The sequence below is a fragment of the Camelus bactrianus genome, chromosome 19 (genome assembly GCF_048773025.1).
Source record: "Camelus bactrianus isolate YW-2024 breed Bactrian camel chromosome 19, ASM4877302v1, whole genome shotgun sequence".
NCBI classification, from domain to species: Eukaryota; Metazoa; Chordata; class Mammalia; order Artiodactyla; family Camelidae; genus Camelus; species Camelus bactrianus.
Window position 1 is genome coordinate 37,576,070 of NC_133557.1, and position 142,617 is coordinate 37,718,686.

General features: G+C 45.3%; 4 protein-coding genes and 1 non-coding gene across 10 annotated transcripts; 2 read left to right on the forward strand and 3 right to left on the reverse strand.

Moving 5' to 3' along the window:
* The first annotated feature begins 233 nt into the window (after window positions 1-233).
* On the forward strand, window positions 234-6,388 carry RBBP9 (RB binding protein 9, serine hydrolase). The gene is made up of 5 exons (XM_010972915.3): window positions 234-381; window positions 1,631-1,673; window positions 2,587-2,692; window positions 5,513-5,598; window positions 5,978-6,388. Exons 1-5 carry the CDS (start codon window positions 283-285, stop codon window positions 6,202-6,204), a joined length of 561 nt encoding a protein of 186 aa, XP_010971217.1. The 5' UTR covers window positions 234-282; the 3' UTR covers window positions 6,205-6,388.
* On the reverse strand, window positions 5,256-22,388 carry POLR3F (RNA polymerase III subunit F). Of its 2 annotated transcripts, XM_045508644.2 has the most exons (10): window positions 22,008-22,388; window positions 20,841-20,958; window positions 17,189-17,256; window positions 16,809-16,829; window positions 16,617-16,684; window positions 15,168-15,280; window positions 12,651-12,794; window positions 12,327-12,434; window positions 11,263-11,454; window positions 5,256-10,208 (listed from the first exon to the last, which is right to left on the reverse strand). In XM_045508644.2, exons 1-10 carry the CDS (start codon window positions 22,067-22,069, stop codon window positions 10,131-10,133), a joined length of 972 nt encoding a protein of 323 aa, XP_045364600.1. In that variant the 5' UTR covers window positions 22,070-22,388; the 3' UTR covers window positions 5,256-10,130. The 2 variants fall into 2 exon arrangements, with proteins under 2 accessions (XP_045364600.1, XP_010971216.1); XM_010972914.3 differs by lacking the exon at window positions 16,809-16,829.
* Window positions 22,389-22,547: 159 nt separating this feature from the next.
* On the forward strand, window positions 22,548-92,221 carry DZANK1 (double zinc ribbon and ankyrin repeat domains 1). 2 transcript variants are annotated; one of them, XM_074347826.1, is made up of 20 exons: window positions 22,548-22,758; window positions 24,461-24,640; window positions 27,923-28,076; window positions 33,967-34,081; window positions 35,436-35,532; window positions 36,506-36,624; window positions 43,144-43,229; window positions 48,092-48,209; window positions 54,123-54,236; window positions 59,303-59,395; window positions 64,652-64,816; window positions 66,311-66,518; window positions 73,228-73,331; window positions 75,381-75,455; window positions 77,193-77,289; window positions 77,972-78,069; window positions 80,623-80,703; window positions 81,146-81,273; window positions 90,912-90,986; window positions 91,375-92,221. In XM_074347826.1, the coding sequence occupies exons 2-20, from the start codon at window positions 24,532-24,534 to the stop codon at window positions 91,499-91,501; spliced, it is 2,163 nt and encodes a 720-aa protein (XP_074203927.1). In that variant the 5' UTR covers window positions 22,548-22,758; window positions 24,461-24,531; the 3' UTR covers window positions 91,502-92,221. The 2 variants fall into 2 exon arrangements, with proteins under 2 accessions (XP_074203927.1, XP_074203928.1); XM_074347827.1 differs by having other exon boundaries at window positions 24,520-24,640.
* On the reverse strand, window positions 46,163-46,292 carry LOC123613668 (small nucleolar RNA SNORA11). Its single transcript, XR_006721056.1, has one exon. It is a non-coding gene; the product is annotated as a small nucleolar RNA SNORA11 (small nucleolar RNA).
* Window positions 92,222-108,680: 16,459 nt separating the features above from the next.
* ZNF133 (zinc finger protein 133) lies at window positions 108,681-123,090 on the reverse strand. 4 transcript variants are annotated; one of them, XM_010972910.3, is made up of 6 exons: window positions 122,933-123,090; window positions 121,630-121,746; window positions 114,346-114,420; window positions 111,740-111,866; window positions 111,162-111,257; window positions 108,681-110,601 (listed from the first exon to the last, which is right to left on the reverse strand). In XM_010972910.3, the coding sequence occupies exons 3-6, from the start codon at window positions 114,346-114,348 to the stop codon at window positions 108,854-108,856; spliced, it is 1,974 nt and encodes a 657-aa protein (XP_010971212.1). In that variant the 5' UTR covers window positions 114,349-114,420; window positions 121,630-121,746; window positions 122,933-123,090; the 3' UTR covers window positions 108,681-108,853. The 4 variants fall into 4 exon arrangements, with proteins under 4 accessions (XP_010971212.1, XP_045364615.1, XP_010971213.1 ...); XM_045508659.2 differs by having other exon boundaries at window positions 108,681-110,604; XM_010972911.3 differs by lacking the exon at window positions 114,346-114,420 and having other exon boundaries at window positions 108,681-110,604.
* Between the last annotated feature and the right edge of the window lie 19,527 nt (window positions 123,091-142,617).

A 142,617-nucleotide genomic window follows, 5' to 3' on the forward strand; every position in this document is an offset into this window, starting at 1 on the left:
TTTCTATAGATGTATCAGTAACTCCAGTAAAGAGATAACACATTCTGGACAAGTCGCTGCCCATCCTAAATCAGGGAGGAAAAGAGAGCGCTGGGAAGAGGCAGGTGGAAGCTGATTCACACGTGATAGCATCTCCCCTGGCTTGTTTTCTGCGGTCCTGTGCGGTACAGAGTCCCGCGGGGGACGCATGCGCGCTGGGCGCCCCGGAACTACAATTCCCAGAATGCCGCGGGGCACCCCCTCCTGGCGGGGATAGGGCCCCGGGCGCCTTGGGTCAGGCTCATGGCTTCTCCTAGCAAGGCTGTCATTGTCCCAGGCAACGGCGGCGGGGATGTGGCCACGCAAGGCTGGTACGGCTGGGTGAAGAAGGGGCTGGAGCAGGTAAGAGGCGCGCCTCGCGCGCTGGGAGGTCGGCCTGGAGCTGGGGCGGGGCGGGGGCCCGGGGACTGAAGTTTGAACGCGCGACCCCTCCCCGCACCCTCCGCTTGCACGGAGCCCTGTGTATTTTCCTTCCTCCCCTGGTGCCCTGGCTTAAACTCCACGACTAGTGGTCAGAATTGGGTTGGTGAAACTGCCTGGTGGATTTGTCTGAGGGCTCCGAGTACAAGGCGCCTCATCTTAGAGCTAGAGGCGAGCCCCCTCCCCGTATGTCCTGCGGAGTCAGATTTGGGACTTCTAGGTAATTCAACATGTTTTTTCTGCTCCCTGCTTCAGATTTTTAAAATTTCAGTATGTAATATTATTATATACAAATAACATAAGTAACATTTATGTACATTCTGGAGCATAATGTAATGAATCCCAGAGAATCCATCACCAAACTGAAATCTAGAAAGAACATTATTACCAGTACCTTCGAAGCCACCTATGTGTCTGCCCATCCCATTTCCCTGCCATCTGAAATGTGTTTTTTCATTTGCTCCGGTTTTAAAAATTAATGTACTTTTGCAACCTGTGTGTGTATCCTTTAAACAATGCGTTGTTAAATTTGGCTTCTTTGTGAGCGTTGTAAGAATGACATCTTACTCAGGGTTGTCTTGTGCATGTTGATTTTTTTTTTAATACCGCTTCCTTAACCAGGCAATACAACTGCTTCCTGAGTTGCCAACCTTTAGAACTCTAGAGCTGATCTCCAGAATGAAATTGCAGGCTTGTGACTAAAAGCCATGGCCAAAGCTACAAACCAAAAGCTCAGGGCTGGAGCTGTCCGAGTGGATGGGGTTTCCACTTTCTGTAGCACGTTTCTGTAGCTCATTACCTACTCCCTGGAGCAGTCTGATTGGCTCCAGGTCAGTTTGTCTAGACCCTCTTCACTCATGCCCTCCCTAAACGTATATGCCACTGGCGATAAGAGTAGGTGTGCAAGTGTACGTACACACACACACACACACACACACACACATCCATCTACAGAGCTGGCTAGATAGAGAACTCCAGACAGATGGAGGTTGTGAGGAGGGATTGTATACTCATGTGTAATCCTGTTGCCCCTTAACCCACTTCATTTCATTATATAAGCAAATACTTACTGGATTCATAAAGATCATATCAGATGTCTCACTTCTTATTAGCAAAGTATTAGTTGTAATTAAGCTCTTTATTATAGCTTTTTTTCCCCCTCATGTCATAGATACCTGGTTTCCAGTGTTTGGCTAAAAACATGCCTGACCCAAGTAAGTTTTTTAAACGTGTTTTTGAAAAGCCTCCTCTTGTCGGGTTTTGATTTTGCCGTTTTACAGGTAGAGAACAGGGATAGCCCAGTAGAGAAGCCAGAGGGAACACGTACCTCAGTGAAGGATGGCACGGATTTGGGGGAGGAGGGTGCAAACCAAGACACATTACAGAGGTTCTAGTAAGGATCAAGAAGAGGACCTGGGCTCGGTAAAACTTAATTTTCGACTCTGTAAGCAACTTGATTTTCCATTCCATAAGTCAGATATTTTCAGGCAAATTTGATGGGTAGCGGGAGGGTGCAGCTCAGTGGTAGAGCGCATGCTTAGCATGCATCAGGTCCTGGGTTCAGTCTCTAGTACCGCCATTAAAATATAAATACGTAAACAAACAAACAAACAAACAAATAACACCTAATTACCCCCCCCCCAAATTTATGGGTTTTTCATTTGAAGCAGGATAGGATAAAACATTGCCTTATCTCTATGAGATCCTCATTTTAAAATGTAACACTGCTCCTTTTGTTCTAAGTATGTCTGTGACTTGTCTCAGGAATTTACTTTTCTGGGAAGAAAGAATATATATGGCCGTGAACTTGAGTGATAGTATTGTTAAGAGTTTTTTTAAAAAAATTTTTTTTAAGTTGGAAAGTTTACATTAAAGCTTCAGATAAATACTTTATTATTTCCTTGGTTTTTTCTTATAAGAGCATAGTTTAAAAAAAAATTAAAAACTATATACCAGAACTACAGATCTGAGTCTTTTGAACAGCAACACACGGCTTCGGCTCTGTTAAAGCAGCCCCGTGTCTCACTGTGGTCCTGCGCCGGCTGAGTGTCCTGTTAGGAAGGAGGGGCAGCCTTAGACTAAGACCGTCCCTATCAAGTGACAGACTTTCTTCCCCCTGAACCTCAGTCACAGCTCGGGAGAGCATCTGGCTGCCCTTCATGGAGGCGGAGCTGCACTGTGACGAAAACACCATCATCATAGGCCACAGTTCCGGGGCCGTGGCGGCCATGAGGTGCGGTCCCTGTTGAATTGTCATCTGCTCTGTGGGCTCCGGCCGAGCTCGCCTGGGAAATTTGGGCACATCTTAAGTTTCCACTGCAGAGGAAACAGTGCTGACCTCAAAAGTGGTAACGTAATCTGTCCTAATTCCTTCCTGGTTCAGTTAATGGATTAAAAAATACCTTTGCTCAGACTGGGTTACAGTGATCCTTCTGAAACAGAAGAGCCTCCCATCCCCAGCGGCTTCCCGTCACCCTCAGAAGAAGTTCTCAGCCTTCAGGGCCCCCTGCTTACCCTGATGTCATCTCTACTGTTCCCCCTCCACCGCCCCCAGCCTGGCCTACACAGCACAGCACAGGTCCTCGGACGTGCCGTGCGTGCACCAACCTTAGGCCTGTGCTTGCCCTGTTCTCCCTGGGGCTCTCTGTCCCTAGATACCTGCACGGCTCTCTCCTTTTTGTCTCTCCTCAAATGTCCTCTTTCAGTGAGGCCTTCTGCAATCACTCAGTGTGAACCAGCAGCCTCACCCCGTTGAGTCTCATCCCCTGTATAGCTTATAATGCCCCTTATTATCCATAACACTTCTCCCAATCTGCTATGCTGTTGATTTCTCATCTGTCTCCTGCCAATAGGATGCAAGCCCCTTGAAGACGGGACTTTGTTCACTCTGACCCTGAAACCCTGGTGCCTACAAGAGTGTCTGGCACATGGTGGGTGCTTGATAAGTATCTGTTGGAGGGTGGACGCTGTTACCCCACCCCCAGCCCTCAGTCTCAGAATTCACAGCACATCCCTGGTGCTCTCCACTGGAACATCACCTCTCTCCCTTTAGGCTTATGAGGCCTAGAGGGTAAGGACTTAGCTGGCTGAATAAGCCTCTTAGGGTTGGGTTTCTTCCATATTTGCTAGGCTGGATGACAAAGGATTATAGTTTTTGTCTAGCCTGTTGTCCCAAGCAGTCCCTCAGGATGTCACATGAACTGCTTATCAGAGAAATCTTGCCAAATTCCATAACCTTTCAGCCACACCAGTCAAAGCTATGAGCATAATGCTTTGCAATGTGCACCTACAGAATTAGGGTACAGTCACAGTGTTTATAAGCTGCCAAGGGTTATCTGGGAAATGAAGAAATCCTTTTATGCGGAAATCTGTACCAACTCAAGGCCAGATGAATTTTTCTCAAGCCACTGACTATTTACGATGTGCCTTCTTTTAAAGACCCATGGAATGCGGGGAGGGGATAGCTCAGTGGTAGAGTGCTTGCCTGGATACATGGGGTCCTGGGTTCAATCCCCGGTACCTCCATTAAAATAAAATAAATAAACCTAATTACCTGCCCCTCAAAAAACAAACAAGACCCCTGAAACTTATTGCAGGATTGCATCTTCTAAAAATTAACTTCTAAAGTTAAGGTAGGCAAGGAGAAACCAGATGCCAAAACCATGGGGTGTAAGATCACAGGGCAACAGGATATTGACACAACCACAGAGGACCACCCCACAGATGACTTATTTATCACAAAGGGGAAATCATGCCTTTGCAGTGGAGAGATCTGAGGGGTATCACTTTAAGAAATCAGACAATCTCACCAGTGATGTGACAGCCTAGCTCCCTGGGCCCTGATGTGAGGGAGTGGGAAGGACCCAGCATTGCCTGTGTAATGGTCCTGCCCAAAATGTTTAACCGCGGCCTGAGCCTGAGGAAACAGACAAATTCAATTTAGGGGTAACGTGCAAGATAACTGGTCTTAAACTCTTCAAAAAGTCATTGTCATTTAAACACAAAATTTAAAAGTAACGGAAGAGTCCTGAAACCAAATGTATGATCTTTGACTGGATCTAGGGTTGAAAAGCAGTTTTAAAGAACATTTTTGGTACAGGTGGCAAAAAACAAATCCAGGTAATCTCACTGTCTCAGTGTTTCATGTACCAGGTGTGGCTTTATAGGAGAATGGCCATGTTCTTGGCATACGTGCTCAAGTATTTAGGGGTGAAATGTAGCAAAAATGAATGAATCTAGGCGCCTGTTGTCCTTCTTTTTGGTACATTTGAAATTTTTCAAAACAAAAGGTTGGGGGAAAAATTTAGGTCCAGGAACAAAACATCAACTGTAAATCTTGCCTGGCACGAAGGCCTCCTGAAAGTGTTAGCGTTCTCTGTCCTTCCGTAGCCTGTCTTTGCCGAGTGAGGGAGCTGTCTACACGTGGTTAGCTGAGTGTCTACTTGCCAGGCACTGTACTTAGCATCAGGGTCACCAAAATCAAGAAGACTGAGACCTGCCCTTAAGGGATGCCCTTGGGGGAAACAGATACAATAGGACACAAACAAGTAACACAGTGCAAAGCGGACTGTGCGGAAAAGAGGCACAACTCTGGGATGATACAGTCACAGACCACTCGCATCCATCACCTGGATTGGGGGAGGGGTCCTGCCTTAAAGTGCAGGTTCCTGGGCCTCACTCCCTCCCAGTCATCTGGATCAGATGCTCTGGGGCAGAGCCTGGGAATCTGTACGGTAACCAACCAAGTAGTGTCAGTGCACACTAAAGGTAGATTAATGCACACATGGAAGAATGACTACACTTTGTGTGTTTATTCAGAAAGGATTACATTAGAGGTTTGAAAAATGAGAAGAAACTCAGGTAGCCCAGGCGAGGTGAGTAAGTGCTGGGCTTGCGGTTCTCCGGCTTCCTAGCTCTTTCTTGTTCTAGCCTCAGCAGCACACGGCACACGCTCCCTGTGAGCAGAATCGAGTGGGTTCTCGGGAGGCTTGCTGACTTTCTGATGATCAGATTCAACATTAAACACCAGCTGCCACCGTTCCTCTCCCTCCAGGTACGCAGAAACCCATCAGGTGTACGCCATCGTGTTAGTGTCTGCGTACACGTCTGACCTGGGGGATGAGAACGAGCGTGCAAGCGGTGAGTCCAAAGGCTGAACCCCCGGGAGAGCCCCTCGAGTCACGGGGCTGTGGGTTCAGGTCACTAGACGCAGGCTCAAAAAAATCTAACAGCGTCTGAGCAATGTTTACCACCCAGCTTTAGATAAGTTAGGTGCTTGCCAGTGGTGGGCCACTTCCTAATCCACAGTCTAGACCTGAACCCCAGAGGCCTGGCTTTACTTGAGCCACGTACTCCCCCTTCACGGGGAGCTATGGTATCAAGCCCCACGGATTCGAAAACTAGAGAAAGGCCTCCAGCTGCACTGAGGCTCGGGTTCTTTGTGTCTCGGCAGCATCTGCACCGGCGCGGCTGGGGTGGAAGTGGCCGGGGCACTGACAGCTTCTATGTTTTCTCACAGGGTACTTCAGCCGCCCCTGGCAGTGGGAGAAGATCAAAGCCAACTGCCCTCATATTGTGCAGTTTGGCTCCACCGATGACCCCTTCCTTCCTTGGAAGGAGCAACAAGAAGTGGCTGACAGGTTGGAAGCCAAATTGTACAGGTTCACCGACCGCGGCCACTTTCAGAACACGGAGTTTCATGAGCTGGTCAGCGTGGTCAGGTCCATGCTGAGCGCGCAGGCGTAGACGGCGTGGCACCTGCTGCCGGGCACGTGGGCGTGGGAGTGGGGCAGCGATCAGACTAGTTACAGACCGCAGTTCTCAGGTGACTGCTGGACACACAAAGCGGGTCAAATTGAGTTCCAAAGAAGCCTAAAAAACACACAAGTTTCCACGTTCAAACTAAATTAAAAACAGCATTTTCATTTTCTATAGACTCTGCATCGCCTCAAATTGCTATGACCTAAAGCAGTATTTTTCCCATTTGATAAGGGACATGGGACAGCTTAACCACCCTTATCTGTCCAAAGTGATTAAGACAGAAATGAAACCCAGGTTTCCTGACTCCCAGTGCAGACTAGGTCACAGCCGACCTGGTCAGTGTAAGACCAGACTGGTGAGGATTAGGGCGACGTGGAGAGCTCCTGCCGTGCTGTCTGGATTGTTGCCATGTGGGAATTCAGCAGCGTATTGCCAATTTCCTGATTTTTCAAGGAAAAAAAATTCATATGGTGGTTTTTGTATTTAGGGCCTATGAGTGTATGTATATATGTATAATCCATATGTACATGAATTATGTTCAGTCCATAAACATATGGGGTCTGTTAGTTGGCAACTACAGTGCAAGTACAAAGTTTGCAAACACCGCAAGGCACACAAAGTCCAAGCCGTCCTTTGTGACATCTGCTGCTTTGCTTAGACAGGAGCTTAAATGGTTCTCTGTAAAGCCGAGAAACGGACACAGTGTCAAAGGATGAAATCATGGGAACAATTTGGATTTTGTTACGAAGTCTTAAATATTGTTCAAACTCATCTTTCCATCCCTCAAATTTTGTTCTGTGAATGTTCTACCTCTGTAACTTCCAAGGCCTTTCGGAGCTCTTTCTGCATCATTCCATGATTTTTCCTCTAATCATACTCCCTCAGAAAAACCCTTCTTCATTTCCTAACATTTCTGGGCTGTTACGATCCCCAGTATTCTCTCTAACCATCCCCCGCGAATTTACACCTGACACTTGCTGTGACGACATGAATGCCCTGTTCACACCTGATTAAGATTCAGAGCCATCACTTTAACCTGAAAAGTCTTCTGATTTCTAAATGTGCTCAAAGCCAGGAGAGCTTCTCTAAACTTCTAGCAGCAGTCCTCTTAGGGGACGGGAATTTGGGAGGCACGGTGTGCTGGACATCTTTTTCACGTTATACACCTGAGGGTTATTTGAGTTTGTTGCACTCAATGTGTATTACTTTTATCATTAAAAATAAAGATAAACAGCTTATTTGACAAGTTAGTGAAACGCAAAGTAGATAAATCAGTTGAATAATGTTTTTAGAGAGGTTGTTTTTTAGCATTGATTTGACCATGCCTATAATCAAAGTTTGATTCTATTTGAATTATTTGGAAATAGTAATTGTTCTGCTTATTCTCTGCCTTTTTTTTTTTTTTTGGAGTCCCTTCTTAAAAAAATCACAAACTTATACCAATAACAGTTCATAATACTTTGTTGTTTTCTTCCTCCAAAAAAATAAATATATGTAATTGAGAAATAATTAATTTCGATATTCTTCATTCCTTTAAAAATAACTTGAGTACAGAGCTATATGATTGTTGAGTTGTGCCGCCTAGTTTGGTAGGCGGTAACCATAGGGAGCTATAAAACATTCTGTTCTTCATTCACAGAAGCCGCGTTTCAGGTGCTCACCAGCCAGGGGTGACTAGTGGCTACCTTACTGGGCAGCAGATTCACAGCATTCCCATCCTGATAGAACAGCACTGGTCACGTGTTTTATTCTCTCACCCACTATCAAAGTAAAATTAACTCAATGTGAAATCACTTTTGTTTCATGGAATAATCCCACATGAACTGTCCATTTAAACCATCACATCATGGCCTCTCATGATTCTGTGTTTGACTCTCTACAGATCATTATAAAGCAGAGAGGGGCCTTGATAGACGCCAGGGAGTATCTGTTTTCAGGAAAGCAAAGTACCTTACTCTAAATGGAAGTAAACTGTAAGGGTTAGGGTTTCACTTAACAATCTGATTTTTTGGTGGTGGTGTAAGTCTAGAGCCTGCAATTTGTTCTGGTCACGATCTTCTCCTGTAGGGGAAATATCCACGTGATTGTCATCAGAGGTGTTGTATTTTTAAATTATTGTCTCTTCATAATGTTGAGAATGAAAGACAAGCTAATGGAAAAAAATTTAAAGGGGCTCTTTATCCTGGGAGGCAAGGAATACTTTTGTTTTAGCCATTGATTGTAAGCTTTAAAAAATCTCTGGTTATTAACACATAATGCAAAGTCTGTATTTAAAACATAAACGAGCTCCTTCTTTCTGCTTCTAAATCTCCTTCAAACTCAGTTTCCTCCTTACATAAGGCTGCGCCACTGCGACAGGCCAGGTCCCAGGAAGGACAAGTGTTCCTCGCCCCAGCTGTCACGGAGGGTGGACAGGAAGCCCTCTGCAGCTTGAGGTTCCCAGACTCTTCTGTGTCTTACAAATATCCAGCACTTGAAATTCAGGGTCTTTGTTGCAAAGCACTAGTGTCACCAAATGCTAATTCTGTAGAGCTGGCCAGTTTATCTGGTTCTTAAAAACGGGTTATGGGCTGAATTTTATTTTACTTACCCCATTTATCTCAAAATAACCCTTAATGCTCGTTCTCCAAACTGGTGTTTGAACTCAGGCCCCAGGAGAAGCCTTGCTTTCCTTGGTTCCATGCTTTTGGCCTGGACGCAGAAACTTAAGTGGCGTTACAAAGTGGAAATACAACAGCAGAGATCCTAAAACGGCCTGTGGCTATGTTCTGTGCAACAACACATCAGGGAACCTGTTGTTTTCTATGCAGCTGAAGACGGACTGAAAGTGTTACTAGAAATGAGGACAATTATAATGGCTTTCTGCTTAGTTTAGACCTATTACACCATGATTTTTGAAACAGAATAAGGCAGGAAGGGTATAGCTCAGTGGTAGGGTGCATGCTTAGCATGCACGAGGTCCTAGGTTCAATCCCCAGCATCTCCATTTAAATAAATACATACACACATACCCTAGTCCCCGCCTCATGCCCCCCAAAAAGAAAAGAATAAGGAAAGGAAACAAATCTAAAACAGGATAAGAAAAGAAGAATTTCCCCCCAAATAGAGTGAGTGGAGAGCAATGGATTATGTTTAGTTTTAATTTTAATTAAATAAGAATCTGGGGGGAAATTCTAGCAAATAATACAGTTGAGTTACAGTGTGAAACCTGTAAGACTTGAACAAAGAAGGACAAGTCAAAGTATTCCCTTTAGGATGAGAAAGATTAATATTTATGCACCGAAAACATATCCTTTACAATGGTCGTCATTTGGGTGTGAGGTAAGTACAGAGGCATAATCTTCTAAAGGAATATTTCCGACAAAAAAGAATCCAGTGTGTGGAAAAGGGGTCTGCACTCTCCCTCCCACTCAGGCTCCAGGTGTGCGTGCTCCCCTGCTACTCCTGCTCTCGCCATTTTAAATTTCTTCTCAATGAAACCACTGAGAAAGCAGAAAACAGAAATGGTGAGAGTGAGCCATTATTCTTATTTATAAAGAATAAACAACTTTGAAACAGGTATTTAAAGCTCTAGCCGTTAGCGCGGTACTTGGCGAGCGTGGACTTGCTGGCTGCTTTTCCCGCGAATCATCAGAAGTCTTGACAGCTTCCGAAGGTGGTCTTCCAGACGTTACAAAGTATGTTATTCACTGAAGAATGGATTTCACTACTAACCTTACCTGCTTCACATTCTGTTCTCTACTCTACCAGTATAAATTTAGTCTTCATAGATAACAAAATATTTTTTCATAGCAGCAAGTCTGTATCTTGAAGTTTGCTTTCAAGGGAATTTGATGTCCCAACATGAGTTAAATTATGTGCTCCCAAAGGAACTTCATTTGCAAAATGTCATTAAAGTTTGTAGCTCTCTGTTAAAATTCGAGCCACTCTGTCATGTAGACACAGTTAGACGGTGAAATCTCACCCCCTTCATGGCAGTCGTCAAAAACCTTTAAAAAGGAAAGAAGTTTATATTCAAATTGGAGTTTTAAAATTAATCATAGGTAATGTCTTAAATATCAGCTACAACTAAAATTCCTAACAAAATATCCAAGACCCAACCGTTTATTTATAAGCAACATTAAAAACAAAGCTTTCTAACCGAAAGAGGTTAGGACTGTATATGAGAACGTACTGTGATGAGACCTGCGCTGGGATCACACAGTTAGTGAGGGACCTCCTACTACAGCATTAAGATGACCAGGTTCACCTGCCTCCTGGGCAAAAGGCCACCAGCAAGTAACGGGGACAGGAAGGGACATCTATACACACCAATGACTCAATCTAGACTAATAAACGTTTCATGTTTAGCTACCTTCCTTTTTGTGAAGGATGCTGAACAGAATTCCCAACAGGTTACCCTTTTTCCTAGGAGCTGAAACCAGGGCATAGAGCTCGTGCGTGCAGACAATAAAACGCAGACTAGCGGCCGGAGAATATAAACACCACGAAGGTTGGGGCAGCGCCCGCAGCGCCCAGGCAGCCGCGTAAACTACCTGGGGGTGACTGAGGGGAGGTGCCGGGGTACAGCCCGGGGGAAAGAGCATCATCTCGGTGTGAGGGTGGGAGTCCTGGTCCTATGGCTAGGCTATGCTCTGAGGTCTTCCATGGGCTAAGTTCCCGCAGGCTTAACGGGAAATTACACCACTAGTTCCAAAGAACATGAGGATTAAATGAGACGCATAAATCTTCAAGAACACGCCTGGCCCATTGTAGGTTCTCAACAAATCTCCTTTCCCTCCCTACTCAGGTTAAATGATTAGCCCGCACCAAAAATTGTCCATTTCAGGGCCAAGAGCAGAAAACAAATTTCCTTAACCTGGTTATTCTAAGAGTGCAAGGTGATGATTTGTTCTTTAAAGGTCTGCCATCAAGGTGACATGGGGCTTGGAGCAGCTCATGGTCAACCCTGAGTTTGAGCCAACCAGGGTGTGCTTGCTGGTACATCACGTGGCATCTGCCCTTGGTGCTAGGAAAGTGCAAAGTGAAGCCACTTTAACTCACAGGGCAGAGTCCGCAGGGGGCCCGGATCAACCCCGTGGGCGGGATGACTGGGTTGACTGCCCGGTACAGTTTCATGTGTCCATCCACGCTGCCGACGGTGCCTTCCTTCGCAGCGATGATAGTCATCTCCACTTTCCCATCGTAAATGAGTGTATTCAAGATGGTTTCAATGTCCTCCATGGACAACTCTACCTAAAAATGGATTATGTTAGAAAAGGCACAAAAAGGGCAAGGAGACATCCTTTTGGAGGGTGTTAAAAACAGTGAAAGGTCACAGTTCCTTGGCGAAATGGGAAGCATTATGCTGGAGAGCAACTGAAAGCAAAGTGGCTGAACGGCGGCCCAAGTTCGCACAGACCACTGAGATGCAGCGACAGGACTCGGAGCTCATGCCGAGCTGCACACCTGCTGATCCCCTCGTAAGTTAAAATCTAGACGGTTGTTGAGTAACATTTCTTTGGCAAGAATTGGATGGAGATTTATAAAATGCTTAGGCAGAAAGGTACTTTAGACATCAGATAGTCCAAATTCCTGGTTTTTCATAAAAGAGATCTGGAGGCCAGGAAATGAAGACGACGTGTCCCCACGGCTACTTCAGTTCTTATCTGATGGTGAAAAGCACCCAGCTCAGTGTCTGTACACATCTTCAAAAGAATGTGCTGACACACCACTTACATCTCATAAGGAGAAGAGTAGCCATAAATGACAACTGATACGGTGAATGATGTTTGGCACATATGTTGAAATGTCCCCAAGAGAGTCAACAACTTATCAAAACAGACTTGAGCCTTGGTTGTGCAGTGCACTGCCAGGCCTTCCCTTGGCTGCTCTGTGGCCCGGGCTCAAGTACGTCCAGTTCAGAAAGTGCAAACAGCAATGACAGCCTTTGCCTAACTGCCTTAGGACAGTACTTTCTCGAAGTGGTTTCTTCAAGGAGGTACACAGATATCACCTGAAAAAGGGTCTGGGACAGATGTGTTTGGAATACACTGAAATGATATCCCTGTGATGAAGAATAAGTTTTAAAAAAGTAAGATGCAAATTGGAAACTTTTGAGTTCCCACCTTGCTGATCCCCAATTCACAGATAAACTTCCACACTTCATGTGATGACGCAAATGAACTATTCCTTTGTATCATTGGATTCTGTTTGCTTTCTCGTGCTGTTTCTGCCTGTAAGGGTAGAAACATAAATTTCAGGAAGAATACTGGTATTTTCTGAATACAACCGATACAGAGTGAAATCAACAGCAGAACATATTTTGTCTAGTAAAAACAACCCATTTCAACATTTTCAATTCCTATAAAATACGATATTCAAGATTAATCAATCATTATGAAGAAACTTAAAAAAATATTTGGGGCTGTGTCTCCTCAGTGATGCCTCACCTTGGTTTGTAGGAATTTAAAACACTGTTGGTTAAGCACCTCTACAAATTCGGATTCAAAATCCTGGTCACTGTACCAGGCTCCCCCAGTCACAGACCGGTCTGGCTGCAGGTTATAGAGCATATATACCTTCTTTTTTGAGGCCTAGGAAAAAACGTGCACAGCAGACAGTTAAATCTCCCAGAACAAAGACTTAAAAAAACCCAAACATCGTATTTCAGAGCAGTTTTAGATTTACAGAATTACTGGGAAGACAGTACCGCGTGCACGTTCTCTTGTGCTCGGCTCCCCCGTTATTAACGTCTTATGTTCAGAGAGTACATTTGCTACAGTTAATGAACTGTATTGATGTCATTATTGACTACAGTATATATTTTATTTAGATTTCCTTACTTTTCCCTAATGTCCTTTTTATGGTCCGGGATTCTATCTGGAATACTGTATTACACTTAGTTGTCTTGTCTCTGGAGGCAAATTTTGCTTTTGACAGTTTCTCAGACTTTCCTTGTTATTGATGAACTTGCCAATTTTGAGAATTAACGATGAGGTATTCTGTAGGATGTTCCTTAATTGGGATTTGTCTGATAGGACTGGAAGAAAGACGTAAATGCCCTTCTCATCACTTCATCTCGAGGAACCTGATCATCACCAGGTGATGACTGTCATCAATATGACTTAGCAGCGTTGACATTACTTTTGATCACCTGGTTTGACGTAGCGTTTCTCACTTTTATTCATTGCAAAGTTGCTTTTCTTCCTGCCCTTTCCACATGTGGAAAGAAGCCACCACGAGCAGCCCACAAGTAAGGGCTGGGAGTTATGCTCAGCCTCCTTGAGGATGGAATATGTACATAAATGATTTGGAGTTGTTCTGCATGGGAGTTTTGTCTATTCTCCCGTGTCTACTTATTTATTCAAGCATTTATCTATATCAGTGTGGACTCATGAATATTTATTTTATACTTTGGGTTACAATCTAATACTACTTTAGTTTGAAACCTTGAAAACGTCATGCTAAGTGAAACAAGCCAGACACAAAAGGCCACACAGTGTATGATTCCAGGTACAGGAAATGTCCAGAACAGGCAAATCTACAGACACAGAAAGCGCATCAGTGCTTGTCAGGGCCTGGGGCTGGGCGGCTGGGGAGTGACTGCTGGTAGTCGCATTCTGGGTGATGAGAATGCTCTAAAATTAGAACAGTGTGATGGCTGCACAGCTCTGTGAATAAACTGAAAGCCACCGAATCAAATCTCAGGAAAGCTCTTCCTAAAAATAAAGACGCAGAAGCACGACTGTCACAGCGAGGCCAGGCACGGGTATGTGGGGACTCGCTATTTTCTCTATATTTTGTATTTGAAATTATCTTTGTAAAATATGGAAGAGAAATAATATCCTAAACGAGGGAGCGGTAGTGATACGGCATACATATCACTGGTAAGTAAAATCACCATGAGTATCAAATTCTCACATGTGAATTCTGTGCTCAAGCACATGTTAGTCTAGGGGAATCGCAGCTCCTCTGATGCCTGAATCAGTGAAGCCAGCAGCAGCGTCCCTGATGGAGCCACTCTGGAGCCCCTGCAGGATGCAGCCGGGGAGGGGCAGGAGGAGGAGGAGGAGGAGGAGGAGGAGGAGGAGGAGGAGGAACACCGTGCACTGGCACAGACACTCCCCCAGGCGGAGGCCTTCCTCTGACTTGTTCACTAATGTGTTCCAAGCACCCGGAACAGTGCCTGGCACATAACAAATGCACAACAGGTATTTGTTGAATGAGTATCTAAAATACCTGGTTGAAGTAAATTATCTTACATACCACAAAATCCAGGAAAAATGTTAATGATTCCAAACATTCTGGCTTTTTTTTCCTTCATAAATATGGGCAACATCTAACACTGTGCCATACAAAGCCACTTTTTAAAAAAAGAATTTCTTTTTATTTAAATTGGATTTTATTTTTATTTTATTTTTTTATGGTGGGGAAGTAATTAGGTTTATTCATTTACTTTAGTTTTGGAGGAGGTACTGGGGATTGAACCAGGACCTCGTGCGTGTCAAGCACGCACTCTACCACTTGAGCTGTACCCTCCACCCCAAACATTCTGCACTGAAGAGTAAAGCAGCCTGAGATTTTTTCGTGGGTAAGACAGTGAGAGTTAACTAGTAGTGACATGTCTAAGCAGCATCTCCAAACCATCCAACAGGAACTAAGTTTTTAAAAATCTTTGATCAGTTGTTTTAAATCATGACATAAAGTAGAGTAGAGCGCATGCTTAGCATGCACGACCTCCTGGGTTCAATCCCTGGTACCTCCTCTAAAAATAAATAAACCTAATAACCTCCCCCTCCTGCCAAAATAAAAAAGAATTAAGTAATGTAATAATAAATAAATATTAAAAAAAATTTTTTAAAGGAAGAAATCATGACATAGCTTACAGAACAATAGAACCCTGTAAGATACTTGGAGCCATATATGCACAGTGAACATTCAGGAGAAGAAAAGAGAAAACTACTCACTGCCACAGACTTAACAGCTTTGATAAGCTTTTTACTTTCCAAGTTCTTTAGAATTTTGTTAATTTCTGTTAATGGCAAGTTGCTTTTGTATCGAATATCTCTGCTCCATATTCCTATAAGAAAGTAAAGTAAAGTAACTTGAACACTGTAGGATTTGAGTTTCTTTTCCCATTGCATATATCTCACTACAAATCTAGCAAAATACATGTATATGAATATATCCTAGAGCGAGCATCGCTACAGGAATAATGACTTAGAGGCACAAATCTCCGATAAAGGAACAAGAACATGCAAATAATACAAAAGTTATATGTTCTGTTTTCTAACTGGAAATTTCTTGGACTGCTAGTGTGGCACCTTTTAAAAGTCACATGAAAAGGACATTTTTTGTAATGGAAGAAAAATCTTGAATGTAACTGAATTAACTTACATTGTCTTTTCCAACCCTCCTACATCCCAACCTTTTCTCTGTAAATTTCACTTTAGATTGCAGATGGGAAAAACATACTTAAGTTTGGGCTGGGGTCAGCTGCCATCCTCCATGCAGAGCAAGAAAACCCCTTTATGAGAGCATCTGTGTGCATGGATTTACAGAGGCATATTTGGAAAACAGATTACAGTTCTTGGAGACAAGAAGAGCCTGTGTGGAAAGCTATGACTTTTCTTTCAAAGAAGGAAATAAGTGTTATATGTAAAAGTATTTTGCTGTATTTTCTTCCCAACGTAGAGGCATAATGAGATAGGAAGGTTTTTTTTTTAAATAGAGAATGACTTCTTCATGTTTATTTTTAAAATGTTTATTTAACTTCCTAACATTAAAACAAGTATATGATTTCAGGTTACATCATAATTGTCTGAGCTAGTATCAGTGACTCAGATAGATCCTAAACTGTAATAAGACAGTTTAGCTTCAGTTCTTCAGGGGCGACAGGAGAGGAGCAAGCAGCTGCTCAGGGACCTCCATCAGACGTGGCCACGCGGCACAGGCAAACCTCAGGTTTTTGCAAAATCCAGAGAGATGTTACTACCCACAGTTTACAGATAAAAGCAAGGAGGCGTCCAGTAAGGCTTTTGAAACTTAGAAGGTGAGGATTAAAAAAACCCTTAAGTTTTAATTTATTCACTTTGAACAGATATTACATTCACATGGTTGAGAGTTCAGAAGTTTCTTTCCCTCCCGTCCTACAGCCATCTAGGTTCTGCCTCCCTGGAGGCAGCAGAGGCACCATTCCTGGGTGTCCTTCAAGCGTGTGTACATATTATGTGTGTGTGTGTGTACACACACACACACACACACAAAGGATATGTATGTTATCTGTTATATTTTCCTCTCCTTTTAACACAAATGGCAGCATCCACTACAGACTGATCTGTATCCTGGGAAGCCAGGAGCTCCTATATCTGGTCCCAGGGACAATGCTTTTTCTGCTTGTTCCTCCACATGCTTACCTTTATTTCCTGCATCCTCTATGATTTGATATACTAGTTTTTCTTGGTTATCTGATCCTTTCATTTTACTGCAGGGGAATAAAGTCAAATTAAAAAGGCAAAGAGGTACAGGATAATCTAATAATCTACATGACTACTTAAATGAATTCACAAAGTCATCACATTGACTTATTTACCAAAAGAAGGGCTTACCTTAAAAAGAATGAGACAGGGCTGTATGTACCAGAATGAAAAGATGTCCAAGATACAGTAAGTGAAAAAAACAAGTTGCAAAACAGTATGGATAGCATGATTCCATTTTTGTTAAAAAAAAAAAAAAAGAAAAGAGATTATATATAAATATATGGTATATAAATATATAATCACCTATCTGTATTTATACACACCTATAAGAGAGGAAAAGATCTATACCAAGGAAGAGCAGCTGCCTCCGGGAAATGGGACTCATGATGGGAGGTGAGATGAGGCAGGACAGGGTGATGTGACGCAGCTCTGTATTGGCTTTTTTCCCCAAATATACGTTACTTTTATAATATTAAATTTTTTCTTAAAATAAAAAATTAGGTGCTTACCCAGCATTCTGAGAATCCTTTATTCTATACAGAAGGCCTGTATTGCTCCTTAAGAGATCCAACTGACCCTAAAGTTTTTTTAAAAAAGAAAATAGCAGTGAATTATTTTGGAGATGTATCAAATCCAGTGACAAACATGAATGCATTCTTCAATATTCTACGCAAACTAAAAAGTCCTACCTCCATGGTTACTTACCAGTTCTTCACTGGAGACAATCATATCACGTGATGCTTTTTTTTTTAAACTTAGCTCTTTATCTCATCATTTCCCAAAATATTAATACCTAACAACTTTCTACATGCTAGACCTGGCTTGGTTATATGATCAATGCATAAAGAAGTTTAAACAAGCAACTTTAGAATAATAAATAAAAATCCATATTCAATTCAAGTAAATTCAATAAATATATATAATATAAACATAATAAAATATAATTTTTCTTAAAAAGTTCAAATAAAGGCTACACATGCAAAAATATTTTATAGCACAATGACTAAATAAAATTTACAACGTTAATAGTAACATTTACTGATACGTGTGATTTCTGTAGTGTTACAAGAAAATTAGGCAGAAAGGTCAATCTACAAATAAAAGGCCTGTGGTAGATCTGTTTTTACACAGATCAGAAGTAAAATAAAGCACATCTGCCATGCTCCTGCGTTTCCCTGGGTCTGAACTTAAGCGACCCCAGCTGGCTGTGCGGCGGGGCTACACGCAGCTCAGGAAGCATGGCTAAGAGAGGCCCCATTCCCGAGGGTTAAGGCTGGGCAGACCCGTGACTTGGAATCACGTTTACATGTGGACGAACAGCAATACTTTCTCTCCCTCCCCTGACCCCCTAAGTGGCAAATTTGAACCACAAAGCCCAATTTGGAGGCTCCATTCAGTTGTTCAATTCAGCTGATGAACATTCACTGAACACCTGTACTGTGATAGGTGTTTGGAGAGGACAAACAAGAATTCTAAAAGAGAATGATACAGCTAACTTCAATATCATCTGCTCGGCGTTAAGACAAAGGTAAAGGTAAGTAAAGGGCAGGATGGACTCTCCGAGAAGCTTTAGCCCAACCTGGGGGTTCAGGGAGGCTTCCTGGAGACGACAGCAGAGATGAGTCTTGAGGAAAGGGAAGAAGGGCCTTCTGAGCAGGGGAGACAGCAGGAGCAGAGGACCTGAGGCATGGAACAGCACGATGTGCCAGGGAACCGAAACCACTCTTCCTGCTGTTCTGATTGGGTGATTTCCATTATCCTTCGAGATCACGTATGTGTTCTTCTGTGCCCCTGGTCTTAGCTATTATTAGCTTCTAGTGTGTTTTCCATCTCAGTTATTGCATTCTTCAGCTCTGACGGGATCCTTTTATATTTTCTAGTTCCTTGTTAAAATTCTGTGTTCATCAATTCTTTGCCCAAGGTCAGTTAGCATTTTTATTATTAATTCTTTGAATTCTGTATCTGGTAAACTATTCATCTGTTTCATCAGATGTCTTTTCAGGTTTTTTTTTCTTGTCTTTTCACTTAAATTCCTGTCTTCTCATTTTGTTTAACTTTCTCTGTCTCTACGAAATTATGTGAACAGTTATCTATCCCAGTCTTGAAGGGCTGTCCTGGTGTGGGAGCGTTCCCGTGCAGTCTGTGTGTGCTCTGTGGCTTTGGTGGGAGAGCTGGATCTGAAGCTAGCTCAGGTCACCCCTTCCCACAGGTGTGCCGGCAGCCATCACCTCGGTGGGAGGCGGGGTTGGGGACGGAGGGGCTAGAGCCAGAGCCAGGTGTGAGCCAGGGCTTCTCCTATGCTCAGTGGCTGTCACTGCCCTATCGGGGATGGGATCACAAGTCCGCAGGGTCAGGTCTGAGCTGGTTCCATTCCTGTTAAGTGTGCACTCTTCCCACTCCTGGCTCTGGTCCCTTCGACCCAGAGCGGAGCAGTGCTGAAGCAAGAGGGGCCAGGGCATGCGCAGGGATGGTCCTGGCTTGCTAGTCAGAGCTCCAGACAGCTCCCGGTCTGCTGCCTCTTAGAGCACCAGCAATGGCTGTCCTTATCCCGTCCAGATGCAGTCCAGACTTCCCCTGGATTTCCCCTCCACGTGCGCCCTCTCCTGTGCAATGGCAACCTTGGCCCCAGTGAGGAGGTGTGCCGGAGCTGGAGGGGCCGGGGCCTGCCACTGTGCAGCAGTGGGACACCAGCGAGAGCCCTGGGCAGTTTCCATCTGCCTCCTCCACCGGATTCATGGAAGTAAGCAAGTATGTGCATGCTATTCATGTGACACGTCTTGGTTTCTTACAGCCCTCATGTAAGTCCCACTGGTTTTCAAAACAGCGAAGGGGACTTGTTTTCCCGGTGATGGATCCCAGGGCTGGGGTGCCCAACCAGTGGTTCAAACCAGTTCGTCTTCAGAGAGGATCTCTAAGCCCATGACATCCCCCTCCTCTTCTGTGTCCCCTCCTAGGCGCGCAGGTCCTGACCTGATCACTTCTCCTCCCTTCCTCCCTGACTTCTGTGGGTCTTTCTCTACAGCTTTGGTTGTAGCTGAGTCCTCCTGGCAGTCCCCAGTTTGTTTTCAGTGAGAGCAGCGCCACAAGCACGTGCATTTTTGATGTGTTTGTGGGGGAAGGTGAGCTCAATGTCCTCCCACTCCACCATCTCCATCTCCTCCCCAGCTGCTTGTTTTTATAAAGTTTTAATGGAACACAGCCACACCCATTTATTTCTGGTTGTCCATGGCTGCCTTCCTGTAGAGCTGAGTAGTGACAGAAACCATATGGCCTGAAAAGCCTAAAATATATCCTGTCTGGCACTTTGTACAAAAAGTTTGCCAACCCCCAAGCTAGAAGGTTGAAGAGAGTGGTTTAACAGAAGGTTCGCCTGTCCTCAAACCTCCATACCCAGAGCTCTTAGAAATCCAACAAAGCCGGTCAATTTAAAAAGCAAATTAGTCTTCAGATGAGTCCTTCTTGCTGCTAAGACCACACTGAACTGCTCTCAAGACACGGGAGTTTTGATGATGGGGGAAAGAAAGGAGAAACAGGTAGATTTAGAGTGTCAGGTACCACTAAGTGGGGTGTTTGGGGACAGCTGGAGAAGAATGATATTATGGCCTCAGGGTCTTAAGAATAGAAGAAGCAAGAGCAGGGAGAAGAGCTTCACTAAAAATCCTACCGCAGTGTCACTGCGGGCTGGGCCTGCACGTCCTCCCAGAGGCCCAGCGCCGCTGACTTTCATCTGGGCTCATTCCTGCCTCTAAAATGCTCAGAGTGAGGCTGTGGAGAGTCAGACCCTAACAAACTGGCTCTGTGATGAGTCACAGAAAAATCAAGGCAAGGGGATATTTTACAGGGAATGGCCAATACCAGCAGTAGGAAGCAAACAGAAGGTGAGGACAGATTATGCCTATATGTAGATGTGTGCCCTTGTGTATCTTAGTGACAATTAGGTTAATAAATATAACAGTTAATATACATTTATTTCATTTGTCTTGTAAAATGCATAATTATTTCTTCTTTCCTCAATTCAGGGAGTCCGGGCTGTTTCCTGGTTTGGAGTCTCATCAGTCACAACACAACACATGTTTGAGAATGGTTTCATGACTATATAGCAGGAAGTGATAACAGTCACGACATATAAGTAACTACATGAACTAGTTGGATTCACCTTACCATGGACAACAGTCTATTGATGGCCACTGCCCGTTGCTGGGCTTCAATATGAGGCATTTCATTCTGAATTACTTGGTCTGTGATTCCATGAGGAAACTGGTGACATAATTCTATAATCCTAGGAACAAAGGCATTAATGATATTCAAGTTTTTACCTATTTCAAGAGGCATTAGAGGAAAAAAACAAGCAGAACAGTTTGAAACTGTGTCTTTCACAACTGGCAAATAATCTGCGTTTCTATTTCTACAGTGGTTCTGAATGAATGCATGTTAAAATTGAGGAAGATGCTTCTGAAATACGTATTTTCATTATTACTGTATTTAAGAGAAGCACTTCTTTCCCTTACTAATATGAACTTTAAAACAGAACAAAAGTCAAATGAAAACACAGAAAAACATATTACAGCTGAGGCTTCAATTTTCTCAGATGGAACAGTATGACAAAGTTAAGATACAGAGCCTTAGGGAGCCGGAAGTCTGTAAGCAGGAGGCAAATCAAACACTTCGGGTGGGAAGTCAAAATTTGTTATGACAATTCATCACAACTGGGGCCTGCTTTTGGAATTTGCTCTACCAAACAAAAATAAACCCAGATCTTCAACTTGCCTTACGTGTTATTTATAACAGTTTGAGAAAGTTGGGGTGTTTTAAAACTATGTGGTAACCTAAAAATTGCAGTGCACAGGTAGAGAATATAAAATGGGGAAAGGCTTTGGGTGCTCTAAAATCTTCACTTAAACAGCTCACTGAAATCATCTGGCCTATGTTGCTTCACAATCGAAAACTGCACCCTAACTTCGGTCAAACGTTCTGTGGTGGGAGTTCCCTTGGGGACAAGGGCGATCCTGGATCCGAACGTGCATCCACAAGTACTACGGGGGAAAAGCCGAGCGTTCACTCTGAACGTCCATCGCCTTCATGTGGGAAGGAAGTGCATCAGCACCGCTTTGCGAACAGCACTAGGTTAAGGTCAGCTATACAAACTTGCACGCTGTCAAACTCGTTTTTAACTTACTGAGATTCCTGCATCCCAGGGATGGGAGGAGGGTTCCAACCCCCTGCGCGCTCACCGAATTTACGCAGGTGTCTACCGGTGGTCCCGGAGAAGGGGCCCAGCACCTTGCCCGGGTTCCAGAGCCGGGAACCGAACCTTACCCACTGAGTTACCTGTTTTCGATTTCTACCGGGTCCGCGTCGGGCGGCTGCACCTTGACCTTCACCTCAGCCATGGGGGCGCAGTTCCCGGCCCCTGGGGGAAGAGACGCCGGGAGCGGCAGGACAGCGAGCCGGGGGATCCGAGAACCAGCGAAGACAGCGCCTGGCTGGCGCAAGGGGCCTTCTTCTCCGTGTCGCAGCCGGTCCTTCCTTGCCTGTCGCGCTGAGGTGGCCAAGCCGCGCCTGCTCCGCCTCCATCACGCTCGCCCCTACGTTTTCTTATTCTGTTTTTTCCTGAATGTCACTGTCTGTCGAACGACGGGCCTGGTTCTCTCATTCTGAGTTGGGACGCCACCTTCTAGCACTTTCCAGCCTCTGTGAAAGCCCGTTCTCGGACGCCCTCGGTGAAGCCTGACGGAAAGAGACCGAGGCGGGTACCAGTCTCCGAGCCTAGCGCAGGGGCGGGGCTAGTTGCTAAGAAGCCGGCTCCCCGCCAATCACCTGCCCCGCTCTCAGGGGGCGGGGCGCGGCTCGCAGCGTCGGTGGTAACCCGGACTGCAGTGAAGGAGAAGGCCAAGGGCGGAGAGCGGTGGGCTCCCTGGCTGGCGGCGGCGGCGGTACCTCGAGGGTCCCAGTCGGGTCTTGGTGACCGGAGGAGGAGGAGGGGGAGGACATCCCTCACATCAGCTGAGAAGAAGCGGGCCGTCCTTGGCTGCATCTGAAGGGCGGGGACGGGCACCAGACGGGGTTCCGGATCCGGGCGGTGAGGGGGTAGTCTGGATGGAGGGATTGCGGGGTGGGGGATGCTGTTGACGCCACACTGCCATTTGGGCCTAGCGGATCGGTCTGCTTCTTGATCCTCTGCGCTTGGGGCCCACTGGCCTGCCCACTGTCAGCCTTCTAAGGGCAGCTTCTAGTGGTCGCGCGAATTATTCCCTTCTCAAAGGTTTTATTTTGAACCAATTTTCAAGTATTTTTATTTTAACTGCCTCTCACTTAAATGAAAATGTGAGGATGGGTAAGCTCCAGAGCCCAGCCACCCTTCGGTGGCGATATTGTTCTACTCTCCGTATCTGCAATTTAAATTCTTGGCCTCCGACCTGGAGCTCTCCAACCAGGCATTAAGAGCACTCTTTAAACATTTGGTTATCCTGCGTTTGGGAACACAGTGTGTGACAAAATGCAATCACAAAGATGTTCATAGCCGTTATTTAAAATAGCAACAACCGAAACTAAAAGGAAACTAGTAATAGCCTAAATGCCCAATCACAAATTGATAAATAAAATTATATAAATACTTGGCAAATTGTAAGTCATAGCCGAGGAGGCAAGAAGTACACTGTAAAAATTGAGTTTTAATATAGGTTTTCATTGAGTACAGTCTATGCATCCATTATCATTGAAATTTGAAAAGGTCATTGAGATGTAGATGGTTGCTGTATTAAGGTGCACAGGTTTTTTTTTTTTTCCTTTGGATCCTTTATGGATTAAAAATTATGACCCGCACCCACTCCCCTGCGAGGGAAAAAAGATCAGTAAGGCCTCTATACTCATACTTAATTACTTATAAATGCAGTAGATGGAGGGGAGACTTGTGTTTGCTGCTCACTGTTTATATCCATGCCAGCTTTCTTTTCGTTGAGGCATGATACTCTGCTGTCCATCTAAAGTTTCTCTGCAGCTTTCAAATGCAAGAGCCAATTGATGACCACTGTGGGGCTTTCAACCTGGAGCTGTCCCAGAGGGGTTGGCTCTAAATTAACATTTCATGCTACATGCAGAGTTACTTTTGTTCCTCTTGTGTGCTGACTTGCCCCGAAGCCAAGAGAGGTGGCGCGCTATTAGGAGGCGGGAAAGGGTGGTAATGAGGCAGGGGTTGCTCAGGTCAGATCATCAGTGATGGTCTCTGCTCTGAAGCATTCATTTAATTTGCTCACTTAAAATAATTATATTCCCCCATCCCATACATTCATGCTTTTCCCCCAGAAGTGAGGTAAATATTTAGATAATCAAAATCCCACACAAGACCTCAACAGCAAAAATACAGCTGAAAGAGGAGGGGGGTAATAGCTCAGTGTCAGAGTGCATGCTTAGCATGCACGAGGTCCTGGGTTCAATCCTTAGCACTGCCATTAAAAAAAATAGTAATAAATAAATTTTAAAAACGCAACTGAAACAATAGTTATTTCAATTAAAAATAACGTTTGTAGGGGGAGGGTAAAGCTCAAGTGGTAGAGCACATGGTTAGCAGGCATGAGGTCCTGGGTTCAATCCCCAGTACCTCCTTCAAGAATAAATAAACAAATAAACCTAATTACCTCCCCCTACCAAAAAAACTATAAAACAAAAAACAAAAACTAACCAAAAAAAAAAAAAAAAGAAAAAAGTTTGTAAATGATATATTAACAGTATTCTATTTAGTAGTTACTAGTGTTCCTGTATTTGAATGAAGTGCTTCTCTTCAGTTTTTGTGTTCAAATATAGGTGCCCGTTGGAATTTATTTTCATCCACTTTTGTTTAAAGTAAGGAAGAAAAATGACTGCTGGTTCAGTGTGTGTCCCTCAAATCATCCCTCTGCGGGTGCCTCAGCCCGGAAAAGCCAACCATGAAATTGATAACAATACACTTTTGGAAATGAAATCAGGTAAGAATCAAATGTACTTGAAATCGTTTAAAACAACACTGCTGTCCCCTTTATGTTCATCTGGTTGTTGATTTTCCCCTTTGCAGGCTTTCTATAATCAGGATCTTGGGAAGTTTGAAACAATGATAGCTTTTGGGTGGTATTTATATAGATTAAAACAGTTGTCTCTGACCAACCTTCCATTCCCGGAGCTTCCCCAGACTTTCCCAGAATTTGCATTATTTTTCCAGGATAGTAAGTTTGACTTACCAACACAGGCTTTCCAGTCACACAGGCTGGAGAGTGAATCCTGGCTTTGACAGCTTCTCGTGACCTTCAGTACATCCCTCAGTCTTTCTGAGTCTCAGCTTCCTCACTGTAAGATAGTGATAACATTGTCTTCCATTTAGAGCCATTGTGAGGATTACATGAATTGATATGTGATAAGCAAAATAAATCTTAGTTATTTTTGCAGAAATAAAGCAGGGAATATATTTCCTACTAATGCCAGGAGTACACACACACACACACACACACACACACACACACACACACAGACATGTATGTGTATATATAGTTAACATAAGGTGAAGAAAAAGTTTTTACAGATAGAATATATGAGCAAATACTTGTTTAAAACAGACTTCCAGCCTCTAGTTATGTATTTTAATAACTGATATGAACAAAAACTATTTCTCTGTATTTATGGTAGGACACATGTGCTTCCTAGACTGAGAGTTCCAACTAAGAATATATTACATTACACTGTGCCTCCATTTATCTTCAAAGCTAATATTATTAAAAAAAATCCTCAGACCAAAATACAAATTTTAATATATGTGCTCATAACCCTGAGAATGACAGGATATCCAAATTCTCTACTATTTAAAATGTCTAATAAATAGTAAGTTCTATAATTCAATGACAAAATAATAATAACCCAATAGAAAAATGGACAGAGGGTGTGAAAGGACATTTTATAGGAAAGGAAATATGAATGTCTCAGAAATGTATGAGAAGATGCTTCTGTTCACCTTTCGTCTGCTTGCTAAGCAGAACTTAACTCCTGTTTTATTTCCTCCGTTGCAATTAATCACCACTCAATAGATTGTATATAATTATTTGTTTACTGTTTGTGTTTTTCCTAATATGGAAGCTCTATGAGTACAGAGACTTTGGTCACTGGTGTATCCTCAGTGTCTAGAAGAGTGTCTGGCACATAATAAGGTATTTGGTAAATATTTGTTGGATGAATGAGTGATTTGTACTCAAAATGTAAGAAATGTGGGTTAAAAGGTGTGGGGAAAAGGGAACTCTCCTACACTGTTGGTGGGAATGTAATTTGGTGCAACCACTGTGGAAAAAGTATGGAGATTTCTTAAAAAGCTAAAAATAGACTTCATGATCCAGCAATCCTACTGCTGGGCATATGTCAGGAGGAAGCTAATTTGAAAAGATATGGGCACCCCAATGTTCATAGCAGCCCTGTTTACAATAGCCAAGACACAGAAGCAACCTAAATGTCCATCGATAGATGATTGGATAAAGAAGATGTGGTATATATGCACGATGGAATAATACTCAGCCATAAAAAAGAATAAAATAATGCTGTTTGCAGCAACAAAGACGGACCTAGAGATTATCACACTAAGTGAAGGAAGTCAGACAGACAAAGACAAATATCATATAACATCACTTATATGTAGAATCTAAAAAACTGGTACAAGTGAACTTATTTAGAAAACAGAAACAAACTCACAGACGTAGAAAATAAGTGTATGGTTACCAAAGGGGAAAGAGGAAGGGAGGGATAAATTAGGAGTCTGGGATTTGCAGATATAAACTACTATATATGAAATAGATAAACAACAACAAGGTCCTACTGTACAGCACAGGGAACTAGATTCAATATCTTGTAATAGCCTATAATGATAAAGAATATGGAAAAAGTATATATATGTGTAACTGAATCACTATGCTGTACACCAGAAACTACCACAATATTGTAAGTCAACTATACTTCAATTAAAAGAGAAAAGCAAACAACAAGAAGAAAGAAATGTGAGTTAAAACTACACAATACTTTTTTTAAACCTAGGAAAATGTGAAAGAAATACTGGAAAAAAATAAAAGAAAAAATGATCACACATTATGTGGGTGAGTCTGTGGGTGAACAGGCACTTCCAAGCATTGCTGGTAGCAATGTGAATTGTTTCAACGTCCATGGAGGGAAGTTTGGCAACATTAACCAAAATTACAAATGCACATAGTTTTTGACTCAACAGTACTGGTTCTACATATTTTTCCGATATACTTATAGAAATAACTCTTTACAGGTTTATTCATTACAATGCCTAATAGCAAAGGAAAAAAAAAAAAAGAAGACAAAGGCAAAGGCAAAGAGAACAGTTTAGGTGTTCATCTGTAGGCAGTGGCTATTTGCCAGTAATTCATCTCTCTAAAGAAAGAGTATGATGCAGCCATAACAAAGAATGGGGATGCTTTTAATGTACCAATCTAGGACAATATCCAAGACAGATTGCTAAATGAAGAGAGAAATATGCAGAGCAGGGTGTGGTGTACCACCATCTGTATAGAGGGAGGGGGAAATAGGAATGTGTACATACATGCGTGTATGGATGACGTAAATATGGATATAAAATGCTTTTGGAAGGATGGTCGATATTATTGGTAGCCTTTGGGCAGCTGACGTCAGGGGTGGGAGGGAGAATTTTAACTGTTATATCCTTTTTTGACCTTTTGAATCTTGGCTCACTTGAAGCTTATTCCCTTTACAGATTTTCCAAGTGCAGGAATCATTTACCACATCCAAATAAAATATGACAAGAACATTTCTTACATAGTGCTCAAAAAATGAAAAGTTAGCTTCTGCTTTCTGACTCGACATTGTAGTTTCGAAATTCACCTCTGCTTGATTTGTATCAACGCTCTGTTGGAGGAGTGAAATAGCATAGTGGTTCAAGTTTACAGGCTATGGCTCCAAATTCCCATAAGTCAGACCACAGCTCTGCTGTTACTTAACAAGTGTCTTAACTTCTCTGGGACTCAGTTTCCTCATCAATGAAGTGGGTATAAAATAGGACCTATCTCATAGGGTTGTACAGGTAAAATGAGCTAATTCATGAAAGGCACAGTGCCTGGCACAGAGAAAGAACTCAATTATTGTCATTGTTATTCATTTCTACCGTGTGTAAAAACTCCCATTCAATAACTGACCCACAGGCATTATTCAGGGACTTGCTACTTTGGTGCTAATTCAGTTTTCCTGTTTGGGTTTTTCAGACACCCCAGATGTCAACATATACTATACCCTGGATGGCAGCAAACCTGAATTCCTAAAGAAAATTGGTTATGGTGAAAATAATACATTTAAGTATACAAAGCCTATTACTCTGCCTGATGGGAAAATACAAGTCAAAGCTATTGCAGTCTCTAAGTAAGTTCAGAGCACAGTGATTAAAATCATTTAGATTTATTATGTTTTAATTTTATTTATTTCAGTGAGAATCGGTGCTGCATTAAAAGGGCACTAAAGAAAAGGTTATCTTAATTTAAGCATGTATCTGTAACTTTTGTGTTTTGTTTGTCTGCTATTGAGTTATTCTGTAAAGCGTACAAATGAAGAGGGTACAGCTCAGTGAAGTGCTATGTACGTTAATACTGTTTTTAGTTTGAATCCCACACTGGGATTTTGGGAAGGAAGAGCCTTTTCAGGGTTTGGGGCCTCTGAAGAGATTAATATGACTCTGAAGAAAACACTGTTTTTAGTTTATGGTCTTTTATCTCCCAAGATGTGGCCTGTAACCACCACGGTTCCCTATCTGATTTTCCATTGACTTTATTGGACTTCAAAGCTGCGGTCAATCCAGTGTGCTGGACATTAACTACTTCATTCTTTTCTTTGTCCTCTCTTTCCTAGTCAGTAACTTTTTTCCATTTTCAGATATAAAAACACCACTTAATTTGGTACCTTCACCCTGTGTTGTAGATTTAAAAAAAAAAACAACTCAAAATGCTTTGCAAGTCTGTATCTGTGATAGAGAAATTATTTTGTGCAGCAAGAGAGGTTTGGCCACATTTCTAAAACACCTTTAAGCCCCATACCAACACCTGGCCCGCCCAGGTAATTTACAAAAGACTCTCCGGGCGCCCCCTGCTGGCCAAACTACCGCATGGCTTTTCGAAGGAGCTACGAATTCTACACCATAGGTTTAAATGCCAAATATTTAAAAAATTTTTTAAAGAATAAAATAAAACAAAACAAAATAACCCACTTACACATTAAATATTGGAATCTCTGGCTTTTTTCCATTTTCCAAACCATTTCTATCGAAACAATTCATTTCAATTATTAAAAATTAAGAAACTAATATTGGCACATATCGACTTGGCCCTGACCCCATCCAGGTGAGCTCTGCTCACCTATGAGCTCTCTTGAACTCACTCCACAAGTGAAAACCACTTTCCTGGACCTACAGCCACATTCGTGGGAGCAGCCTGCTTCAAGTCTACCCACTAGGAACCACAGCAAGAGCTCAATGATACAGCAACCAGAGCATATATTCAACAAGACATTCTCGCTTATTTTTGACTTAGAAAAGTTTAGTAATTAGTCTCACTTTTAGTAAAGGCCTATTAATAGAAGACATTGTATCCAGAAGACCAAATTATTCCAGAAATCTGGAAGTATTTTTCCTTGTGTTTATGGTTAAATTTCTAGATATATTTTTCTAGCTCCCTAGTTTCCTTAAAATAAAATCGGTGCACTCAAAGAAAAAATTTACAAGCTAAATACTCTGGTGCCTAACATTGTAAGGCAGGCTCCTTTATCAGCTGCAGGTGGTGGTAAAATGAAGTGGTAATTAATGACTGTGCAGTTCGAAGGAGTTAATAAAGCTTCCACAGGAGTGTAAAACTAAGGATATTGTTTATACCTCTCACCATCTTGCTCTGTGCCCACTAAGTGTCTGCTCTGAAAAGCACTATTAGTATTTCAGATGTGCTCAGCTTAGGGAAATTATCTATACAAATTTTTTTTTGAGTTTTCAAGACAGAAGAATTAGTGCTTATATCCATTTGTGATAAAATAGTTCTTTGGGGAAATTATACTGCTTCATTCAAGTCTCCGTCTCTGGGTTTTTAAGGTCATTAGTTTCTTTACAAGAGGAAAAAAGACTTTAAATAAGACTGTTAACAATTAAAATTCATTGCGGGGAGGGTATAGCTCATTGCTAGAGTGCGTGCTAAGCATGCACAAGGTCCTTGGTTCCACCCTTAGTACCTCTATTTAAATAAATAAACCTAATTACCTCCCTCCCCACCATCAAACAAAAAAATTAAAGGTCATTAACATATTAAGAAGAAAAACTATGTTCATGAAGCTTTGAATGTATAGGAAAATGTAATCTAGAAAGTGAAAAAAATTAGCATCTAAGATGACTCTACACTATTTGACACTGTAAAAATGCAGAGACAGGACTAGGGAAGGGCGATGACCAGAGCCAACAAGGTGGGGCTGACACTGGCCAGGAGCGAGTGGTGGGCAAGGCGACCTCAGGCACAGAGCCAGCAGTCTCCCTCTCCCCGGAGCCATGCCGGGGACGCTCTGAATGTCTTTGGCCAGGATCAGGTTGAGGGGCAGCCCCAGTCCCTTTCGGTCCCAGCTCAGTGTGGAAAAGGCCCTGACATCCTTCAGTGTGCTTTCTCTTTTGTAGATTCCCCATTTAGTTTGCTTCTGATGGCTAAGTCATTTGTAAACAAAACAAACAAGCAAACAGCAACAACAACAAAATTCCAAACTTGAGCACCATGGCCTCTGGTGATATGATGCTTTTCTTTCCCCTTCTTGATAATTCTCGTAACTTCCAAAATTTAACAGTGGACATGACTTTTGTCATAAATAAACATAATAAATGAATCTCCAAAGTTATCATGTCATCAGTGCTTCTCAGCCTTGGCTGCTGAATCAGTGAGCTGTTGCTTCATAACAAACTACTCGGAAACTTAGCATCTTAAAAGGACAGTCATTTTATTTACTCATCGTTCTGAGGAGCAGCATTTTGATGTGCTTTCACGGGGGTAGTTCTGCTGCTGGTCTTGCCTGAGGTCAGGTTTGGGGGTGGCTGCGGTCATTTTTTGGCTCCCCTTGAGCTGGAATGTCTAAGAAACCCTGACTCATGTTCCCGGTGGTCGGTGCCGGCTGTTGGCTGAGCCTGTTAGCTTCAGCAGGCTAGCCTGAGTTTTTTTGTTTATTGGTTTTTTTTTACATGGTTTGTCAGTTCCAAAAGCACTAAGGTCAAACCCTGACACTCAGATGCTTTTCTAGTCTCTGCTTGTTGCATTTGTTTAATTGGCTGAAGCAAGCCATATGGCAACACCCAAGGTCAGCGTAGGAGGGGGTTCCACACGGGCACAGGGGCGTGGATGCAGGGAGACCTGACGCGTCTGGGACCGCTCTTGTAACAGGCTACCGCAGATGCACGTTGGAATCACCCAGGGAGCTGTGCACACTCCCTGTGCCCGAGCCACACCCCAGACCAACTAAATAACCATCTCATGGCGTGGGTCCCAGGGATCAGTATGTTTAAAGCCTCCAGGTGATTCCAATATCCAGCCGAGGATAAGGCAGTTGACATAAATGAATGGGGGAAAAAAAGTTTCCATTTAGAGAAACTTGACCACAACATTTTGGAAATATATTTTTATTAAAGTGTGATATTCTTGAATGAAAGGAAATGAGCGTTGTCATATATGTGCTTTCGTGTGCCAATGTGCACGTCTGTGACTTTCACATCAGGGAATGTCTGTAAAGCACACAGGTGGACAGGAGGGGCTGGGGACTCGGGAACACCTCAGCAAAGGGAGGCTGCTGCTGAGTTTTGATGGTCTAGTCCAGGGTCTGCAGACTTTCTGACATCTGCCTTGATTCTTTTTTAATTGTTTTGTTTTGGGGGGGAGGTAATTAGGTTCATTTATTTATTTCTTTTTAGAGGAGATTCTGGGGATCGAACCCAGGACCTTGTGCATGCTAGACATGTACTCTACCACTTGAGCCATACCCTCCCCTCCAATTGCCTTGATTCTTTAAAGTCATCCCTTGTGGTCAAGGACTACCTGTCTCCAGTATCACCATCCTGTAGTGTTTTGGCAGTGAACTTGCCTTGTTCTCCCTTCTTTGTCAGTGTCCTTACATGGTGACAAGATGAGTCAAACTGGCCTGAGGTAAAAGCTGCCTTCAACTGAAGGTGGGTGGCTGGGGGAGTCAGAGTCCCCTGAGAACAATCATTTTTCTTCAGTAGAACTAAGAAGGGCTTCCCGCTTTCACAGCAACAATGAATAAAGTACACTTACGGCCAGGTTTCCAGGGCTTCTCTTGGGCACCCACCTGTAGCCCATCGGTGTGTATAATGTGCCCTAGACCCCCGTGTTCGTGTGGAGGGCAGATCCAGATGCCGTCTGCACAGGCAGCGCGGCTCGGAGACCGGTGGCTTGGAGTGGGGTTGAGAGGACAGAAGTCACTGACCTGCAGATGTAGATTTAGTCCCAGTTCTGTTGCTTCCCCTCTGGGTGACCTTGAATGAGTTGTGTGGCCTTTGGATTCTCAGTTTTTTCATTTGTTAAATGAGGTTAGTGGAACGTGCTTGACAGCCGTCGTGAAGGTGAGACGTCATACGCTTGGCATCGCACACGTGGTAGCTGCCATTGTTGTTGCTTGCTCTTTTTCAAATTCTTAGTGAAGGGCTAACAGATTGCTGTGTGTGACCCAACTCAAAAGGCCTCTGTTGCGTTTAAAAAGTGTATGCTCGGGTGATAAGTACCTTCCACGCAACCCTTTCATGTTCCTAAACCAGAGGTTCTCAATTGAGCGTAATTTTGCCCCAAAAGGGACACTGGGTAATGTCTGGAAACACTTTTGGTTGTCACCCTGAAAACGAGATTGTGCTAGTGGCATTTGGTGGGTGCCAGCCAAAGATGCTGCCAAACAGCCTACAAGGCGCAGGACAGCCCACAGCAGGGATTATCTAGCCTTAGATGTCAATAGTCTCCAGCTGGCTGAGAAAACCTGGCCCGGACAAGGTGCAGAATTCTTGCAGATCCAGCTTCTCCACTCCCTCGCCTTCAAGTACTTGTGGCGTATTATTGACAGCACAGTAATCTTTGTAAGGATAGAGCTGTAAGAAATTTTTTATGTCCAGTATGCCTTATATTGGTATTCCTAAAGATGCATGTTTATGGCCTCTGATTCCAGTCCTAGCAAAAATGTGTGTGTGTTCCAACGAGGTTTGGGCTTTGAGTAGAATCTAGCTCCAACCCCAAACCCCAGCCTTTTTTGGATTGCAGTCGGAAAATCCTTCCACCCCACAGGCAGTCTGAGCTAGCATCTGGGCTCCTCTGGGGGCGGGGACAAAGTCCATGGGTGACAGCCCTTGTTGAGTCCCCAAGGAAAGGGCCAGCTATGGTGGGGAGACAGCCTGGACCTTAAACGGGATAGAGCAAGTGGGTGGGAAGGAGGCTTCTGCCCGGCATAACGGGGCCTGGACACGCACATTCTGGAGGCATGGCCACCAGTCAGGATCTGAATGATGCCTGGATGGAGATATTTGTGACGTCCAGGAGAAAAAAACATTCTGAGAAATACACAACTGATGTAAATGGCCACCACCTATCAGTGAGCGGCAGTATTTAAGAAATAGCGTGTTCAGTGGACACCTGCGTGTTCACTAGTCAAACTCTGGGGAAGTCGGTGCTAAGTCGAGGTCACCAGAAGTGTGGCAGCTTCTGCTCTGGTCTCTTGGAACGTACACACTGTGGGAAGCCAGCCGCTGTGTAGGAAGTCTGCCCTCCCCACGACGTCCATACTGGGAGGAAGCCCAAGTTCACCACGTGGAGAGGGAGACAGACAGACAGACTGAGAGACAGACTGAGAGATGCCTGCAGCTATTCATGTTACCCCAGCGCAGGCTCGGCACAGGTGGAAAGAAACCACTTAGGCCATCGGCTCAGCTGATCTCTTAGTTGACTCCAGCCTCAGCCGACATCTGACTGCAAACACGCGAGGGGCCGACGGGAGCACAGATGGCAGAGCCACAGACTTGGGTTTAGAGAGACAGCACGCTTTGGAGTGTCGGTGTCGTAGCAGTAGAAAGCCGGAATGAGAATAAGGCCAGGAGGGGCTGCGGAAGTTGTGTTTTGGTTTCTCCGACTTAAAACACAGTAGGTTTAGCAGTCAGACTAAGAGTTTTAGCAGAGTTGTCTTAATTGCTAGGCACCTTTTCTTTGAATCCTTGTGTCTCATACAGACTTTTTCTGTTTTGAACGATTTTCAGAGACTGCAGACAGAGCGCTGTGGTCACAAAGGTCTTTCAAGTGGACTATGTACCACCAGACGCAGTCGCTTCAGAAGACAGCGTTGAAAATGCTCTCAAAGAGGCTTCGAAGCAGGCGAGTAATGAGACTGTAACTCACCCGGATCGTCGCCACATTCTTGGTCCCTCTTCTCAGTGGTCACATCTTCCCCTTCGTTTACACCATAATCATTCTGTGCATAGTCGGGTCCTTGTAGTTTCAGTCAGTATCAACCACTGCCAAGTCTCTTCGCTGATTCCCACGCTTTGGTCAGTGCCCCCTCGCCCTGCCCATTAGACGTTCCCAGCAAGCGTCCGTGTCCACACTCCTGTGTCCTCAGTGACTCCCCTCGGCCACCAAAGAGCCTGGCATCCCAAGTGGTCAGTTCTGGCCTCAGGCATCCCCTCCTGCTTTGTGACTCCCCTGTTTGTATTCTGTGCGCACTGTGTGCTCTCACTGCTCCCCCGGGCCCAGGCCTTCTCCTCTTACAAAAGGCTTTGGTTATGTGAACGCTTTCTCCATGTGTTAGCTCCAAGGTGGCAGAGAGTGTGTCTGGCTCACTCAGTGTCTTGCACGGGGGCAGGTAGCAGAGGGCGGTGGGTGTATGTTTGTTGAATAGAAACATCAGACCAGTGGAAGCTCTCAGTGGCATAGCCTTCATCCCCAAATAGCTGCAGAGCCTCACCTCTTTGGAGAATGAACTAGACCTATCTAGAAAGGACGCTAGAAACTCTAGTCCTTGGGTTCTGGGCATCAGTGAGACAGGTCTCAGGGCCAGAGGGCAGGCCAGCCCATGGTAAGTCAGCCAACCAAAATGTCTCAGTCTGGAGGTCTTGTAGGGGGTGACAGGAAATTTTGGGGGGAGTCCCTTCAGCCCAGTGGTGGACTGGAGGCCAGAGAGGAGGCTGTGGGAGCAAAGCAGTGGGTGCAGGAGTCGTGTGGGCCACGTGTGATCAGGGCAGTGACAGCCAGCAGGGGCTGAGCCCGCATGCATCAGCAGGTGCTCAGGCTTGAATCAAGCATAAGGGCCTGAGTCCAAGGAGAAGAAAGTCCAGAGTTTATGTTTCAGGACCATGGGTGGGCAGGTAGTGGACACGGGTCCCATCTTGGCCTGACCCTGCCCTGTCTTTGCCCCCTGGGTTGGGTGGCCCCCGCCATGACTGACTCCCATGATCGCCACATCCTGCCTGCATGGGCTGCTCCTGCCTCTGGCCTTGGCCACTTGACCTGGTGGGGCCTCCCAGGCACACATGCTGCCAACCAGGCGGCCCAGGTTCAAAGCTGTGTGCTTCCAGAGAAAGGTGAGAACAGAGGTCACTTTGTGAAAATGACTGTAAACACTTTCAAGTCGGAAGCACAGGCTACGTCACTGTCTCTACCAAGTAACTTTTATGTTTCGTATCTAAATGGACAGAATCAAGTGGTGGATGTGTAACCTCTTCATTCGCAGGAACTGAAGAATGGATTTGTTGAACCAAAACTGAGGAAGAAATATAAGAATGCCGAAAACAAACTGGATTGGAATGTTAACCTTAGAAAGTTTCCAGGTACGACACGACTGGGCTGAGATAAGGTTTCATATTCTAAGCCCCCAACCAGGTCACTTTTTACCTGCGGAAGGGTTGGGTTAGAAACACTGGAACTGGAAAGTAAGCTGTAATTGGCGTTTCAGTGCTGTCCTAGATAACAGCTGAAGACCGTGGGGGATATTCAAGCATCTAGCCAAGTCAGAGTTATCGACTCACTGCAGTGCAGGAGACCGCACAGCACAGGAGCCAGGGGGCATCTCATTAAACAGAGGCACAGAAAACAGTTACACACAGGGTTTGGGGAAAGGTGGTGTTTAGGTGAAACTGAAATGAAAGCAGAGTTTTGACAGGCTCAAGCGAAGCAGGGCTCGGTGGGACGTGGTCACCATGAGGTGTGGACTGTGAAGGGGACCTGGGCTCTGTTACCTTGGAAATGACAGAGATGGGTGTGGAGCGCTGTGCTCAGACCCCGTTCTCGGAAGCTCTGCACCACCATTGGAAGTTGAAGCTCTTTTCCATGTCAGGGCGACTCGGGTCCTCTAGGCAAGAGTTAGAAGCTTCATTCTGACGTGATTTCAGACAGCAAAGTTTCTGATAATCTGATTTTAGAGAACAAGGTTTCTTGGCAAGTAAAAAACAGCAGTCACTCAGAGTGGGGGCTATTCTGAGGCGTTACAGCTGCAGGGTGACCGTGGGAGAACGCACATTTCCCGCTAACCTTGCAGCGGGATTTATCTATCTCCCCAGCCTGGTTTGGGATGTTGTGGACTGTTGCAGGGCAGTTTTTTAATTTTCTCAGTGTGGGAAAATTCTTTTCTATCTCAACGTTAATTCAGCTGAGTGGGAGCTTCTTTAGATAATTACTACTTTAGGGAAAGCATGTGACGACAGTGGTCCCTTATTAAAAGGTTTCCGGCTATGAAGACATATTTGCATGAAGACGCATATAATTACGGATATTCACGGAACAATGTTTTTGATGTAATTTTAGACGTGGGTGAAAGATCTGACCCCAAAACTTTGAGAGATCTTCGCTTCTCAGAGAGCCCACGGGAAACCCCAGCCTTCCGCGAAGAATCAGCCTCTAGACCGCCCACCCACCAGGCCCAGGTAACTTCTAAGGAAAATCTTTAGGGCACTGAACACCTGCTGTGTTGGTAATGCTTCCCATGAAATGCTTACTTCAGGGCACTGTCCCCTGCCTTTTCACCACACGCCAGCACTGTTGCAGAGCTGGAATTACCTGCTTGGACAAGAAAGGGTCCTGTACTGATGGAGCTAAAATTTATTGGGGGTGGGGGCAGGCAGATAGTAAACATGTGAATAATCAAATAAAAAATTAACAGTAGCAATGAATTCTGAACGTGATAGAACTGGGTAATGGGAGAGAACGGTGATTCTCAAAGCCGGGCCCCCGGACCGCTAGCCTCAGCACCACGAAGGGGCTCATTAGAAGTGCAGATCCTCAGACCCCACCCCCGGCCTCCCGAATCGGGGACTCTGGGGTGGGCCCCGTAATCTGTTTTAATTAGCCCCGCTTCTGATGTGCACTCACGTTTGAGAACCCCTGGGACAGAGAATGACCACAGAAGGACAGGATTCTGATTCAGGGGGTAAAAGAGGGCTCCCTCGAAGAGGTGATGTTCTAACAGAACCTTCAAGGTGAACAGGAGCCCCCCCCCCCCCCCCCGCGGTCTCGGCAGCAGTAACAGCAAGTACAGTGAAGCGAGGGGTCGCACGGAGGCTGGTGTGATGGAGCCTGGTGAGCGAGGTGGGAGGTGAGGTGGGCGAGGCAGCCGGGGCCGGGGCTCCGAGAGCTGGGGTTCTCCAGCATGACTGCACACGAGAACCACCCGACAGCCTTCCAGCCAACACTGTGAACCCAGCCTCAGAAATTCTGATTGAGGTGGTCTGGTGTCAGGTTTGGGCATGCTTGTATTTTAATTAATTGATTAATTAAATCAAAGTATAGTCAGTTACAGTGTGTCAGTTTCTGGTGTACAGCACAGTGTCCCAGTCCTGCATATATGTATACATACATTCGTTTTCATATTCTTTTTCATTAAAGGTTTTTACAGGATATTGAATATAGTTCCCTGTGCTATACAGAAGAAATTTGGTTTTTCATCTATTTTTATATATACTGGTTAACCTTTGCAAATCTCAAGCTCACAAATGTATCCCTTCCCACCCCCTTTCCCCCGGTATTTTATCTTTTAATTCACCGAATAAATGATGCTAACTGGCAGGTGTGGTTGGGAATCACAGACACTGGGGTGAGTCTCAGTGTAAGGAGGTGAATTTTCTTCTGATTGTAAAGGAAGCCCATGTGGAGGGTAAGGCGTGATCTTATTTACGCTTGAAAGTTTTGTCTTTGGCCACAGTACAGAGATTCGGCTGTAGAGGAGTAAGAGGAGTATCACTGATGAGGCTTTTGCTCCAGGTGAGAGATGAGGGTAGCTTGTATCAAGGTTGTAGACGTGGTGAGGATAGGAGGCGGTGGGAATCCAGATATGTTTTGGAGGTAGGGCTGACAGATTCGGCTGAGGGGGCAGATGGATGGGATGTAGGAAAGGAAGGGGCCAAGGATGACTCTCAGGGTTCTGGCCTGAGCATCTGGAGATGATGGTACCATTTATTGGGGTGAGGAAAACCAGGGCCGAGCAGGAGCTCAGGGCCTCATTAGACATCCAGGTAGAGGTGCAGACGACTGGACATGCAAGTTCCAACTCAGGGGAGAGGTCAGGGCTGGAGATACATATTTAGAAATATTTAATATATAGATGGTATTTAAAGCTTGGATCTAAATATGGCTTTCCAAGTGTGTGCAGAAAATGAAGAAAAGGAGGCACAAGACAAAATTCTTGACTTAGAGGTTGAGCAGAGGAGGAAGAACTTAAGAAGTAAGAAGAAAGCTAAAAAAAAAAAGTGGTGCCATCGAAGCCAAGAGAAGACAGGGTTTCAAGGAGAAGGCAGTGGGTATCTATGCACATGTGGCTGAGAATTCAAACTGGACAAAAATGGGGACTAGCCCATTGGATCTGACAAGATGGAGGTGACTTACGACCTCAGTGAAAGCCACATCAATCCATTCTTACTGTATGACACAAGAAAGATGCCCTTACGCCAGGTGTCTGCTACAACTATGATAGCACTTGGGTCTTCCAGTGTTTATAGAATCCCATTCAGACTTTTGGCATCGAAGGGCCCTTGTTCTCTTCCTCCAGTTCTGAGCCCCAAGTAGACAGTTCCTGGAGTCACACTTTCTATCCAGCCACAACTGCTTCTTGTGTACCCGTCACTCCAAGGCTGTTCACACTTAGCACCAAGTATAAGGGAGGTCAGAAGCAGTGTTCTCAAATCTGGCTGCACGTCGCAGTCATCTGGGGGGAACTTTAAATATATATATGGAGAGAGAGAGAGAGAGACGGAGAGGGAGAGGGAGAGGGAGAGAGACTACCTGCTACCCGCTCTTGCAGTCCTAGGTGGTCTGCTTCTGTAAGCCTGAGATGGGGTCCTTGGATGACCGATGGTCAGTCCAGTCTGAGAATCACTGGCCTCGAAGACCAGCTCTCCTTATCCCAAGGTCAGATCCTCTCCTTTATTTCCAGTCTCCCACGCTGTGGTATGATTCAGCCTGCTCTCCTGGGTTCTCCATCTGCCCGCCCACTGTGTTTTCTGGAGGACCACAAAGTCCAGGCCCGAGGCCCACAGACCTAGTAAAGCCTGCTTGCAAACCCCGGTAAACAGAAGGACAACCTCCCCTACAACAGAAGCCTGTCCTTCCCAGTCTTCCGGAGGGAATGACTGCCTGGCTTCCGAATGGGCTAGCGAGCGAGCACGACTCCTGTGAGCAGCGCTTGCCAGGGCAGCCCCACATGAGATTAAAAACATCATTTTGAAGAATGGATGGTGTATTCCTTTGTGCACGAGTACTTAGATTTCCTCGCCCACCTAGTAATTTAAGAGTTGTTTCTAAGGAAAAAGTAGAGAGGGAGGGTATAACTCAGAGTAGAATGTGTGCTTAGCGTGCACAGAGTCCTGGGTTTTATCCCCAGTACCTTTGTTAAAATAAATAAATAAACCTAATTACCCCCACCAAAACAAAAACAAAAACAAATTTAAAGAAAAGGTAGAGTAAAACAATACGTAAAGATTCCAGGACTCAAAACAACAAGTTTCTTCTATAGAGCACAGGCAACTATATTCAATATCTTGTAGTAACCTGGAATGAGAAAGAATATGAAAACGAATATATGTGTGTACATGTGTGACTGAAGCATTGTGCTGTACACCAGAAATTGACACGACGTTGTAAACTGACTATACTGCAATTTAAAAAAATTCTAGATCTAATAAGTGAGTTTACTAAGTTGTAGAGTAGAAAATTAACATAAAACCTAATGTATGTCTGTAGACTAGAAATTAGCAAATGGAAATTTAAATAAATAAAATAGCACATATATAGGATGAATGTATAAAATACTAAGCAATAATTTTGAAATATGAAAGGTCTGAATACTGGATGCTACAAAATCTGTCTGAGAGAAATTTTTAAAAGATATACATAAAATATCCCACATCTGTGGTTTGGAAGACTCAAAAAACAATTCCAAGATTCAGAGTCCCCCAAAACTAGGACCATGGGGGCAAATTTGGGGAATTTATTTAGAGTTCAGAGGACCAAGGAGGCCAGAAAAGGGCCACAGAACTTTTATCTTCCGCTCTTTTTCTCCATATCGGGGAGAGATTCTTCTCAGCATTCCAGCTCAGTCCTACCTGAAACGTACTGTTTCGGCAAACCTCAGCGTTAACGATGCTGGTGGTTCTTACAGCGGGTCAACAACCACCTGGGAAACAAGGTCCCTGAGCTGAGCCTCTGTCCTGGGGGCCCCATCAGGGGCGAGGCAGCAGAGTGAAGGCATGATACAGCCTGGTGGGGAGATAACTGACAGCTGACACCTAGCTGCAGTGTCAGGGCAGAGTTGTGGGTTCTCTAGGCCACGCGGGCATGAATGCCCAGCCAGTGAAACCGGCCCTCTCTGCTCAGCTCCAGCCAGCCGTTGATGAGAAGGTCTGCAGGGTCAGCGTTGCCACCTCTGATGAATTCGCAGGAGAAGCCACACACCTGCACACCTTTGTGTGTTATATCTGAATTAACATTTTTAACAATCAGATTAAATGTTGATGCACTGGGGGGACCAATACGCATGGGCCAAATGAAACTCAGGTAACAGCAGGCCAGGTTTGGCCAACAGACCACCATCTTGTGACTTTGTCTGGTCTTGGCCATGACGAGTCTGACCCAGAAGCAACTTCAGCCCCCTGACTGCTCCCCACCGGCTGCAGCGTAAAGTCTGGAGACCAAAGCTCAGCCCACGCAGGTGGGTGGACACAGAGTCTGCGATGGCCAGAGAGGTCTGAGGACGGAGATGGTACACGCGCTGTGGACGTGACCCCACACGAGGGACTCAGGCTTTCTGAGACTCAGCTCAAAAATGGGGATTATATATGCCTCCTGGTGTGACGCAGTGAAAAGGACATGGTGTTTCTCTGGTGTTTGTGCCAGAACGCGTGGCTGAACGCAACCATGGGGAAACGTCAGACAAAACCAGATTGAGGGAGATGCTGTAGATTGACCTGTTACTCTTCAAAAATGTTACGATCATGAAAGATAAAGGCAGACTGAGGAACAGGGTCCTACTGTACAGCACAGGGAAATATATTCAGTATCTCGTAATAACCTAGAATGGAAAAGAATCTGAAACAATACACGTATAATGTATATGTACTACTGAAACATCATGGTATACACCAGAAACTGATACAACATTGTAAACTATCATTCAATATAAAAAAATCAGAGGGTGGAAAAAAAACAATTGAATGATTTACTAGCAAAAAATATATATATATAACTAAATCACTTTGCTGTAGCCCTGAAACATTGTAAATCCAATATACTTCAGTTAAAAGAAAAAAAAAAAGAAAAAAGGCAGACTGAGGATCTATTCCAAATTATAGGAGACAGAAGAGACGGGACCACTAAATGCAAAGTGTGAGTCTGGGCTGGATCCCGGCCCGGGAGGAAAACACAGCTGTGAAAGGACGTCGTGGGCACGGCTGCCAGAATTAGAACGGAGACCTGTGGATGAGGTGGCCGTGTTGCCTCACTGCTGACTTTCCTGGCTGTGATATTTGCACTGCTGTGTAGGAGGACGTCCCTGGTCTCGGGAGACACGCTTAGAAGCAGAGGGACGTCACAACTGCAGCTGGTTCTCGGGCCTCAGAGAGGGAATGAAAGCACTTGGGCGGGGAGGTGGGGGTGTAGCTCAGTGGCACAGCGTGTGCTTAGCATGCACAAGGTCCTGGGTTCAATCCCCAGCACCTCCATTGAAAAAAAACTTAAATTACTGTTCATTGTCAGATATATCTATTTCATTAAAAATAAGAATTTACAAGAAAAGAGACCTGGAAGTACCATCAGACAGACCACGTTTTAGAATTTAGAAACCTAGGTGAGCATCCATTTTCCTCAAAGATTAAATCCCCAGAAAATGGGCTCACTCAGAACAATCGTCTGCTGTTGTCCAGAAACACTGAACTCACTTTGATGGATTTTTATCTGAGGCGCTGTGTGCCAGGCACTGTGCTGGGTACAGGGAGGGGGACAAAGATAAATGTTATGTGGTCCCTGGCCTCAAGGAGCTGGGCCAAGGTCCCTACAGAGTACTGAGACAAGTGGCCTCTGGGTCCCAGCACAGCTGCGTTGAGTCCCACGGGAACCGGGGGGAGGTTACAGTCACATTCACTTGCCCCGGGGAGAAGGGCTTCCCAGGGCAGTGTCACCTGAGCTGGTCCTGGGAGAGTCAGGGTCAGGAAAAGTCTGTCAAGTGGATAGAGGACAAAGGGGACTCCTAGCGGGGGAAACCCATTTGGGAAGACACAGTGCAGGGCAGTGACGGCCCGCCCTGGCCCGCAGGTGGGTGGATGTGGTCTAGAGGTCGAAGCGGCAGGAGAACAGAACAGAAAGGAAGGTTGGAGAAGGAACACGCAGGGGAGAAGCCGACACTTAGGGAGGGTCTGACAGTGGTGAAACGTAGCCGTTGTCTCCTTGACATTTCCAAGTGACCTTACGACGTAGGCAATATTATCCCCATGTTATTTTATTTTTGCAACGTCTCTTTTTGATTATAATTTCAAACTTAGGGAAAAGTTGCAGGGTCAGTACGACTAACTCCTGTATGTCCAGCCTGACCAACTGTTCATGTTAACAGCCTCCAACTGTTTTTTTTTTTTTAATATTTACTTCAGCTTTATAAAAATTTATTTTATTTTATGTGTAGGGGGAGGTAATTAGGTTTGTTTATTTTTAGAGGAGGGGCTGGGGATTGAACCAGGACCTTGTGCATGCTAAGCACACGCTCTACCACCGAGGTACTTCCCTCCCCTCGGCACTTTAATGTTGTTAATGTTGGGTACTGGGGTCATCACTACTTAAGACTTTCCTCGTCATGGTTTTTAAAAGATGGATGCTGGATACAGCAGCAAAACATTAAAATGAACTTTTAATGTAATTTTACCCTACCATAGCTTTTACTGTGATTTTGTATATATTCTTAATTTTAGTTCCCTGGTTTTGCACACATAACTGGCCACAAGAGTTTGACAAGCACAGAGATCATGAGAATCCAGAGGCAGACAGACTTTCTCAAGTGAGTATGGCATCTCTTCACCATTTCTTAAGTCCTGCTGAGACACGTTGTGGTCAAAAAGAATTTGTTTGGGACATAACAATGGTGCTTGCCCATCCTCAACTGTTTTTATAAATGACACACAGTAAACGACCCTTCCTTAAAGAGTACAGTTGACTTATACATACAGTCTGGAAACCATCATCACAATCAAGAGAATGTTGCATGTATCAAACGTTTATTTCTTTTCAGTGCTGAGTAGGATTCCATTGTGTGGATACATCCCAGGGTGTTTATCGTGTCTCCTGTTGATGGACATCTGGGTAGTTTTCAGCTTTCAGGCGTTACAGATAAAGCAGCTGTGAATGCTTGTGTACAAGTGGTCCTGGGCACGTGTACTTGGATTTCCCTTAGGTAAAAGCTGGGAGGGCAAGGGCTAGTCATATGATAGGTGTGCATTTAACTCTTTAAGAAGATCATCAAACTGTTTTCCTAAGAGGTTGCACCATTTTACATTCTCATCGGCCATGTATGAGAGTTTCATCTTGACTAACACCTTTACTTTTAATTTTGGGCTTTTTAGTGAGGTGCTGGTTGTGGTTTTAATTCACATCTCCCTGGGGGCTGGGGGTGGGGTGGGGTGAAATGGGTGAGGGTGGTCAGAAGGTGCCAACTTCCAGTTGTAGAATAAACAGTCCTGGGGATGTAACGCGCAGCATGGTGACTAGGGGTGATGCTACTGTGTTGTGTATTTGAAAGTTGCTAAGAGAGTAAATCTAAGAAGTTTTCATCACAAGAAAAAAATTCACTATATTTGGTGATGGACGTTAACTAGACTTAAACTGCAGTGATCATTTTGCAGTATATACAATTATTGAGTCATTTTGTTGTACACCTGCAGTTAACACAATGTTGTATTGCTTAAGTCTTCTCTGTCCTGACTGATTTTGTCTGTTGTTTTATCAGTTATTGAGGAAGTTATACTGAAATCTGTGACTATAATTATGAAGTTGATTCTTTATCCTTGCATTTCTGCCAGTTCTTGCTCGATGTGCCTGAGGCTCTATTATTAAACGTGTAAACCTTTTGGATTCTTACGTCCTGTTGCTGAATCGACCCCTTTATCGTTACGAAATAACCTTTTTTAACCTTGATAATATTCTTTGCTCAGAAATCAAATTTGTCTTACATTAACAGCCATTCCTGCTTTCTTTTGATTAGTATTTGCCTGATGTGTTTTTTTCATCCTTTTATTTTTAGCCTATTTGTATTTTTCTGTTTAAAGCTGGTTTCTTTTAAGCAGCGTGTAGTTAGGTCTTGCTTTTTTAAAAAATCAAAAGTCTCTGCCTTTTAATTGGGGTGTTGAGAGTATTTATTTTTATTCTGCTTGTTGTATGTTTGAATTTAAGCCAGCCATCATGCTGTTGTTTTCTGTTTGTCTTATCTATACTTTGTTGCCCTTTTCTTTTTTTCCTGCTTTCTTTTGGATTAATTGGGTACGTTTTATGGTTCCATTTTATTTTGTGTCCTTTGTTGGCTTATTAGCTGTGCGTTCTGTTTTAGTAGTTGCCGTAGGGTTTGTAATACACATTTTTACCTTATCACTGTCTGTCTGCCAGTGACCTCATGCCGCTTCCTACAGAGCGTGTGCGCTTTATGACAGCGGCTTTCCAGGAACTGCGTAACACAGCCTTTGTGCTTTTGTGGTCATTTATCTGACTTCTACAAATATTGTGAACCCCACAATACTGTATTACTTTTATTTGGTATAATCAATTTTCTACCATACTATATACTTTTATTGTGCTAAAATTTATGTGAATAAAAGTTACCATTTTGACAATTTTTAAGTATACAGTTTAGTGACGTTAAGTACATTCACAATGTTGGGCAACCATCCCCATGATCCATTTCCAGAACTTTTTCATCATCCTAAACAGAATTCAGTTCCCATTAAACAGTAACTCCTGGTGACCCACTCCCTCCAGCCCTGGTGACCTCTGTTCTGTTTTCTGTTCCCATGAATTTGCCCGTTCTAGTTACCGCGTGTAAGTGGAGCCAGACAGCATTTGTCCCTGTGTGTCTGACTTATTTCACTAGCTTAATATTTTCAAGGTTCATCCATGCTGTAGCATGGATCAGAATTTTATTCCATATTAAAGATAAAAAATATTTCACTGTACGTACACGCCACATTCATTTCGTTTCTCCATTCACCTGTTGATGGACGTTTGGGTTGTTTCCACCTTCTGACTATTTTGAATAATGCTGCTCTGAATATTGGTGTCCAAGTATCTCTTTTTGTTTTTTGAAGTTAATTTTGTCTTTTATTTGCCAGTGTAACTTAACTGCAGTGGCTTGCAAACTTTTTTGACCTAAAGAATACATTTTACATTACAATCCAACACACACATACACATATATAACATATGTACATAACTGAAACCAAAGCTTTGCCCAAAATGTTTACCCTGGGTTTTCTTGTTTTTAAGACTTTTTTTTTTAATAGCAGTTTTAGGTTTACAACAAAATTGACAGGATGGTACAGAAATTTCCCGGACTCCCTCCCCACACATGCGCATAGGCATTATTTTTATTGACCAGAGTGGTACTTTTTTTTTTAAACTAAGGATGAACGTACTTTGACACATCATAATCACCAAAGTCCACAGTCCACCTTAGTTTGGACAAAAGTATAATAACATAGGTCTCCATCGTTGTAGTGTCATACAGAATATTTTCATTGCTCTCCAGAATGGCATGTGGAATCTCTTTTTTCCCTTGAAAAGAGGTTCAAAGCCTTCATGTCTACAAGACCACTCATGGCCCACCCGCACGTGGACCCGACAGGCTATAGGTGGCAGACTCCCCCGCTCAGTACCGTGGCTTTTCTTCCAATACTGAGCTCTGTCCCCCGGGTCCTGCCCAGCAGCCACATGGAGGTGCAGGGGGATGCGTGGAGGGTATGTGTTCATAGGAAGGCCCGACAGTTTGTGCCCCTCATCATAATGAACCCAAATTCCTATTGGGTGTGTTGTAAACAGAAAAGCCATTTCTTCAGGCCCCGTGCTCTGAGCACACCCCAACAAGTACCTCTTTTAGTTTCTATTTGCAGTTCTTTTGGGTTTTTACCTAGGACTGGAATTTCTGGATTATGTGGTAATTTTTTGTCTAACTTTTTGAGGAACTGCTGAATTTTTTCATAGCAGCTGCCCTTTCCTTTCCCACCAGAAGTACACAAGGGTTCAGTTTCTCCACATCCTCGCCAGCACTCACTTTCTATTTTTCTAACAGTCATCCTAATGGATGGAAAGTGCATTTCATGTGGGTCTGATTTGCGTCTCCCTAATGGCAAGCGACTAGCATTGTCTCTGGAGTAACATCCAGTGACTTGACTTGGGTTGTTTGTTTTTTATTGTTAGTTGCAGGAGTTTTTAATATATTCTGGATGTGGATCCCCTAACAGATTCACGATTTGCAGAAATTTCCTCCCATCTCTAGGTTGTCTTTTAAATCTCTTGATTGTATTTTTTTGATGAACAGATTTTTATGATGTTCAATTTATCCATTTCTTTTGTTGCCTGTGCTTTTGGGATCACATCCAAGAAATCATTGCCAAATCCAGCGTCATGAAGCTTTCCCCTTAGGTGTCCTTTTGCGAGATTTATAGATTTACCTCTCACATTTAGGTCTTTGATCCATTTTGAGTTTTGGTTTTTTTTTTTTTTTTTTGCTGTTTTTTATTGAAGTATAGTCAGAAGTATAGTTAGTTACGGTGTGTCAGTCTCTGGTGTATATGTCCCAGTCATGCATATACATACATAATCATTTTCATATTCCTTTTCATTAAAGATTATTACAAGATATTGAATATAGTTCCCTGTGCTATACAGAACATTCAAAAAATATTTTGGGGGGTAATTTATGTTTTTATTTATTTGTTTAGTTTAATGGAGGTGCTGGGGATTGAACCCCGGACCTTGTACATGCTAGGCACGTACTCTACCACTGAGCTATAGCCTCCCCCAAGTTAGTTGTTGTATATGGTGTAAGGTAAGGTTCCATCTTCATTCTTTGCATGTAGATAGCCAGTATTCCCAGCACACTGTTGAAGACTGTCCTTTCACCAAGTGGACTCCAGCACAAAGGCTGGTGACTGTTGAGAGGCCATGGTGGAGACTGGTGTAGGCAACCGAGCTGTCCAGTGTCCTAACATCAGAGCTGCTGAGCAGCAGTCCGGGTGTGTCGGAGGAGCAGGGCCCCCGCCTGCCTGAAGAGGCATGGCAGCAGCAGTGGCAGCCACAGGGAAGTCCAGTCCCAGGGGCCCTGTCGCTTTGGCTGATGTCCAGAACCAAGTAGGCGGGCGAAGGCTAAAGGATCAAGTGCCCAGGAAATGGGGCCAGATGTCGCTGGGGCGGGGCCTCGGGCTCTGCCCAGGTGAGTGAAGACAGAGGCAGGGACCCTGCAGAGCGCCAGGTGAGAGCACCGCCACTCAGCCTGGCCTCAGGGCTCAGGTCGGAAGTCAGAGAAGTTCAGCGGGGCCATGACGAGTTCCCAGGGCCGGCCTCACACACGCTCAGTCCGACATGGGGGGACAAGCCAGCCGCGCTGGGAAGCGGGGCCAGGGCTGCTGGCGGCCGCCTGCTGCGGGCAGGAAGTGAGACGCGCCTGGCCTCCAGGTGGCGGGCACCGTGCTTCCAGCTGGGAGGCCACTTTGTGATAAAGTGACTAGAGACGCATCTCCCGTCTTGAGTTTGTTCTATAGCCTTTGAGAGTGTTCTGCTTTCGTTTTATCTTGTGTAGAAAATGTTTGAATGCTCTTAGGTTTTCGCTTGCCTTCTCAACGTGCCCTCACGGCCAGTCGGGAACCTCTTTTGTCGTAGGTGTGCCAACTGCCTCGTGCCCCGCCCATCCGACCCCTTCGCTCGCTTCTGTCTGGAGTGTGGCTCTCCTGTCCCGCCCATATTTGGCTGTCGTCTCCCGCCCCCGGAAGGAGCACAGGTGAGCAGCAGAATCCTTACATTAAAATCCTTTGGTTTCTCTGGTCTTTGTAGCAGCAGCACCGCGCCTGGCACTCGGGAACCACAAACACAAAGACTTGTTGAAAAGGTTACTGGCAAATGAATCTCTTACAATCCAGACTCCCACTTAGGAATGAAAAGGCTTGTTTCCAGTGTGGCCTTCCCTCTTCCCTTCGTGTGGCCTTGAAGAAGCGTAGGCTCAGAAAAAGACTGAAATCTTTTTATTTCAGTGACGCACGCTCAGATAAATTCATGTGTCCTACTCATAGGATTCTGTTCGTAACTTGGGGACAATAAGGGAATATATTCTAGAAATAAATGATAAAAAGTCCTAATCACAAGTCTGTGTACCCATGAGATACATCATTCCGTCCAAAAAAGCTGTTTATATAGGCTGTAGATTGATCAGTGTGTCTAAATGGAAAAGTTTTAGCCGAGTGTAGGTCATGATCAATACTATTTAGTCTGTAGTTAGTGAGAAAACGTACTTGGCTTACTAAAAATCAAAACCTTCACCAAAATGTGTTCACCTTTTACGCACTTGATGCTCTGGGGCTTTTTGCACTAAGGTTTACAAAATGAAATGAAAGGACCTGTGGGGCTGACTGGAAAATGACCATTTCAAAAAGACAGTCACCAAGAAAAAGTCACTTATTCAGCAAGTTCAAAGTCTAGAGTTTAAGAATTGAGTTTCCGCTTCAAGCAGGGGGTTAGATGGTAAATGGATATGCTGTAGAAATTCGTGTATTTCTGTGATAGATTTTGAACTCCTTGAAGAAGATAACACAGCAAATCAAATGTGAGCAGGTCTCACTGGTTTGAGTTTTCCCTGCTTCTATTCGTTGGTATGACGTCAAAGTTAATTTTCACTGGCCTGAGAACAGATTTTTCAGACCTTTCTTTGCTGTTACTGGGAGAAAAGCTTATCAGAGATGATAAATATTTAAAATGATGACCTTTGAAACATGTATGCTGCTTGTAACTTTATTAATGCGCCCTAATGTGTAACAGCTTGTCACTTAAACTGCTACGTCCTTAACTGTGCCCTGCTCCCCTCTGGGTTTCTGGGATTCAAAGTGGGTGACTCCTGCTTCTGGGATCTCAGACGCAGGACACTCAGTAGAGATGCAGAGGTGTGCCTGTCAGCTCCAGATCCTCTCTCCATCATCCTGCCTTGTGGTGCTGGAACTGGACCTGCAAGCGTTTCTCCCTTACCAGCTGGCCCGAGGTTCATTTCTGTCAGGAGAGGCACATCGCTGTGGAGGGCACGGCAGGAGCATGGGCTTGGCTCCTCCTGTTTCTGGCATGCTTCCCCTTCTCTTTGCTCTGAGGGTGCTCGGCTAACCTGCTGGTCACCTAATTGTGCTGGACCCCGTGAACAGCTTCTTGGGATGCTGTGGGGTCCACGGGTACCCCGCCAGCTTCCAGACAGTCTCCCGGTGGGCGGTTTCCTGGCAAGTTTCATCAGCAGCCCTGCCAGCCCCCTAGAGGGAGATTCCTGATGAGTTTCATAGGACCCCCGGGTCGCTTTCTGCCCGCAGCTCTGGTCTGTGTCACCGCAGTGAATTCTCTGCCAACCAGTGGGTGACAGAAACACCCAGTTCAGTAAGATTCCATCCTCTTCGGGCTCTCTGCCTCAGCCATGGGCGTCACGGCTCCTCTCTGTCTCGGGTAGTCCTGTGTTCTTCAGAGTTTGCTTTACGCATTGGTGGCTTATCCTCTGTTATTAGCTAATAGCTATTTATGTTACACTTGCCCTGTTCAGACTATCCTGGGGGAAATCCGTAGTGTGAAGCGGCATCACAACAAGTCAGGCTGCCATGTGGGGCTGGCAGGGACGCAGTGTCAGCTGAAACAAGCCTCTTGAGTGGCCAGGTGGCTGCGGCATGTGACTCTCGTGGCGGCGGTGATGACCGCGAGCACCGGGGTGTGGATGGAGTCCCCTGAGCACCTGCGAGCATCGTGGAGACTGACAAGCACAGGACCTTTAACTCACAGTCTGAGACCCAGAGGGCTCCCATGGCAGCCCTAAAGGAACCCATTTCTTGTAACTCCAGGGCCATACTGAGGAGATCAAACACGAAATATAATTGTATATGTTGGTGAGTTGCAGCATCAGCTGAATTCACGTCATCACCACATTTCTTTTGTGAAAGTTAGAGTATACACTGGGACAGAGTGGGATCCTGAAACTTCACAATCGTGATTCCCTGAATTGCTCTGCGCTTCAGGCAGGTGGATGAGCTTGCCCTCCTGGCTGAAGTCGCTGGCCTTCCTTTCCTTGAAATCTCGGTGCTAACCTCACCTGGGGCAGTGGCCTTGAAAGGGGATGCGGATTCTCCTAAGACTCCCCACAGCCCTGAGGCACCCACGGCCCAGTCCCATCCCAGCGAGCTGCAGAGGGACAGGTGCACACTGTGATCCAGGGGAAAAGCTCACACACGAACAGAAGAGCACAATTTTGCTCATATATATTGGCAGAATCTTGGGGAACAAGTGTGGGAGTAGGTTTTAAATGAGTCAGAACATAGCACTAAATTGGGCCAAATTCACTGATATGCATGCACCTTCTGTGGTTGCTGGGCTGACTGTATGTGCTGGCTGCTGGCGCTGGGGGCGGCTCCAGGCTTTTTTGGTTGGCTGGCTAATGCTTGGACTCAACAGGAGCCTATGTTTAGTGAGACAGGGACACCAGGACACCCCTGATGTCATGTTGGAGTCGGTTTATCACGTGTGCCCTCTATCCCCGCCAACTCTCACCTGCATTTCACAAGAAGGCCCAGAAGACACTTCCTTCACTCGGGCGTCAAGGAATACGTTCACGAAAGGAGCGCCTGCACCCTGGAGAAGTTCCCTGGCTGCTTTCCTTCGGTGGTCAGACGTGATCACTGAGGGGTGCTGCCACTGAGACGGGCTCCCCGATTTCGGGTGGCTAGTGGGATTCCAGGGCATCAGAGGTCAAGGGCAGCGCTTACCTGCCAAAGACCAGGTGGGCACACGTATTGTTAGAGGCAGTGGTGACGTATCGGCAGTCAGAGTCTGACCACGGCATTCCCAAGAATGAGCTAGATGGGCAGTCTACTAGCGTATTGCTTGTTTTATATAATAGGGAAGGAAAAAAAGGCACGATTTATAGCCAAAAACATGACTGGAGTCTCCACAATGGAACATCCAAGTCTGTCATCCAGTTTCAAGACTTAAGTCAACTCACAAACCCACAGCTCCCTGATCGAAGGGAGGCTGGGTCTCCTTGAGGACAGACCCTCCGTCACTGCGAGTACGTGTCATAAATCATCCTTGAAGCCTTTTCCACATGGACCTGTTGCCTGCACTAGGGTGACTATGCCTTGGAGAAGAGGAAATGCCCAAGCCTTTGGGGAATTACTAGATATCAGCTCTGAACTGATGCTAATTCTCAGAGATCCAGAACACTCCTGTGGTCCACCGGTAGACGGTGGGTGCAGACTGGTCAGATGATAAATGGAGTCTGAAGCTCAAGGCTGACTCATAGTTTTTGCTTGGTGTACTCTGGGGACTTAGGTTCGTGTACTTTTACAATTGCTGTGTCTTCCTGATTTATTGACCCTTGTGTCATCACAAAATGTCTTTGTGTCTAGCAATATTTCTTGTTTTTAAAGTCCCTTTTCCCCTTGAGATTTATGTAGCTACCCTGGCTCTCTTATGGTTACTATTTGCATTATGTGTCTTTTTCTATACTTTTACTTTCAACCTACGTGTATCTTAGAATCTAGGGCATGTCTCCAGTAGACAGCATATAGTTGGGTCTTGCAATTTTATCCAGTCTGACAGTCTCTGCCTTTTAAGTGTGGTGTTTAGTCCACTCACATTTAATGCCTTTATTGATGTGGTTGGGTTTACATATGCTATTTTGCTGTCTGTTTTCTATTTGTTTCACGTTGTTTTGTTCTTTTGTTCTCCTTTGCTTCCTTCTTTTGTGTTAAATAATTTTTAGTGTGCCATTTTAATTTGTATTTTGATTTTTAAAAATATTTTCTAAAGTGATTTTCTAATAGTGCTTCAGGATTACAACATACACCTTAATTTCTCAGCCTATTTCAGAATAATTTAACTGAAATCCAGTAAAACGCAGACATTTTGCTTTACTATATCTCCTTTTCCTCCCCACTTCTTTATCTTTTGTATATTGTCATCTATATTACATCTATTATAAGCTGAAAATGCAGTGTTAAACACTCTTACATCATTTAAAGATGAGAAAAGGTGTTCATGGAGTCAGTTATATTTACCAACATATTCATTATGTCTGGCCTCTCATTTCGCCACTTCTTTCCTGGGAACTCAGGTTATCTTCCAGCGTGACTGACTTTCAGCCTGAAGGACTTCCTTTACTCCAGGCACAGCTGTGTTTATCTGAGAATGTTTATTTTTACCTTCACTTGTGAAAGATAGTTTTACTGGATGTGAAATCCTTTGTTGGCCAGTTATTTTTCCTTTCAGCCGTTTGACTGTGTCATTCTACTGCTTTCTGGCTGCCATAGTTTTTGAGGTATAAGTAGTTTCTTCTCTTGCTGCTTTAAGCATTTTCTCTTTGTCTTTGGTGCCCACCAGTTTGACCGCCGTGTGCCTCGGTGTGGCTCCCTTTGTGTTTATCTTTCTTGGGATTGATTGAGTTCATTGGTCTGTGGATTAATGTTTTTCTTCAAATATGGGAAGTTTTTGGCCATTGTTTTTTCGAATTCATTTCTGCCCTTTTTTCTCCCCTCCGCTTCTGGGACTCCCATCACACGTATGCTGGCATTCTTGATGTTGCCCCAGAGGTCTTTGATGATCTGTTTATTGTCTTCAATCTTTTTCCTCTGTTCTTCAGATTTGAAAATTTCTGTTGAACTGTATTCAAGTTCGCTGGTTCTTCTGTCACTTTTTTTTTTTTTTTTTTTTTGATGGAGTTACTGGGGATTGAACCCAGGACCTCGTGCATGCTAAGCATGCATTCTACCACTAAAATATACCCCCACCCCCACTTCTGTCATTTCTGATCTTCTATTGAGTCCCTCTGGCAGTTTTTTTTTTTTTTTTTTTTTTTACTTTGGTTATTTTCCTTTTCAGCTCTAGGTTTTGATTTGTTTTTTTAAAAATAATTTCTTTTTATTGAGAGTCACTATTTTTCAGATCACTGTTATCAAACCCTCCCCCTTTCCCTTGTTTTATTTTTAAGCCTGGGATGACCCCTGGGTGTGCATAGCTTGGTGTTCAACTTGGTCAAAAGATTGTGCCAGAAGTTGTGCTCAAACACCTTGGTCCTTAGGGAGGTGGGTAAAGCTCAGTGGTAAAGTGCATGCTTGGCATACACAAGGTCCTGGGTTCAACCCCCAGTAACTCCATTAAAAAGAAATCTTAAAAAAAACCACCCCCAAATCCAAACACCTTGGTCCTTTAAGGTTTCCACTCTCTGCTGCTGGATCTGTAATGGGCTGGCTGGAACATTCAAACTTCATGCTGTTTTCAAGTCTGCCCCAGCTCTGACTTTGTGCTGAGCTGTGTTGCATCTCCAGGTGCAGCTGCGGATGTGTGGGTGGCTTGGACCCACTCGGGGTGTTGCTGCACAGGTGAGCGTCCCCCAGTCAACCAGGGGCATGTGGGGAGATAATCAACCCCCCTATAGATTTGTCGACTTCCTCACTCCATCAGGCTGTGAGCTATTCTTTCTTTATTTTTCCTTTCCTTTTCTTTCTCTTTACTCCGATCTTTTCTACAATAAACATGTTTTTACCTTAATAGGAAAAAAAAATTTTTAAGATGGTAATTATAAAAAATTTTTTTTACAAGAGCAGATTAAACCTTACATTTTAAGATCTACTTACACCTTCAGTTTTTGCATCCCAACACGAACCTGACCTCTTTCTCTGTGCAGATGGGCCTGTGTGTGGAGTGTGGAAGCCTGGTGCCCATGAACACTCCCATCTGTGTGGTGTGTGAGGCCCCGCTTGCTCAGCAGCTGCAGCCGCAGGCCAGCCTCCGCTTGAAGGTAATGAAACGCGATTCCGTAAAAGCACGAGGAAGATAGATAGAAATTAACGTTTGAACAGTTAAATGTCTGTCTTCAGCTGTTGGAATCAGCTCACCGTTGATAAGCTAAAAACCGTTGGACAGAATCCACTCTCATTTTTGGAAAGGCACACTGTCCAAGAGTTTAACTTGCCGACAAGATCTAAATGTTAAGGGAGATACATAGAATGTGTTCCCTGAACATAGATTTGGAGAATAAATTGGGCCACAGCTACCGTAGATAATTTCTTACTTTGTCTATTTAAACTTGAGCATTGTAATGAATATTGACCTTTAATCTTGTCCTTAAATTCACTTCATGCTTTTGTTTGCTTTGTTTGATTATGGGTCTCTATTACGTAGAAAAGAAGGAATGCAACTAGTCACATGGATAAAAAGTATCATCGTGAACATTCAAAAAATCTTCTTAAGCAAATGACATCATGCGTTAACTTTTTTTTTGTATGTTTGTTACAGAACATACAAATGTATCTTTTCTTCATTTTTCAATTTCCAGTCCATTTGCTCCTTTTATTTTTAATTTTTTTCCAAGACAGTCAAGTTTTTTTTGTATATATATATTTTTATTAAAGTATAGTCAGTTTCCAATGTTGTGTCAATTTCTGGTGCACAGCACAATGCTTCAGTCATACATGAACATACATATATTTGTTTTCATATTCTTTTTCACCATAAGTTACTACAAGATATCGAATATAGTTTCCTGCACTACACAGCATGAACTTGTTTATCTATTATATATATATCAGCTAGTATTTGCAAATCTCTGGCTCCCACCTTTTCCCCTCCTACCCCTTCTCCCTGCTGCCCGGTAACCACAAGTTTCTTCTCTATGTCTGAGAGTCTGTTTTTGTTTTGCAAATAAGTTTGTTTGTCTTTTTTTTTTCTTTTAGATTCCACATATAAGTGATATATGGTGTTCTTTCTCTTTCTGGCTTATTTCACTTAGAATGACAATCTCCAGGTCCATCTATATTGCTGCAAATGATATTATTTTATTCTTTTTCATGGCTGAGTAGTATCCCATCATGTAAATATACCACAACTTCTTTAGCCAGTCGTCTGTTGATGAACATTTAGGTTGTGTCCATGTCTTGGCTATTGTAAATAGTGCTACTGTGAACACTGGGGTGCATGTATCTTTTTGAATTAAGGTTCCCTCTGGATATGTGCCCAGGAGTGGAATTGCTGGATCAAGACAGTCATGTTTTATTAAGTCAGAGGGTTTAAAAGGTGTGTCATAGGGGTGGAGCAAAAGGAGGAGGGATTAAAATTAATATAAACAAGTAACTCTTGATGTCGCTGGGACCAAGATCACTACTTGAAAGTCCCCCTCCATGCAGAGGGAGAAACGAACACCTACTGAATACAATTAATACAAACAGAGGCAGGAGAGAGGAGATGCTCACACAGGAAAGTATAAATGGGCTGGGGGTGGGGTGGGGGTAACCACCTATCCAGGACCCAAAATCCAGCTGGTGGTGCGATGAGGAAATCATCTCCAAACCTCACAGTTCAGACCCCACGATTCAGCATAAATGCGGGAAGACGTCACTCCCAAGCTCCGCAAGCCAACCGCCAGCCGCGGATGGGCGGCTCGGTGCAGGGAAGTCGGGGCCCGGAGGCGGGTTCCCATCTTCCCGGGCTGGCGCGTGTGAGCGGTGCGCTGTCCTGACAGCCTTCTCCCCCTCTACCTCCTTTTAACTTGACCTCAGGTAAAGGTCACCAGAGGATGGAATAGATCTAATAAAGACAACTTTGGGGGTAAAAAAAAAGCAAGAGTTTTTAGCAATAAGGGAAGTGTGTGGACTTCGCATACATTGGAACTGCAACACCCCTAAACTGGCCTGGTGGATTCCCTGTGGGCAAAATGTATTGAAGTTTATGAGGGAAAAGGCAAGTCCGCTTTTTCTTGCACGTCCCAGCTATGCCTTCACTGTGAAAAGTCCTAAAGTGTCCCAGGTGGTGCAAACCTTCCAAAGTGAGATTTTGAAGAACTGGCTGGGCCAGAGTCAGGTGGATGAAACTTTACTCATCTTTTTGTTGGATGACTATTTTCAATCATAAGAAACTTTCAAAATCGCTGCAGGAAGCCACCAGGCAGGCCTGGAGCCCTGTCTCCAGACTTCTTACATGTGAGGGAGAGAAATCAGCTTCTCTCTTTAAGATTTCCCTTCTTTGAAACTAAATCCCTGTTTTATGTTGATTTGCGTATTTCTATTTGTCATGATAGTGCTTGCATTCTATTTGACGTACGAAGCAAATAAACCTTTCATTTTAAACAAACAAGCAAGCAAACAAACAAAAAAAACAGAAGAAAGAAGAAAAGCCCTGAGTACCCAGGGCTCACCGTTGGAGGGACAAGGCAGAACCTGGGGAAACTGGGTGAACTTGAAGGCTGCCCCACGCGAGGGAGGACTTGTTTAAATATTTAGCATCCTCACTAAGGCAGTCTGATGGTGGTCTTAGTCCCAGATCGTCCCTAGGAACACATACGAATCTGTGACTGTAGCGTTTCTGTGGGTCATGGCCACTGCTCTTTAAGCAAGGGAGCCGTGATGGCATGTGCCAGAAAGCCGCCGCTGGAAGCGCCAGGAAAGCCTGTTGAGCAAGGAGGCTGTGCTTACTGGGCCTGACGCAGTGAGAAAACGGCCACTCTGACCCCTGGTATCTCAGAAGGGAGAAGATAGGGAAGGCTTTCAGTACTGCAGTTGGGTGATTTTAAAGAGAATTGGACAAGAGTGAACCCTGAGGTCAATTATGGACTTTGGGTGATGATGTGTCAGTGTAGGTTCATTGGTTGTAACAAATGTACCATCTGGTGCGGGATGTCGATAGTGGGGCGGGGGGTGTGTGTGTGTAAAGGGAATGTATGGGGACTCCCATACATTTTGCTCAGTTTTGATGTAGACCTAAAACTGCTCTAAAAAATAGTTTATTAATTAAAAAAATTTAAGAGAGTTTTGCAAGGCAGGATTGAAATTGGGCAGAGTTAGTTTAGATTGGGCAAAGTTATGATATGCTAGTTTTAAATTTTTATTTACTTCAATACAGATTTTACATCTTTAAGGTGGTGAGTTTTTGATAGATATATACATGCTGAAATGACTCCTACAGTCAAGCTCATTGACATACCCATCTTTGTATCCTGGAAATGTGCTTAGAGAGTAGACTTCAAGTCTGCCACCACACACACACACACACACACACAGACACAGACACACATGAGCACACAGATGGTTCTGGACTGTGGGTCCCGCAAGCTGAGGGTCTTGAGGTGGGCCACTGGGGTTAATAGGTGAGCAGTTTCACTTGGTTTACACTTTTCTCTTTCCCAGGTGAGTATCTCCTGCAGCAAACAGCTAGACTGTCTTGTTTGATCTCACCATTATTTAATACAGGGCCAGGAAATTTGTTTCGCTTCTCAGTGGGTCAGTGGGTTTCACCACATCAGGAAGATCACTGCCCTAAATCTCACAGAAAAGCTCTGACGATTGCAGGTTATGCGGTGGAGACTGTAAGCAAGTGTGAAGAAAGCTGGAACCAGGGGGTCAGGACCCACTGAGTTCAAGTCCATGGTTCTCTGCCATTTTGGGTGGCGGTCAGTCGGCCTCTGCCCTCTAGGAATTCTCTGGGCTGGGAACTGTGGTTTCCTGGGTTGGCTCAGGTTCCTAGAAGGACCCTGGAGTCGTCTATGTAAGCGGAACTTGAGAAAGACTTGGCAAGACCAGGGACTCCAGTAGCCTCTCTGGTGGCATTGGGACAAAACCCCCAGGAGTTGGCCTTTCTTTTTCTTGATGGCCTCCTTTACCTGTGCCAGATGCAGAACATGCTACGTCAGTTTCAGGACACCTGGGAACACAGGTACTGGAGTAGAAGGGAACATCTGAGTGTCACGGGTCATTGACAATTGAAGGAGATCGTGTCCTGAGAGGGCGGAATAGGCCAGTGACTGAACAGCTGTTAGCAAACCCTGTCAGGCTATTTTAACCACCTTTTCTTTTTCTCTGTTTTTTTCTGGATTGCAACTTAGCCCCAAGTTCCTGACTCGGAAGGTTGCATTTACCACTCATTAATAAGGTGGTCTTTAAACTACAGACCAAACCCAAATTCATATTTAATGTAAAGCCCCACGGGGGAGACCCCAGTCCAAGAACTAGATTGCTTGTAAACGTATACTCTCTTGCTGCTCTTGGGTCTTCCTATTTATTGTTCAAGCCAGGAGATGGAAAACGTACTGATGAGCGTGTTTTCTGCACTGAAAAGAATAATCACACCCATACTCAGCACAAAATACTCAATTTGCCTTCCTGATGCCAGATGAATACTCTCTTTCAGGTTTTTTCATTTTGAGGTTTATTTCTTTTAAAACGTATTCATTTGTCTGATGCTGTTTATGTTGTAATAATTCCTAAACCAACCCAATTTCAGGGTCTGAGTGTTGGCATAGGGCTGGCTGATTGGCTGGAAAGACTGCTTAATGGCTTTTTTGCACAGCAGTTTGCTCAGAGAAACATGTATTTCTTATTCTCTGTTTTACTTCTTCCTTTCCAATTTGAATTCCTTTTCTTTCTTTTTCTTCTCTACTGTGGCTAGAACTTCCAATTCTATGTTGAGTAAAAGTGGCGAGAGTGGGCACCCTTGTCTTGTTCCTGATCCTAGAGGGAGTGCTTTCAGCTTTTCCCCGTTGAGTATGATGTTAGCTGTGGGTTTATCGTGTATGGCCTTTAGTATGTTATTATGTTCCCTCTATACCCACTTTCTGGAGAGTTTTTATCATAAATGGATGTTGACTTTTATTAAAAACTTTTTCTGCATCTACTGAGATGATCATACGGTTTTTATTCTTCAGTTAATGTGGTGTATCACACTGATTGATTTGCAGATACTGAAAAATTCTTGCATCCCTGGGGTAAATCCTAGTTGATCATGCTGTATGATTCTTTTGATGTTTTATTGGATTTGGTTTGCTAATATTTTGCTGAGGATTTTTGCATCTGTGTTCATTTATTCTCTGTTTTCAAGGAGAAAGTGATCTGCCGCACCTGTGGCACAGGGAATCCCGCTCACCTGAGATACTGTGTCACCTGTGAGGGGGCCCTGCCATCAGCACAAGAGGTAGGTTGGCTGCATGTGCCAGTCCTGTATTTTAGTGGCTGATAAATGTTCAGTGTTAATGATAACAAAGAAATATAATCTGCAGAGTGGGGAGGACGTCTGGTGGGGGAAGGTAGTTTTGTTTGTTTGTTTGTTTTGTTTAATGGAGGGACTGGGGATTGAACCCAGGACCTCATACACACTAAGCACGCGCTCTCCCAGTGAGCTATACCCTCCCCCAACTTTGGGGTTTATTGAATACTTTTTAGAATTATATTTTAACTGTCCTATTAGCTTTTTAGCTGTATTTCTTGGCATTATTCTCAAATAGTTGCCCTCATGATTAAAATATACATCTTTAAAATTTCAGTCTAATTCGTTGTTATCACACCACATCAGGTGGAACACAGAAATCTTACAACTGTATAGGCTCGTCCTTCTCCCCCGTCCTTCATGGCCCAGTTACGTACATCATAAACCCTTCGAGAATGTTGTGGTTTCTGTTTTAAACAATTATATAGTTTAAAAGAAATTAAGAGAAAAAAGCAAAAAGCTCAAAACTTTTTTTTGAATTTATACAGACATTTACCATTTCATCATCCTTTTCTGAGGACCCGAGTTTTTCTCTAACATCATTTCCCTCCAGACATAACTCTCTTTATGGTTTCTTATAGTGCAGGTCTACTAGCAGTGAATTCTCTTACTTTTCTTTTGTCTGAATAAGGCTTTATTTTACTTTCGTCCTCAAAGGGCAGTTTTGATGGGTGCGCAGCTCTGGGTTGACAGTTACTTTTCCTTCAGAACTTTACGGATGTTCTACTCTCCGTGGTTTCTGATCAGAAGCTGGATGTTAATCAGATTGATGTTACCACATATGTGATGTGTCATTTTTCTCTTTGCTTTTAAGATTTTTAAAAAAATCTTTGGTTTTCAAAGATTCGGCTATAATGTGCTTCTGTGTGAGCCTCTCTGTGATTACTTTCGTTGGTGTTCACTGAGCATCTTTTAACTGTAAATTTCTGTCTTTAATCAAATTTGGGAATTGTTTAGCCATGATTTAATGATTTTTTGGGGGCACTACTCAGCTTGTGCTGTTCTTCTTGGATTCCATGTTCACATCTCTTGAATTGCTTGATATAATCTAACAGGTTCCTGAGGTTTTTCTACTTCTAAAAGATTTTTCTCTTCTTTACATTGTATAATTTCTACTGATCTATCATCAAGTTCACTTATGTTTTCCTTTATCATCTTGTTTCAGCTGTTAAGTACATCTGGTATATATTTTATTTCAAATATTATATTATTCCATTTTAGAATTTTCATTTGTTTCTCTGTATTGTTTTATTTCTCTGCTGAGGTTGCCCATCTTTTTGTTCATTCTGGGAAGAAGAGATGCTGTAACATTCTGGTTGCTAGTTCCGACTGCAGATTCCTCCTGGAGTTGGGTTCAGTTGACCCTCTTGCCTTTTGAGAGGCGTTCGTCCTAGTGCATTCCAGGTAGTGCGTCTCCCAAACCAGGCACGTTTACTACGACCTGCTAAAGTGACGCAAAGCAAAACAAACAACAGCAAAACCCCAGCACGCATCAGAGAATGGTCACAGAATCCAGGAGCACCACAGTCTAATGTGTGTGATGCCAGGATTCAATGGAAAATTCCTCAACATCCTAAAACTAAAAGCCAAGAGAACCGCATGGTTTAGAGGGGAGGGGAGCGGAAAGCCTGGTCTCTGCTGAGATACTTTGCCTTTGGCTGAGCTGCTTTGAGTGTTCCGTGCGTGTGTCATTCAGGGGTCCATAAGAGATGTGAATACACAGAATTTGGGGATCCCCCTCTCTTACACTGTCTTTCTGGGCATGTCCCATCTCCTCAGTAACCAAATATCCCCTAGCTGCAGTTTTCTGATTGTCCTAGCCAGAAATACTGCCCTTTACGCAACACTTCACTGGCACTGCATGGACCGCCCTTAGCCCCGGGCTAAACACCGTGAAGATGCGCACTGACTTTGTATAACCACCCTCCTCCGTGCGTGGACTTGCTACAAGAGTCCATCTGCTCCTGTTCATTCGCCAGTGCCTTCACGTATCATGAGAAGATGTTATAGGTGTTTCTGTGGACGAGCCGTTTGGTATGGCCTTACTCCATTATTACCAGGAGGAAAATCTGTATGTTTTTAAAAAGGGTTATTTCTGTTACATAACATATGTTTCTGAGGCTAAGGAGCTGACACATTTAGTAAGAAAACGCATCTCTTCCCAAAGCAAATTTGATGTAATTGTAGGATAGTCTTCTTGTTGAAAGAGAGAGAAAAATACTGAGATATTCACATACTCAGTTATCAACTGAATCAATTACTCACTGATTAGTTGATTGACAGGTAACTACTTGAATGACCCCCATGGTGCCAAGGCCACGGGGCTGAGCTAGTGGGGGGAAATGTGAAATGTTAGTCCTTTCCCTTAAAGAAATGAGGATCTGGTGGCAAGTACAGTGAGGAGGGAAGGAACCTTCCCTGTGCTGAGCACCCCCACGTGCCTCACTGCAGTTAACTATCCAAAGTCCCCCCGCAGACATCCCCGCCGTGAGGAAGCTGTTGTAGTGCAGAGGCTGCATGGAGTCGTGGGTAAAAGCCAGGCTTCCGAGTCGGATGGTCTGGGTTCAACCTGGGGTCTCCCCTTCTCAGTGCTTCAGTTTCCCTCCTCTGTAACACAGGATGTGGGGGTCCCGGGGCGGTGCTCAAAACAGCGCCTGCGCCGAGTGGGTGATCAGGACTGTCATCCCCACGGGTTTGATGGGAAAACCTCTTCCTAGGCAACAGTGAGTTAATAGCAAGGAACAAAGATTCTAATCCAGGGCTACCTGACAAAGTCTCGGAAACCCTCATGAAACAGCCCCATCTCCCTCCCCACAAATAACATAATTCTTCTCATGGGTCAGGAGTGGAAAGTAAATTCACATTTCTAGATCGAAACCAGACTCCAAAGGAGAGAGGCTGAACCTCACTTTCTCTGCTAATCCTGTCAGTGAACAGCAGTGGGCATGCTGCCTTTGGTGTTAAAGGTCCTGGGACATCCAGCTGTGTGAGGCACCAGTTTCACTGACTTCCCATGGAGCGCGTGTACTAACTTGTACTAGTTTCTTAACTGGTGAAGCTCGTCATAGTTTTACTCTTTGGGGCAAAAATACCTTATATCCTTGCACTGCTTGGGGGCTTTCTTCTTTCCCAGTTGGGAGGGGGATGGAGAACGTGGGGTTGACCTGCCTGCACATGCGGTGTGTTCACCAGTCCACCTGCCGAGCAGGGGAGCTCCTCCCCCACCCACTCAGGGACGGAGACCATTTCCTGCTCGAAACGTGGTTGCCGGAATCGCCGGGAAGCTTGCTTCTGCGATTAGTGTGAGCCACAGTCGGTGTTTTTAAAACAGCTTCTTTGTGCCTCCTGGCCACCCCAGAGCCAGGCTCCTCCTCTGCCACAGCCTTGCAGAAATCACTTCCTGGGACTGGGTACTAGCACCTATTTATGTAAGAATCTGGAGAGAGAGATAAATTAGTTCTTTTAAATTGAGAAGGTCAAATGTCCATCAACACATGAATGGATAAAGAACATGTTTTTTATATATACATATATATATGTAATATAGTGTATACACACACACACACACACACACACGCACGCACACATGAAATACTACTCAGCCATAAAAAAGGAATGCAATAATGCCATTTGCAACAACATGGATGGACCTAGAGATTGTCATACTAAATGAAGTAAGCCAGACAGAAAAAGACAAACACCATATGATGTCACTCATATGTGGAATCTAAAATACGACACAAACAAACTTATTTACAAAACAGAAACAGACTCACAGATGTAGAAAACAAACTGATGGTTACTTTGGGGGAAAGGGAGGTAGGAATAAGTTGGGAATTCGGGATGAACAGATACACACTACTGTATATAAAATAAACAAGAATCTACCGTACAGCACAGGGAACTACATTCAATAGCTTGTAGTAACCTGTAATGGAAAAGAATATGAAAAAGAATATATATGTAACTGAATCACTATGCTGTACACCAGAAACTAGCACAACGTTATAAATCAACTCTACTTCAATTAAAAAAGAAAAGCCGCCTTGCTTGCTATACAGTCTGTATCTGCAGGATCCACATCAGTGGATTCAACCAACTGTGGACTGAAAATATTCTGGAAATAATAGTTCCAGGAAATTCCAAAAGGTAAAACTTGAATTTGCTGCCCATGGCCAACTATTTACATAGCATTTACAGTGCACTGGGTACTATAAGTGATCTAGAGATGATTTAAAGTATACAGAAGAAGCGGGTGGGAAGGGATAAACTGGGAGTTCCGGATTTGTAGATTCTAACTACTATATATAAAATAGGTAAACAAGAAGTTTCTTCTGTAGAGCACAGGCAACGATATTCAATACAATATCTTGTGATAACCTATGATGGAAAAGAATCTAAAAAAGAGTATCTATCTATCTATCTATCTATCTATCTATCTATCTATCTATCTAACTAAAACTGAATCACTTTGCTGAATTATTGTAAGTCAACTATACTTCAATAAAAAAACTCGAGAAGGTCTCTCATTGTGTTAATTTGCTTTTCTATGAGGTTGTACCTTTTTACTCATTTAATGACTATTTGGTATTTCTTCTTTTACAAATTACCTGCTTACCTTTTTAATAAGACACTTGGAGTTATTTATCTGAATAAGTGTCACATGTAAATAAGCAGAAGGTTTTGTGTGAAGGGTTAGTCTCCCTGCCCATCCTAGTCCCACAGCCCCTTCCCCCAGAAGTCATCCCTGGAAACACTTCCTGAGGTCTTCTTTCGGCCATTTGATGCATTAATAGGTAAACTGGTAGTTTAGTATGAACACTGACCCAGTTCTTTTCACCTGGCAATGCACCTTGTAACTTCCTCATTGTTTTCAGCGGCCTCACGATACCCCGCTGTCTGTACGTACCGCGGTGTGTCTAGGTCATCTCCTAGTGCTGGGCCTTTAGGCTGTTTCCAGTTATTTTTTGTAAAACCACAATCCTGCAGGGCGTGGTCTTGAATATACTTCTTTGTGTATTTGTCCATCTGTCGGATAAATTCCAGAAGGCAGAATTGCAGGGTCAGAGGGTAAAGGCGTGTGTTCTTTTGATGGCCGCAGACTGTATGATATGGGAATCACTTGCACGGGAAAGTTGTGTCTCTAATATTCATGAAAACATAAAAATGTTTTCTGTCCTCCAGCCTGGCGCTCCCGCTGGCTACTCTGTCTGCTCTAACTGTGGGGCCAGCAATCACCCGTCTGCCCGATTCTGTGGCTCCTGCGGGATTTATGTGAAGTCCTTGGCCAGAGTCAGCGTGGAGAGCAGCGCGGCTCCAGCTGCCGGAGAACCCGGCGCCTTCGCCGAGGTGAGGCCTCCGCGGTGGTGAGAACGGGTGCACAGGAAGCGGCTGTGACTCTGGATTCGTGTCCTCTGCCCTGTAAACCAACCCAGGGGAAAAGAGCCACCACATGGGGACCTTCCACAGGGACTTTCGGCTCGGGGTTAAATAACTTCAACCCATTTGGGTTTTAAACACTCGAGTGATTTCTCCAGGATTCAAAGATGTAAATATGCATTATCTACAGTAATCGAGGACTACATTTGCAAGGAAGTAGGTGTAATGTCATTAGGAAGATTTAAAATACGCGGGACAGGTGTACTTCTCATCCCTTCAATTTCTTCTGTCGCTCACCGAGAACGTCCCCCTGCTCCTTTCTATTTTAGGAAACTTACATTGGGTATATGACCATTCTTAGCAACTGGGGATAGTTGAGGAAAATCTCCCAAGGTTATTTTAATTATTTAAAAATTTTTTTTCTTTCCCATTTTTAAAAATTGAAGTATAGTTGATTTTCAGTGTCGTAGTAGTTTCTGGTATACAGCGTAGTGTTTCAGTTATACATATAAATATATATATATATTCTTTTTCATTGTAAGTTACTACAAGCCATTGAATTTAGTTCCCTGTGCTGTACAGTAGGACTCCCAAGATTATTTTTAGAAGGACTTAATCTCTAACCAGCTTCGTGTTAGCCTTTTATGAATTTCTCTAAGCTACAGAAAGGCATTTTCAGGTTTCTTCTTATTCCTTCATTAGAAGAATCTGAAGATTGATAATTGTTAGAGAGAATGCATGTGCACTCAGCAACTTTACATTCATTTTTAGGGAGTTTACGCCTTAACCCAGATGGAAAGACTTACCAGATCTTGGGGCTGACTGCCAATAGCCCAGGTGGCCCCTTCGTGCAAATGAGACAAGGTGTTTTTCCTGCCATCTGTTGGAAATTGATTGTAATATACTAATTTTGTTAGACATTTTCATCCATCTACCAGAAGTATTGTCCTAATAAATGCACAAATATACGATGTCCACCATGTCGATGTTACACCTTTAGATGCAGTGCTGTTGCGCTGTGCACAACATACACCACCTCCCATGGAGGTCCTCTCAGGTCCCCAGGCCCAGGTGCAGGAGAGTGTCTCAGAAAATGTTGGTGCCCAGTGGTTGAGTGTGGATGGAGAGTAAAGTCTATGTTCCGCTGGATTGTAGAGCTGAGAGCGTAGATTTCTTCCAAGCCTCAGGCGGTAGGACAGGGAACAGCAGTTGGTTTATGGGTTTGTGAATCTGAGATAGTCCGTGGACGAGGAGGTGGAGCTGGCTTCATGGATCAGGCTGGGAGTGGCCGGGAAAAACAAGCCAGGAGGATGAAGCCAGGGCTGAAAACCCCTCTTTAGTTGAAAGTATAGCTTTTTGGAGATCCTTCTACTTCTGATTAGAGCTGTTTTCAGTGAGTAAAATGGAGAACTAATTATATTACGTTATTTTATTATTATTTTATGTTTTCTGCCTTGCTCATAGCCTCGATCTGCCTGGCAGCCCCTAAATGTTCCTTCGCCCAAACTGGATGCTGGGACCAAGAAGGATACAGGCACACAGACCACCGGCCTGTTCTACCCCTCTGGGACGCTTCTAGCCAAGAAGGAGCTGGAAATGACTTCCCAAAAGCAGAGACAGGAGAAAATGAGTGACCACAAACCTCTCCTCACGGCCGTCAGCCCAGGACGAGGTGAGACACCCCCGCTTCTCAGGAGCGGACCCACTCTCTCTCTGAAAGAAAATTTCATTTTTTTTTCTCTCCTTTTGATTTCACTTTTATGGACAAGAAATAAATGCCTTTAATTTTCTTTTTTCCCCAGTAGTTTTTGCTAGTATGGATAATAGCACTTCCTTAAGCTTTTACCATGTTTTGACTCATAGCCTCAGATCTAGTTTGTAAATCAAATAGCACGTAAGGATTCCTGCTGTGAATGTAGAAACGCTGTGAGTCTGGGTTGTTACATCGTCTGCCATTGTCTCTTTTTTCATTGTCGTCAAATTCACATAACATAAAGTTCACCATCTTGCAGTGCAATCCAGTGGCATTTGGTACACGAGCGACCCTATACAATCATCACCACTCTCTATTTCCAGAACACTTTCATCACCCCAAAGTAAACTCCATACGCTTTAAGTACCACTCTTTACATCTCCCTCCCAAGTGCTTAGTAACCACTCACCTGCCTTCCGTCTTCGCGGACTTGCTTATTCTGGGCATACAAGTGGGAACACATAACATGTGGTCTTGTGCGCCTGCCTTCTTGCACTTAGTATAATGCTTTCAAGCTTTGTTCACGTAGCATGTTTTCAGTACTTCATTTTTGTTTTTATACTGAGTGATATTCTGTTGTATGGATATAGGACATCTGTTTATCTGTTCATCAGTAATGGATGTTTGAGTTGTGTCCACTTTTTGACTGTTAGGAATAATGCCACTGTCAACATTCATGTAGAAATTTTTCTGTGGTATATGTTTTTATTTCTCTTGGATGTATACGTAGGAATGCCGTTGCTGAGTCAAATGGTAACATTGTGTGTAACTTTTTGAGGAACTTCCAGACTGCTTTCCAAAGTGGCTGCACTGTTTTACATTCTGATCAGCTGTGCACAAGGGTACAGATTTCTCCATATCCTTGTTAACACTTTTCCATTATAACCATCCGATCTGACTTTCTCATTATAACCATCCTAGTGGGTGTAGCGTGGGATCTCATTATGGGTTTGATTAGCATTTTCTTGATGACTAATGATGCTGAGCATCATTTCGTCTGAGTTATTTAATTTATTAGTGTATAATTATTCACAGGATTCCTTAACAATCCTTTTTATTTCAGTAAGGTTGGTGGTAATATTCCCTGCCTAATTTCTGATTCTAGCAATTTGAGTCATTTCTTCTTGTGAGTCTAGATAAAGGTTTGTTAATTTTTAAAGAACCAACTTTGGGTTTTCATTTTTCCTACTGTTTTTCTGTTCTGTCTTTCATTAATTTCCACTCTAATCTTCATTATTTCCTTCTTTCCTCTTGCTTTAGGTTGAGTTTGCTCTTTTTCTAGTTTCTTAAGATCAAAGGTTCAGATCTTGATTTGAGATCTTTCATCTTTTAATGTAGGCATTCACAACTATAAATTTCCCTGTGAGCACTGGTCTCACTGCATCCCGTACATTTTAGTGTGTTGTAGCTTCATTTTCTTTCAGCAATTTCCCTTGTGGTTTCTTCTTTGACCCATTGTTTGTTTAAGAGTTACTTAATTTCCAAATATTTGTGAGTTCCCCCAAGTTCTGTCTGTTACTAATTTCTAATTTCCTTCTATTGGGATCAGAGACACACTTTGTACGATTTTAATCCTTTTAAAATCCTTTTTATTGAGACTTGACACGGCCTAACATATGGTCTGTCTTGGAGAATATTCCATGTGCCCTTGAGAAGAATACATATTCTGCTGTTTGGGGGTAAAATGTTCTGTAGATGTCCCCCAGATCCAGCTGGTTTGGAGTGCTGTTCATGTGTGCTCCTCCTTGTTGACCTTCTGCCTGGTTGTTCTACCCGTACTGAAAATGGAGGATTAGGGTGTCCAACCGTTATTGCCGAACTGTCTGCTTCTCCCATCGTTTCCATCCGTTTTTGCTTCATGTGTTTTGGTGATCTGTTGTTAGGTGCATACTTATAATTGTTATACCTTCCTGATACCCTTTTATCATTATAAAATGTCCCTCTTTTTATCTAGTAACATTTTATTTGGTCTTAAAATCTATTTTGTCTGGTATTAGTATAGCCATTCCAGCTTTCTTATGGCTGCTGTTTGCATGATACATGTATTTCCATCGTTTTTACTTTCAGTCTGTACCTTTGAATCTAGAGTGTGTCTTTTGTACATAGTATGTAATTGGGTCTTGTTTTTTCTCTGGTCTGACAATCTCTGTTTTTTTGCCTGGGTTATTTAATTCATTCACATTTAATGTGTTATTACTGATGGAGTTGGATTTATGCCTTCCATTTTGCTTGTTCTTTCCTAGATGTTTGTGTCTGTTTGTTCCTCTGGTCCTCCTGTACTGCTTTCTTCTGTGTTGCATATTTTCTAATGTAACATTTTAATGTTCAGTAATTTTTTCCATACATATTTTGAGTTATTGCCTTAGTGGTTGCTTTAGGGCTTACCTTATACATCTTAGCAGAATACGTTTCAGATTTATAGTAACTTAATTCCAATGAGATATGGAGAAGCTACCCCTATACAGCTCTATTCTTTCTTCCTGGTTTTATCAGTATATGTAACAATAATGGCTACCGATATGTATTATGTCTGTGTATGTTTCAAACTCAACAAAACACTCTTAATTTATTCGTTTATATAACCTCATTTCTTTTAAAAAAGAAAGAATTGCAGTTGACCTTTGAACAACATGGGTTTGAACTATGTGGGTCCATTTATACACAGATTTTTTTCACCGAGTACGTACTACAGCACTACACAATCCACGGTGGGTGGCATCCACAGATGCAGAACCATGGATGGAGGCCAACTGTAAAGTTATACGTGGGTATTCAGCTGCGTGGAGGCTTGTTTCCCCTAACGCCTATGTTGTTCAAAGGGCAACTGTATTATATATTTATGGCTTTTTTAAAATATTAGCCTTCTTTCTTCCCATTTCTAGTTCTTTTCATTTACTCCTGTGGATTTGAGTTGCCATCTGGAGTCATTTCCTTCGCCCAATAAATCTCTGCTCCCATTCACCGCCTTTGTGCTGTTATTGGCCAATATATTACATTTCTGTATGTTATAGGCTAAGTACTACAATTATGTATTATTTTATGCAATTTCTTTTTATATTTGTTAAGGAAGGAAAAGAAATATGCGTTTACAATACCGTTTATAATTACGTAGCTACTTTATCAGTGCTCCTTGGTTTTTTGTGTGTCTGGATTGACATGACCGTCTGGGGTCATTTGCTCTGAGCCTGTAGAACTGTCTTTAGTGTTTCTTATAAGGTGGATCTGCTAGCCATGACTTCTCTCAGTTTCTTAAAATCTGGTAATGTCTTCATTTTGCTGAAAGATAGCTCTTCTGGGAATAGGATTCTTGGTGCACAGGGCTCCCTTGCACCCTCTTTGGATATGTTGTCCCACTGTCTTCTGGCCTCATGATTTTTGGTGAGAAATCCACTGTTAATCTGTTGTGGATCCCTTGTGCGTAATGAGTCACTTCTCTTGCTGCTCTCAAGATTCTCTCTGTTTTTCTCTTTTGAAATTGTGTCTTGGTGTGGATCCTTTGTTTGTTGAGCTTCCTGGATGTATAAGTTCATGCCTTTCACCAAATTTGGGAAGTTTGGGGCCATCGTTTGTTCAAATATTCCTTCTGCCTTTTGCTCTGTCCCTGCTCCTGGGATTCTCTTTATGCATATATTGGTATGCTTGATAGTTTTCTTGCAGGATTCTTAGGTTCTGTTCATTTTTCTTCTTTTTTTCTCTCTTCTTTGCATTGCATAGTATCTGTTGACCTGTTTTGAATTTGCTAATTCTTTCCTCTGCCAGTTCAAATTTACTTTTAAGCCTCTCTAGTGAATTTTTAATTTCAATTATTGTCCTTTTATGCTATACAATTTCTGTTTGGTTCCCAGTACGTATAATTTCTGTGTTTATCGATATTGTGTATTTCACAAGGCACCTCTTTCTTCATGCGGAGTTTTATTTAGTTCTCTGGATATGTTTACAACTTACAATGAACATGTGATGAAGAAATTGTCCTAAAACTGCTTTGCTTTGAAGTTGTTATATCTCTAACATACTCTCACAGCTTCTGTTACCTGCTTTTTTCCCCTGTGTATGTATCAGAGTTTTTGGGGATTTTTTGCATGTCTCTTAATTTTTTGTTGGAAACCGGACATTTAAAATAATATATTGTAGCAACTCTGGGTACTGCCCTCCCTCCAGGCTTGTTTCTGTTCTTTGCTGGTCTGCCTGTTTCGGGATCAGCTGGATGGTTCTCATGAACCCTGTTTCGCCCCCACAGTGGGAAGCCTCTGATGTTGCTCCTTGGGGGAGGAAGCCTTGGTCATGCACCCTGTTGTCCAGGCTGACAGTGGTTTTGGCGAGGCTCCCTTTGACCGTCTCATTCCCTGACCGTACCCAGCCGTTCAGTTCCACTTAGTGCTGGCTGATTGCTTTATTATTTCAACCATGCTCTGGGGGCATAAATTGTCCTACAGACTGATCCAATTAAATCTGAGATTCTTTACAGGGATAGTTTTGAGGTCAGTGTTTGAGATCTTTTTCAGACTTCAGGAGAGCTCTTCTTAGCTGTTTATTTGTGTGGTTCTCTGGTAAACTGCTCAGCCTATGGTTTAACTCATATGTCTAGTATTCTTTTAATTGATTTTTTTTTTTTTTACCACATCATCCATTGTTTATCCTTAGGCTTGAACTTCCCCACACTCTTGCAAATGGAGTTAAGTTCCTATGGAGATTAAGAGCGCTCTGTCTTACTTTCCTTTATGCAAAACTTCTCAGCCAGTGCTCTGGATCGGGGTGGGGACAATGGTGTGTTCCTCTCAGAGTAAGACCTCTGCTTCTGAGCTGATCACTCAGGGGAGGAGGTGCAGGTGTTTCCCCTGGTCTTCTTGAGCTGCGTCTTCTAGTGTGGGACCTCCGCTTCCCGAATAAGCCGGGACAGGGGTGATCTGGACTCGTATTCTCAGCGTACTAGAGCCAGTGCAGAGCCCCACCCCCGAGTGGTGGCCTGGCAGGAAAAGGGAGCCCCTGCTCTTGACTGCACGCGCCCAGAACTTGGTCTCTGCAGTAGGTGATTGCGGGCAGGATGAAAAACACTGAGATCCTGTTCCTCCTGGGAAGATCCCGTAGCTCTCCAGCTGGGAGCAGGAGGAGAGGGAGCCCTGTGTTTAAGGCTGCACCATGTGGAATGACGTTCTCATCATTTCCAGCTGAGCGGGGGGGAGGGAGGAGTGGGCCGTGGTTCAAATACCACAGTCTTGCTGTTCTGAGTTTTAACACAATTTCTTCATTATATGTTCTTTTATTTGCTGTATGTCCTTAGAACCATTTCCAGACACTTTAAATGTTTGTTTATTTTATTCTTTCCCTGGGGATCGGATTCACTGAGCGCCCCAGGCTGCTGTGCTGGAAGTTGGTCCGTCCCAGCTCTTCCCTTCCCCACTGGACTTTCCAGCTGGGAGTCAGACCCCGTCCAAGTCTGAGCTCTTCCAGGCGTGAGTGTGGTACCAGTCCTGTGTCCAGTGGACAAGTCTGAGGCATGTTCTGCCCGGTTCCTCAGAGGTCCCCAGCAGGCTGCCCCCTGCTGCCCCCAGTGTTGCCCCAGCTTTTAATACATTCTTAACTGGCTTCCCTCCCTTCCCTGTCTTGCTGTTTCTACTCCGTCACTTGTGCTTCCCAGGGTCACCTTCAAAAGAAAGCACCGTCCTAAGTCTCAGGGTCTGCTGTCAGCAGAACGCAAAGTAAGACAGTGAGGTTCTCTTACTTGGTGTCACAGTGACGTATGAAGTAAGAGGCATCAGTCCCACTTTATAGGGAAGGAAAGTAAGTCTTAGGAAGATTTAAATATCTGCTTAAGTTCACCAAGCCAGTAAATGATGAGTTTAGGGTTTCAGTGCAGGCTTGTCTGAACTCCAAATCATGTGCTGTTTCCACTAAGCCATGCTGGGTGACCTTGCAAAAGCCACCTGACTGCTCTCAGCTTTAGTGTCTCCAATGGTGAAATGATGAGGTGGGACCCAATGCAGATGTGCAGACTCAAGTGACCACGGGGCCGAGCCAGAAAGTCAAGGCGGGCAGCTGGGCCTGCAGGGGTGGTGACCGGCCGGAGGGCCCGCGCGCTGCGCGAAGCGGGCAGCCGAGCCCGTGCAAAAGGGCGGGCCCAGCATGCTGTGTCTCCCCTGCCCCGGCACGTGAGGAGCCAGACTCGTGTGAAATCCCTCAAGCCTTATATGGTGGCAACGAATTCAAATTATTTTAAACCCTGTGCAGATGGAAAGAGGGCACAGGGAAACTTTTGGAGTGATGGAAACATTCTGCGTATTGATTAGGATGTATACACTTGCCAAATCCCAAACTGTACAATTAAAATATTATGAAAAATAAAATATTTTTATTAAGTTCTTTCTCAGTATGGTTAAATTTTAAAGAACAAAAAGAAAAAGACCCCATATAGGGCAGTCCAAATATGTTCCTTCGGAATTCTGTAACATTCTGTGATTAATCATGTGCAGAAGAAAAAGCCGGGAACAAAAATGGTGCTTATTCCAGTACATGGTCGAGGTTCAGTTAAGGACAAACTGTCACGAAGTTTAACAAAGAAAAGCTAGCTCTCTGCGAGTGCCCTCAGCCTCGGAGGGATTTATCTGTGCCCACGGTTTCTCTCCTCCTTCAGGCTACTGGCGCAAACAAGTGGACCACATCGCCGCTCACCTCCGGTCCTACGCTCAGAACAACCCTGAATTCCGGGCCTTGATTGCAGAACCCAGGATGGGAAAGGTGGGTGGACTCTGAGCAGAGCTTCTGCTCCAGGGTGTCCCGTGGGATCAGGCTGAGCTTCCTTCACGGACTTTCCTGAAACTGCACTTTGCTTGCCACCTTTCTTTTTCATTTAATTTTTGGGGGGAAGAGGAGGTCATTAGGTTTATTTATTTATTTATTTATTTATTTATTTTTTTTTTTTTTTAACGGAGGGACTGGGGATTGAACCCTGGGACCTCGTGCATGCTAAGCATGTGCTCTGCCCCTGAGCTGTACCCTCCCCGCTGCTGGCCTCCTTTCTTTTTCCTGCCCTGCCTTCCACGCTTCCTCACTGACCTCCCCGCAAGCGTGGCCTGAATTAATCACTCGCACGTGCGTCTTGTCTCAGGGGCTGCTTCTGGGCACCTGACCTGAGACGGCACACTGAACATCTCATGCTGTTAGGTGGCCCATGCTGTGGGAAATCTGATGGTCAGAGCTAGGAGAACAGTTTAGTTCAGCCACACTGTGCCTAAATCCTCCCCTGTATTAACAGCACTAGCAGTCATCAGAGTTACCAATTCACTGTGCCCTCAGGATCTGCGTCGTGTCCATCATCTCTAGTCTTTATAACAAACCTGCAAGACAGGAGTGTCACCTCTGTGGGAGTTCTACAAACACACCCACAAATGCTCCAGGAGCCTTCCCCTCAAAGGGCGGAGTCTGTGTCCCCTCAGCTTAAGCCTGGGTGGGCTTTTGACTGTTGGACTAACAGACTCTGGCGGAAGTGATGCTGTGGGACCCGCGAGATGTGGCCGTGCAGGCCACGTGGCTTCCTCTTGCATGGCATGCTTACCTCCAGCACTCCTTGGAGCCCAGGCTACATGCAGTGGCCACACATAGGGGCACTTGTCCGAGCCCCAGCTGAACCCAGTCCTCGAGTCCTCTGGGCTCAGGAGCCAGGCAGATGAGTGATGAAACTCTAGGTCACCCCAGCCCCCAAACAGGCAGCCTCCTCCAGCCATCTGAGTCCTTCCAGCGGAGGCCTCAGACGTCCGCTGACCCTGCTGTGCCGGTCGGAGTACATGAACATACGCAGTGGTGGTTACTGGATGCCACTGAGCTGGGAGGCTTTTACACCACAGCAGACAATCAGAACGAGCCCTATTTGACACCCAGGAAAACTGGCTCAGAGAGATCTGGTGGCCTGCCCGGGACTGCACCCTGGTCTTGGGGGATTAGGGATTTGAAGCCCATCTGTCAGACCCTGAGGACACAGCTCTTATAAGAGACACATCTGTGAGGAGACCTTTTCCTCTGTCATGAGGCTAGAAAGAACCTTTGGAAGGCAGCCCATCCACTCCTCTGCCACCAAGCAGGCCAACACTGAAACTGTCATTGTCAGGAACTGCTCAGTTTCCTTTGATTGTCTATTTTGGTGGTTTAATATTTCTTTGGCCTAATCGAGGAGTCTACAAACCATAACCTGTGGGGCGAGTCTGGCCTGCCACCCACTTTTGGAAATCAGGTTTTACTGGATCCCAGCTGCACGCATTCGTTTACTTACTGTCTGCACCTGTTTTTGTGCTACAATGGCAAGGACCCTTTGGCCCGCGGAACCTGAAATATTTGCTATCCGATCCTTAAAGCATTTACTGACTCTCATTTATTTAAATTCCTTATGCTACTTACAGAGACAGCTGCTCACCTGAATACTTGGCCCTTGTTGCCAAGGCTTCCCCCGACCCCCACCTTTTCCCAGGTGATGACATCCTGCCATGTGGCTTGATTAATCTTAAAGTGTGTCTCCTGTAGAGAGTATAAATTTGGATCCTGCTTTTTTATCTGGCAATCTCTGCGCTTTGCTTGGCGTACTAACTTAGTTCATTTATAGTTCATGGAGTTGTAGATGTGGCTGGATTTGTGTCTGCCATTTTGCTACCTGTGTTCTATTTCATCTAGTTTTTGTTTCTTTTTTCCTGCCAGCTTTTGTGTTAATTAAATATTTGATTAAATTTCTTGGCTGTGGCTCAGAGCATTGAGTCCTACACCCACGGTTGTGAATTCTCTCTAATACTTTTTTAAAAGCTTATTTCTGCCACTGTCCATGAGGATGGCTACGAAGTTAGCATCAGGCTGAATTATATCCAAGTCTCAAACAAGGTGAGTAAAACTGTCAGAAGTTATTCACTTGAGAATTGAAATCATAGCTCATAATTTATTGAAATTGTAGCTCATAATTTATTGAAATATTTGAAAGGAAGAGTTTCAGATATTATGAAACTTAACTGTATGCCAGCCGTTCCGTAGAATGAGGTAACTGAGCTAACACTCGGTGAAGCCAACCCTTCAAGCACACAAGGATGTAGTCAGAATGGAAATTATCACCCACCCCACTGGTCCTGTGGTTCTCAGGCATATTTATAACTCACTGAAGTCCGAATGTAGGCAGAAGGCTGACAAAAATGTTGGCTGATATGTCCTTTGACCTCTTTGCCTATAAATAAACAAAACTTTGCAGCCATGTCTCTCTTGATCTGCCCTCTTATTCGGTGACAGGAACATTGCCACAGAGCCGGTAGGTGTGTAACAAACATTAATTGGTTGAAAATTGGCAGCTTTAGTTTCATTGGACGAGAAGTCACAACATACAGAGGAAGAATTAACGGACTGAGAAGATGAGTGAAGAAGGCAAGGAGAAGGAGGGGAGCTGGGTCCTGCCGGTGACCCGGCGGGGTGCTAACGGCGTCTCTGAGACCGGGATAGACACCTGGGCCCTGCTGGACTTGGAGGGAGGCTGGGAGTGTCCCGTGGGAGAGTGCACAGGACCATGAAGCACTCAGTGCCATGTTTTTGGTCGTGTGGCTGGAGCAGCGCTTGGGCCAGGGAGGTGCTTCAGGAGACGGGCCTGAGGGACGCGGGACGAGGCAGGGAGGGGCTGAGTGACAGGTGGTTGTAAGTAAAGCTGAGCTTTTGCCTGGTCCACGAGGAGCTCTGAAGGGTGATGCACACCACACAGCTGTCCCCTTGGGGCAGGGGGCTGCCGGGTATAACCCCAGGGGCAAGTCCGCACCCATCTACTGAGGGCGGCCGGAGAAGAGGGTCAGCCCCTATCCCAGGGAGGCTGACGGGTTCAGGGGAGCTGGGTGGGCACCCAGAGCATCTGTGTGTGTCAAGTGCCGGTGCAGGAAGTGTCCCCAGGTTCGGTGTGTGTTTTTCCTTAGCCTGCATGTTCGAGTAAAGCAGCAGGTGGTTCCCTGTGGCAGGACCAGGCAGGCAGCCGTGCTCTGGAATCGGTGCAGGGGATACAGGAGTCCGGGTCTGGTCCAAGTGGCATCTGTCCTCATTTTACAGACACCTACTTGACCTCGTTTTGCTTTCACAACATCTCTTTGAAGTAGGTCATAATATTCCCACTTTACAGATGAGTAAAATGAGACTCAGAGAAGTCAAACAACTTGCTTCTTCCAAGGTCCCTAAGCTAGTAAGTGCCAGAACCAGGATTCAAACTCTGCAGCCTGAGCCTCTCCGGCAGGCCACCCTAATTCCAAGACACGGAAGGGTGTTAAGCTGGGGAAGGACACAGTTACTTACACATCACATAGAGGTGCTGGGATGGTCACATGGAAGGCGGGCAGGCAGGAACCTCCTGGGAGGCTGTTGCAGGATCTCGGTGTGAGAAGAGGGACCAGGCAGAGGAGTGGTTTAAAAGGCAAAATGGACAGAACATCGCGGTGAGGTGAGGGAGGTGTCCGGAAGGATGGCTGGCTTCAGGCTTGGCTGTCTGGGTAGACAGAGCTGTCATGAACAAAAGAGGGGCAGGTTAGCAGGGAGATGGTTCTTTCTGCTGGGGCGCGGCAGCCTCCTCATTCATGGTGCTTGAACTTTTCCCTTGGCCAGAACCTTTACCTAAACAAGGCGGTGAATTTCAGCGACCACTTTCTGAGCAGCGTCACCGAGGGTGGAAACGGGCTGTTCGGCAGCCGGCCCAGCTTGGGTGAGTTGCACCCCTCCAGGGATTTTAAAACAGTAAATCCTAAGAATTCTCATCACAAAGAAAATAATTTTTTTCTATTTCTTTTCATTTTCTATCTATATGAGATGATGGATGTTACTAAACTGACTGTGGTCATCATTTCATGATGTGTGTAAGTCAGATCGTTATGCTGCACACCTGAAACTCACACACTGCTGTGTGTCAGTTATATCTCAATAAAACTCAGAAGAAAAAATAACACTAATAAAAAAAAGAAAAACAAACAAAAACCAGTGGACGAAAAACAACACTCTGAATTGGCAAGGATGGCAGAGAATTGCTTAAAATTTGCCAGCCCAGCCCTGCATCTCACTTCCATGTCCCAGCCAGGCTATTACTCAGGCCTCACTTTTGAAGTCTTTTTCAGGGCTTGGGAGATAAACTGGGGGAAGGGGTGCCCCTTGGGCCTGAAAACTATAATCCCTTTTATTTCCCTCCTTCCCAGCCATCCCCTGGCTCTGGACTGAGGAGAGCCGCCCCGAGTCCTCCCTGCCAGGTTGAATCAGATAGAAATGTCTGCAAAAGCCTTCTCCTCCTCTGACCTCTTGAGGGGCTTGGCAGGGCGGGGGCTCTTGACGGGAGGGGCGCGGGGGGGGGGAGCTGTTTCGGTCCTCGACTCTTGAGCGGCTCTTTGTCCGTCCAGTGACCGACTGCAGCCCGGGCACCTCAGACCCCACGGAGAAAGGCATGAGGACCAAGAACTTCAAGGCCCCGAAGTTTCAAGAGAAGCAGCAGCTTGCGGTACGTGTACTCCTCGGTCCTTACAGCTGTCTCCTTCAGCCCGTGTATTTAATGTCTTATTTTGAGATTTTTTTAATGGAAGAATACTTCTTCATTTCCTGATCCTTATTTTATAACAATGTGTGTGTTCATGGAGGCAGAGCCCTTTAAAGTGGCTCAAGATTATTAACTGAAATATTTTGAAGTTCTCATCGGTTTCAGGAATCACCTGTTTCCTCTGGGGTCAGTTCTATCTGCTCATCTCTCTCTCTCTCTTGTTTTCGGTTTGTCTCAAATATGTGGCGATCCTTGGTTGTTGGGTCATGTTGACAAACGAAGGGCTGGCTTGGTGACCACAGGTGCCCAGCGTGGGTCTGTAGCCCGAGGGCTCTGTGGGTGGGTGGGCAGTTGTGGGGCAGAATTTCTGGAGGGTGTGTGGGCCGGGAGCAGGAGAAAGCTGGGGGTGCCTGAAGTTGCTTGTGTCAGAAAGCCTCTCCTCCGGTGGTGAGGGTGGTGGTGTGAGTGCCCTCGTGTTTTCCGCCCTTCCTGGCTCTCCAAACCCTTCCCTTCTCTGCCATAGAGGCCGGGGCTCTGCGCTCTCCCCTTCTTGGGCCCAAGTGCTCCCAGCCTGTGTTAGGCAAGTCGTGGGCTCTCTGGAAAGCGGTGTCAGGGTTTGAGCAGAGAGCAAAGCCCCCACCCTCCTGCACGCGAGGGAACTGGGGGCATGGGCCACCCCAGCCGTTCGCAGGAAAGCCCCGCGATAACTCGCTGTGAGTCCAGCTGCCCCCACGTCTGCCCTCCCACTGACCCCCCTGCGCATCTGCAGGGCTCCCCGGGGAGAACCGCGCACACCCGCCCTCCGGGGGCTGCAGCTGGTTTCCTCCTTGGCTCTGAGTTCCCCGTCAGTCCGATTCCATCTGCTCTCGGCCTTTGGGATTCCTCGCAATTTCTGACGCGCGGATGGCATCCTTTCCGAGTTTCCCACAGCTGTTACAGTTCTGTTTTTCAAAAACATAGATCATGAATAGTTTGAGTGGGAGCTTTGGAGAAAGAGGCAATGGATGTCCTGCTCCCCCCCCAACCTGGCCTTTCAGCCGGTGGCCCTCTGGCCGCGGGAGGGAGAACAGAGGTGCTTAGCGACGCGCGCAAAGCCGGGTCTTCCCTCCAGGACCCCCGGGCTTCTCCGGGTGCGCACACGGCGCCCAGACTGCAGCGTGATTTCTCCCCACGCGGATGGTTCCCCGCCACGTGTTTGCGTGTCATGAGCACCAATAAATCTGGGAGGGAGACCTTGGAATTATTTTAACTTTTATTGCTTATGATTCCTTGCACTCTGTGCTTCCCCCAGTTTGAAGTATTGTTAACGAGCCTAAGAGAAGTGCAGAGTTCCATACCTCAACGACGTGCAGTTTTGGAGATGTTACGCATTTTTTCTGTATGTGACCCGAATTTGGCACTGTTACGTGCCTTTATTTCCTCATCTGTGTTTAGGGGATAAGCATCAGGAACCGTAACATCCACTCTCTCAGCCGCAGACACCCGCACACCAGGCATCAGCCTAGGCGTTGCAAATAAAGCGCACACCACAGGCGGAAAGGGCCCATGAGGGCGGCACCCTAGCGCGTTCTCGTGCATTTTCCACAAGGAATGGGACTGGGTACAAACGAGCACACCCCCCCAGGCTCCCTGAGGCTCTACTGATGGGAGCACTTAGTTCCAAGCTACTCACCCTGGGGTGGGGGCACAGGGGACAGGCTCGAACCCGGCATCTTCTTCTGAAAGGCGCAGAGGCCTTGGCCAATGTCCTTGTCTTCACAGCTTCCCAGGGAGCCAGAAGAGGTGGTAGGTATTGTTCCCACTTTATAGACGGGGGTGAGGGTCCCGGGACCCCCCGCAGTCGCCCCTGAGTTGCAGAGGCAGAAACACTGAAGGTAACGTCCCCTGCACCCTAGACCACGTCCTTCAGTTCCAGCACCAGCAACTGAAATCCCTTATAAATACAGATGAATTTCATGGCATTTTGAAAATATAAAGGATACATTCTTTAGATTTTTGATGATACATAAGAGCTTCCCCCACCCCAGTGAAAGTTGAGTTATTGGTTCACTGACGCCCCAGGTGAGCACGTTTCCTGAACTGCCCTCATTACGCTGATTTTGAACACTTTATGAAACGTACAAACTTAAATTTTAGGATTCACCTGGCTGCTTTTCCTAGAAATGCTCCTAATAAAACTAGTGTGGGGTTTCTGGGGTTTTGTGAGGTTTCTCATTGCATTCCTGTCCTTAATAACAGGAAGCAAGGTCAGTGTGGCGTCCTTCCCCAAGGCAAGGCTTCAGAGACCAGCACGATTTACTTACGACGTGTTTATTTGTGCTGCTGGCTGTTGACCACACGCATGCACACACACACAAACACACCACACGCGTGTGCACACACACACTCAAGCTCACCTGTCCCTGGGGCTCAGAACTCACCTGGGAGAGAAAACGTTTGCCCTGACGGTTCAGCGTGGGCAAGTGGGACTTAACAGACTTGCGAGGGTGGAAGTGACCACGTCCTGTAATCCTGCAGCCTGAAAACAGGCTCCTGCTGAAGGAAGTCGGCCCAGCAGGGGAAGGAAGAACCTCGGTGATGGAGCAGCTGCTTGATGAAGTGAGTGCAGCCAGGAGAGCGAGTCCCTCTGAGGGTCTCAGCCTGGCCTTCCTCCTCCGTCTCTTTCCCATGGAAGTTTTGTTCGATATTGTGATATTTAATTAAAAACTGTCTGGAAGTGGGTTAAATGGCTAGTCAAAAACTTTACTTTAATCATTACCTGCCTCTAATTTTTATAGCAAAGAAAGTAGGAAGAAAAATGCACATAGCGGGGAGGGTATAGCTCAGAGTAGAGTGTGTGCTTAGCATGCACAAGGTCCTGGGTTCAATCCCCAGTACTTACACTAAAAAATAAATAAGTAAATAAAGTTTAAGAATAATTTAAATACACAAATAAAAAAGAAAAGAAAAGAAAAGAAAAATGCACATAAACCCAAAGAACATGCAGGAGTGGTCGAGTGTGGGGTTTTGTGGCAAGTCTGTCCTCTTCCACGTGCTGCAGGGAGCAGACCCCAACTGCAGCGACAGTGAGGACCGGCCGGTGCTCAGCACGGCTGTCGTGAATAAGCACCATGAAGCGATTCCGGTCCTCGTGCAGAGAGGAGCAGACGTGGACCAGCAGTGGGGACCGTAAGTGAGACACGAGGGGGCGGGTTCTGGCGTGGGGTCAGCTCAGGCCTCCCCGGGCTCTGCCGAGCAGAGTCGGTCCGCGTGCCCTGCTCTGTTTGGACCACTTCAGAGCCATTTTCACCCCTGTTGGCTTAACTGCTTCTATTTCCAGATCCGGGTAAAACAAACTTTTAAGCAGACCATTGGATTGTCTAATTTTTAGTAGCTTTGAGAAGTGATGATACATTTTGTTAACTCATGAATTTATACTTTTGTGGGGCTTCAAGTCCTTAGCCTTTGGGTGTTAAGCAGTGTTTTCTTCACCATTTAAAATGGTAAGATTGATAAGAGTGGCCCCAGAGTGTTCCCCGTGGGAATATACCCGTGAAATTACCGCGGAAAGAAAACCTTATCCAGGCGTCTCCAGATGCTAACAGCACGTCATCGCCTGGCGCCTCGGTTTCCCCAGCTGGGCAGCGGGCGGAGCCCCGTTGGGTGCTTTTGCAGCTTTCCTGCTGTTGGTGCTGTCCCGCCTCTCGGCCTCACTCAGCCTTGTGATTCTGTTGTTCTCCTGCAAATTTCTTTGGAAACCTGGGGCGGAAGGTTTCTTGAGGCTAGGCCTTCACGTGACCTCTCGCATCCCGCTGACCACGCTGATGAGCTACGAGTCGCGTCGGGGCATCGCAGGTCCACCTCTGCCTGAACCGAGACGAGGATGGGACCCTGTGAATCGTGCTGCTGAGTCTGGGAAGCCGGCCGGCGGACAGAAGTTAAATAGCTCCACTTCTGTCTTCCTCTGTTTCAAAACTTCCTCTAGCGTCTTTATTCAGAGTATATCCCTCTTCATTTTCCTATGTGCATTTTTTTTTTAAAGTTTCTGCCCAAGAGGACCCCTATGTCAGTAGACACGACCCCTTTTTTAGTTTTATTTTGTAACAGAATGTTTGGCATATTGGTGTACATACTCGATGGCTGGAATTTACTTTCTCAAGGTTTCTTAGAGTTCACGTTCATCATGCCTTTCAGTCTCTTCATTTATCCTACAAACAGCATTACTGACAAAAATAATGCCGCCTTACTCTGTGTTAAGGCACACTCTATGCTTGTGTAGTTCAGATAGGATTTTTCTGTCGCACTTAAGTACAGTGCTTGTGGTTGATATAAAACCCTCCTGAGCACATTTTGAATTGCTGCTTAAGTGTGATGAGGCCTGGCTTTCTGAGAAGTCCAGCTAAGGGGATGAAACTCCTTTGGACGTGGACAGATGACCTGCTTCTCCCTGGTGTTCCTCAGTTTCCGTTTTTGCTTCGTTACTAGTCTGTAAGTTGACATTTATCCACATGTGATCTCATTGCATTTCTACTAAGTCTAACACTGGTTAAACATGGTCTGTCTAAATGGTGCCTACTAGCCCTTTGTCACTCCCACTGCTTTGTCATGGTTACTATTAGTAGGGGCGGGGCGGGTGCAGTGAGGATGGTCGGGGGTGGATATACCTCAGGGCAGTGGAGGGGCGGGGAGGCCGGGAGGGAAAGCGAGACCGGAGGCCCTCCCTTCAAAATAGAGCCCAGAGATCTCTTCATTTCAGTTTATGCCAACAGAGGAAAGCAGATGTTCCCACCGAGGGCCAGTTCTGCTGAGTCTGGCTTGTATTAGTTAGAAGTGTTTGTGCTGGGGTCAAGCTGGCCTCTGCCCCACGGTGAACCCCTGAGATCCAGGAACGTGACCTGAAGACCCCCCATCCTACAGCTCCTCAGGCACAAGCCCCCCAGAGGTCTGCCTTTCCCGTGAAAGAGGCTCAGTGAACTGCTCCTTTGCAAACAAGGCTGAAAATGCCCTCTCCCACCCGACGCTTGTGAGCCACCCGAGAGGAGCACCCTAGGTGGTGTCTGCACAGGCGACCTCTGCCAAGTGGCTGGGCGGGTAGCAGAAAGCCCCTCCCTAGGGTTTCCGGTTCCCGTGTTTGTATCTTCTTTACGAGAATAACCTCATACGCCGCAGATGGTGGGTCGCCAAGGAGAAATACACACTCTCTGTCAAAGCTGATCCCTCTTAACCAGCAGATTTCAGAAACCCAGATGCAAGGTCTCGCCAGGAGGGGGACACAGAGTAACACCCTTTCCTTTAGGACAGTTTCAAACATTGAGTCTCTGAGCTCTGCCCCCAAGCCATCAGTTTGCTTCGAGGCTCTCCGGTGGAGATGGATTCTATTAGGTCGTTCAGGATTTACAGAGAGAGATTTAACTCCCCACGATACTTGGATTTGGATAAACAGTTTGAGTTGTTGGTGCCTTAGTAGAAAAGTTTCTTTATGATACAAATTCACAGAGCACTGCAGTGCACCTGCGGTGCAAACCACCTTCTAGAAGGTCTGATGAGACAGACAATACCAAGCTACTCGGAGACACAGGCTCACAGCATGGGGTTCCAACAAGGAGGTGCCTTCCACCTGGTGCCCTGGCCCTGTTGGAATTTGTTTGAGGAGCGATGTATAAAAATAAGAGTTAGCAGAATCATGATTCATCAGTTTCCAAAACTGAACTGTGGTGACACAGGAAATAACCAACTCGGAAAACCTAGCCATCAGCAGACCCCATTATTCAGCAGGTAGAACACGCACTCTGCTCCTCATCTGGGGAGAGCTGTGAAGGCAGAGGACTGTGAGTTTACTTAGGAGATGCAGCAATGCTGGGACCGTATCTTAAGTTCAAGTGATAAATGCCTGATAAAGTCCCAAGGAAGTTGAGGGGGTGAAGTGACAGTTAGGCCTTTGCCACCAGGGAGGGAGGACAGATGGAAGGTAGGAGGAGATGGGTGTCGCTGGTGTGACTGGGACCTCCGTTGTCGGCGCTCCCACAGCATGCTGCGAACCCCTCGATCCCGAATCGACAACCCAGTCCTCTGAGCTCCACTGTGTGACTGTGACCTGGTGGCCCTGGCATATCTGTAGACACCAGGCTGGCACTCAAATATGAGCTGAACAGACGAACAAATAACTCAAGTGACTTTAAGCCGGGTAGAGGTCATCTGAAAGACCTTGAGAAATTTAAACTTTTTATTCCTTCTTTTAAAAAATTTTTTTTTAATTTTGTTTTTATTTTCTTATTTTTTAATGGAGGTACTGGGGATTGAGCCCAGGACCTCGTGCACGCTAAGCACGTGCTCTACCACTGGGCTGTACCCCCACGCCCGAGCAATGTAGACTTTGAAGGGGACCTCTGGGAATTTTGCTAAAGGAGGTGGGGGAGGTAGACTCCTCTCTGGTGGCAGAGGACAGTTGGGAGGCAGGAGAGAGCAAAGCGTGGACAAAATGAACGTATTCTTGCTAGGTCTTCTCATCTGCAAAATGGGGATAATAATGCTTATGTCCTAGGGTTAGTTGGAGGATGACATGATGGTTGGTCAGTGCCTGTGAAGAGCCTAATAATCGGACTTTAGTGTAGCCGTCGTGATGCTGTGATTATGAAAACGGTGGGTTCCCGGGCTTTGAGTGGAAAGTGTCAGCTGCAGGATGTGGTGATGCGGAGGAGCGGGGCCTGGGGGAACAGCCATGTGGGGCCTTAAGTCATAGAAGCCCAGGGTGGAAGGTGTTAGATCTAAGTTCTAAGTTCCCACTCTTCACAGATGTCACCAAGTCTTCCCAAGCCCAAGCTTCACGTTAAGGAAAGGGCACATGCATTCTTTTGATGCTCCAAACTCTAAGGAGGTGAACGTGATCAATGCCCCTCATACTTAACGTGCATATAAATCACCCAAGGATCCTGTTAAATGCACATTCAGGACATCTGGGCGGGGCTGGGTTTGAGATTCTCCATCTCTAACAAGCTCTCAGGGGATGCAAGTGGTCCAGGGACCACAGTGTGAGTAGCAAGGACCCAGAAGCGGCTCTTAAAAACACTGAGATCTGAGAGCAGCCCAGCGTGGCCCTTGGTGAGGAGGTAGCTCACCAAGCTGCTGGACACAGGACTTTCGTCCTGTCCCTGACAGGTCAGTTATGTTGATCTGATCAACCTAATAGCAACAATACCACCACCATCAGCAGTAATATGAAGGCTGATGCCCAAATCTTAGTTGCTTGGAGGAACTGTTTGTATTGAACCAAAAGGCAGATCTTTGGAAATTCGTGGACAGTCTGTCATAAGGCACATGGTCCTGCAATTTTCACGTACTGTCTCTGGAGAAATACGAGGCTGATCACACCGCTCATATTTACTTCATACCAGGAGCTTTGGCCAGTAAGTTAGCTGAAATTATGTGCATGATAAGATCTAAAATTAGATCTAAAACCATTAGGGTGGTTTGACGCTTAGAGTTCTGTTGCAGCGAAAACCAGTGAAAGTACTCAGTTTCTCATTTAGTTTGGAAAATGGAAAGCCTTCTCATGAACTGGACAGTTTCAATTCTGGAGCCCAAATCAGGCAGAGGATTCCCCTCCCACAGTTGCCTGGAGAAGTTCATGGTCACGTTTACCTGAAATTCTTGCAAGTCGTATGGGTTTCAATCTTGGAGGCCATACCCCTTCCCTTAATTTGTTTGTCTATTCATTCTTTCCATTGATGTATTCATTTCACTAGTGGTTACTGAGCACCTACTGTGTGCCAGTCAGCGTTCTAGGCGATGGCGATACAGCAGTGACAAAGACGAAGTCCCTTCCCTCGCGGAGCTTACAGTTTAGTGGAGGAGACAGACAATAAACAAGTAAGCAAATGAATAAGTAATCTCAGAGAATGATAAGTGCTCCGAAGAAAATCAAGCCAGGTAAGAGACTGGAGGGTGGTGTGGTCAGGAAAGGCCCCATCTCTGCCCGCCGGGACCAGAGACTCCCAGAAAGAGTCTGGGACAGACCTGCTTTAGGTGCAGAGCAGTACTGGGAGATTATTCACCAACTTCATCACTCATTTCTGGTCTTGTCATAGTGACATTGCCTTATTTATGGCTAGTCTGGAAGACAGATTTCTTAGATTGTGTGTATTTATTGAAAACATCTCATACACACCAGATACGTTTCTGATTTTATCGAAGTAAGATGTACACATGATTGAAAAATCAACTCCTGTGGAGGGGCTCAGGAGTCCTCCTCCACCTTCACTTCATCCCCAGTCCTCGCCCCCGGGGACAACCACGCTTACACTGGCAGTTCCCGATGTAGCATGCCTGGGGGGTGCCTTGATCCTTGCCAGATACATGGCTTTCCTTGCTGACCCCGCCTCATTATTTCTGTCCCCACCTTCGTGTTTTGGTCATTCTATTACTGTTTTTGGATCCTTCATTAATGACTGTTAAAATATAAATGATGTGCCTAAACTTCTATATTTTGGCTGTCATCTTTCAATGGTGCCTCCTGCCTGACCTGTACGTCAGTGCAGATAAGCGTAATTCGTCTTCCTGCCTCTACCTCTACCTCCCCTTCCCCTTCCATCTCATATGTGCTGTTGGAATGTGCTTACATTTTACAGGGCTGATCACAGTTACATTTACTTGTGTGAACATAGTGAAGACTTCCATTCTTTGTCTACCAGTTGATTACAATAGTTGAAAAACACAAAGAGCAATTTTCATTTATAATAGTTACATAAATATTGCCCATGGGTATGCTCTGAGTACGTTTCCTTATTTATGGGTTCAAGATAATGACCCCTAGGCTACTCAAAATCAAGTGTTCTTACCAGAAATGTCAAATGGATTCTCTTTACACATCATAAATTATTCAAAACCATGTTGTTTCATTTTCTCCCGTAAACTGTGAATAACTTGTACATTTTTTGTGTGTATTTGATTTTCCTGGAATTTCTGATTGCCTTTGGTTTTTTCTGGTTTGAAAAAGAACATGCCTTCTCCACATCCATAATCCTATCTGGTTCTTTGCATTTTCAGTTCCTTCCTTCTTAGAGACGTTCTTCTTGGAGTATACTTCCTGCTCAGATTTTGCCTGACAGCTCTCTAGCCCTGATGCACAGTGGTCACCATGGAATTTCTTTTCACTGGAACCCACCTGTAGTTACTGCTCATGCTTTCCTCTTTCTTGGTTTTGACCCTTGTCAAGCTAGAGTGTAAACTCTTCAGAAAGGGTGTGTAGAAAAAAAACTTCTGAGTCCTTGAATGTCAAAAATGACTTTTTGTCTTCACTTTTTTTTCCCATCTAATTTCCTAAATGTATTTATTTTACAATATCATATTTTAAAAGTTGAAGTATAGTTGATGTACAATGTTATATGTTACAGGTACACAATATAGTAATTCACAATTTTTAAAGGTTATACTCCATTTACAGTTACTATAAAATACTGGCCATATTGCCCATGCTGTGCAATTCATCCTTGTATCTTATTTTATACCTGATAGTTTGCACCTCTTCACCCTCCACCTCCGTCTTGCCCCTCCCCCTGCCCTCTCCCCACTGGTAACCACTCATTCCTTCTTTACATCTGTGAGTCTGTTTCTTTTCTGCTATATTCACTAGTTTGTTGTATTTTTTTAGATTCCACGTGTAAGTGGTATAGTATTTGTCTTTCTCTGACTTATTTCACTTTGTCTTCACTTTTGACTAATACTTTTTTTTTCGCATCTCTTTTTCATTTCTTTTTTCTTTGTTTTTCAATATTTTTTATTGAGTTATAGTCATTTTACAATGTTGTGTCAAATTCCTATGTAGAGCACAATTTTTCAGTTATACATGAACATACATATATATTCACTGTCACATTTTGGTTTTGCTGTGAGCTACCACAAGATCTTGTATATATTTCCCTGTGCTGTACAGTATAATCTTGTTTATCTATTCTACATATGCCTGTCAGTATCTACAAATTTGCAACTTCCAGTTTATCTCGTCCCACCCCCCCACCCCCCGGCAACCACAAGTTTGTATTCTATGTCTATGAATCTGTTTCTGTTTTGTATTTATGTTTTTTTGTTTTGTTTTGTTTTGTTTTTTTAGATTCCACATATGAGCAATCTCATATGGTATTTTTCTTTCTCTTTCTGGCTTACTTCACTTAGAATGACATTCTCCAGGAGCATCCATGTTGCTGCAAATGGCATTATGTTGTCAGTTTTTATGGCTGAATAGTATTCCATTGTATAAGTATACCACTTCTTCTTTATCCAGTCATCTGTTGATGGACATTTAGGCTGTCTCCATGTCTTGGCTATTGTAAATAGTGCTGCTATGAACATTGGGGTGCAGGTGTCATTTTGAAGTAGGTTTCTTCTGGATATATGCTCAGGAGCGGGATTCCTGGGTCGTACGGTAAGTCTATTCCTAGTCTTTTGAGGACTCTCCATACTGTTTTCCACAGTGGCTGCACCAAACTGCATTCCCACTAGCAGTGTAGGAGGGTTCCCTTTTCTCCACAGCCTCTCCAGCATTTGTCATTTGTGGACTTTTGAATGATGGCCATTCTGACTGGTGTGAGGTGATACCTCATTGTAGTTTTGATTTGCATTTCTCTGATAATTAGTGATATTGAGCACTTTTTCATGTGCCTGTTGGCCATTTGTATTTCTTCCTTGGAGAATTGCTTGTTTAGGTCTTCTGCCCATTTTTGGATTGGGTTGTTTGGTTGTTTCTTATTAAGTCGTATGAGCTGCTTATATATTCCGGAGATCAAGCCTTTGTCGGTTTCATTTGCAAAAATTTTCTCCCATTCCATAGGTTGTCATTTTGTTTTACTTATGGTTTCCTTTGCTGTGCAGAAGCTTCTAAGTTTAAATAGGTCCCATTTGTTTATTCTTGCTTTTATTTCTATTGCTTGGGTAGACTGGCCTAGGAGAACATTTTTGAGATGTATGTCAGATAATGTTTTGCCTATATTTTCTTCTAGGAGGTTATTGTATCTTGTCTTATGTTTAAGTCTTTGATCCATTTTGAGTTTATTTTTGTGTATGGTGTAAGGGAGTGTTCCAGCTTCATTGATTTACATGCTGCTGTCCAGTTTTCCCAACACCATTTGCTGAAGAGACTGTCTTTATTCCATTGTATATTCTTGCCTCCTTTGTCAAAGATTAGTTGACAATTGACTAATACTTTGATGTTAATTTCTGTGTTCAAAATAATTTTTCCTCAAGTCTTAGTAAGCCTTGCTCTCGTGATTTCTAGCATCCAGCATAGCCCATGAAAATTCTACAACAAATTCTTATTCATTTGTGACCTGTTTGTTCTTTCACGAAGCATTTATTCCTGATGTTCTGAAATTTCGCCAGGGTGTTTTTTTGATGTGCTGTTGTTCATTCATCCACTTGGCCCTTTCAGTCTGAAAAGTCCTGTGTTTCTTCAGCTCAGGGACAATTTCTTCTATTAGTTCTTTGATATTTTTTCCCCTCCATTTTTTCTGTTCTCTCTTGGTAGAATTCCTGGTAGTTGGATGGCAGACCTCTTGAATCAATCTCCTCTGTGCCTTTCTTTTTCCTTTTCTCCCCCATATTTTTTAGCTCTTTTTTCTGTTTTAAGAGATTTTCTTGCCCCTCCTGCTGAATACTTTTTATTTCAGCAATCGTATTTTTACTTTCTAAGAGCTCCTTTCTGTTCTGATTGTTCTTCACGGCCTTCTGTTTTTGTCTGATATTGTCTTCAGTCATTTGAAATTGCTTACTTTTGTATGTCTCGGTTTTTCTCTTGGACGCTGCAGGCAGTTCTCAGATGTGTGTGCTCCTTTGCTCTCCATCCATGTTTGAGAATGGGCAGTGGTTAGACCGGCTGGAATTCTGTGTATGTGACCAGAGCTTATCGGCTGGAGGGGTTTGTGGGAAGATGAGCTGCTCTCAGGCTGGGACAAGTGGAAGGCCTCCCTCTGAGTATGCCAGCTGCCTGCCTGGTTCTCACCAGAGGCTCCATTTATCTTCTTCAGAAAAGAGGCCACCATACTTTTTCTCCATTGGGATAAATTTATGGAGGCAATAAATCTGCAGGTGCAGGGGATTGGACTGTGGTGTCAAGGGAAGGGTCAGGGGCCAGGAGAATGCAGACCTTCAGTTGCTCATCTCATTTCTGTCCTCAGCCCTGTCTCACACTTTCTATCTCTCCTGCCGCCTCTGATCAGGAGCCTTTCATGAGTTCTAGAATGCAGGGACCACTCCAGCCTTCGTTTCAGCCATCCTCTGCACCTCACTGGGGCAGAGCTGACCAGGCAAGGTGGAGAGACAGTCTGGCGCACAGTGAAATATGCTCTCTGACCTCTCAGTCCTGCCCTCTGGGTTCTGAGACTGCTGTTTATTTTCATATCACAAAGCCAAACTCACTGAAGCCCACGTGATTGTCCCTACACAAGAAGAGGAGCCTCAGCCCTAAAGGTTATTGTCCCATAGACATGTCTGAGGGGCCCAAGTTAAGGGTGAGATCGTGTCCAGTATGTTCCTTACGCTCTTGTAGGAAATGTACTAACATAGGATTTATTAGCATTTAATAAACTGACTACAAACCAGATCCTTACTTTAAAAAAATGAATATGTTTATAGACTTTTTACTTTCTATCTGGCATCAAAGCTTACCTTCCAAATCCTCTAAGGAAAGGAGCAGAGAGGGGAGAGTCAAGAGATTTTTCCCAGGTTAATTAAATAGGTCAGTGGGTGAAACCGAGGCCCCTTTGGTCGCCTGCTCCCTCTCCACTTCCTTGAAGATGCTAACCAAAGGTTTAGTCAGGATGGTTTTTCCCCCCAAACAGGCTCCAAAATACAGCTCTTCATGAAGCAACTCTGCTTGGCCTGGCAGGAAGGGAGTGCGTCGCTGCCTTGCTGGGGTACGTTCCTTGGCCTCTGAGGGATGCTTCTGGAGGCCACAGTGAGCTCTCTGTTGACCTGTGAGGATTTCAGAGGGTCCTGGCTCCTCAACAGCTGGCCCAGCGAATGGGGGCCGCCCTCCCACCATGGCTCCCAGGGCACTGAGGGCTTGTAAAAGCTCAATGAAAATGTTGCCCCCTTGAACCCACTTGATTATGGGACCCCGTGGCCAGGACTGGAGTTGGACACGAGATCACAGAGCCCCCTCGAGAGCTGGGTCACGGTGGCCTCACGGGGAGGGTCTGGGAAGGGGGCCCGGGGCTCCCAGACTGGCTCCGTGGCAGGGGAGAGTCAGGCCCTCAGGTTCGGGCGTCCGAGCCCTTCATTTCACCCCCGTCTCCTTTACAGATGCAACGCGAGCATCCAGAAGAAGAACTCAAGGGGCCAGACAGCATACGACCTGGCCCTGGAAACTGGTGACGACCCAGTCACCTCACTCTTTGCTGCGAAGCTCGGCCTGGATGAGGACCGTTAACCCCGAGGGCCCCGTGGGCGTCACTGAGAGCAACCGGCCAGCCCTGGCTGTTCTTTGTTCGTTTCTTTCTGAAATGTGTACTTGAGATTTGGAAATTGGGGTTGAGAGGCACTCAGAAGATTTAAAAAAAAATTAAATGACAGTATAAGCCCCTAATACCACGTGAGCATTTCCCCGTATGCCCTGGATGGCAGTGAACTTAGTGTATGTCTTCGGTGGTGTATTGCTGCTTGTCTTAGAATTTGCTTTTTAATTTAAATTTATTTTTCAGTAGATAATAGTTGCATATGCTGCTAAGCTAAAAAGTATAAAGTATTACGTCGTGAAGAGTCTCCCTCTGGTCCCTGTCCCACTGTCGCCTGTCCCTCTGCAGAGGCAGCCAGTGACATCAGTGTCAATTGCGTCTTCCAGAACTAGTGTAGGATTATAGAAGCACGCGTACGTGATCTGTGTGTGTGTTTGTGCAAAGTATATGTAAAACGTAAGTAAGGTGATGCACATATATTCTCCCCCCTCTTTTAAGACAGACAGTGGGAAACCACGTACTGCTCTGCATGTGCTTTGCTCAGTATATCTTGTAAGTGGTTCCAAATTAGTCTGTGAAGGTTGAGTGTATGAAACCTGTTTTCCTCGTGTTGAACTCTTCAGTATTCCTACTGTTGTGGTTTGTTCTTTTGTTGCCAGATAAGCTTTGAATAAACCATCCGCAGGCATGTGTAATTTTGACTCATTTTTTCTTTCGGATTGTCATCTTGGTCTTTGGGTGGTGACGCTGAGTCCCTAAATTGTTTCTGTTAACGTATGTAGGCAGGATATTCATTAATTTAGAATCACTGATTTAGGACACTAAGTAGGACTCTGTCGGGGTGGCTGCCGCATCACTGCTGGCACTTGATCTCCCCCGGGTGGGTGACCGTCTGCCTGGAGGACAGGCGCTGTCGGATCCGAGCGCCCAGTGGGAGTGGGGACACCGACACTGGCTTCCCAGGTCAGACCCTGGCAGTCTGCATGAGGGGGGACCTTCGACGGTACCCGGTATCTAGAGAGACCCGTGGGGTGTGATCACGTGGTTTGGCGGTCTGCACTATGTCTATTTAGCTTAGCCAGGAAGACCTTTCCCGGGGTTTTCTTCCTCGGAGGCTCAGTTCAGGATTGGCCACGAGAAGTACACAAGGTTCGAGACTCAGGTGGCGGAAGTGCAGCGATGGCCACCCCCCGCGGAGGGGGTTCAGAGCACCGGACGACACTATGGCTCGCACCCCACGGGATCCGGAATCAACAGCTGGGAGGAGGGTACGGCTTCAGGGCCGTTTACCCAGACCTCGGGAGCAGGGAGGTCCCCACGGCCCGTGGGCTCCAGAACAGCCCCCGGGGCTCCTGGGCCTAGCTTTCTCACCCTGCGGGCAGGAACCGCATTCCTCGGGTTTTCCGTACTTCCTGGGGGCCGTCCTGCCCCCTCCCCGACATCCCACACTGGGTGCCTCTCTCTCGCCAAGGCGCGCTGCCTGGCCAGGTTAACTGCCCTTTGAGAGCTACCAGGAAGGGCAAGTCCCAAGTCCTCGGGGCAGGCGTCAGGAAGCGCAGGCCCGCACGTCTGCTCAGGCTCAGGCCGAAGCCGCCTCCCACCAGCGGAAGGTCTTCTCCAGGGAAGTCTCAGTTCTGCACTGAAGGCCTTTCAACTGATTGGATCAGGCCAGCCCAGCCCACGGAAGGCAATCTCCCTCACTTAACGCAGCTGATTATAAACTGTAACCACAGCTGCAAGGTACCTTCCCAGCAACAGCTACGTTAGTGTCTGACTGAATAACGGGGGCGGGGCCCACAAACAGACCGTCCCAGCCCCCATCAGTGTCATTGCTTGTTAATTTCTTTCCCCTCCCCTCCCCTCCCTGCTTGAACAAAATCGGTAACACACACATGTAGTTTTTTCATTCGTTGTATAGGGCTATAACTTTCTTTTTTGCATATAATTTTTGGCAGTTGCCATTGCCAAAATTAGGTTTTTGGTTCATATATATTTAGGTTTGGGAGGAGGAAATTTTTTTCTCTTTGGTTTTGATAAAAGGGTGCGAGGAGTTTTTAAATGCTGTGCCCAGGCCTGTCCCATTTGGGACAGCTACTTAAGGGGGGGGTGTCCCATCAGGCTGGGGGCACCTCCCCCACCCCCGGGACCTCCCTTCCCTCTGGCTCCTTCCCCTTTTCTGTGAGGAATTATGACGCTGTAACTTTTGGGGGGGGAAGAGTCTCCCTTTCCTGTGTTTATGCTCAGACTTGATGGCTGCCCTCGCGTTTGCCCACCACTCTGACATCTGAAAGTGAAGCTCGCCCACAGTGAGCAAGCCCCTTGCCCTCTGCAGATGAGGAGGGGGTAGAACACATTTCCACTCGGGCGAAGCCGTGTTCCTTCCCCCTCCCCACCGTTCTAACGAGTCTTTTGAGGAAGGCCAGAGGGGTCTGAAATTCACATCTGCATCAGACCACTGCCCCACCCCCAGGACCCCTCACTTACTTCTCACCAAGAGGGGCAACCCCAGGCTTTGATTCCAGCCAAGCCCCACCCACCTCCTGTTGGCCCTGCCTGCCCCGGGCTTCTATTTGCACACTTCACACATGGGCTGGGAGTTAGGCAAAATCTCAGCATATTGGCTGGGACTCTACCTTCTACAGAGAGATGTAGCTCACACGTGGCTTCCTGTTGCCCCATCTCAGCTCTCCCTGCGCGCCCCCCCCCCGCACCCCCCCACCACACCCTTCTTTGGGGAAGCTGCTTGTGATGGTTAATTTTCTGTGTCACCTTGCCTGGATCACAGGGTGCCCAGATACTTGGTTAGACTTTATTTCTGAGTGTGTCTGTGAGGGTGTGTCTGGATGAGATTAGCATTTGAATTGGTGGACGATTCAGACAGACTTCCCCAGTGCGGGTGGGCCTCAGCCAATCTGTCGAAGGCCTGAGAAGAACAAAAAAGTGGGGGAAGGAGAATTCACAGTCTCTGCCCGACCACTGAGCCGGTGCCCGTCTCCTCCTGCCCTCAGACTGGGCTTTACACCGTCCGTGGGTCCCCGCACACGCTTTCGCCCGAGGGCTCTGCAGGGAGACCTTCCTGGGGAGGGAGGCAGGGCACGAACCCTTTCTTAGGACATAAGCCCCTGCTGGGGAGAGGGCTCTGCCCTCCATGCTGGCTACCCGGCTCGTGTGCCTCGGGCTGCAGTTGGTCTGTCCCTCTTCGGCCCCTCCTGCCTGTTGGGCCTGGAGACACCGGGTTCCTCCTGCCTCCCATCTCTGCAAACACCCCTGTCCGTACGTACGGGGTTCACTGCCCCCGAGGGAGCCAGTGCCTCCAGTGGCAGTGGCAGTGGCATCTCCGCGCGCCGGGCTTCCAACCAACCCGAGTCCCTTCCTTGCTCAGGTTATTACTCAAGTGCAAAATCCTGTCACCGCAGGGTGCTGGCACCCGAGAGTCACCGTGTTCTGTAACTTCCTCCTCTGCGTGTGGACTGGCACTCGGAGCGCCTGTCCTCTGGGTCGGGGGGATGGTGTGCTAACCGGTGACTTCGCCGTCTTCACTCCTGTGTCTCCTCTTTGCTGGAGCCTTTGGCTTGGACGCTGATGGGCTTCCCGATCACTTTGCTCAGCAACCTGCACATCTTGCCTGGGGTCACCGGCACATCCCGCCTTGGGCCTCCCACTGCCCCTGTGCCCGAAACACCCTCACCCGCCCGGCTGGGATGACACCTGCTCTGGGGTCCCGACCCTCCCCTTGCTCAGGCCTCTCCTCCCCGTGGGTCCCTCAGCCTCTTTCCTCCCGTCCTGCCCAGGTCCTGCCCTTCACCACGCGGCCCACAGCTGTCCTCATGAGAAATCCAAACACCCTACCCAGCTGGCTGGGGACTCTGGGATCAGAGGCCATGGCCATCACTCCAGCCTCTTCCCTTGTTCTGCTCCTGAGATTGTACCTGTGCCGGAGAAGTCTACCTGGCCTCTCTCAGCCATGGGCCGGGCGGGTGTGGCTGCCCTCCTGCTCCTCCACCCCTACCCCGGCCACCTCTGCCTCGCCCTCTGCCTCCAGCAGAGGTGACCAGTCCATCTGGTACCGCCCTGCCCACCTGCCCATCCCCCGAAAGACTAAACATCTGTGGGCACTGAATTCTGGCGCCTAATTCTAGTTTCCAGCATGAGGTGAAACTGTGGGTGACTCGTTAGTCAAATCCATTTCACCTGCTGTCACCCATCAGGGTAGTTTTAAGACTTGCACGCCCTCCAAGCAGCACGGAGCCTCAACAATCAGATGCTTGCCCGAGCTGTTTTCCAGGAAATTGGAGTCTGGTTTGAGTCAAGTCTGGATGGGGCCACCACCCACCACCCCGGCAGCTGGGTGACCTTTTGAAGAGCCCTGTAGCTGAGTTACAGCTGATCAGAGCCTTTCCCCTGGCTCGCCAAACTCCCCATGCCTCAGGTCGCCCTGCCGCTTGATTCGTTATCCATAAACACCCCGCCCCTTGCCCTGGGGAGGCCGACTTGAGGTTTGTTTCTCAGCTCCTAGCCGGTCTCTTTGCTGAAACCCCAGCGTCTCTCGCTTTTGACCTGCTGCATGTCGGGCAAGACCAGCCTGGTTCGGTAACAGAAGGTTCTCAGCAAATAGCTGTCGAGAAGATTCACCGCGGCTTTGGGGTTTGGACAAAGGAATTTTCTTCAAAGCCAAACTTCAGGCTTTGCAGCAGGGGAGGTCTAGCTGTGAAGTTTGAAAAACACGTATCTTTCTATCGGCTAGTTCTGAAACAAGGTTGTAGATAAAAATGCACGTGTGTCAGTAGACTAGAAAAAATTTGGGTATCAACTCTTCTACAACCTAAAAATTTTTCAAGATATTTTAAATTTCAAGTAATATCCTGGTTATGTGGGCTTATGTATTGCTATAAGATGGGTAGTGTTGCAGTATGTTTTGCCGCTTAGACACATTTATAATCGAGGTCGATATTTAGGCTTCATCAAATTTTGACAGACTAAATGATTTATTAAGTCTCTTAATCTTACTAAATCTCTTACTGAGATAATTTATTGTTTTTGCAAACCATTACATGCTTATTGTTAAGACATTAAAACAATGTAGAAAATTAAAATGAAGAGGGAAAAATTGTACCATCCGGAGATACAGTTGTCTAAGCGTCTCTCTGCGTGTAAGACTATTTTACACAAATATTTTTGTTCACTAATAAACTGAAATTTATTTCCTTGTTTAAAAAAAAATTCCTGATTTTTTGCTCCATATACCAAGAAATGTGTTACCTGCTGTGAAAGAACACCTGCTTCTCCCCCCTCTCTCCTTAAGATTCCGTAAGATCAGGATCAGCTTTCACAAGGAGAGTGAAGTTATCCAGTCCGAAGGTGCTGAGTGAGCATTTTGTGTGTGCCTGCCCTCTGGGGATAGAAAGCGTGAGCATTTGCCACTTGGAGAGAGGATGCTGGCCGCGGAGAATTTAAGGTGCACACATATCAGCTGCTTCGTCCTCTGCCAGTGGGTCATGAAGGCCCCCCAGGGAGAAGGACACCGAATTAAAACCACAGCCAGGTCTAGGCACCTTCAGCCTCTCAACCGTCTGATATTGCACGTGGCTCTGCCCACCTCTCCATTTATTCAAACCCTTCCAACGTCTTCTCTCTTTAGTGAGAACTGGGTGGGGGAGGGTTCTCCCAACTGCTAGACGACTTTCTCGATGGAAAGCCTCTCTCTGACAAAAGCTGACGTTTTTCCCTCGAGCCACATCCTGTGTTTCCCACACGTCCCGTCTCAGAGTTCTGAAACCGCACCTTGACTTCCCCTGGGTTGAAGTGCACAGTATACACGTGCTTGTCACCTCTGTGCCGTTTGGGTGACCTGGTTAGATGGTAGCCCATCCAGTCTGATTGATGCTCCCGTGTTCCTCCATCCTCCAGGGAACAGAGCAAACAGCACCACGGGATCTTACTGTTTAATGGTTTTATTGTTTGTTGTTTTTTGTCTCAGTTACATCCCCAGCCCCAAACATCGCAGCCTCGTACGTAGGAGCAAGTGCGTGACTTCCCACCCAGGGAGGCGGCTCGGGAGGCTGCTGGGCGAGCACAACTCCTGACCTGCTGCCAGATTTCGCCCTGTTGGGGCAGTGCAAGTCCTGCATATAAGTCGGGGGTGCATTCATTATGGCGAAAACCGTACAGCTACATTTTCAGTTTTTCTGCAGTTAAACCAAACTGTTCCGAGCCCTTGGGAGATCTTGGAGTGAGACCAGCTACGATGTGGCTCACCAGGCTGTGCTGTGTCCCTGGGGGGCGGGGGTGGGCAGTGCTGGTCCTGCGGCTTTTTCTGTCTCAGCCGGTAGCACTCGAGATGCCCGAGGATCAACTCAGATCATCGTTCTTAATAAGCTTTTTCTCAAAACTGTTCAACTGAGGAGCCAAAAGTGAGATAAGGATATGGGGTAGAAAACATGCTCAAGGACTTTGCAAACTGAGATCCTTTAAGCCATCTGTAACTTAGAACAGTTTTACTTAAAATGGTGTCCACTGGGGTTGGTGTCCAGGTGACTGTGCCCATGGTGTTCTAGAACCTTCTGACTGATGTAACAATATACCGAGAGGTCACTGCCTCCTGAGTTCGTCGTGGCGGCGATGCCAGGAACACAAACCCTCCAGCCTGACTCTGCCTTCTGTGGACAGTGGGACTCTCTCTGGCGTGATCAGCGATGGTGGCTTTCCTAACTGGAGCCAGGACTTCAGGCATCCTGACCTCGGGGCCATGAAGGTAACAAGTCTCTTGTTGGAGTGTGTCCCAAACATCAGTTTTCATTTTTTCTTTTGAATTTACTTCTGCAAGGAGACCCAAGAACTCACTCCAGTTGCATTTTTTCCCATTGCCTATTGACAAGTGCCTCAGACCCAGGCTCCTGCTCATCCCTGGCCAACTGCAAAATTGATGAGACTTAGTTTCTTCTGACACTCCAGTCCCTCATCTACATTCACGATCGCTTGAGGGTTCCCGATACATCAAAAACAGGGGCAAAAAATCTCCTTACTCTGCTCCTCCCTCCTCCGTTGGACCTGGAATTGGTAGACACAGGGCACGGACACTCTCAGGCTTTAATTGCGCACGGAACTGAGCAGTCTCTGCTCCTTTCTAGGGAAAGACTGGACGCCACAAAGCACTGGTGGTGTTATCCCAGGAAAGGAGGAGAGGACATGGGGTGGGGGGCAGCGGCGGGCTAATGCCCTTCTGGTGAAGACCCTTTCCTCCGTGAGCTGGGAGGGGAATCTGCATGTGGCGGGCATCCCTGGCTGGGGGGTGACCTTGGGCTGGGCAGACAGGTGTGTTTCTTAAATACATGGATTGTCTAACGATAAAGGAAGCCTAGAATTGACATATTTCTTAAAACATGCCTTTTTGTTTGGAGTTTTCTTGGCCAAGCTTTTGATTGGAATGAAAACCCAGTGGAATGTGTTTCCGTTTCGATAGGGCCTAAGGCCGTCTTTGTGGAACTGGCTGAGTGTGTGAGACTCTGCTTTGCTTCCTCCTCCCCTGAGACTCCCTCCTCACCTCTTACTCCAGCTCTCTCTCCCCTTCCCCTTCGCCTTCACTGCCCAGCATCCTCCTCCCCACCCCTCCTTCCTCTCCTCACCTACATTTCTCAGTGTTCCCCCTCCCCCCACTTCCCCATCCCCCGAAGGCAGTGTTTGGTATTCACCTTAATAAATACAGAAAGGGATAAATTAAGGCAATTAGTCTTTCTCAGTGAGGACCTATAACCACGTTTCATGGAGAGACCCCCTTGTTGATTTAGGGAATATGAATTTGAACCGGCACGCTGACCTCATGTGCATATAAACTCACTCTCTTTAACAGAAAACGTATGTACATTTTCCCACAGTGCAGGAATCTACATCCAAGAGTAAATGCGTACGGTGTACAGAAGTTTCATTCCTGGGGCTCTCCCTCCTCCATCTGTTCCCCAAGGGAACACCGGGAAAGCTCTCTCTTCTCTTAAACCACATGGACATAATCAAATACATGTGGGCCTGGCTGCCAGACGTGGTGACGGGCTCACGCATCAGTCTGTTGTGTGGAGCATCATGGCTGTTGTTCGGGGGCCGCGGGCCTTTGCGGGTGGTCCGTATTCATAAGTGGCTGGTGACTGGTGGCAGGATTCGTAAGGGCAGGCACTTCCTCCTGTGAGCAGCGATGCTGGGCCTGAGTGCGGGGCTCGTCATCTCCCGGGCTTTGCTCTAAGGAGCATGGATGTAGAGCAGGGAGGTAGTGGTCATCCCCGATTCGGGCCTACTGAGTGCGCGAAGGATTTAACTTTCTTCCCCAGGGAAAGGCTGACTTCCTTACTGTCATCCGATCCTGGTGGACGCAGGTGGCCCAGAGGGCCCTGTGCTTCATCTCTGGGCCTCTGACATCTGTACATTCATACTAGACTTAAAAAATTTTTAATTCTATCTCTTTACTCGTTCAGATTTTCTGTTTCCTCTTGAGTCAATAGGTCATCATTTTCTAGGAGTTTGAACATTGCGTCTAGGTATCTAATTTGCTGAATAACATGCAGTTGTTCACAGTATTTCCTTACATTCCCTTTTATTTTTGTCAGGTCAGTAACAATGTCCTCACTTGAATTTCTGATATTATTTGCATCTTTCTTCTTAGCTTCCCTCAAGGTTTGTCAATTTTGTCAAACTTCTCAAAGAACAAACTTTTGGATTCACTGATTCTATTTTTTTTTTAATTGAAGTATAGTCAGTTTACAATTTTGTGTCAATTACTGATTTATAGCATAATAGTTCAGTCATATATATACATACATATATTCGTTTTCATGTTCTTTTTCATTATATGTTACTACAAGTTATTGAATACAGTTCCCTGTGCTGTACAGAAGGACCTTGTTCATCTATTTTATACGTACTAATGTGTATCTGCAAATCTCAAACTCCCAGTTTATCCCTTCCTTCCGTCTTTCTCCCTGGTAACCATAAGTTTGTTTTCTATGTCTCTGAGTCTGTCTCTGTTTTATAATTAAGTTCATTTGTGCCTTTTTTTTTTTTTAAAGATTTCACATATGAGTGATATCATATGGTATTTTTTTCTCTTTCTGGCTTCACTTAGAATGATGATCTCTAGGTCCATCTATGTTACGGCAAATGGCATTATTTTATTCTTTTCATAGCTAAGTAGTATTCCATTGTGTATATATACCAAACTTCTTTATCCAGTCATCTGTCGATGGGCATTTAGGCTGTTTCCATGTCTTGGCTATTGTAAATAGTGCAGCCATGAACACTGGGGTGCATTTGTCTTTTCAAATTAGAGTTCCCTCTGGATATATGGCCAGGAGTGGGATTGCTGGGTCATAAGGTAAGCCTATTTTAAGTTTTTTTTGAGGTGATTCTATTGTTTTCTATTCTGTCTTTCATTTTTCTCCATTCTAATCCCCATTTCCTCCCTTCTGCTAGTTTTGAGACATATGGACCAATGGAACAGAATAGAGAGCATAGAAATGAACCCACAAACTTTTGGTCAACTAATCTGTGACAAAGGAGGCAAGAACATACAATAGAATGAAGACAGTCTCTCCAGCAAATGGTGTTGGGAAAACTGGACAGCAGCATGTAAATCAATGAAGCTGGAACACTCCCTTACACCATACACAAAAATAAACTCAAATTGGAGTGTACTTTAATTCTTCTTTTCTAGTTTCTTAAAGTGGATGTTTGTTGATGAGATCTTCTTAAATGTAGGCATTTGTGGCTGTAACATTCCCCTGAGTGCTGCTTTCATGATTTCCCATACATCTTGGTATGTTTCCATTTCATTCATTGCAAAGTACTTCCTAACTTCCTTTGTGATTTCTCCTTTGACCCATTGGTTATATGAGAGTGTGCTGTTTAATTTCCACAGATCCGTGACTTTTCCACTCTCCCTCTGCGAGGGCTTCCTGGCTTCGTTCCACTGTGGTTGGAGAGCACACTCCCACTGCTGTCACCTCTGTCCAGCCTGTCACGGTCCAGGAATGGTCTGCCTGGAGGATGCTCCACGTGCACTTGAGCAACGTGGATTTCGCTATGCATTGTGCCCTGTGAAGCTATAGGGCCTGCCGGGTCTGGCTGGGCTGCCATGGTGCTCAGTTTCCTGCTTCCCTGCTTCCCTGCTGATTGTCTTACCCACTACTGAAAGCAGAGTATGGACATCCCCAGTGATCACTGCGGAATTATTTCTCCTTCAGTCCCATCAGTTTTGCTTGTGTGTTTGGAGGCTCTACGGTTAGGTGCTTATTACGCTTACAGAAAGATGTTTGGGGCAAGTTAGTCATTCTCTTTAATTTTATCTAAAAACTCTTTATTGAAAATGCCGACAATGATGTAAATTAACAACTCGGGAATATTGGCTGAAAGCAAATCTTCACTGGTGCCAGTCCCAACTTGAATTACTCCTCAATCATTTGTCAGACAGTCTTTTTCTTGGGAATTGTATTCATGTGGTTAGTTGCCACAGATGCCCCCTTACTGCCTTACTAACAGGGATCCAAAACCTCCTTCCGTGAGGGTCCACGCATTCTGTGTTTCAGGCTGTTTGAATATAAGGAGCACAACCAGCCCAAGTGAAGGCTACCTCTGGAGAGGGTGGTGCGACTTTTTCCAGCTATAATTCAGTAACTATGATTCCCTCAACCTGTAACAAATGTTCCAGTCAAATATCCTGCCTCCCCTTCCGGAGAGTCAGGGCCTCTCCTTCGAGAGTAAACTGCCAGAGCCATTTCTCAGTTCTCCCCTGAGATGTCTTTTTAGCAGGTGTGACTTCGTACCTTTTAGTAGCACTAAGAACTTGCCTCCCAGAATCTCAGATGGGGAGGGTGATAAAGTAGGCAGCCTGACTAAGGTTTCCCAAAGGAGAGGCACAGCTTCCCCCGCGCTTTAAACACCTTTCCTTTTAAACCAGAAAATTCACACATATGCTGTTGAACAACCAATGGGTCAACAAAGAAATCAAAAGGAAAGAAATACCTTGAGACAAATTAAAATGGAAACACAATGTACAGAGTCTTAAAGGATCAGCAAAAGCAGATCTGAGGGAAGTTCACAGAGATAAATGCCTACCTCAAGAAACAAAAATCTCAAACAACCTAGCTTTACACCTCAAGGAACTAGAAAAGAATAAAACCCAAGTTAGTAGAAGTGAATAATAAAGATGAGAGCAGAAGGAGACCAAGAAAAAGAAAAAAAAAAAAAAAAAGAATCAATGAAACTAAAAGCTGTTTTTTTGAAAAGATAAACAAAATGGACAAACCTCTAGCTGCACTCACCAGGAGAAAAGATAGAGGGCTCAAATAAAACCAAAAATTAAAGAGATGTTAAACTGATACTACAGAAATACAAAGGATCATAAGAGACTACTATGAACAACTATATTCCAACAGATTGGACAACCCAGAAGAAAAGGACAAATTCCAGAAAGAGACAACCCTCCAAGACTGAATCCTGAAGAAACAGAAAATCTGAACAAACTGATTACTAGTGAGGAAATTGAATCAATAATCAAAAACCTCCCAAAAGAAGTTCAGGACCAGATGGCATCACTGAATGCTCCCAAACATTTAAAGATGATTTTAATACCTATGTTCTCAAACACTTTCAAAAATTGAAGAGGAAGAAATGCTTCTGAACTAACTTTGAGAGTAACGTTACCCTGATATCAAAACCAGACAAAGACACTACAAAAAAGAAAACTACAGGCGATTATCCCTGAAGAATGCAGATGCAAAACTCCTCAACAAAATATTAACAAACCGACTATAACAGTACATTAAAGATCACACACCATGATCAAGTGGGATTTATTCCAGGAATGCAAGGATGGTTCAATGTGTGCAAATCAGCCAGTGTGATGCACCTCGTGAACAAAATGAAGGGTAAAAATCATGATCATCTCTAGATACATAAAAGGCATTTGACTAAATTCATCTAATTTTTTTAAAAATTAAAAAACAGTGTGGTAATGGCATAAAACCAGACACCATCATTTACTCAGCAGTCTGAGTTTCCCCTTCATTTCTATTAATGTAGTGTATTATATTGATTGATTTTCCTCTGTTGAACCAGGAGCCCACTCGGTCATAGGGTAAAATCCTGTCAGTAGGATGCTGGATAGGGTTGACAGCATTTTGTTGAGGCTTTCCCCATCTACAGCTGTAAGGGATATTGGTCTGTAGTTTTCTTGTGTATCTCTGTCAGGCTTTGCTATCAGGGTAACACTGGCCTCACAGAATGAATGAGGAAGAAGGTTTTTTTTTTTTTTTTTTTTAAGTTTAAGAGAAATTGGGTGTTAATCCTTTAAACGATAGAATTCACCAGTGAAGTCATCTGATCCAGGGCTTTACTTTGTTGTGAGGTTTTTGATTACTGACTATAAGCTCCTTAATCATATTGATCTGTTCGGGTTTCCTATTTATACATGATTGAATTTTTGTTGTGTATTTCTAGCTATTTGTTCATTTCATCTAAATTAACTAATTTGGTGACACATTTATTCCTGGTATGCTCTTATAATCCTTTCCATTTCTATAAAATCATTAGAAATGGCCCACTTCAATTTTTGATTTTAACTGTTTGAGTCTCCTCTCTTTTGTCGCGGTCAGTCTAGCTAAAGGTTTGTCAGTTTTGTTGATATTTTCAAAGAACTTTGGTTTTATTGTTTTTTCCCCCTCTATTAGTTTCTATTGTCTATTTCTTTAAGTTCTACTCTAATCTTTATTCTTTTATCTTTCCTTCAAAGTTGAGTTTGCCCTTTCTCTAGTTTCCCAAGGTCAAGGCTTAGGTTATTGATTTGAGAGCTTCCTTCTTTTTTAAATGTTACAGCCATACCTTTCCTTCTGAGCACTATTTTGCTGCATCCTGTAAGTTTTGGTGTGTTGTTTTTACTTCACCTCAAAGCAATTTTTAATTGAATAATCACTGGCTTGCTTTTCATCTAAACTAATTTTGATCTTTTAAGTTTTTAAAGTGAAATCAACCAGAAAGCAAGGGTGTAAGGGAAGCAATATACCAACACTTCTGAGGTAAACACAAATTTTAGATCCCTTAAAAAAAATTCTTTTTGGAGTAAACAGGCTCTGCTGTTTATAAGGCAGAGTTGAAGAACCGCCTCCCCTCCGTGCTCTGCGGCCCCTGGGTTTCCCCGCTCGGTTCCCACGGTCATAATCAGAAAGCGGCTTCCTTGCAGCTGGGGTGCAGACCTTGGCGGCGACAGTAATCACTCCACTTAGAAAAGCGTTTTCCAGTTTCCCTCGTGACTTCTTCTCCCCATTGGTTGTTCATTAGTGTGTCCTTTTCCACATGGCTATGAAATTTCCAGCTTTCCTTGTGACTGACTTCTAGTGTCCTTTCATTGTGGTCAGAGAAGATACTTTGTATGATTTCAATCTTTTTATATTTATTGAGAATTTTTCTATGGAACAATGTATTTTGGAGAACGTTCCCTGTGGACTTGAAAGCACGTGTGTTCTGCTGCTGCTGGGGAAGTGTTCTGTCTGTCTCTCTGCTCTAGGAGTGCTCAAGCGCGTCCTGTTTCCTTCTTGACCTTCTGTATAGTTTCTCTATCCATTATTGAAGGTGGGGCATTAAAACCTTCAACTGTTATTGTAGAACTATCCCTCCCTTCAATCTTGTTAAATTTTCTGTATCATGTATTGTGCGGCACTATTGTTAGGCGTGTATACATTTATGATCGTTCTCGATGGATTAACCATTTTATCAACATAAAATGTCACTGTCTCTTGAAACAATATTTGACTTAGTCTATTTTGTTTGATTTTAGTATAGCTGCCCCAGCTGTTTTGGTTATTATTTGTGTGGAAAATCTTTTTTCCATTCACTTGCAACCTATTTGTGCCTTTGGAGCTAAAGTGAGTATCTCTGAGATAGCATATACTTGGATCATGTGTTTTTTAATCTATTCTGCTGGTCTCTCTTTTAATTAGAGTTTAATTCTCTTATAATTATTGATAAGGACATACTTATGCAATTTTGCTATTTGTTTTCTGTATAGCTTATAATTTTTGTTCCCCAATTCCTCTAATATTGCCTTCTTTTATGTTTAATTTTTTTCAAGTGTATCATTTTGACTTCTCAAAATATAAATTCTTTATATTTCCATATGTACATATTTCTGTACATAATATATTTCTGTGTATTTTTTCTAGTTATTCATAATTATCCTGGGGATTATAATCGTCATCTTAATTTTCTAACAATTTAGGGGGGTTTTGGTATATATATATTGATTGATTGAAGTATAGTCAGTTTATAATGTCTCAGATTCTGGTGTAATTTTTTAATTTTTCTTTGTTGAAGTATAGTTGATTTACAATGTTATGTTAATTTTTGGTGTACAGCATAGTGATTCATTTATACAAATATATACATATTCCTTCTCATATTTTTCCATTATAGGCTATTATAAGGTATTGAATATAGCTCCCTGTGCTACACAGTAGGACCTTGTTGTTCAGCTATTTTATATATAGTAGTTAGTATCTGCAAATCCCAAACTCCCAATTTATCCCTCCTCACCGCCTATTCCCCTGGTAACCACAAGTTTGTTTTCTATGTCTGTGAGTCTGTTTGTTTTGTAAATAAGTTCATTTATGTCCCTTTTTTTTTTTTTCTTCTAAATTCCACATATAAGTGATATCATATGATATTTTTCTATTTCTGGCTTACTTTACTCAGAATGACATTCTCCAGGTCTATCCATATTGTGCAAATGGCGTTACTTTATTCTTTTTTATGGCTGAATAGTATCTACATATACACAACTTCTTTATCCAGTCATCTGTCGATGGACATTTAGGTTGCTTCCATGTCTTGGCTACGTATATAGCACAGCTATGAACATTTGGGTATCATGTATCTTTTCAAATTAAGTTTCCTCCAGATATACACCCAGGAGTGGGATTGCTGGATCATAGGGTAAGTCTATTATCAGTTTTTTAAGCATCTCCATGCTGTTTTCCATAGTAGCTGTACCAACCTGCATTCCCACCAGCAGTGTAGGAGGGCTCCCTTTCCTCCACACCCTCTTCAGCATTGATCATTTGTGGACTTTTTAATGATGGGCATTCTGACTGGTGTGAGGTGATCCCTCATTGTAATTTTGATTTGCATTTCTGATAATTAGTAATCCTGAGTGTTTTTTCATGTGCCTATTGGCCATTTGTGTGTCTTCATTGGAGAAATGTTTGTTTAGGTCACCTGCCCATTTTTGCACTGGGCTTTTTGTTGTTGTCGGTACTGAGTGGTATGAGCTGTTTGTGTATTCTGGAAATTAAGCCCTTGTCAGTTGCACTGTTTACAAATATTCTCTTCCCAGTCCACAGGGTGTCTTTTCGTTTGTTTTCCTTTGCTGTGCAAAAGTTTATAACTTTAATTAGGTCTCATTTGTTCATTTTTGCTTTTATTTCTATTGCCTCAGTGGGATGCCCTAGGACATTGCTATGATTTATGTCTGAGAATGTTTTTCCTATGTTGTCTTCTAGGAGGTGTATGGTGTCATTATGTTTAAGTCTTCAAGCCATTTTGAGTTTATTGTGTATGGTGAGGGAGTGTTCTAACTTCACTGATTCATATGCAGCTGTCCAGCTCTCCCAACACCACTTGTCGAAGAAACTGTCTTTTGTCCGTTGTGTATTACTGCCTCCATTTGTTGAAGATTGATTGACCATAGGTGTGTTAACAATCTAGTTTGAATACCAACTTCAATAGTGTACATAGTGTACAAAAATTCTCCTGTACAATTCCATCCCCTCTTACGCTGTTTGTTCACTTATCTTTATATATTGTGTGCTCATAAACATGTTTAGAACTGTTCATTAGTTTGTCTTTTAAATCACACAGGAAGAAAAGTTACAAAACAAAAATACAATGCTGACTTATACTTAACTCTGCAGCTACCTTTACTGGTATTATTATTATTATTATTATTATTATTATTATTATTATTAATTATTAGTGTGGCTTCAAATTACTGCCCAGTGTCCTTCCACTTTAGCCGTTAGCATTTCTTGTAGGTTATGTCTATTAATTATGAACTCTGTATATCTGGGAATGCCTTCATTTCTCCTTTAGTTTTGCTGGACATAGAATTCCTGGTTGACCTTTTTCTTTCAAGTACATTAAATATCCCATCCTGCTGTCTTCTGGCATCCACAGTGTCTACTGAAACACTGGCTGTCAGTCTTACTGAGTATGTGACAAGTCTTGTATGTGACAAGTCTCTTTTCGTGCTTTCAAGATTTTTTCTTTCTGCAGTTTGACAATAACGTGTCTTAGTGTGGACTGTGAAATTCAGCTAGCACACCCCACCAGTTCCTAATGCTCCGTCACTGGAGAACTGTTAAGTTCTAACTATTAAGGGAGCGTGGCTAAGGATAGCAGATGGTTGGCATGAAGACTGGCCTGGAATGGAGTGCTAAGGAGCGTAACTGACACTTCTGACCCCTAGTGTCACAGGGTTGATTTGGGACTGCAGCTTCAAGAGTCATCCCTGTTACTAAACTGAGGACAGCGCAAGGTTACATGTTGTATTTATCAGAGGACCGTGTTCTTGGTGGTCTCAGATGGGTGTCGCTGGAGACCCCAGGTTCTGAGACTAAACAATTGCTTGGTCATAGCTGAAAGGCCAGGCCCTGCGACTGGCGTGCTGGGGACAGTCCATTGTTAAGGTGGGGGAGGGGGCAAGATGGGAGGACTAGGGCCGAAAGCCTGAGAAGAGGCAATGAAGGCAGGCAGGGGATAATTCAGCAAAGCAGCAATAAGGATGTCTGAGAGCCAGGAGGAGAGAAGCAAGAAAGGGGCTGTCACAAAAGCCGAGGGACGAAGGTAGCTGCAGATCCAAGTGAAACACTCCAGAAGCCATATTTTCTGGAAGAAACCTGGAAGATTCCTGCCCTCACCAATCTGAATTCCCTGAGCACAGTCCCTAGATTCCCTGCCCATACAAAAGAGCAGACTTCCCAATACATACACAGTGACTCCGGCCGTAGGTCTCCCAGGGACCTACATTTTTGTGGAGGAGCAGACTCAGGAGCTCGGGATATGGGTGCCACTCCTTGGTCCCTGTCTCTACAGATGCGTGAGTAGGAACACAGCCAAAGCCACAGATTTGTGAAGAAGCAAAGTTTATTAGAACTAAAGGCCACAAAGCATGAAGGCTTAGTGTGGAGGAAGTAAACGAAGGCAGATATCCTTTGACCACTTACGGAATGCATCTTTCTACTCCATTTCGTGAAAGTGTACAAATTTTGATTAGTCAGTCCTCAACACCATCTTCACTTTCAAAGAGAGTGTAAGGGGGCGGAAGGTGGCCCTAAACAGGCCTCAGAGTCAGACTGAAGTGGCGGTTTGTGGTGGACAGACTTCACCCTCTTGTGTCTGCTGAGGTGGGACTTCTGGCCAAAGCCTTGGCCACACGTCTTGCACACGTAAGGCTTCTTCCCCTGGTGCGTCACCTGGTGCAAGACGAGGTGTGACTTCTGGGTAAAGCCTTGGCCACACTCCCTGCACAAGCAAGGCTCCTCTTCTGAGTGCACCCACTTATGTGTGATTAGAGCTGACTTACTGCCAAAGCCCAGCCCGCACTGCCTGCACGCGTACGGCTTCTCCCTCGCGTGCTTCCGCTTGTGCCGGATGAGGCCGGCCTGGTGGCTGAAGCCTCGCCCACACTCCCTGCACACATACGGCTTCTCCCCTGAGTGTGTCCTCTGGTGTGCAACGAGGTTTGACCTCTGGCTGAAGCCTCGCCCACACTCCTCACACACCATGGGCTTCTCCCCTGAGTGCGTCCTCTGGTGTCTGATGAGATTTGACTGCTGGCTGAAGCCTCGCCCACAGTCCTTACACACAATGGGCTTGTCCCCTGAGTGGATGTTCTGGTGTCTGTTGAGATGGGACTTGAGACTGAAGCCCCGCCCACACACCCCGCACACGTAAGGCTTCTCCCCGGTGTGTGTCCGCCTGTGTGAGATGAGGGTCGAATTCTGGCTAAAGCTGTGCCCACACACCCCACACACATACGGCTTCTCCTTGGAGTGTGTCCTCTGGTGGTTGACGAGGGTGGTCCTCTGCCGAAAGCACCGCCCACACTCCTTGCAGGCGTAGGGCTTCTCCCCTGAGTGCGTCCTCTGGTGTGAGATCAGGTTGGACCTGTCGCTGAAGCCCAGCCCACAGTCACCGCACACGATGGTCTTCTCCTCCAGGTGTGTCCTCTGGTGTCTCACAACAGCTGACTTCTGGCTGAAGCCCTTCCCGCACTCCTGGCAGACATAGGGCTTCTCCCCGGAGTGTGTCCTCTGGTGTATGATGAGGTTTGACTTCTGACTGAAGCCTCGCCCGCACTCCCCGCACATGTAAGGCTTTTCGCCCGAGTGTGTCCTCTCGTGGATGACGAGGGTCGACTTGCGGTTAAACCCGCGCCCGCACTCCCGGCACACGACCGGTTTCTCCCCGGAGTGGGCCTTCTGGTGCCTGGCCAGGCTCTTCTTTAGACTAAAGCCCTTCTCACAGATGCCGCACATGTACGGCTTCGCCCCTGAGTGGATCCTCTGGTGGCTGAGCAGGTTTGTCATCTTGCTGAAACCCAGCCCGCACTCGCCACAGCTGACTGTCCCAAAGCCGAAGACCTCTATCCTCTTCAGCAACCCGTCTCCTTCCTCGGGGCTCCCCGCCCGAGCGGGGCCGGTCTCTATTTCCAGTCCTCGGATGCCATTCAGGGAGCTGACCGGCTGCCCTGCGGGGGGCCTGGGGAACGCTCCTGAGGTCCTTTTCTTTGTCTTCCCAAACGAAGGCTGGGCGCCTTCTCTCTCCTGACCCTCTGCTCCATCATTCCAGGAGCTCCCGTCAGAGGCTTGCTGCTGCTGCTCCTTCTGGTCCTCTGGGCTCAGACTTCCCGGCTGGACGGGCTCTTCTGCACATAAGCACGTGAAGAGCCAGGGCGGACGGCGGCACAGCACGTGCTGCACGCGGAGCCCCTGACTGGAGAAACCCGGGGGGCGGAGCGGACTGAGGTGCAGGTCTGGCTTTGGTTCTGCTGCAGGAAGAAAAGGCTGAGTCAGGATGGAGACGGAGCTGCCAAAGCCGCTCTGCCTCGTCCGACGGTAAGACCCGATGCCCTGTTCTGCAAAATGCTTAGAACTCAAGGCCTACCCAATCACACGCTTCCTTCAGGGCCAAGAGGCAAAACGGAGGGCTACACTGGTACTCACACAACCAATGGAAACTCCCCCTCCCGGGTGAGACCCAGCCTCACAATTTTTTTCGAATTCCATTTCAGTTTCCCAACTGGCTTTTCATGGCCTCCCTTCCTCCCGCCGGGCTTGCCTTTTTTCTTTAGATCACTCAGTTTTCTCCCACATTCTTGCTTGGATCTTTTTAAAAACTAGTGACAAGAAGCCCACGAAGGTGGGAGGGAACTGAGAGGGAGGGGCCAACCCAGCAGAGGAAGGAGGCGAGCCAGCAGGGCAGCTCGAGCGAGGACAGGGTCCGGCGGGGCGGCCACGCCAGGCCCCGCACACAGCAGCCCAAGGTGCGGACAGCGGCCTCCCCCCTCCCAGCCCCCGAGCCGCCCAGGGCTGGCTCCCCACTCACCTGGGCAGGGGCCCGGCGGGCCTTTCCTCTCTTCTTTCCAGGTTTCCCTCCCTTGCTCCAGCTGGGTGATGAGTTTGGGTTTAGAAAATGGAATTCCTGCTCAGAGGAAAAGAAAACAACATGGCTGGAGGTTACAGGCTCAAAGGCCAGGTCCTGACTCAGAGCCAAACCAGGCGGGGAGTTTCACAGAGTGATGGGAAGGCCAGGAATGGGGAGCGCGACGGTGGGAGGTGAGCCAGGGCCCAGGGCGGGCTCTGCTCCCTGCTGGGTAGGTGGACACCGCCCCCGTTTAAAAGAAAATGGCCAGGAAGAGGCGTCCCGCTTCCCAAGAGCCTGGGGGGAAAGGCCTGGAAATGCACGGTATCATACACACCACACACAGACACACACACACCACACACAGACACACACGCCTCTACCCATTTTAGCTCTACAAAACCAGACCTTCTGGGGCAAGAGGGAACAGTGTCTCTGCTTTTGAGTCCAACCCGAAGGCAAAGACAGAAAGCACGATGACTGCTTCAGGCATCGACTAAAACGCCCAGCAGCAGGGACACGGCCAGAGATGCCAGGCTTACCCAGGGAGACCAGGTTTCTGTAGTTCTCCAGCATCACGTCCCTGTACAGGGTCCTCTGCGCAGGGCTCAGCAGCCTCCACTCCTCCTGGGTGAAGTCCACGGACACATCTCTGAATGCCATGTGTGCCTAGAACAGAAACCGCAGCCCTGCTCAGCCAGGAGCCAGCCTTGCCCGGGACCCAGGGTGAGGGGTAGGGAGAAGGCCTCCGGGGGAGGCAGGTGAGAGATCGAGACCCTGCCTTTGACCCTGGCACCCTGCGTTCCGAGACCTTTAAACCCACGTCACCATCTGTGCAGTGGCGCTTGTGAACCTGCACATTCAAGATCCTGCTGGGCTGTTTTGGAGAATACCTGCAAAAAATGGAGTCTGGAACTTTAAATCTAGGCTGAGGGAAGAGCAAACAACGTAAAAATGAAATAACAGTAAAGTAACAGACTTCTGACTTTTAAAAATTTGAAAGAACAGTCCGAACAATGGTATCAGTGTTCAAGCAGCTGAATGACAAGTTCATACAATTCAACAACGGCGAGGACCAGACTGCAACTCAGCGCTTCCCCCCAATCCCCAGCCCCCTCCGCCTGCTGGGGCCCGAGAGGCACCCGAGGGAAGCGCTGAACACGAATCTGAGCCGCACTGCCTTGGTGTGGCGCCCACCCCTGCCACCCGCTGGCGGCTCCGTCTTCTCACCTGTGACACATGGGTCACAGCCCACTGAACTCCTGCCACACACTGCGGGTGCTCAGGATGCACATGCTTGGCTCCTCAGTCTACAAATTCATCTCTACATGCCACTCCCATCCCCCTGCCCAATTTTACTATTTTTATTGCAACACTATTTGCAATAAAAATGCGCACACTGGAGTACAGACATCAGGAACGGTTTCGTGAGAGGCCCAGGAATTTGGTCTTGAATGAACAGCAGGACTCAAGGGAAGACTGAAGTGCCCAGATTTCCTGATGAAAAGCTGCTCGACATCACTAGTATCAGGGAAATGCAGACCTACATCACAACGAGACACCATCTCACACCTGTCAGAGTGCGTCACCAGAAAGAACACAACAAATGTTGGCAAGGACGTGGAGAAGAGGGAACCCCTGTACACTGCTGGTGGGAATGTAAATTGGTGCAGCCAGTATGGAAAATATGGAGGTTTCTCAAAAACCTAAAAATAGAACCAACATACGGCCCAGCAATTCCACTCTGGCATATATACGAGAAAAACAATTCAGAAAGACAGACACCCCGCTATTAGCAGCAGCCTTATTTATAATTGCTGAGATACAGAAGCATCCCAGTGTACATCAGCAGATGAATGGATAAAGAAGACGCAGCATACATATGTAACAGAGTACAACTCACCCATAAGAGAGAAGGGTATTTTGCCATTTGCAGCCCTTCATTCACTTTTTTTTTCCACGTCAAAAAGCAGAATTTTAAAACTGGCATAAACATTTCCACTGCATGAAAAACATCAAAATATCTAGAAATAAACTTAACCAAGGAGGTTACCTATACTCTGAAAACTGTAAAGCATTGATGAAGGTAACTGAAGATGATACAAAGAAATGGGAAGATGTCTTGTGCTCTTGGATTGGAAGAATCAACACTATCAAAATGGCCACACTACCCAGAGCAACCCACAGATCCAGTGCAACCCCCGTCAAAATACCCACAACATTCCTCACAGAACTAAAACAAATAACTCCAAAATCCACATGGAACCACAAAAGACCCCAAATTGCCAAAGTAATCTTTTGTAGGTCTTTTTTTTTCTCTTCTTTTTTTTCTCATTTCTTATGTTTTGATGACTAGAGAAGGTCCTTTAACATTTGTTGTAAAGCTGCTCTGGTGGTGCTGAATTCTTTTAGATTTTGTTTATCTGTGAAGCTTTTGATTTCTCCATCAAGTCTGAATGAGAGACTTGCTGGATAGAGTATTCTTGGTTGCAGGTTTTTCCCTTTCATCACTTTAAATAAAGTGATGAATAAAGGCCACTCCCTTCTGGCCTGTAGAGTTTCTGCCAACAAATCAGCTGATAACCTTACTGGAGCTCCCTTGCATTTATTTGTTACTTTTCTCTTGCTAATTTTAACATTTCCTCCTTATCCTTAATTGTCAATTTGATGACCATGTGCCTTGGTGTGCTCCTCTTTGGTGCTTCCAGGACTTGGGTGACTGTTTCCTTTCCCAAGTTAAGGAAGTTTTTGGTTATTATCTCTTCACAAAATTTCTCAGGTCCTTTCTCTCTTCTCTTTCTCGGACCCCTGTAATGAGTATCAGTGTGCTTCATGTTGCCCCAGAGTTCTCTTAAACTATTGCTTTGTTTTGGTTTTTTCTGGTGGTGGTTGTAGGGTGCCTTCATGCCAGGGTTCAATCTAAGGTGTTGACTTAAGGTTTTCTCATGTCTTTTCTGATCCTGTGCCTTTTCCAGGGGTAATATTTCCAGAGGTGGTAACTTTCAAAATCGACGAAGTCAAACAGGCTGCAGGTAATGTAAGTTACACTAGAGCCGGGATCTGCCAGGTACCCACAAGGCAGTCAGGACAAGAGGCAAGGCTGTGTCCGCCCTGTGGCAGCCAGCGTGGAAACGCAGGGAACACTCACCATCACCCTGGCTCTCCGGGACCCTGTGGCCAATTTTCCTGGTATCCCTAAAGGAGGGTATCTCAGAAGGCAGATCTGGGTGAGGAAAGCAGAAATTAGAGGGTGTAAGCTGGAAATGCTCTCCAACCCTACAATTAGGGGAGGGGGGCATGGTGGAAGCACAACCCTCTGGTTCTTCACCAGGGCGCAGGAAGAAAGCTGAGAGAGCCAGGCCTTTAGCTGGTTCAGTCCTAAGCTCTCCCGATCCCAACAAACTAAATGGAGACAGAGGTCTTTGAGGCCACCTACTTACAGTAGGTGTTAACGCATCATTATTAATGTGAGGGGTTGTGAAAATGGTATTAACTGTGGCTGTTTTTCTAAGAAATATATCCTGAAGCGCTTACAGATGAAAATGATCCGTGGGGTTGCTTTAAAAACACTTCAGAAAAAACTGGACAACTCCCCCGCCCCCGCCCAAGACTGCTGCATGGTGATTACTGTTAAAGCTGGGGTTTTATTATATTATCCTTGCTTCGAACATGTTTGAAATTTTTCCATTAATAAAAATTATTTAAAAGTTCCTAAACGCCACCAAAACACCCCCACAAAACACAAAAACCCAGACAGATGCAGCAAATACGGCAAAATACAAACAAGTGTTACATCAAGATGATGCACATGATGATGTTCACTGTGCTATCGTCTCCTTTATTTTTAAGATTTTTCATTAAAAAAGTAAAACGTATACAAGTTTTAATTGACTAGCCAAGACAGAGAAATCATTGCCTTGAGAGCAAAACCAGTGAAACCTAAAGCAATAACGAAGGCCAAAAACTGGGCAGAAAAATCAAAGATCCATTTTGAAATAATGAATTATGATGACGCAGGTTAAACTAAGATGTATGATGATTTGGACTAAGTGATCAAGAAAAGTTTTTTAAAATGGCAAATCACTCATAAAGGGATATCAAAAGGTATCTGAAAGGACATTTATTTTTGCGGTTTTATTTCATTATATTTAATTATACATGTGACTGTTAGAATTGAGTGCAGTCTGAAGAGTATAAAGTAAAATGTTTAGTTCTCTTTCTGGATTTTGCCCCAGGCCCACACCCTTCCCAGGGTAACACTGTTCACTGTTTAGTGAGTACTCGTTTATTTATACCTTTATCTCTTAATCTTCATTCATATTTATGTACACATGCAAATAACGTTATTTTCCCCAAATAAAAATCATCTGCCCTGCTCTTTGGCTTGTCTCCATTTAGGATCCTGGGGCTATCTGTTCTTGCACTCACAGAGCTGACTCCACTCCTTACTAGCCACCGGCAGACTACGTTTTCTCTAACCAAGTGTTCCTCTGTCACGTGACAGTGAGCGTGCGGTGTCTGACTCTCACCAACCAGCTCACGAGCCACAGCTCTCCGCACATCTCAGTAATAACAGAAGAGCGGGTCTCTGGGCTTAATATCGAGCGCACGCTTAGGCTTCTGAATCGCCCTCCAGAGGCACAGCAATTCACCACCCCAATGAGCACTCGACAGGGCCCCTTTCCACACTTGTCACAACACTTGATTCCATCCATTTTTTAAATTACCGATGATTTGGGTTTAAAAAAAGACCAACCAACTCATTGTTTTCACTTGTCTTCAACTCTAGAAAGTAGGAAAAAAAAGTAGAAACTAAGAAGAAATGAAAATGTTTTTAAAAAAGAACCCAAATTAGTACATTTAAAACTAGTAGCATTAGACTCTTATGCTGACGGAATAGCTTATATCTAATTAACCCTCTTGCTAATAACTATAAACCCTAATCAAAATACAAATAGCACCTATTTGAAGACAAAAGCAACCAAGAGCATCCAGAAACTGGAGGGGATATGACCCTTGAAAGGAGGGACACGCTGAGTGAGACCTGTATTTAACCCCTTTTTCATCTGAGGGCGCGTCCTAGTCTGGGTGGCTTCCAGACTTCCTGGAAACCGCACAGCAAGACGCTAGACAAGTGTGAGCAACAAAGGAGCCCCAAATCTACATGTAATCCCGCTAAAAACTTCTAGCTGAATACGGAATGTGTAAACACAAAGCGAGGCACCAAGGAGCTCGGTGGATCAGGGAAGCTGGGAGGCTGATTGAGTCGTGCAAGGATTTCAGCTACAGGAGAGGTCAAGTTGAGAGTCTCAGTCAGTCAGGTGAGAGCAGACTGCTAAATACCTTAATTAAGCTCCCACTGAAACGCAAGTAAACCCCACAAAACATTATCCTTTCAACTAGACAGAATGCCCTAACTTCAAAATACCTGTAAATGCATTACCTATTAAAAAAAAGCAAAACCCTAAACCAGCGAGCTGTCTCCTATACCCTCAACACCAAGCCACGGGGAGCGCCACAGGGGCCGGCGGGTAAGGGGGAAGAGAGGCACTCGCGGCAGGTTTAAAGCTGACTGAAAGCCACCAGCAGAAAAGAAAGGCCGCACGATGAGAAAATACAGCACTTACCACCGGGAAGGGGTTTGAAAGTGGAGGCAGGATGAGAATGGGAGGCCTAGGAAAGATACAGCTCTGGGGAAAGGGGGATTACAAGCAAGGAAGAGGCGCCCCTTGGAAAATGCAAGTTAAAGGGAGAAATTTAGGGCCTTGCAAAACAGAAGGGAATAAGAAAAAAATAAGGACGTACAGCCTCTCCGCACTGCAATCCAGTAAAGTCGTACTTGCCACACTGACGGAGTTTTCCTGCGCTAGAAAATTTCAAAACCACTAGAATCTGAGAGCTGTCTACAGAAATGTGAATGTGTGGCCTTCATCTATAGAAAAACCAAAGCAAAACATAATAATCCAAAATTCAGCTAAGGAAAACTCCACAGAAACTTTTTTTTTTTGACAAAGCCGTAACAAGATACTCCAAGTTGAATTATGTAGCCTCAAGCATTTGGGAATATGAGAAATCATCTTGAATCAAAAATTTAAATGTGTAACTATGTGGGTGATGAATGTTAGCTAAACCTATTGTGGTAACCATTTTGCAACATATACATATATACATCCAATCATTATGTTGCAAACCTTAAACAAATACAACGTTATGTGTCAATTATATCACAGTAAAACTGGGGGGAAAATTCAAAAGCCAAGAGTGGACAAAAAATGGACAACAAATAGACAAAAAAAATTAAACAAAATGAGAGTTCATTGAACTTCAGAAAAAAAGACATTACATAAGAAATGAAGACTAAATTACAAGACACCAAGGAAGAATAGATTGAAATGAAACATGATGGGCACTAAAGAACCGCAGGAAAACCACTGAAGAGAATTAAAAGTGAAATCTGTTGACATCTCCCAACATACTGGTTGGCCTCATCCATTCCTCCCGAATTAGCTCTATCTACATCTGGTTGGGTTATTCACTCATTTCACTCTTACTGTGTGACAGATACTATTTCAGACACTGGGGAACAGAAGTGGACAGAGACAAAAACTTGCCCTCACTGACATGACAGTTTAGAGGGGGAAGATGGACGTATTACATTAAGAAATAAAACACACACTCCATCATCAGAAAGTGATGAGTGAGATGAAGAAAAACAAGCAGGGAAGCAGAAAAGAAGTAACAGAAAAGGGGTGGGGTTTTGCTACTTTAAATAGTGGTTAGGGAAGACCTCTCTGAGAAGGCGACTGAGTACAAAATCTCTGAAGGGTGTCAGGGAATGAGCCAAGTGAGTAACTTCGAAAAGAGCAAGAGAATAGCCAGTGCAAAGGCCCTGAGGCAAGAGTCAGCCTGGCAGGGTCAAGGCACAGAGCCAGTTCACTGTGGCTGGTGTGCGTGACTGACAATACATGGGGAGACTGTACCAAGTTCGACTTTGACTGAGATGAGATGCCACTGGCGGGTTTTCAGCAAAGGTGTGACATGATTTGACTGACATTTTAAAAGATCCCTCTGGTCGCTGTACTGACTTCGGGGGACAAGGGAGGAAGCAAAGAGATCACTTAGGTGAAATGGTGGCCTGAACCAAGGTGGGAGCAGCAGTGGGTGGAGAGCTGGGGTGGAGCATCAGAGCAGGAGAAGGGAGTCGAGGCTGACTCTCAAGGCCTGGGCCTGAGCACTGAAGCTGAAGGAGCTGCCACGGCCCCTGCTCCCTTTTACAGCTAAATCCCTGAAAGAACTGTCTACACTCCACGGGGATGGAGCATGTTTCGGGGGCTGCTGATCAGTTTGCTGTTGGATACATTAGGTCTGGGTGCCCATGAGATACCCAAGTGGACATGTGAGGTAGACAGGGGCCTGGAATTTGGAGTGGAAGGCACAGGTCTAGGCTGAACCTCACAGGCCCCTGAGAGTGGACGGGGCCACCAAGGAGAGACGCAGCTGGAGATGAGAGGTCTGAGAGCTGGCCTGGGCCTTCCGCAGTGGGGGTGCAGGAGTGGAGGAGCAGCCCACGAGGCAGGAGGGAAACGGGAAACCTGGGACAGTCACGTGGAAGGAGCCTAAGAAGGAAGCAGACCGCTGGGAGACAAGCCGCTGGACAACAAGCAGCTAGAAAACAAGCCGCACCTAGATTTCCATGAGCTTAAAACATTGTATTCACACTTACTTGCTTAAAATGCACATGCTCGCTTTGTTTTAATGTTTTACGCAGTAGAGACCTATAACATGTATTATGCTGAAGAAAACTTGTAAGGAGAAATCTTAAGGTTGACCATTAGGGCACAAAGAGGGCAGTTATTTCCTTAGGGTAAATCAATGGACGGTCCTGGGAAGCCAGATCATCCGCCAACAGAACCTGGTTCTGGCGTGAAAGCATGCTGTTTAACCCAGGAGGACTATCTGCTATCTCCAGGTGTCCCAGAGGCCATCGCAGGATAGACTCAGAAGGGTCGCACACCCCAGGAGGGGGATTGTTCCTGGACCGGACAGGCCTGAAATTAACCAGCTAGCCAGCAGGCAGAACTTAGTGCTTATCGCATGAAATATCTAAAGCCCCACCTGTTTGATTGCATTTTTTTCTGAGCTGTATACTCCTAATAAATATGATGTCGACCAGGCTTTCGGCACTCTCGAGCCATGAGGTCTTGAGTCCCCTGGTCCCATCTTCGCTCTTTACTTTGTGTCTTTGTTTCTTACCTGTCCTCAGACGCGGTCCCGAGCTGCACTGCAGGCACAGGCAACCACTTAAAAGGCTGCCTGGGCGCTGACTGACATTAAGCCACAGGGAGCTCACTGGTAACTTAGACAAGAATTTGTTTTTGTAACTTTTTTTTTTTAAATGGAGGTACTGGGGATTGAACCTGGGACCTCGTGCATGCTAAGCACACACTACCACTGAGCTAACAACCTCCCAGACAAGAATATTTTTTAACGGGTAGAGTTGAAAAAGCCTCCTTGGAATATTTAAAAGGCAATGGAAGGATATTAAGGGCAACGGCAAGAATAAAGAAGGCTTTCAAGGAGTTTCGCTCTAAAGGGGAGGAAAGACGCAGGGCAACAGCTGGAGGGAAACCATGGTCACTGCTCTGCTCCAAACCCTTTCCAAGGCCCTCCTGCCCCAGATCGGGTCCACACTAACTTGGCACCTAGGCTCACTCCAATAATGCCTGAACCACACTCTCCAATCAATTTCCCATGTCAGCTTCCGCTCCCGCCGCAACCTGGTCCTCATGATGCGTTGCACACTTAGTCTAACCAGGTGCCAGGAACTGGATCAGTGGCTCAAGAGACACAAGGCGCCTGACCCTCAAAAAATCACCCCAAGTCCTGCAGGACAGCGGGACAGCGATGACGCAGCCTGAGAGCCCCAGGGCCCTGACACATCCAGCATCCTGCCCCAACAGGGGGCCCGGGAGCAGGAGCTGACACTGAAGCAGAGGGGTGTTGGGAAACAAAGGCAGACAATGGGATCTACTTCCCGGCTGCTGAAACCAGGGTCTGAAAAGGGTGCTGAGTAGAGGAGGAGACTGAAAAGGGGACTTGGAGGAGAAGCTGGAGGTATTCATAATAACCCCAGTTAACAATGACTTGGAATTTACTACGTACCAGATCTCTAACCTCATCACAAGTGTTACTAGGGGAGGGTACAGCTCAGTGGTAGAGTGCGTGCCTAGCATGCACAAAGTCCTGGGTTCTATCCCCAGTCCCTCCTATAAACAAACAAACAAACAAGCCAGCAAGCCAGCCAGCCAGGCTAATCACCTCTCCCCTCAAAAAATAAAAATAAATAAATAAGTAACTAAAAAGAATTTGTCTCATTACAAGTGTTATCACAACCAACATCCCTGCAAGGTGGGCACCAGTATGATCCTCATTTGGCAGATGAGGAAAAGAAGGCTCAGAGAGGTAAAGTAACATGCTCAGGGCCACACAGCTAGACATGTGAAACTGAGATTTGACCCCAAGCAGTCTGACTTGGGGGTCGAGACAGAAGCAAATGATTAGAAAGGTCTCAGGCTGAATGGCAAGATCAGTATTTAAACCTCAGGTGCCCAACTCAAGGTGGGGTGGGGCAGGAAGAGGGACAAGAAGGCGGAGAAGAGACAGGAAGCAAGGACAGTGCGCCGCGCCCGCGCCGGAGTGGAGACCAGGGAGGAAGAAGGAATCAAGGGGGCGGCACAGGAGCCCTGAGAACACGGCAGCCAACCGCACGGGAGGTGCGTTCGGAAAAAACGGAGGCCAGGAAAACGCATGGGGCCCAGCTCGTGCCACGGGCAGAGGTTGCAGATGTTAACCTAGGTCTGCAAGGCCAGTAGAAACAGGAGAGAGAACGGCGGAGACAGGGAAAAATCACCCCCACTGAATTCTAGATCCACCCCCCTCTCCTGCCTGACCAGAGCTGTTCTGACTGAAAAAAGTTTTAAAACAAGTGGAGAAAGAACTCTTGAGTCCGTTGGGTGTAACAGCGAAGTGGCGGTTTTGTTAAAATAATCAGTCCTGATGTGTTAGAGTTGCCTCCTGAGGTGTCTGCAGGTGCAGGGCTGCTGCCAATATTCTGGCAGGACAAGGACGGGACGGCGTGGGACCGAACAGGGACACAAGGCTGAGGCTGTTCACAGCAGACAGCCGGCAGTGAGCAGGCCTGAACAAACGCTGAGGGGGACACTGGCGCGAGGATGGCGGGGCTGTGAAGGGGGGTGCCGGGTCTGAAGAAGAGTCTCGGGGAAAATGGTCCCCCTGACAACAGGCCTTGTTTCCTGCGGAAGGCAGTGGGGGCTCTGATCCCCGGATGGGGTGTTTATAAGGCACAAGATGTCAAAGATGAGGGAAGGAAACCCACCCGTGGTTCGGCATGCAAAAGGCAAGCGGTGCCCACCTGAGGCTGGGCTGTCGGGAGCCCAGGAGTCCTCCCCCTGCCCACCAGGAGTCACTGGAAATGCTCAAGCTCCAGCAGGGTAGGGTTTCCTCTCCCTTAAAGGCATCCGGAGTGGTCCTGCCATAGAAGAAAAGATTGCGGGAGGCTTGCTGGGCACAGAGCCAGGACGTGGACTGTGAGCCCAGTCTGCTCCCACCCATTGCTGACACAGCCTGAGCTGATCTCTCACCTGTGATCTTAATAAGGAAAATGAACACTCACTGGACACTGGAATCCACCAGAGACTATTCCAGGCGCTGTATGAGTTCTACCTCGTTCTGGCCTCACAATAACACAGTGAAACACAATTTATCTTCATTTTACAGATGAGAAAATTGAGGCACAGTGAGGTCAGTCTCTTGCCCTAGGTGACACAGTTCTAAAGTGACAAAGTCTGGATGAAATCTGGCTGTTGTTGAACAGGGCAGTGACAGCAAAACCTCTGTGGGTTGTAAGGATTCTCAGTGTATCATTTTGAGATGAATCAAGATTGGTCATGGGGTGATAAGGGTTAAATCTGGGTGATGGGTCTATGGAGTTGTATTTGTTTGTTTGAAATTTCTTCGTAATAAAAATTTAAATGGAACTCAAAGTCCCCAAGCCCAGCCACACCAGAGATGTGTAAATCCATGATTCCTGTGACCAGTGATGGTCCCCAGGACTTCTAAAAAACTTGCCCAATGGGCCCCAGACGACCTCCTCATCCAAGGCCATAACCCAGGGACGACCAGTCAAACTGAGATCCTAAGATCAAGCCAAGATGGCCACTCCACACCCAGCCCAGCCCGGGCACGTTTGCCCAAGTCCGACCGCCCCTCCGCGGGATGCCTTAGCAAAGCCAAGGGGCAGCTGGGCCCGAAGTAAGACTACCAGCCCCCACCCACCAAAACTCCAGACACCTGGCCCCAGGGGCGGCCCTCACCCCACCACCTAGGAAACATCAGGCCCCCCAAAGCTCACTTACTCAACGGGCCCCCAAACCCGGGGACTTGTGGCATGAGCGACGCCTTCTCCCAATATTGCTATTTAGGCCAAGGCCGAACATGTCCTCACTCACAGGAACCCTAGGACGAGCCCGGTGCCCAGCACCCATAACCACTGGCCATCAAGGCTGAGCTTCGCCCACGTTCCGCGGAGATGCGCGCCCACATCCCAAAATGTGACATCCGGGAGGCCACGACAGCGCGTCCCCGCCACCACCCCCACTCCCCGCCACCCGCACCGTCCCCAGCCACAGCCCATAAACCAGCCTTTCAGGACTTACCTTTCCGCGCGGGGAAGGGCACGGCTGCGACGAGGGTCCCTCGGGAGCCTCACTCACCAGCGCCACCAAAGAACAAGGGGTCACTCCAGCCACCAGCTAGGCATCTACTCCAGGAGGAAGCCGGGACTACACTACCCAGAATCCCCCGCCCAGCGCCAGGACCACAGCTCCCAGGATGCTCGGTGTTCCCCCAAAGTGCGCCGCTGGCCCCCCGTTCTCACTGGTCTGTGAGGGAGCAGTTTCTCGGTCTCATGCTCTGGCCACCGGAGAATGGCCACTATGGCACCTAGATTCCCTCTCTTTTTTCTTAAAACCAAGTAAATAAAATACACAGAGGATCCCGGGTGATGCTTCTCGCTGTGCCCTGATCCCTTCTCTAAAGCCTCCTCCTGAAAGACTACACTCCCCAGTAAACCCTGCGGTAACTTCCGCATCCGGTGCCGGCAGGCCCCCTCGGCTAGCGGAAATGACGTATTGGGGACCTGCCCTTAGGCTTCTTGGGTGGGCGCGCCTGCAGGGTGATGGGACTTGTGGTCTCAGCTCCAGTTACCAGTAACAAGCCTGTGTCAGTGTTCTGTGAGCGCTGTGCAAGCGAGATATCTTCCAACTCACATAATCGTTTAACTCACTTAAACCCCTGGTGGGACTGAAACAGAGAGGCAAAGCTGTTTTCCCGCGATCTCACAGCTGAGGGAGGGAGGCCGGACTGCTCTCCCTGAGATCCTTTCCTTTGCTGGGAGTCCACAAATTTATGGGCAATCTATCATCCATCTCCTGGGGGACAGGAACCTCACTGTTTGACCATAGCTTGGGGCTAAGGCCTTGGTCGTCTTGGCTCTGTCTACTAAAAAACACGACCTAGAAATTGAGAATTATATTTTATTTGGTGGCCTGGGAGACAGCCTGTAAGCTGGCTCTGAGGCACTGTACTAAAGAGGTAAGGGAGGAGCCAGGATATATAGAAGTTTTTGCTGAAAAAAGAAACGTAGTCAAATGTCAAAATATTACTGCTAATCGCAAAAGAACAGGCATCTTGATTTAATGATTTTAGTGTGTGAACGAAAAATATTGCAAACCATATCAGTAAACAATGCTGAAGCCATCAAGTCATCAGCGGCTGCTGACACCCCACAGCGAAGACAAGCCTGCAGCCCAGCCTTTGCAACCACTCACAATGGTGCCCTCTGAGGGGACTCAGAATAAGAAAGGACAGGATACCGGCCCTACATAGCTAGGTGCTTGTCAAAGGAATGAATTCAATGAGCCCAAATGTTTGCTTCCTACCGTACATAGAAAAGCACTAAATTCTTTTAACTTGAGATACCTGGTTTTCTTTAGACAACAAGCAATCTTTATTGTTCCAACTACCTGGTCTTTGTTGTAAAGCTCCTATATGTCTCTCCACATCCCTCTCTGCCCTACCCCACGACTCAGTCCTTCACCAAGAATTTAGCCGTGAGGACAAAGTCGCCTGCCGTATCAGTAAACAAAGGATGTCTAGGCCATCAAGCCATCAGCCCTTGTAGCCACCCCCAGCTCTGCACCCTGAGGGGATTTAGAATGGAGAGAAACAGTATATTGGCCCTACATAGTTAAGGTGCCTATCAAAGGAATGATTTCAATAAGCCAAGAGTCTTTCATCTTCCCATAGATAGAAAAGTGCTAAATTCATTAACTCGAGATATCTGGTTTTTCTTTAATTAACAGTAATTTTAAAAAAAATTTATTGAAGTACAGTCAGTTACAATGTGTCAATTTCTGGTGTGCAGCACAATGTCCCAGTCATGCATATACATACATATATTGGTTTTCATATTCTTTTTTCATTAAAAGTTTTACAAGATATTGAATATAGTTCCCCGTGCGATACAGAAGAAACTTGTTTTTTATCTATGTTTATATATAGTGGTTAACATTTGCAAATTTTGTGAATGAAAAATACTGCAAACCATACCAGTGAACAAACAATGCTGAAGCCAAGTTACCAGCAGCAGCCGCCACCCCACAGCGAAGACGAGCCTGCAGCCCAGCCTCTGCAACCACTCACAATGGTGCCCTCTGAGGGGACTCAGAATAAGAAAGGACAGGATACTGGCCCTACATAGCTAGGTGCTTGTCAAAGGAATGAATTCAATGAGCCCAAATGTTTGCTTCCTCCCATACATAAAAAAGCGCTAAATTCTTTAAGTTGAGATGCCTGGTTTTCTTTAGATAACAAGTAATCTTTTAATGTTCCAACTACCTGGTCTTTGTTGTAAAACTCCTATATGTCCTAGCTCCTCCCCTACCTCTTTGGACCTGTCCCTCAGAGCCATCTGAGAGGCTGTCCTCAGAATTGTCCACCGAATCAAACATAACTCTCAACTTTTAGGTTGTGCATTTATTTCAGTCGACAATCTCAAATAAAGGAAACAAGAGGACACTAATGACTCATCTACAAAATGGAAACAGACTCACAGACAGTAACAATCTTATGGTTACCGGGGGAAAGGGGGTGAGAAGGGATAAATTTGGGTGTTTGAGATTTGCAAATGTTTGCAAACAGTAATCTTTTAATGTTCCAACTACCTGGGTTTCCCGCCGCCCCCTCCCCCCCCACCTCAAAAAACTCCTTTATATCCTGGCTCTTCCCTTACTTCTTTGGAGCAGTCCCTCAGAGCTGTTTGAAAGTCTGTCTCCCAGGCTTAAGTTCTCAGTATGTCCACCTGAGACAGGACGGAAGAGGGCAGGGCACAACCATTAGATGAATGACACAGCAATTAGCACCAAGATGGCGGGAGAGTCAACTCCCAGTAGAACTTGAGCTTCACTATACACTAGTTGTAATATGTTAGCATGCCGAATGGCACTTCCACAGGTGCCATGACAGTTTCAAGGCTGACCATAAAAGGTCAATAAGTGGGTGATGGTCCAATTCCTGGGAATCCCCACCCCTTGCCCAGAGTAGTTGGAATAATTCTCCCACTTGTTAGCATATGAAATTACTGAGCCGGTAAAACCTAACAAGCCCACACCTCATGGTCACTCTCTCTTGTCTTCTGAGGAAGCCCACAGTGACTATGGAGTGTGCATCTCTGAATAAAACTGCTCTCACTCTAGTATGGTTTGCTCTTGAATTCTTTCCTGCACAAAGCCAAGGACCCTCACTGAGTGGGGCACATCCCAGGAACTCGCCCAAGACCTGGGACACGACCATCCTCTTGAGCCATTTTCCTGTATCACACCAAATGAAACATAATTCTCAACTGTCAGGTTTTGCATTTTTTTCAGTCGACAGCGATGCCCAGGGATGTTGGAGTCTGCTCTGAAGCTGGGCAGAGAGGTGGCGCTGGAGAACCACAGCCACCTGGTATCACTAGGCAACGATGGCTTCCCTTACAACTTAAAGTGTAACGTACTGAGCAGCTTAAACCTACTGTGCAGAAAAGGCAAGGGAGGGAGAGCTCACCTTTGCCTCAGTACTGGGTCTGACAACAAAGGCTTTTCCACGTCCCCCAGAGGGAGCCTGTGTGGTTTGTACAGTTGAGAATAGGTAGATAGGTGTGTGCTTTTACCTACCTGTGGCCTGTGGCTTCAGGTCCTCTCCCCAGGCTGGATTCTCTTTCCAGTTATTCTTGCTTCAAATGGGGGAGATTTTTATCCACCCAGCAAGGAGTAAACATAATGTGCTGTCTTGCTGATCTGAGGTTTCTTTCCCTAATTCATCTGCTTTTCCCCTGCTCAGAGGTCACTCTTCAGAGGTCCTTTATGCCACACTCTAGGCTTCCCCACCCCATCTACCTCTGAGTTCTGAAATGGCACCTTAAGCACATATCCTACAGTCACCACCTCCTTTCCTTTCCCTACTAGCAAGAATTCCATTTTCCAAACCAAAACTCATCACTCAGCTAGTGCGGTCCAGGAGAAGCCACATCTGCTGAGCCCCTATCCAGGGGACGGGGGCTGGGTTGACAGCGGTCAGCAGGTCAGGAAGGAGGAGTCATCACTGCGATGCGGTGCAGAAGGCTACTCACTGGGCTTCCTAGGCTGCCATTTAGACTGCCTGGCCCTGCCTCCCTGCCAGCCTTTTGTCTTTACCCAGGGGAGGGGCTTCTGGCACACTTCGTCTTCTGGCCCTGCTGAGAAACCAGCCTTCCTCTCACTGGGCTTACCCTGTCTTCCCTACTCACGCTCTTCGTTCCGTCTGCCTGATCGTAAATGAGCACCCGCCTTGTGTCCCCAAGGCTGCCCAAGAAATTGTGTGGAGAGTGACAGAGGGATCCAATAAATACCTCTTCTCTGTCCCATCTGAATTTTTGTGTGGTGAGCCAGCAGGTTTGGCTTGGGACATTTGGTCCCAATTGGCTATGTGATTATGGGCAAGTGACTTGCCCTCTCAAGATCAAGATCATGGTTCTTGGTGCATGAAACATAAATGGAAATTCACTAACGTGCCCTGTGAGGAGATGAGAAGCCCCACTCTTGACACGTTGTCATAGCCGTAACTTTTATGTACATTATGAACCCACATCTTACAGCATTAAGAGTTAGTTGGGTTATAAGGAAATTAAGAGAAGAAAAAGTAAGTTATATACCGGCACACCTTATTTTATTGTGCTTCACAGATACCACGTGCTTGTTTTTTTGTTTTTTTAAATTGAAGTTTTGTGGCAACTCTGTGTTGTCAGGTGATGGTTAGCACTTTTTAAGCAATAAAGTATTTTTAAATTAAGGTATGTACTTTTTAAAGGCATAGTGTTCTTGCAGACTGGATATACCACAGTATAGTGTAACTTTCCTATGGACTATGAAACCAAAAAACTCATGTGACTTGCTTTATTGTGATATTTGCCTTATTGCAGTGGTCTGGAACCAAACCTATAATATCTCTGAGGTCTGACTATATCATATACTTTAAAATTTGTTAAGAAGGTAGATCTCCAACATCTGTTCGTGATAACAACTCTTACCAAAATAAGTATAGAGGGAATATATCTCAACATAATTAAAGCTATTTATGACAAACCCACAGCTAACATAATACCCAATGGTGAAAAGTTGAAAGCTGTCCCACTAAAATCTGGAATAAGATAAGGATGCCCACTCTCACCACTTCTATTTAACATAGTATTGGAAGTCCTTGCCACAGCAATCAGACAAGAAAAAGAAATAAAAGGGATTAAAATTGGAAAGAAGAGGTAAAACTGTCACTATCTGCAGATAGCATGATACTACGTATAGAAAATCCTAAAGATTCCACACAAACACTACTACAGCTGACAAATTCATCCAGGTAGCAAGATACAAGATTAACATACAGAAATCTGTTGCATTTCTTTACACTAACAATGAAATAATCAGAAAATGAAAGTAGAAAACATTCCCTTTTAAAATTGCATTTTAAAAATACTTAGGAATAAAGTTGACCAAGGAGGTGAAAGACTTATACACTGAGAACTGTAAAACATTGATAAAGGAAACTGAAGATGATTTAAAGAAATGGAAAGCGACCCTATGCTCTTGGATTGGAAGAATCAATATTGTTGAAATGGGCATACTACCCAAAGCAATCCACAGATGTAATGTGATCCCTGTCAAATTACCCATGACATTTTTCACAGAAATAGAAAAACTAATCCTAAAATTTATATGGAATCACAAAAGACCCAGAATTGCCAAAGCAATACTTAGGAAAAAGAACAAACTGGAGGCATAACCCTCCCAGACTTCAGATAATACTACAAAGCTACAGCGAGCAAAACAGTGTGGTATTGGCACAAAAAACAGTCATATGGATCAATGGAACAGAATAGAGAGCCCAGAAATAAACCCACACACCTACAGTCAATTATCTTTTGACAAAGGAGGCAAGAATACACAATAGAGACAAGACAGTCTCTTCAGCAAGTGGTGTTGGGAAATCTGGACAGCAGCATGTAAATCAATGAAGCTAGAATACTCCCTTACACCATGCACAAAAATAAACTCAAAATGGCTTAAAGACTTAAATATGACAGGACACCATAAACCTCTTAGAAGAGAACATAGACAAAACATTCTCTGGCATAAATTGTAGCAATGTTTTCTTAGGTCAGTTTCCTAAGGCAAAAGAAATAAAAGCAAAAATAGACAAATGGGACCTAACTAAAATTATAAGCTTTTGCACAGCAAAGGAAACTATAAACAAAATGAAAAATAGACTCTTGAAAGTTGAATAAGCTGTAGTAACATTATATTTAAAGTTAACAAATGATTGATGCTATCTCAATCCTTTTCCTCTCAACGTTTTATTATGGAAATTTTCTAACATAAAAAATTGGGAGAATCATATGGGAATATCCGGATGCCCACCACAGTTAACATTTGCTCTCTCTATTCTTTTGTCACACACCTCTCTATCGGCCCGTCCGTTAGTCTGTTAGTCCACTGAATTTTTGGATACATTTTACAGACACAGACATCAGTTCACCACTAATCACTTCAGCCATGCATGTCATTAGCTAAAGTTCAGCATTTGTTTACAGTCCATTTTTAAAGTAAAATTTACCTACAATGAAATGCAAAAGTCTTAAGTGTACCATTTAATGAATCTTGACAAATGTAGCTGCCCATGAAACCCAAAGCCTTCTCTAGATATTGAACATTCCCATCACTCCAGAAGGTTCCCTTGGGCCCCTTCCGACTAAATCCTTATTCCCATGGCCTCACAGACAATCAGTAAAAAGTGAGTCCTGTCCTGGAACGTCACATAAATGGGACTAGCTTTTTTTTTTTTTTGAGTAGCCTGTGGTTTTAGCAAACTGTTGCATATGTTTAACACACCTTTACGAGACTCCAGATAAAGATCTGTAAAAGAGTTAGTTTACAGGAGACGTCTGTTTTAGCTGAGTGGTGAAGTTTGGAGGGTTGCACGGGCAAGCCCTTCATACCGAGGCAGACACATCAGCACACAAGCCCAAGGAGCGTCACAGTCCCCGTGGGAGCAGAGAGCTCCCCAGGGCGGGAGAGTCCGGGACAGGTGGGCGGATCCTACCTTAGGCTCCTAGGCCCCCGGGTGTCCCCAGATACCTGTGTCTGTGTTTGCTTTCGAAGATACCAGTATCTTATGAACCCTTATGGGGTTTTTTTGTTTGTTTTTAATATTTCAAAATATCAAATAGAAGTGATACCCACAAGGCAGCACAGACTGACAAAAATACCTCTTCTTGCCTTGGCCTTTGGCTGTTTTTATATGATCCTAATAGCTAACATTTCCAGAATGTCTACACTGTCTCAGCCACTGTTTAAGTGCTTTACACATCGAGTTTCACTTCCTAGTATCGGTCAGGAACGTAACATCTCATACAAAGCAGTTGGGTCTGTGCCTTTCAAAGTGAGAAAACACACGTTTCCTCTAAATGTGCACTTTGTGAAAAATAAAACAAAATCAAATCAAATCAAATCAAATAGATCTTACCATAAACAAAATAAAATCTTTGTCAGACAAAAAAAAAAATAAAATGAAATAGAAAAACGTGTACTTTGTTTGGCAGATTAAAAACCTTCAAAACATGAGGCCTACAGAGAAAGATAGTGAAAGAATGGCTGGGCCAAAAAGAGACCAGCCCCTATTTCATTTTTAAGGAAATCCATCCCTGGGGAGACTTGAGGGCTCAAATACAACTAATGGTTTTTTAAATCCTGTATTGATAACAAGAATAATTCACATTATAGGAAGTTGAAGATACAATCATAAGAAATGGGCTCAATAAACTGATTAGTTATTCTTAATTTTTAAAAAGGCAGAAGAGACTGGAGTTGTGAGCTCAGTTTCCCCTTGATGGGCGGTACAGGTCAGGAAATCCAGCTTTTAACCAGCTGTGTGACTGTGGGCAAGACGTTTGACCTCTTTGGGCCTCAGTTTCTCCATCTGTAATAGGTGGGTTTCAACTAATCACCTCGAAGGTCCATTCCAGGAATGTCCGCGGTTCTCTGACCTTTGACCTGAGATGCTCACCCATTGGAAGACCGCCCCCGCCCTCCCCGTGGCCTCAGCACCACTGAACAGCAGGGGGCGCCCTCTACACAGTGAGCCATTCCCTCCCCCATAGGCCCTTCTAACCATCCAGGTGGAGAAACAGGCCAGCTTCTTAAAAATCAGGGTTCAGCTGTCCAGAGCCAGCCTTTTCCCCAGGGCTTCAGAGGACTCCACTGATTTTGTATCTTTCCAAGTGCTTGTGAGGTTGAAACATTTAATGGTATTTTAAGTGTGTATATCACTGAAGATGATGGAAAAAAAGACACATAATTCCACGGCAATTTACTGCTCCAAAATCGAACACAGATATGTAATATAGCCAGTCCTTTTTTTTTTTTTTTTAAGGGGAGGTTGTTCCACGTAATGTCCCAGGGTTCTCAAAGCAGGGATCCACTCATTCATTCATATTTATTGAGGATCTACTTTGTGGCAACTCCTGTTTGTTTACAGCGTCAGCCAAACAATAAACAATGCCCTTGTCCCTGGTAAGGCTCGTAATGTCGGAGCATTTAAAGATGGGGGGCTGGGGGGAGGGGGGTTTCAAGAGAGCAGAAGAGAAGGAGTTCACCCTCTCTCACAAACACACCAAAAATACCTCTACGTGTGTGACTGTCCTCACAGAACACCTACTGAACTCTGGCAGAAGAGCTCACACGTCAAGACGGGTGCAGTGGGGGCTCAGACCTCAGAACGCACACGTGCAGCCATGTCTGATAACCGTGAGCGTGGCCCTTACACACCCCACGGAGTGTCCAGAGGAAACTGCTCGGAGGCTAGGAAATCTGCTATCTGTTCAGGAGTTTTTCCACCAGCAAAATAGGGTAATGGGGAAAGTGACTGTCGAGTGAGTTAAATGTACAGATACACCGTTTCGGAAAGAAAGTCAGACAAGAAAGCTGGCTCAGCTTGTCTGCATTTATCAAGCAGGAAAATGGGCAGAAGGATATTGATATTCACATCACGGTGCTGAATCGCCTGCTGTGCTGAACCACCTACTGTGCTGAACGGCGCAGTTTCCAGAAATAAGCTGCCCATTTAAATGCCAGCTCTGCCACTCCCGATTTCTTCATCTGCCTTCAGCAGGTCATGTGAGGGTTCAATGGGTCCACATACTTAAGCCATTAGGACAGCAAATATATTTTATTGAGCAACTACTATGAGCCTGGCATTGTTCAAGGCACTAAGGTTTTGGCAATAAACAAGACAGTGCCTTCTTAGGGGCTTACAATTTCCAGAGGGATGGTAGCAACACATACACAAAAAAGTAAACAAATTGACAGTGTAATGGGGGAGGGTGTAGCTCAAGTGGTAGAGCACATGCTTAGCATGCACGAGGGCCTCAGTTCAATCCCCAGTACCCCCTCTAAAAATAATAAATAAATAAATAAACCTAATTACCCCCCCCACCCCAACACACATACACAAAAGTGACAGCGTAATGGATGTAAGTTGTATTCCTTTCTTCGGAATTAATTTTAGCATTAAACTATCATTTGTGGTATTCTCGATGATATGTTGCTATAGACTAAAGGCTTGTGTCCTCCCAACATTCATATGTTGAAATCTAACCCTCAGTGTGATAGCATTTGGACATGGGGCCTTTGGGAGATGCCTAGGTCACGAGGACCGAGCTGTCATGAATGGGATTAGTGCCCTTATCACAGAGACCCCAAAGAGTTCCCTCAGCCCTCCCACCACGTGGAGACTCATAGAGAAGACGGTTGTCTGTGAGCCCCGAACGGGGTTTTCACCAGACATCGAATCTGGCAGTGCCTTGATCCTGGACTCCACAGCCTCCAGAACTGTCCAAAATGACTTGCTGTTTAAGCCATGCAATATCTGTATATTAGCAGCTCAAACAGACTAAGTCACGTGTTCACGTAAGAAAATATCTTCCCCTCAAGGAACTGATACAAGAAACTCGCAAAGAAATTGAGTCAAGGAACCTTCCGGCTTCCTTCTCCACTTCCACAAGACATGAGCAGACACTGCCCATTGCCTTCTGGTAGAGGAACACTGCATGCGACTGTAACAAGGTTTTAGGCCTGATTATATCTTAAATTGTGTTTGTTCCGGCTAAAGGCTGAATTCCAGGCTGTAGGATGAATGTTGAATATGTGTAGCATGATTCCAGCAACTGGAGAATGAATGGCTTGTTTTTCCTCTTGACCTTCCAACATCTGGGTGAAAAGAGCATGTGTTACTGTTCTTGCCCATCTTGCCAGTGAACCGTCTTCAACAGGGAAGCAGAGCTTCTGCTAGCCCCAGTAGCATTTTTGCGCAAATTAGAAAAAGATGCCCCCTTCCTTATGGCATTTTGCTTTTCCTGAAATTTTCCCTAATAGATATCCACTTTTACAAGGTCTCCGATGTGAACTGCATTCCTTAGTTTTGCTCACTGCACAGCAGCTTCAAACAGCTCCCCTGATAGGGCCAATCAGGAGAGAAGCAGAAGAGCAATGTATTTCATAATCTTATTTTGTAATGGCCTTCTTCTCCCCTTTCCCCTCACCACCAAAACTTCTCAACTAGAGCCAAACATAAATGTCAGCGATTAATAAGGCTATACCAGGTCCTAGCAATTAAGCACATTCTTGGGAGAAGACAGTCAGCTCATATTTAGATGACCACAGCAAGCAAGCTCATAAAATTGCACACACACTGTCAAACAAACCAAACCAAACAAACAAACAGAAACAAACCCAGAAGACACCCCAGTCTAGTCTGGCATTGGGCCGTCTTTTCCAGCGGCCAGATTTGCTTCCATGTATTTATCACATCTCCTGCGCCTGTGTTTGGGGATTCCACTGGTCTGCGACCTCCTGCATCAAAAATCAAACTCTGTCTGTAGATGCGGGAGAAGATAAGATCCATCCTTCTGGAGCTCCAGGTCTAACCTCTAATGCCAGGCGGACGTCTTTGCCTGGATGACCGTCAGGCACCTCAGGCTTAGCAGGTCTCAGACTGTCCCCCTTCCCTTCCTTCCCACTCCTCTTTCTCCTCCTTGGTCCTTTGATCTCCACCAACTTCATTACCCAACTCTCAGTTTCACAAATGAGTACCCACCTTCTTAGAGTTTTTCTCAACATCTCCCTTTCTCCGGACATCAAATCAGTTACTGAGCACCCCCTCCTCTCCTGCTCAGGGTTCTTAGACCGTGGGGCTCTCTCTGCTGCTCTGCCTCGGCCCTGGGTGCAGCCTCAGGCCCTCTGTCCTCTCTCTCCGGCAGCAGTGCTCCAGCAGCTAGCCGAGTCCGGCACTCGGAAGGCGCCTCGCCGCCTTCCAAACTTCTGCTCTCCTGTTACTGAAATAGAGCTCCGACCATTTACCCGCAACTGCTTATCAACCTCCAGTGGCTCCTTGTGCCTTAGGGATAAAATCTCCACTCTGGTCCAGTCTACCCCACCTCGTCCCTAGTTTTAACCACTCTTCACTGTCCTCTTTTCCGCTTCCACGTCTGCACCTCATGGCATCCTTGGCCCCTTCAGGCTACTTAGAACTCTCCCCATTGTGTTCCTGCCCCTCACCTTCCAGCCCAGCGGATTGAACAATACCCTCCTTCCCCCGCAAACTCTTATTTATACTTCAAGGCCCCGCTTAAGGGTCACCTTTTCTCTGAAGCTCCCCCCAACCCTTCATTTGACTTTCCGAGTGTATCTTACAAAACTGTCTCAATATTTTTTTATCATGATGCAATGCAGTGTGTTTCTCACTGTTTTCTCTCCCATCAGGAACGAGCTTCCCTGAGGCAGGTGCCAGGTTCTCATTTTAGCATCTGTCACCCTCAGACGCCTTCGGAGCCGACACTCAGAAAGCACGCAGGAGTTGGCTGAACCCTTGAAATGGAAAGATAAGAACAACAGGGTGGTCAGGTGACTCCGTGTTGGGCTAAGCAACTTCGGATGAGCTTCGAGGATAGAAGGGAGGGGACCGCTGTGGCCTTGGTGAGCCACTGGTTGTGCAAATGCTAGAAATCTCCGATTGTGTAAAATCAGAACTTGTGCCAGAATGTTTTCCTGTTCTGTTCACTTGACATCTTGGGGTTCTATGGGACTCCGGCTTTATAAAATGAAATCAAAGGATCTTTGTTCTTGACTATAGAGTGATCATCTTTAGAAAGATAGACATGAAGAAAAAAAATCACTGTTTCAGCAAATTGAAAGTTCAGAGTTCTAGGATTGATTTAAGGGCCCCAGCAAGGGGTCAGATATTTAATTGTGAACTTAAAAAAAATTTTTTTTTAATGGGGGAAGGTAATTTAGGTTTGTTTATTTGTTTATGTCTTTAAAGGGAGGTACTGGCAATGGAACCCAGGACCTCGTGCACGCTAGGCATGCGCTCTACCCCTGAGCTGTACCCTCCCCCAATGGTGAACTTTTTTAATCTTCTTGCAATTCATTGTTCAAAAATATTACAAAAGCTAAATCAGTCTTGCTTATAGGATGTATTTTGAATTCTACTGAAAATAAAATACGAATGGGCCTCATTATCTTGCCTGCTTAAGTCCACGGATGAAATGTCAAATTCATCTTTTTTTTTCCAGAGAAACAGGCTCTTTCAGAATTTTTGTACTTAAGAAACCAAAAAGATCATCTTAGATTACGAATATTTAAGTAGACTAATTTAAAAAATATTTATCTCCTACTAGTATATCCATTTATATGAGTTTGATACATTAGCTGTAGGTCTGTATTAGTTTAATAACACGCTACAGCATGTAGACAGCTAAGCCGTGCGCTGGGTCCCTACTGGGCTGCTGGGACTCGAAGTGGGAAGCCCTGCTCCTGTAGCCAAGGCGTTCCCAGCCTCAGACAGGGATGAAGTCAAGAAATGTTCACGTCGGTGCAGACATTCTGTCGGATCAGATAGTTCTCTGGAGATGCTGGGGTGCCCGTCAAGGGGCAACACAAGCTGACTCCAGGTGTGGCCAAAAGAAGGGTAAAGTCTACTCAAGCAAATTCACGTGTAAGCAGGTGGGAGCTCAAGACAGGGGCTTCCGAAGTCTTCCGGTTTGGGCCTGTTCCCTTACAGGGAAGGCTTGGGGCACAGGGCCTGGGGTTTGTGCAAGGCCCCCAGGTCACCGCGCAGCGCCAGTCCTCCAAGCCGGGTCTGGTGCCTCATCCCACTGCACGAGGGGCCCTAAGTCCGGAAGGGCGTGCTGGGGTAGCTCTGCGTCACCGCGCCAGGTGGAAACCAAACTCTGAATTCAGTGCATTAGGGAGGTGCTTTCGGTTTTATTTTAAAACTGTGTTCTGCTATAGTTTTAGTTAATTAACTTTTCTGACTTTGGAAATAAGCTTCCTATTCACAGTAGGCTGGGATGCTTTCAGCTCAAGGGTAGACATTTATGTCGACCACATGGGGTCATGGGTACATGACGTGTGCTGGGGGTGCACGCAGTAACGGGGAGACCCCAGGATACTTCAGATTCTTGGCTGTCACTGAAGGGTACACCACATAGGAAGAAGACTGCAGTGAATCGGGGGAAAATTAGATGTCTTATAAAGGCAAATTATATCGATGTATTTCTCTCCCTGCTTTTGATTCCCTCTCGTGCAAGTATTGCAATGGGCTCCAGAGGAACCTCTCCTCCCTTAATCACACTATACTCTCCAAAGGGCTGCTTCTCGATTCCATCTCTTTATTCATATTTCTTTTCTTTCTCTCCTGTTATTTTCACAGTGTGACACTTGGAAGACCCAAGTGCTTTCGGCATGTGTGTTAGCCAGAGATGTTCTACGGTTTCTTCTGGGGACGTGTTAGAATCTTTTTTGTTTCCTCTTTTGAAGAGCGTTTCAAACACCTCAGGTTTGACATTGCTGTTTTTAATATGGATGGTGAAGTGCTGATGCATCCTTGCAAATGTCCCTCGTGCTTTGTGGCCAGTGGCAACGAGCTCTGACAGGTCCAGGACAGAAGTGACAACGGCAGGACTGCGTTTCTAGTCTCATCTTTATGGCCAGTTTTCCAGGTGATGGTGAGACAGTCCTCACTGCCTGGGGCATGATCGGGATGGTAATAGCCCACCTATGGATACGTTTGTTGTACAGATAAATGAGGTCATGTCTGCAGAGGACTCTTGGCTCCTTGGGAGTAGAAATTATGGCGCCCTGGTGATGACAGCAGTCAGGAGTCTAACTGCTTTAGTGAGATCCACTCTCATGTACCCGATCTCTGTCTGGCTTCATCATAACCAGCAGCTTTCTAAAGAGGTCACAGTGGGGTGTCTAATGAGGACACAGAAGGGTAAGAGAATTAAGAATACCAGTTGGCATGTAGGACGGTGTGCTACAATGCTGCATTTTCCTTACAGCTATCTTTAATACCTGGTACTCTCCAAAAGGCACTGTGTGTCCCAGGGCAGTCATTCTGGAGTTCAGCAGTCAGCTTCAGAGGGCCCTTGGCTCTGCAGCTGGCATCCAGGGTGGGTGCTCATTTCCACCGTCTTGGGAAGTGGCAGACAGGATAGTAAGCATGGGCCAAGGACGCCGCAGTGTCCACTTCCGCCCTTGGAGACTCTGACCTCAGCAACTTGGGACCTTCTGAGCTGACCAGGTGGTGGGGTGGGCTTCAGGATTCCCACCAGGCTTCTGGACAATTCGAGGTGGGAGGGGCTCAAACAAAAGCTTCCTGCACTTGGGGGTCCTTTTTGTGGGTTGATTGATTGCCATCCTCTGGAAGACCACAAAATCCTGCAGGTTGCTCAAGCAGTCTCTGGGGGAGTCAAGGCCAATGCCACGGAGGAGACTTTGTTAAAACCTTCTCAGCACTGTGGGACCCTGTGGTCAGGTCCCTATTGCAATTAATATTAAGTAAATCCCTTTTACTCTCGAAATGAAATCCACAGATAATAAACCTATACAATTAAATAATACATATATACACACATTTATACATATATCTATATATACACATATATGTCAAACCATAACAAAAAGAAATAGAAGAAAAGTAATTTATAAAGAAGTAATATGTAATAGATATTTCAATACGTAGCTGCTCCAACATGACTGTACTAGAAAGCATAATAAAATGGCAAATATTTGCACCTATATGTAGAAGTTAGTTATACCTACTTATAATTAATAAGTTTGGATTTAAAAGTAAGCAAGAAGTTCAGAAGGTATTCTGAGAAGTACAGAAAAAATAGAAGAGGTAAGGGTGGAGGATAGAATTAAAAAAAACTAGTGTTCAGGTAAGATAGAACATACTTATTTCCATATGATAAGAGAAATAGGGAAATTATCTTAACCTGAGCAGGGATGACGTGTTAGGACAGACAGACTTCTAAAGAGGGGGAAGGGTGTGTATACGAAGTACCTGCAGGCACCCCAGTAGGAAACAGAAACGCACGAAGGAGGAAGCGACGAATGTTCCGTGAAGGCAAAGGCGGGCTTAGGGAAGCCATCACGGAAGGCTGAGGCTCTCGAGGGGCTAGCAAAACTTCCTGTAGCTGCAAAGGGATGGGGCAATTGATGGAACTCAGTGAATGGCGGAGCTGAAGGAGAGGGTCCCCCACCAGAGCTGCAGAGGGGCAGAGGGACTTGGCCACTGTGGACTCATCGCTGGGTGGGGAGGAAACCAAGAGTCAGTACCCTGACCTCTCCCTCCAGCCTCCACTCTCCTCTCAGGGCCTCACGTTGTCAGGTCCAACGGAGGCAGAGAACGTTTGAAAGCTAAGTGGGATGTGAGCTGGCCCTTTAGTCTGCAAGACTGCCCTACACACCGCTGTGTTCTCTAGGGTCCCTGGCTGCACCCCAACCACACTTCCAAAAACTTCCAAAAGGCCCTCTGGAAATGGTACTCTGTTGCGAATCACTGCTTTACTTTATCAAACTGAAAAATGCTTTTCTTATCTAGACCCCTTGATGGCCTCTGGAAAACCCATGGATGGCAGTCATCTGTAGCCTGTGTCTAAACATCGTGAGCAGGTCTGACCATGGCATTGCTGTAAGATGCTCTAACTTGTCCCAACAAATGGGCAGCATTGCTTATCTATTCCCGGGTAACCAGTTACACCAAACCTTGGTGACTTAAAGCAACAGTAATCACTTCTTGTTTCTCACAGTTTCTGGGGGACAGGAACTCAGGGCGCAAAAGGATGGTTTATCAGACTTGAAGTTATGGGGCTGGAATCATCCAAAGACTTGTTCACTCACGAACAAGCCAGGGGGAAGCTGTATGACCTGGTCTCAAAAGTGACAAGCCATCACTTGTACCACATTCTGTTTATTAGAAGCAAGTCACCAGGTCCAGCCATATGTCCAAGGACAGGGGCAGGGAGGGGCCTAGGCCTACCTTATGTGGGAGGCACTTCAAAGATGTGCGGACTTATTTTAAAACGACCACATTTACCGTCTACAAGCTCCAGCTCCTGCTTTCTGTGAATACTGGAAGGGGAAAGGGCATGTCAGAGATTCACATGATCCTTTCCTTATAGTCTCCAAGCATACATGGCAGGCACCCGGGCTATGTGAGTGTCTGCAAGCCAAGTGACAGCCCCCAGTCCTGCGGGTGAGTCAGAAGGCAGACCTGGGGAAGCCCAGCTTCGTCTTCTCCAAAGGGACCGCGACAGCTGCAGAAAGAAGGGACCTGCATTGCCTCCATCCACTCAAGGTTCCACTTCTTCCCAAACCTCACGGGAGTGTCACCGCCTGCTCTGTGCCTCCAGTCTGCTACCTTCTGTCTGCAGTGGTAGCAGCTCGGCTGTAGAAAGTCTTTCTCTGCTGAGACCCCACCCTCCCCCCACCGACAGCAACGTCAGAAGACCACTGCTGGGAGAACACCGAGCCCCCGCCGAAGCTTGTGGGCGTGCGTACCTGGCAAGCATCTTTAACCGGCCCTGGTGCGCCGTGTGTCCCTGATAAAAGCATATGATGATAAGCTTGAGCTCGTCACTTACTGACCCACTTATCGATCACCTACCCTGTGCCGGGCACTGTCTTACTTACTCCTCACAGTCATTCTGACAGATGCGGGTGGTTAGACCAGTTCCACAGATGAGGAAATTGAGGCCTAGGTGAAGGAAATAAAAGTGCAGACATCCCTCGGTATCTGCAGAGGGCTGGTTCCAGGACCCCCGGGGATACCGAAATCTGTACGTAGATGCTCAAGTCCCTTATATAAAATGATGTAGTGTTTGCATACAACCTACTCACATCCTACCCTCCCTTGTACTTTAAATCATCTCTAGATTACTTACAATACCTACTCTAATGTAAACGCTCTGTAAATAGTGTCAGTACAATGTGATCCAAGTTTCACTTTTTCGAACTTCCTGGAATGTGGGCGGGGATGTGTTTGCCCCACCGTTGGTTGAATACTCAGATGCGGAACCAGGGGTGCGGAGGGATGGCTACACGCTTCTCCCACAAAAATGGATGTGCTGGCCAGGGAAAGCCAGGACTCCTCCCGTCTGGGCGCAGGGCTCTCCTTGCCGGTGCACAAGCAGCCCGTCCTCCCTGGGGTGAAAGCTGCCCATCAGTACGCCTGGACGTAAGTGGAACTCCCAGTCAGCGCTCGGCCCAGCCGTGCACAGGAATAGACCTTCATACGCAGCAGCACAGAAAGCCCAGACCAGCCACAGAAGCCTTTACATTAATGGGTTAAGAAACATGCTGAGGGTGCCAGTTAGTTGTTGGGACTAAGCTTGAATTCAAATGCAGGTCTATGTGTAAAGGCATTTTAAAAAATTTCCTTATATTTTAAAATTTGTTTTGATAGCCACCAAAAAGCCTGCTTCATATCCTTTCACTGACCTTGTCCACCAGTTTTGTTGGCCTTCCACATCACCCTAGAAACACAGATAAATAGATAACCATACATTTATACACACACACACACACACACACACACACATTCTAAAGCACTGTGAAGACACAGACTAGGCTTTTGCACAACTGGGGGCTGCTCAGAGGTCACTTAAAAATGATCATTGGTTTGCTTTACACAAGAGTTTCAGTGGCCTTGGTGTGGGCATTAGTCCCCAGTTCCCAGAGAGAAGTTCGGATGACAAAATGGGACAGCGTCTTTAGAATGAGGTCAGTACACAAAAGCCATTTTTAAACTGCGTCTTGTTGCTTCCCCAAGTAAATGCCAAGATGAGAATGAAATCTTAAATTTGAAGTTTGAAACCTAATTATTTGGGTATTTCATATCTTGTATTTTAATCTAGCTTTAGTTTATTTTTTATCATGGCCTGAGGAAGATATTCTGCCCTAACAGTGATACAGAAAGAGGAACTAAGGGATAAGTAACATAATTACTTTAATGCTTTTAATTAAGCCTTTTATAGACACTATAAAATAAGCACTAAAAGTACTAACATAGCACAATGAGGTCATTTACCTTAATTCACTGCAGGTCAGGGACCAAACTTGTGTAAGGATTTAGGCTTTTTGGTACCTGCCCACTAACCATCTCTTCTTCTCTATTCTACTTATAGACAGTAATCTATAAGATGTATGTAAATATACATTGAATGAATAATTTCATCTGAAATTAAATCCCTGTCTGCAATTTACTTAGTGGAATAAATCTTTAAAAGTATATGCATAGGTAACCAAGATGATGGAGTAGGAGACCCCAGCTTCCACCCCCCAACAAAGATCAATGATGAGACAGATATCCACGAATGAAAACAGCGCTCGGAGGGCTCAGAAGTCCACTTAAGAAGCTTCAGCAACACAGTAGAGCAAAAAGCCTGAGAAAAACTGCATCAAAACAGTAGAAAGGACTGCCTCATGTTGTTACAACATCCCGTTCCCCAGGATGGGATGCTCAGGAACAAAAGAACTACAAAACAGCCAGAAAATAATGACTAAGACTGCATTAGGAAGTCCTTACCTACCAATACTTACTTTAAGTGTAAATTAATTAATTTATCCAATCAAAAGGCATAGAGTGACTAAATGAATTTTTTTTTTAAAAAGCAAGACTCAACTATATGCTGCCTATAAGAAACTCACCTCAGCTTTAAAGACACATAAGCTCAAAGCAAGGAGATGGGAAAAGATATTCCACACAAATGGAAACAAAAAGAGAGCAAAAGTAGCTATACTAATGTCAGACAAGATAGACTTTAAGTCAGAAACTGTAACAAGAGACAAAGCAGGTCATTATATGATAAAGAAGTCAGCTCATCAAGAGGATGTAATAATTGTAAATTGTATGCACTCAACCTCAGAGCACCTAAGTATATTAAGCAAATACTAACAGATCTGAAAGGAGAAATATATAATAATACAATAATAGCAAGGGACTTCAGAACCCCATATTCAACAATGGATAGATCATCCAGACTTAAAATCAATATGGAAACATTGAACTTGAAAAATACTTTAGACCATTTGGACCTAACAGCCATATAGAGAACGTTCCTTTCAGTAGTGGCAGAATACACAGTCTTCTCAAGCACACATGGAACATTCCCCAGGAAAGATCATATTTCAGGTGACAAAACGAGTCTTAGCAAATTTTAAAAGACTGAAATCATACCAAGTATCTTTTCTGACCACAGTGGCATAAAACTAGAAATCAATAATAGGAAAAAAACTGGCAAATTCACAAATATGTGGAAATTAAACAACACATTCCTGAACAACCAATGGATAAAAGAAGAAATCCAAAAATAACTAGAAACAAATGAAATTGGGAAATACATCATACCAAAACATATGGGATATAGGAA

Excerpts from the sequence above, each read along its gene's own strand:
- RBBP9 (XM_010972915.3), top strand. The coding sequence starts at position 283 with ATGGCTTCTCCTAGCAAGGCTGTCATTGTCCCAGGCAACGGCGGCGGG. Across the intron at positions 2,693-5,512 it reads GGGGCCGTGGCGGCCATGAG|GTACGCAGAAACCCATCAGG; the intron begins GTGCGGTCCCTG and ends CTCTCCCTCCAG. Across the intron at positions 5,599-5,977 it reads TGAGAACGAGCGTGCAAGCG|GGTACTTCAGCCGCCCCTGG; the intron begins GTGAGTCCAAAG and ends GTTTTCTCACAG.
- POLR3F (XM_045508644.2), bottom strand. The coding sequence starts at position 22,069 with ATGGCTGAGGTGAAGGTCAAGGTGCAGCCGCCCGACGCGGACCCGGTA. Across the intron at positions 16,830-17,188 it reads AAGGATTCTCAGAATGCTGG|CCCTGTCTCATTCTTTTTAA; the intron begins GTAAGCACCTAA and ends TGGTACATACAG. Across the intron at positions 15,281-16,616 it reads AGAGGATGCAGGAAATAAAG|GAATATGGAGCAGAGATATT; the intron begins GTAAGCATGTGG and ends ACTTTCTTATAG.
- DZANK1 (XM_074347826.1), top strand. The coding sequence starts at position 24,532 with ATGACTGCTGGTTCAGTGTGTGTCCCTCAAATCATCCCTCTGCGGGTG. Across the intron at positions 35,533-36,505 it reads TAACCTTAGAAAGTTTCCAG|ACGTGGGTGAAAGATCTGAC; the intron begins GTACGACACGAC and ends ATGTAATTTTAG. Across the intron at positions 59,396-64,651 it reads CCCTGCCATCAGCACAAGAG|CCTGGCGCTCCCGCTGGCTA; the intron begins GTAGGTTGGCTG and ends TCTGTCCTCCAG.
- ZNF133 (XM_045508659.2), bottom strand. Across the intron at positions 111,258-111,739 it reads CAGAAACCTGGTCTCCCTGG|GAATTCCATTTTCTAAACCC; the intron begins GTAAGCCTGGCA and ends TCCTCTGAGCAG. Across the intron at positions 110,605-111,161 it reads CCCGCCGGGCCCCTGCCCAG|CAGAACCAAAGCCAGACCTG; the intron begins GTGAGTGGGGAG and ends TTCTTCCTGCAG.